The 121896-nt window shown below is 38.4% G+C and overlaps 2 protein-coding genes across 5 annotated transcripts in view; both read left to right on the forward strand.

The window, feature by feature from the left end:
- RSRC1 (arginine and serine rich coiled-coil 1) overlaps window positions 1-40547 on the forward strand; it is a 439307-nt gene extending 398760 nt beyond the window's left edge. The window contains exons 10-13 of the mRNA XM_084989968.1: window positions 28946-29052; window positions 38478-38630; window positions 40191-40284; window positions 40424-40547. Of these exons, the coding sequence (XP_084846094.1) occupies window positions 28946-29052; window positions 38478-38630; window positions 40191-40283 (353 nt within the window). The 3' untranslated portion in view covers window position 40284; window positions 40424-40547. The remainder of the gene's footprint in view (window positions 1-28945; window positions 29053-38477; window positions 38631-40190; window positions 40285-40423) is intronic.
- Window positions 40548-64703: 24156 nt separating this feature from the next.
- MLF1 (myeloid leukemia factor 1) lies at window positions 64704-120943 on the forward strand. Of its 4 annotated transcripts, XM_003358641.6 has the most exons (8): window positions 64704-64878; window positions 91323-91470; window positions 105571-105612; window positions 109253-109336; window positions 110438-110566; window positions 115051-115210; window positions 117001-117139; window positions 118836-120943. In XM_003358641.6, exons 1-8 carry the CDS (start codon window positions 64832-64834, stop codon window positions 118939-118941), a joined length of 855 nt encoding a protein of 284 aa, XP_003358689.4. In that variant the 5' UTR covers window positions 64704-64831; the 3' UTR covers window positions 118942-120943. The 4 variants fall into 4 exon arrangements, with proteins under 4 accessions (XP_003358689.4, XP_084846219.1, XP_084846220.1 ...); XM_084990093.1 differs by lacking the exon at window positions 105571-105612; XM_084990094.1 differs by lacking the exons at window positions 105571-105612; window positions 109253-109336.
- Window positions 120944-121896: the final 953 nt, after the last annotated feature.

The raw sequence follows: 121896 nt of genomic DNA on the forward strand, positions 1-121896 counted from the left end.
ATAGCAACACCCCAGAGTTTTCCTGATTCAGTAGATCTGGGATGGACACTGATAATTGCATTTCTAAAAAAGTTCCAGGTGATGCTGTTGGTTCAATCTCAGGACCACACTTTGAAAACCACTGGACTAAACCTTGAAGATACGGTAAGAGTAGCAGGAACCCATGAAAGCATTCAATGAGATAGCCGAGTCTTTGGAAAATTTACCACACTTTCCCAGAAAGAGTCCTTTAATAGGATTTGTTAAGTAGAATGAAGAAGCAGAATACAAAATAGAATATATACTGTAAAATTAGTATTGGCATAATCAACAAATGTAATATGCAGTGAAAAAGTTGTGGTAAGAATGAAAGGACCAAAAGGCTTCCACCGTTTTTTTTCAGGCCGCACCTGCAGCATATGGAAGTTCCCAGGCTAGGGGTCTAACCGGAGCTACAGCTGCCAACCTACACCACAGCACATGGCAACACCAGATCCTTAACCCACTGAGCGAGGCCAAGGATTGAACCTGCAACCTCATGGTTCCTAGTCAGATTCATTTCTGCTGTGCCACAACAAGAACTCCTCCATTGTTTTATTTTTTTATTGAAAGACCTACATTCACATACTGGCCTGTCTACGTGACTTTGGCCACATTATTTAATCACACAGAAATTCAGTTTTTCATGTAAAAATGAAGAAAACAGTCCCTATCTCACAGGAATTTTGTAAGGACTAACTATATGAAAGCACTCAGTGAAATTTATCCAAGTGTTAGCTGGAGACTGTAACTCAAAATCTTGATTGTGTAGTGAAATAAAGACTCTATTAGGCAATGATCCCATCACTAGGATAAACAAAACCTTTAAAGTTTGTTAGAGGAAAAAATTACCAACACTGACTTCACCGTTATTAAGCATATGAGATTCATTTCATTTGTTACGTATTTCATTTAAATTTCAAGGCATGGCTTTCAAATTTCCATTAATTTGGACTATTTAGACTTTTGAGGTTTTCATTTGTCAAAATTATTAGCTCTTGGGTATTACTAACACAGATATTGATATGTAGCTTTGGCCTGTCAGCTATCAATGGAAATCAGGAAATCAATGAACTTAATAGCTGTTCATTACATAGTTGATGCATTTGCAGGACTATGTTGAGTACTGTCAGTGAGTAATCAATTCAGTCAAAATCTATTACCAGATCACTACCAGAAGTTTTTTGTAATATACTATTTTATTTATGACTTTATATAGCTACTACAGCACTTTTTTTTTATGACACAGTCTTTTGTCTTGTGGGATTCACATTGCTTAATTTGTGCTCTTCCCACACAATTGGAAGCATCTTCCACGTAGGAAGTACAGATCAGCCCTCTTAGTATAAACAGGTCAAGCTCTCAAGTCAGGTTCCACCCTAGGATTAATTTCATCTGGTATATTCACTCAGCCTCTTTATGCTCACTGAATCCCTCCTATGTACTAAGTACTGTGTGGGGATGTACCTGGACCCTTTTGTAATATATCAGCTAGTGGGGGAGAAAGTGCATGAATCAATAATTCTCATTAAGGAGAATAATATAAATACTGTGTTAGGGGTTCAAAGAAACAATTAGCTTTAATCAGTAGGGATTTAAGAAGGCTTCATAGTGAGTGGCAGTTTGAGCTGAATTTTGCAAAAGTAAAATTCACTTTGGGACGACTAGATTATAGACACCCGGCCTGAGGGAAGAACTTGAAAAAGAAGTAGTGCATGCTCTAGGAGCCTGTAGGAATCAGACCTAAGGGTCAAGGGAAGATTTCCGGAGAAGATAAATTCCAGGGTGAGAGTTAAAGAACAAATAAGATGAAAGGGGAAAGGATAGGAGTGTTCCAGCTAGAGGGCTCAGCATCTATGAAATCTAGATAAAAGAAAACATGGTTTCTCAAACAACAGAGAACTGATGCAGCTTAGCATGGCTGAAACCAAGTGATTCCCATAGGGAAACGGTGCACTCCAAGTATGGAGGCCTTTTCATGCAGAAATTGACACACCCCTCCTTAACAAAGAAAAAGCTCCAGAATTTTTCTAGGGCTGGAGGTTTACCCACAGAGCAGATTTTTTTAGGTGATACTACAATTGTCTGTTTTTCTAAAACAGACATTTTATGCTCTTGAAAGTCTATGAAAGAGTTACGTTGCTTGATGAAAGTAGATGTCCTTTTTGTGTGTAAAATAAAGTGTGGAGTTCCTGTCGTGGTGCAGTGGTTAACGAATCTGACTAGGAACCATGAGGTTTCAGGTTCGATCCCTGGCCTCGCTCAGTGGGTTAAGGATTCGGCGTTGCCTTGAGCTGTGGTGTAGGTTGCAGACGCGGCACGGATCCCGCGTTGCTGTGGCTGTGGTGTAGGCTGGCGGCTACAGCTCTGATTCAACCCCTAGCCTGGGAACCTCCATATGCTGTGAGAAGCAGCCCTAGAAAAGGCAAAAAGACTAAAAATAAAAATAAATAAAGTGTGACCATTCTTGCTTTGTACCAGGATTAGGATTGTTCTGTATTCCGGAAGAAAGGCGGAGAGGGGGATTTCAAGAATGCTAGACTTGGAGTGCCTGTCATGACTCAGCGGTAATGAACCCAACTAGGATCCATAAGGATGCAGGTTCCATCCCTGGCCTCACTCTGTGGGTTAAGGATCCAGCCTGGGCTGTGGTGTAGGTCGCAGATGTGGCTCCAATCTTGTGATGATGTGTCTGTGGTGTAGGCTGGCAGCTGTAGCTCCAATTTGACCCCTTAGTCTGGGAACTTCTATGTGCCAAGAGTGTGACCCTAAAAAAGCAAAAAAAAAAAAAAGAATGCTAGACTTTCCAAATTTTAACCAAAAACTTTTTATAAGAATTCTTACAATGTCCAAGTTTTTAATATAGGACATTAAAGATTTTTGTGGGGTTTTTTTGGTTGTTTTTAAATACTAGCCTTTCAGTGAGGAGTATTAAATTGGTTTGGACTTTGTATCTCAGATATTTGGCCAACATCATGGTTATGATAACCAGGCTATACATGGCCCAGTCATCTGATGCCTTGTCATAAGGTCTTTCCCCATCCTGTTTGTTTTCCTTCTCCTCTCTTTCTCATTTGTTTCTTTTTATTTCTCCTTCCTGTTTTTTTTCATGCCTTTTTCATTTGTCTGTCTCATTTGCCTCCTCACCCTCTTCCTTTCTGTAACTTTTTCTTCCTTAACTCTACACAATATATAACTGAAGTCTGTGTTATATCTGTTACACTTAATAAATGTCACTTTGTTCCCTTCTTTTAAAATACAAATGGGATATTTCACATTTCTCTCCAGATATGTTCTATTTTCCTATGTGAAAATATATATTATTATAAGCTTACTTATATATTATTTTTTCCACTATGGATCAATGACATTGAAATGAAAAAGATTAATCTTTCCTCATTGGCTACACACACACACACACACACACACACACACAGCTTGTCAGAAGGAAGCTTTTGAGAGTCATCTTAAATTACTACCAGTGTCTGCAGGTACTTGTACCACAGGTTTGTTTATAGTATTTCCCTGGGGTCCCTGTGACAGAGAAGATACTGAAATAATCTGGGAAGGCTTCATGGAGGAAGTAATGAAAGTGACAACCTCTACTAGATTTTTAATTCTGTAACATTCTTTAGACAGAGGCATCATCTGTGAGCTTATGTCCCCCTCAGTGATGTTTACTCAGCCTCCTTGTTCTCACCATAGGCATTACTGCTCCGTTGCTGCACACCACACTCACTCACTTCGCATATGTTAAGAAGATTTTGTGTTGCAAATTAAAGTCAGAAAATAACCAATAATCTGATGCCAATGTACTACATTAAAAACAAAAGAACTATTTATATAAAATGTTCGTTTGAATGATGTCTTTGATAGCACCAAGTAACTCAGATTCTTTAATAAGTACTGATGGGAAAATGATTCTGATTATTCCATGAGTTAAGATTCAGTATTGAATTTTTAATACGACATTGACACTTTCCCAGCAGTGTGCTATAGTAGATAAAACATGGCCTTAGAGTCAGAGAGATCTAACTAAAACCCTAGCTCTGCCATTTAGTAACTGCTGGTTTCTCTTTTATTTTCTTCATCACAAACCTCAAGTAGACATCTCAAACTGCACATTCATCCCATTGTGTTTCACCAGCAGCCTTCTGTCACAAGTCAACTATCTTCTTTCTCTTCAAACCTGCAATACCCTCTTCACTTTGCTCTGCTCAGCTGCTGATCTACCCCATCCTTTGTTGACAAAATAGAATCCATCAGACAGGAACTTCCCCATCTTGCCACCTGATGATCTATAAACCAACTAGGACTGGTCCCCATCCTTTTCTACCTCACTCTTATATTAGGGGTATTATCATTTCTTTTGATGCTGTTAACGGGTTCCCCTTGCTTTTTGTATCAAGTGTTTTACTCCCTTGATGGTCACTTCTCCTGCCAGGACCATTGGTCTCTCCCTGTCTTCTCTATCATTTAGTAATAGGAAAGCATGCTCTAGCATCTCCCATTCTTTTTTTTTTTTTTCCCTTTTTTGGCCACACCCAAGGCATATGGAAGTTCCTGGGCCAGGGATCAAATCCAAGCCACATCTGCAACTTACCAACTTATTTCACAGCTGTGGCAACACCAGATCCTTAACCCACTGCATGGGACTGGGGGGTCAAACCGGTAACTCCACAGAGACAAGCTGGTTCCTTAACCCACTTCATCACAATGGGAACTCTGGATCTTCCATTTTAAAGTAACCTTTCTTGAACCCACAGTCATCATCCTATTTCTCTATTTCCCTTCACAGCCAGCTTCTTTGTACATACATGGTTTCCAATACTTTACGCTAATTCACTGTTTAAAAAGTATACCAACTTTATTGAAATATAATTCATTTACCATGCAATTCATATGTAAAGAGTTGTGCAGCCATCTCCTAATCAATTTTAGAACATTTATTGCCTCAAAAAGAAACCCTATACCAGTTAGCAGTTACTTCTCATTCTATTCCATTCCCTCCCCCAAGTTGTAGGCAACCACTAGTCCACTTTTTACCTACCTGATTTGCCTATTCTGGACATTTCATGTAAATGAAATCAATATATGATGTTTTGTGACTGGCTTCTTGCACTTAGCAAAGTTCATCCATATTATAGCATGTAGTTTTCAAGTCTTTCATTCCTTTTTAGGACTGAAGCTATTCCATTGTAAGAATCTATCACATTTCATTTATCCACTCCTCTTTTGATGGTAATTTGAGTTGTTCCTCTTTTTACTTATTATGAATAAGGCTGGTATGAACATCCATCTAGTATTTGTACAGGTATAAGTATTTGTAGGGAGGTTTTCATTTCTCCTGGGTATATACCTACCAGTAGAACTACTGGATCATGTGGTAACTCTGTTTATCCCAGGTAGGAACTGCCTGACTGTTTTCCAATGTGGCTGCACCATTTTATATTCCCACCAGCAGTGTATGAGTGTTCCAAGTTCTCCACAGCCTTATTAAAACTTGTTATTGTCTGTGTCTTTTATAATAGCCATCCTAGAGGATATGAAGTAATATTTCATCGTTTTCATTTTCATTACCTTAATGGCTAATTGTGTTGAGCATCTTTTCTTGGACTTATTGGCCATCAGTATATCTTTTTTTTTTTTTTGGAAAAATGTCTTTTACTTTTCAGTTGTGTTATTTGTCCTCTTATTCTTTAGTGTAAGAGATCTTCTTTTATAGTCTGGATATTTGACCCATGCCAGAAATACGATTTACAGTTATTTTCTCCTATTTTCTTGGTTGTCTTTTCACTTTCTTGATGAAATACTTTGAAGCACAAAAACTTTTCCTTTTGATGGAGGACAATTTATCTACTTTACCTTATGTCATTTATACTTTGGTGTCACATCTAAAAAGACTTTGACTACCCCAAGGTGTCAAAGACTTGCTACTGTATTTTCCATAAGATTTTTATAGTTTCAGGTTTAACATTTAGCTCTGTGATTCATTTGAAGTTTGTTTTTACATAGGGTGTGAGGAAAGGGTTTAACTTCATTCTTTTGTATGTGGATGTCTAATTGTCCCATCCACATTTGTTAATCTCATTGACTTTTAAACCACTTTTTTAAATGATGAAATACATTCAAAAGCCTGTTTATTAGTGCATATAAAAGGTATAAAACTAACAATAATGCAGACACCTGCATACATCTCACAACTTGAGATACAAAACAATGAAAACCTCTTCTGCAGTGTTCTCCAATCTTATCTATCCTGAGTTTTGTGCTCATTATTCTCCTGCTTCTCTGTATGGTTTCACCACATTTATGTGTATTCCCAATAATGTAATATTTAGTTTCAGATGCTTTTTAACTTTTTAAAATAAAAAATAGTGTGATTTTCTAAGACTTGCTTTCTGTTCCTGTTCAGCATTATGATATACATCCATAGCAATAATTATATTATTGTTTATTCATTTTCACTGTTATAAACTATTCTATTTTCTGACTATACCAAAATTTATTAATTCTCCTATTAATGGGTATTTGGGTTGTTTCACATTTTTTACTATTACAATATTACTGATGTAAATGCTCTGGTAACTCTCTCCTGGGGCACGTGTGCAGAAATCTCTAGGATATATATGCCTAGGAGTAGAACTGCTAAGATAAAAGGTAGACATGTCTTCAGCTCTACTGGATGGTGCCAAATTGTTTGCAAAGTTATTGGTGACGGTCTTTAATCACACAAGAATTGTAAAACGTTTCTGGTTGCTTTACACCCTGGCCATACTTGATATTTCTAGACTTTTTCATGGTTGCCAGGAGTGGTTTTATTTTCACAATGTTATGACTATAATATGGCATCGGGGAAGTTCCTGCTGTGGTACAGTGGGTTAAGGATCCAACATTGTCTCTGCAGTGGCACAGGTTTGATCCGAGGCCTGTGCAGTGGGTTAAGAATCCAGTGTTGCCTCAGTTGTGCTGTATGTCACAGCTGCAGCTCAGATTCAATCCCTGGCCCGGAAACTTACTTTTGCTGCAGGTACGGCCTAAATAAATAAACAATAAAATGACGTCTGATCTTGGTTTCAGTGAGCATTTCCAGGATCACTAATGGAGTTGAATATCTTCTCATGCATTTATTAGTCATTGGTATTTCTTCATCTTTGACATGCTTGTTTAAGCTTTTAATAAATTTTTCTATTGGTTTTATCATTTACTAATTCTTGGTTGGTTAATCTGTATTGTACATATCTTTTCTCAATAGATTTTAATTTTTATGTATTCAAACTTATCAGTCCCTTCTTCTATGTATCGTACTTTTTTACATCCTGTTTCAGAAATTCTTCCTTAATTCAAAGTAGTAAGCATATTCTCCACATTATCTTCTAAATTTTTTACCTTTTTTTTTTTTTTTTTTTTTTTAGGGCCTCACCTGTGGCATATGGAAGTTCCCAGGCTAGGGGTCAAATCAGGCTACAGCTGCTGGCCTGTGCCACAGCCACAGCAACGCAGGATCTGAGCCTCACATCAGACCTATGCTACAGCTCATGGCAACACCAGATCCTTAACCCACTGAGCAAGGCCAGGGATCAAACCTGCACCCTCATGGATACTAGTTGGATTCTTTTCTACTGAGCCACGACGGGAACTCCCTGGAATTGATTTTTGTACATGGGATATACTATAGGGATTTTTTTTTCTGTATGAGTAACTGTTTATCCCAACATCATTTATTCCATACTCCTTTTTCCTTACTGAACTGCAGTGCCAGCTTCTTCACCAACCAGGTTTCCCAACATATGTAGAGTACTTCTGAAGTTCCCATTGTGGCTCAGAGGTAATGAAGCTGACTGGTATCCATGAGGATGCAGGTTTGATCCCTGGCCTCCCTCAGTGGGTTAAGTATCCAGTGTTGCCGCAAGCTGTGGTGTAGGTCACAGACGAGGCTCAGATCCCACGTTGCTGTGACTGAAGGGTAGGCTGGCAGCTCTTTTTCCAATTTGACCCCCTAGCCTGGGAATTTCCATATGCCACAGGTGTGGAACTAAAAAGCAAAATTTATATATTTAAATTATATTTTCTGCTCATGAATTATGTACATAAATGCAGTTGACTCTTAAATGTTGATTTTGTACCTAATAAAGTATCTGCAGATACTTTTCAGCTTTCTGTGTAGACAGCGATATTATCTATTAAGTGATGTTTTTGTTTCTTCCTTTCCATTTGTTATCTCCTGCAAAAAAAAGAAGTTACTGCACTGACTGGGACAATACCTAGTAGAATTAGTGAGAGCTAGCATCATTATCCTATCTGTGGGCATCAAGATACTGTTTTTTAACATTATGCCATTAAGTACATCTGCCTTACTGCCTTTTTGAATTAGTTTGGGGCAGAGGTACATCTCTTTTTGCATTAAAGATGTTTCCTTCCTTTCCTAGTTTATTTTTAATCATAAGTAAATGTTTCATTTTGTCAAAGACTTGAGCGTTTTAGTTTAGTTTTTTTTCCCTTTAATCAATGTCCAGAATTGCATTCACATATCTTCTAATGCTGAAGCAAATCTTTGGTTCTAGAATTAATCCAACATGATTTTGATGCATTATCTTCTTTTTACATTCCTTGAATTATATATTAAATTATACATTTACTTGTGTATATATATATTTGTGTACAAATATGTGTGTGTATTTTCCCCTCTGTTACCCTTTTTGCCTCTGTGTTCATGACTTCTACAACTTCTCCTTTTTTGTACTGTTCTTGACTATTTTTTAAATTAAGTGTGCAGTAGCTTAATAAAACAAGTTAGAAAGTCAGTTTGTGTAATATCAAAATTATCTTTTCCTTGAAGCCATTGTAGAGTTTTTCTGTAAAACTTTCTGAGCTTAGGGTTTATAAATTTTTTTTCACAAATGATTCAATTTCTCTGTGAGTTATGGACGACTAAGACTAAATTTTTTTGGTCTCTATAGATTCCCTACTTCATGTGATCTTAGCAATACATTTAATTTAATTTCTAAAAATGTTTTATCTATCATTAATTGTTGTGTTCAGCAGAAGTAACATTTAGAGAATCCTATCTTCCATTATCTCAGTAACAGAAATTTTCATTTAAGTAGCATTCTTCTCAAATGTGACTTACCACATCATTCTGTTAAAACTGTTTTATCATTGATACTATCTAATTTGTCAAATCTAGTAGAATTTTTCTCATCGTATTCAGCCTTGCAGCAGCATTCAACAAAACTCACCACAGTTCTTTTTGAAACATCCCTTTTTTCACTTAATACAGCATAGTACTTATCTGATTTTCCTGCCAGCCATAATTAGCCCTATCCTGTCCTTCTACAGAATCTGCAAGTGTTGGTATTCATTGGAACTCTGTTCTTTTATTTTCTATTTCTACAATTTTTCTCTTGAGTGAATTTATTATTTTCCATTGCAGTAAGTGCCTTGTGTATGCTTATTACTTCCAAATATATATCTTCATCCTAGACTTTCTCTTTTGAACTCCACACTTGGAGACCTTTTTTTTTTTTTTTTAACGTACAAGCATCTCAAAGTAATCATCGTTAAAATTGAACTTTTTTTTTTTTTTTTGGCCAAAATGGGACTTTTGTTTTTTTGTTTGTTTATTTGTTTGTTTTTTGCTTTTTAGGGCCATACCCACAGCATACGGAGATTCCCAGGATAGGGGTCGAATTGGAGCTACAGCTGCTAGCCTACACCACAGCCACAGCAACATCAGATCCGAACCGTGCCTTCAACCTTCACCACAGCTCACGGCAACGCTGAATCCTTAACCCACTGAGCGAGGCCAGGATCGAACCTGCAACCTCATCACTGTAGTCAGATTCATTTCTGCTGCACCACAACAGGAACTCCCAAAATGAACTCTTAATCCCAGCCCCCAAGTCTTCTTTGTCTTAGTAAATAGTACTGCTGATTATCAAAGTTACTTGATCCAGAAACTTGATAATCAATTTGATTTCTCTTTTTCCCTGACTCTTCCATAAAATTTGTGTTTATTCTTTATTTAAAATATGTCCCCATCTTCTCTGCTACCCTTGATATGAGTAGTCATCATCTCTTACCTAAATACCTATAACAGCCTCACAATTAACTGGTTTCTCCCTTGATGTGCTAGAGAATGACCATTGGCTACTTTAGACTGAGTGCTCTAGGTAGGCCTCCTTGAGGAGCTGGTGTTTAAACTAAATCTGAACCAAAAGGTACTGGCCATGAAAAGATCATTCTAGTAGAGGGAACACCTTCCATTAAGATCCTAAGGGAGTTCCCTGGAGACTCAGAGGGTTAAGGATCTGGCATTGTCACTGCTATGGTTTGAGACACTGCTGTAGCATGGGTTTAATCCCTGGCCCAGGAACTTCCCAATACCATGGGTGCAGCAAAAAAAAGAAAAAAGAAAGAAAGAAAAAAGAAAACTCCTAAGGGAGAAACAGGTTTAGAATGCTTAGGAACCATGCAAGACAAGGCCAGCTTGGCTAGGTCAGGGATTAGAGATTTGGTTGAAGTTTAACAGGATACAGGTTATGTAGGATTTTGTAAGTAAGAATGTGGAGTTTGAATTTTATTCTACATGAGATAGGAAGCCATTGAAAAGTGATAGTTTAAATTTAGGAAATAAGAGAGAAAGAAAAATCAAGGTCCAGAGTTTGGTAAATATGTCAAGACCTAAAGATTTGAGGGTCATGAGCATATAGATGGTACTTAAAGCTAAGGGTCACTTAGAGAAAGAAAAAAGATGGAGAAAAGGAAGGGACCAATCTAAGTAATGAGGTACCCTAACATTTAGACAGGACTATATAGGAAAATGGAGAATTGTGACCAGTGAGGAGAAAGGAAACCAGGAATATAAGGTGTCATAGAAGCCAAATGAAAAAAATTTCAATAAGGAAGTCATCACCTCTGTTGAATGAAGAGTCAGAAAAGAAATAGAAATAGAATTCTGCTCCTACAAAGGTCATTATTTAGTAGTTTCAAGGACAATGAAAAGGTAGCTTTTCTGGGTGTTGGGTAGGGAGTGGGATGAACTAGAAGTTTGGGGTTAATAGATGCAAACTCTTGTATTTGGAGTGGATAAGCAATGAGATCCTGCTGTGTAGCACAGGGAACTATTTCTAGCCACTTGTGATGGAACATGGTGGAGGATAATATGAGAAAAAGAGTATATGTATATGTGTATATATATATGTATATAAAACTGGGTCACTTTGCTGTGCAGTAGAAATTGATACAACACTGTAAATAAACTATAATAGAAAAAATAAAAATCATAAAAAATTTGAAAAAATTTTAAAAAGGTACCTTTTAAGTACTTTCTAGTGATTCTTGAGAACAATAAATTAGTGTCTGCCATTTTCAAAAAAAAAAAAAATTGAAAGAGAGAGTCTCTAAGGAGCTTCCCTCTCTAATAAAGGAATGACACATTCTTTAGCAACAGTAGCCTGTTTGTGTTCAGCTCATCACTCAGCAAATACCTACTCAAGTCTTTGTGAATGCTCCATATGACCCAAACACTATTCCTGTTCGACTTTGGAATATAATGTTTGGTTCTCCAATTCACGCTGTTTGGCCCATTGCTACTTTACAGCAAAGTTTCAGGATGGTCGATAACCTTTGGGACCGGATCTGGCTTTATTAGAGCTTATGGCTTTATATTATCTCTCACTGGACAGACACAGAGAAATAAATATCTTCTCCCTCTCAATCAGCACATGAAGGAACAAGTAAATGTGTTCTGTTTAGAAGGAACCTTCCTTCAGTCATCACTTCTGAACAAAGACTTTTTACAGTGGGTAATTATTGTTTGAGGTAGTAATTGGCTTTATGAATATGTTTACTAAACAAGGTTTTTAGAAAGACAGCAGGGAGACATTGAAATTTATCTTTTAAATCCATTTTCTGATTATTTCGGTCAAATGGTTTTCTGACAAGTTGGAGAGTAATTGCTTCCGGGGACTTGTTTTATTGTCTGACTAATCACAGTCTCATTGCTTCTGGATTATTTACCTCCTATATCCATTTGACTGCCCAGATCAAGCCCTAAGTCAGCCTGTAAAAACTCTTCTTGAAGTGTTTTAAATTAATTGTGGATTTGCAGCGGTTTCATTTCCAAAGGTTTATTTTTAGTGCTGATATTATTATGTTATATTGGTTTTGTGACTATTAGATGAGTTCAGGTAGGCCTGGAAGTGTTTACACATGTATGTAGTTGTGTGTATATGTAAGTAACAATTATGTTTTTAATCAATCTTAGTCTTCATAGGTTGGAGTTTTATTCCTACTTTTTTTTTAACTTAGAATTTACTGGAGTTTCCATTGTGGCACAGCAGAATTGAATCCAACTAGTATCCATGAGGATGCAGATTCGATCCCTGGATTGATCAGTGGGTTAAGAGTCCGGTGTTGCCATGAGCTGTGGTATAGGTTGCAGACATGGCTCGGATCCCGCGTTGCTGTGTGCTGTGGCTGTGGTGTAGGCCAGCAGCTGTAGCTCTGATTTGACCCCTAGCCTGGGAATTTCCATATGCAGTGGGTGCGGCCCTAAAAAGCTAAATAAATAAATAAATAAATAATAAAATTTACTTATATCTAACATCACCAATATTCCATAGTTGTTTCAGTTACAAACTGGCAAATACATCTTAAGTGGTCTATAAATTTCCACTTATATGGACCACTTATATGGACCTATTATAGATTTTTCTGCTCAGATCTCAGATCTTGAGATACTGCTGAATCCTTGCTGCTAGCACTGCCATCTCCCTATTCCCAAAGATCACAGATCTTAGAATACCAATCATATATTGGTAGTTGATGTGGATCCTTGAGAATTAAAAAAGACGCATGCACCTGCATGTTCATTACAGCACTAGTCACAATAATCAAGACATGGAAACAACCCAGATGTCCATCAACAGATGATTGGATTAAGAAGATGTGGTGTGTATATATACAATGGAATACTACTCAGCCATAAAAAGAACAAAATAATGCCATTTGCAGCAACATGGGCGGAACTAGAGACTCTCATACTAAGTGAAGTAATTAGAAAGAGAACAACAAATACCATATCATATCACTTATATCTGGAATCTAATATATGGTACAAATGAACCTTTGCACAGAAAAGAAAATCATGGACTTGGAGAATAGACTTGTGGTTGCCAAGGGGGAGGGGAAGGGAGTGGGATGGATTGGGAGCTTGGGGTTAATAGATGCAGGCTATTGCCTTTGGAATGGATAAGCAATGAGATCCTGCTGTGTAGCACTGGGAACTATGTCTAGTCACTTATGATGGAACATGATAATGTAGGAAAAAAGAATGTATACATGTATGTGTAACTGGGTCACCATGTTGTACAGTAGAAAAAAAATAATAACGTATTGGGGAAATAAAAATAAATAAATAATTTAAAAAAGAAAAAAAAATGTGTGGGAGTTCCTGCTGTGATACAACAGAATCCATGGCGCCTGGGAGCACTGGGACACAGATTCAATCCCCAGCTCAGCACAGTGGGTTAAGGATCCAGCATTGCCACAGCTATGGCTTAGGTCACAACTGCTGCTGAAATCTGATCCGTGGCCCATGAACTCCATATGCCACGGGGCAGCCAAAAAAAAGAATTAAAATATGTAAAGAACAGATTGTTCAGAAATTATGTTCCATGGTAAGAGACTATGCCTAGAGCTATTGTCCTCCCACACTGGGCTGTGATTGGCAGATCTGCATGTGATACTCCAAACTAGTGTAAACATTCTGTCACCATCTCACTTTTCCTTTCTTGGCCTGTTCCTTTGCTCACATCTTCAGAACCCCTTGTCTTATCATATTCTCAGGGTTTAGCCTCCACATAACCCTGATCTTTCCCTAAATTCCTCATCTCTTGGATTTCTCCTTCCTCCGAATTTATCAGTCTTATAAGGTCCTGTGCTCTTCTATGGAATAATAAATTCATCTCTGCTAAGGTGCTGCTTCTGACCAGAGGTCTTATTTGCACTTTAGTAGATACCGTATCTTAACTCAGAAGAGAAGATGGAAATTTAAGGGGACTACTTAACTGAGATAATATAGTTAGTTGTGAAGCTAGAACTTAGAGCACTAATTTTCACAGTCACTTACTTCACCTGTAAGTAGAGGTGGAGATGCCTGTTATTTTGCAACTTTATAACTTAAAGCATTGTGTTTATCATGAAAATACACTGTTAGAAGCAAATGGATGGTTCATATTAATATTGCTTGTTCCTATAGCTGATTTTCCTCAAAGTCATGGAGGGAATGTGCTAAAATATGTATTTCATTTTCCAGTTGTCATTGCCTTTATTTCTTTTCTTTAAAATATTTTTATTAAAGTATAGTTGATTTACAGTGTGTCAATTTCTGCTGTACAGCAAAGTGATCCAGTCATACACATGCACACACACACATACACACGTATGTGTGTGTATATGTATATATATGTATATACACACACATTAAAGGGTATGATCATTATTGTAATGAGATTTCCAACTTAAATATTTGCTACACTCTTTTTCTTAAAGTAGAATTTCAAAAATCAAATCATTAGGTTATCTCACCAGAATACTTTAATTGAAAGCATTGTACAGCTATGCATATAGTTCATAGCTCTTCTATCATATAATTTGCATAACATTGTTGAGGAGGTTTTTATCTTGTCCAAAGTTAGCAGCAATAAATTAAACCAAGTAAGAATCATACATATTTCTTGACACATCTTAACCAACAGTTTTTTAACGTATAGAAATAAACAGAGCTCACCCTACTTTAATAATATAGATAATGTGGCACTTAAGGCTTTTCTTGATTAGAAGCCAAGAATATTACCTGTATTTCTTTGAAAGGAAAAAAAAAGCTATAATGAAGACAAAGTCTTGGCAAAGTGATGGGCCAAACAAAGAGGAAATTATAATTACAGACCTCAGAGGTTAGTTTAAGATGTGTGTATGTATGTTGCTTCTTAAATGATGCTTTGGGATCTACATGTCCCTGTTCTGTTCCTTGAACAGTTGGAGTTTCTCCAAGGAGTTCAGACTCTTAAACATATGCACTCACCCTTGGTTCTTTACACACCCTGAAAAATTGCCTCTTCTCTTCCTCTGACCTTCTTTTTCTCTCCCTTGTGATTTTCCTTTTATTGTTAACTCCCGAATACATTTTCCAGACTACATTTATTGACACCCCCCCAAAAAAAATCTTGCCCTCGGTATTGTTTTAGCCATTTAAGCCACCATTGTGTTATGTGGCAACTTCTTTACAAAATAGTATGACTGTGGCTCAAGTTTTGACTCTAAAATCATTAAGAAATAAAAATTGACAATAGCAGTATTTATTTGTGATAAAGTTTTTATAACTTGATTATTTCCCAAAAACTATGATTTTTTTTTTCTTTTTGTCTTTTCTAGGGCCACACCCATGGCATATGGAGGTTCCCAGCCTAGAGGTCTAATAGGAGCTGTAGCTGCCAGCCTATGCCACAGGCACAGCAATGTGGGATCAGAGCTGAGTCTGCTACCTACACCACAGCTCACAGCAATGCGGGATCCTTAACCCACTGAGTGAGGAACCCGCAACCTCATGGTTCCTAGTTGGATTTATTGACCACTGAGTCATGACAGGAACTCCCCAAAAACTATTTTTAAAGTTGATTTAAGTAATTGGCAGTAGTTTTCTTGTTTTAAGTATTGTACCTAACAAACTCATATTTGGAAAGTGTTTAATTTTTTTAATCGTTTGAATTTCAACTTATCCCTGAAAGCGAATTTCATTATAAATTATACTTTGTATCCTAATGCTAAAATTCAACATAAAGTGTTAGGAGAAAAGTTTCTACCAAGAATCAATTTTCTATAAAATTCATTTAGCATAGAATAATCAGAGCAATTTTTAAAAAGAACTAAGGTTAGATGACTTACACTCCCTGATTTTAAGACTTAACTATGACATTACAGTAATCAAGACTGTGGATTACTGTAAGACATATACGTAAATGGAACAAAAACACAAGTCAAAGAATGGTAGAGAATATTGGCATGTTGACAAAAGATGTATATTCAATATAAAGAATTCTTAAGGCAAGAAGACAAACGACTTAAATAAAGAGCAAAAAATGTAAACACACAAGTGCATTAATATTGCTCAATATCATTAGCCATCAGAGCAATCCAAACCTACCATATATTCTAACCATTTCCAATATTACATATTTACCTAAGAGAAGTGTACATAAATGTTATAGCAACTTTTTCTTTTTGGTCTTTTCACTGCATATGGAGGTTCCCAGGCTAGGGGTCTAATTGGAGCTCTAGCCAGCGGCCTATGCCAGAGCCACAGCAACGTGGTATCCAAGCCGCATCTGCGGCCTACACCACAGCTCATGGCAACACCAGATCCTCAACCCACTGAGCAAGGCCATGGATCAAACTCACAACCTCATGGTTCTTAGTCAGATTCGTTAACCACTGAGCCATGACAGCAACTCCTGCAACTTTATTCTTAGAAGCCAAAAACTGGAGTTCCCATTCTGGCTCAACGGGTTAATAACAAAACTGACATAGTATCCACAAGGATGTGGGTTCGATCCCTGGCCTGCTCAGCAGGTTAAGAATCTGGGGTTGTCACAAGCAGCGGTTTAGGCTGTAGATGCGGCATGGATCCGTTGTTGTATGGCTGTGGCATAGGCCAGCAGCTGCAGCTCTGATTCAACCCCTAGCCTGGGAACTTCCATATGCCACAAGTGTGGCCCTAAAAAGAAAAAAGGAAAAAAAAAAATGGGTGAATAGACAAATTATGGATGTATTCATATATAGAATTCTATATTCTTTTGTAGAATTGTATATGAATTAATAAGAGAATAGAATTCTACCAGTAATAAAAAAAGATATACCCAACAATGTGCAGCTATCACAGGAATATGCAGAATGAGAGACATCAGACCTAAAAGAATATACCATTTATATGAAAAATTCTAGAAAGTGGAGACTACCATACCAGCAGAAAGCAGATCTGTAATTGTCTGGGGTCAGGGTACAGATAGAAATTGACCACAGAGAGGCACAAAGAAATTTTTGGTGGTGATTCAAATATTCTATATCTTGATTTTGGTATTGGTTACACAGGTGTATACATTTGTCAAAACTCACTGAATTGTATGCTTTGAGTAATTATTATATGTAAATTATACCTCAATAATTTTTAAATAATCAATTTGTAGTATTCTCTAGTTTCTTTAAACCTTATGATTTTATATACTGCACTTTATTAATAGTATAGCAAAATATTCTGATTTTAAGAGAAATTTATATTTTTTACCATCCAATACCATTTTCCCTATCCCCTCTCTAAAAGATCAAAATTGTATGTGTATTTGATAAATATATGAAATAAGCATAAACAATCATAACTATTCATCATGTAAAGTTATCAGAGATTCCAAAAGCTAAGGAGCCACCTGGTACAATGGGAAACATACAGAATTTGAACTACAAAGACTTGGCTTCATATCCCAACTCTGCCTCTTAAGTATCTCTTGAACTTTGAGTGTATCAAATATCTGATTTGAAAAATGGGGGTATTATTTATGACCAAAAATTATGTGTGAAATGAAATAATAATGCAAAAGCACTTTGTAAACACAACAAATCCCTATACCTACTCACTGTACAGTCAGCTCATAATTACTTGTCAATAAAACTTCTGAACGAAAGTTCGACTTTGCCCATGGACTCTGAAAAGGTAAAAAATTATGTCATCTTCAACCAGAAATCTCCTGCACCAGTCTACACCTGAAGGTATAGGCCCTAAATACATGCTGGCTGAATTAATTTCAACTCCTGTTTCTGAACCCTAGCATTTCTGTTACTGTGTTCAGGGAAATTAAAGTATGGGGAGCCATGGACTATTTTCTCTAAGCTTAGGAGCCTAAACAGAAAATGCTTATAAGAAGAGGTATTACAGTATACAACTTTGGGAGTTCCCATCATGGCTCAGCAGTCACAAACCCAACTAGGATCCATGAAAACACAGATTCAATCCCTGGCCTTGCTCAGTGGGTTAAGGATCCTATGTTGCCATGAGCTGTGGCGTAGGTCACAGATGTGGCTGGGATCTGGCATTGCTGTGGCTGTGGTGTAGTCGGCAGCTGCAGCTCCGATTCTACCCCTAGCCTGAGAACTTCCATATGCTGAGGATGTGGCCCTAAAAAAGACTTAAAAAGAAGAAGAATCCACAGCTGTATATTGACAGCCTTAATGTTCAGATAAGTTAGATACCCATTTGCTTCTGACATCATAAAAGAAGGGACCACAAAAGACAACTTTAGGCTGTCCTCTTGTCCTGGCATAACAAGTCCCCTGGTTCAGAGAATTGAGTCCTTGAAGAATTAAGCCTTGTTGCTTCTAATCCATGTATAACTTTCTGGTAAATATGAAATATAATAAAAGACAAGCCATGAGAGGAACCACAGGATAAAATCAAGCTGATCACCTTTCCTCTATCTCCAGAAGTTAATAATTTGAAGATAGGTATATACTCTCTACTCCTCACTCCAACGCTGTGATGTTAGGGTAGGCGGCAGCTGTGCAACTCCAAAAGTTGACTAGTCTGACACCAACTACGGTGTTGCTGACATTTTCCCAATAAGTTTTATTAGTCTTAATGCCACATATGTACCTTCCTCTAGCTAATGAGCAGTCTGAATGTAACAACTTGCAAACAAAGGCAGATACAAAGAAGAGAGGTGCAGATTTGTTTTTAATCTCCTCTGCACCTGGGAGTGAGAATAACTGCAAGCTTTTTGGGGATTATAAAGAGACTACATCTTTCCACTCTCTCTGGGATTCAGGACTGAGTGGATACACTGTTTCTGGGTCCAGTATTTGTGTATGGAAAATTTGTCTTTTCATTTTACTCTCATCCTCTAATAAACAGATGTATTCACTTCACAAAATACAAGACTATGGAGTTATTATATGGGGTCATAAACAAGCTTTGGGATAAGTAATTAGTTCTTCTGATCTTCCATTACTCTTCATTTTCATCTTATTAATGTTCAGATTTCAGTACAAGTTTTTTTAAATACAGCTTTAAACATAAAACAATAACCCTAGATAAAGAACTCAGGGATTTAGATATTTCCTAGTTATTCTTTCTGTTTTTAGTAGTTTTTTGACCCTTATACATGTATATAATAGTCACTATTAATATTCCTATTCTCTAATTTGTTATAAAAATTATAACCTTAATACAGTGATGCATTACATTTTAATTATGAGAAACTGCAACAAAATCTTTATATTGAACCCAAAATAATACAGTATGATTGTGGGATCTTATTTCTACATTAACATGTATATTTGTAATGTAGTATATGTGTGTGTGTGTGTGTGTTTACACTTTAGGTACATTTTACTACATTTATATGTTCACAGAAATTTTTATATAGAGGCATTGAAAAAATAAATAGACATAGTCATGGGTGTCATATGTGTATATATATATATATATATATATATATATATGTATGTTATTTGGGATGCAAAGATATAAAAGATAGAAGAATCTAGTAATTGCCTTTAAGATCAGAGCGCAAAGCATTAGTTTGGATTTTACAAGGCCAGCCAGCAACAAAAGAGCAGTAATTTATGAGCTCAGCGTAAAAGAATAGCATAATTGCATTAAAAATTAATGCTAATGAACACTAAAATGGAGAAGGTGGTTATGATGAAAGTTTGTATTCATCTTCTCTGGTTTGAATGATGGCTAGTGGCTTGATTAATGGCTTAATTTCTATCAATTAGCGGGGAAAAATCTCCTGCGAGACAAGGGTAAATTGAGCATTGAATTACATATCTTGCTTTTGTGTGCTAAGAAAAAAGAGCTGCGTATCTCTGATATTAGCCACAGTGACAAATGTGGTGTGCCCTGCGATGTCTGCATTAGCTCTCCTGACAGGCGAGTTGTGTGTGGTTATGGGGTGTTTGGAGATGGCTGGCAGACAGCATTCACTGCAAGTTCCTTAGAAACATACAACTCTTCCATCTACAGAATTTTAATTAGAGTCAGTAAGAATTTTAGAATTAAAATGAACAACAAATAGCAACTTTAGAGCCTGTATTCTGCTCTGTTAATCTGGTATACCTCAAATTATATTCTTTTCTTCTATCCTGTTGAAATAAGAAAACTTCCAGTAGCTTTAGCCTTGTTGGAGTTATTATTCCTTAACCACTACTAAATCACAAACCTGATTTGATCACCCATGTTTATTACATTTGAAACACGCATAAGGCATTAGTCTATATAGTTGATCTGCATAGTGTTTTTTGGTTTAGCCAAATTCTCAGAAACCTTTCTAGTTTTTTGAAACAATAATTGCTGCACAATAAATACAGAACAGCTCTAAAGGGGTAATTTACTACCCAGGTGTCTTTAGGCTTAAATGAAAAAATGGTGTGTTTTCTTAAAACTTCATTTTCTTTATCCATTAATAAAGATTCTCAGAAGGTGATATATATAATTCTTTAAAAACATATTTGAGTATGAAAGATTCTGAAAAATGGAAAAATGTATGAAAAATGTCTGTAATCTAGCTTAAGATAATGCCAGAAGACGAAGACAATATATATGGCCTCTCTTCTACAAATAAAGCTACATTGTATTGTACTGAATGGATAAGCATTAAAATGCAGAATAAGAACAATACCAAGAACATTTATTATTCTAGTGAGAGGATGAGAAGGAGAAAAAAATAATGTATTGCTTAGCAAGTGTGGTAAAGAATTTGTATGGCTAGAAATAATGTCTGGATCACGGTTCAGGATTTGGATCCCACTTCTAGCCTTATGACCTTGGCCAAGTTACTTAAGCCTCCGTTTCTCATGTGAACAGTGAGAATAAAAATAGTACTATCTCTCATGGATCATAAGAGAGATGGTTAAGTTAAACGAGGTAATCCATGTGAAGCACTTAGCACTCAGAGCCATAAATGTAAGCTTCTTTTACTGCTGCGATTACTACTTCTGCAACCATAACAGCTCATCTGGCCTTTTTAACAACCATTTAAATGAAAAATTAGCCTCTATGACCCTCCTCACTGGAAAGGCCTTCCAGATACTGATGATCAAAACAAGTGTCTGCAGACTTACAAACACTGCACTAATATACGTTTGCTTAAAAACATGATTTCTACCACACAACTGCCATTTTAGGGAGTGTGGATTACTAGACATCCATTAGGAAGTGACAGGACCTCCCATCTCTTGAGTCACTGGAGCCTGGGAGGCCTTGTGTCAGCAAGCACTACTCAGCTCACCCTGCGGCACTCTTTGAGTCAGGGGCTCTCCAGTGTCTTGCTGGGTGATAAGCTTCAGCTGGGCCTTTTGTGCCTTCTCAGAGATGTGCCCAAGCCTGGGCCCTCTTCCCATTCTTCCCACAGTCTTGCCACAAGAGGTGTGAGTTAAAGATAGTTAATTGCCTCGCTGCACTCAAAAAAAAATAAAAATAAAAAATAAAAGAGATTGCCAGCTTAAAACATATGGCAGAAATGAGAGCTTTATAGCCAATTTCCATGTCTTTAGTATGACTGCTAAGTCAGCGCTGTAGTACTATTACTAATAATGGCTCTCAGAATTAAGGGCTTTTTATGCTCCCTTAGCCTTGTGCTGAACACAATGATCAGCATAACAGAACTCCCAGATTTCCATGACTTGCTCCTTCATATGATTCTTCTCTCTGCCATAATCACCAAGAAGTGCTTTCCTGGTTACCCCATGTGAGATAGCCCCCATTTCTCCTTTGTAGCCCTCTACCCTGCTGTATTTTCCTTGATTTTATATTGTTTATTTACATGTTTATTATTCATCTATTCCATTGAAACGGTAAGCTCCATGAAGGAAGAAATTCATATATGTCTCTAAACCCTCGTATGCAGACAATTCCTGAATGCACTCAAATATTTGGAAGTAGGCATGGAGTGAGAAAGGGAGGAAAAAAGAGGGAGTCAACCTCTCAACCATCCTATGATGTTTCAGCTGTTTCCCTGAGCCACAAAGGAGAAAACTGAAACCTTCACAATCCACTGGCCCAAGGTCACAAAGCTAATAAGTGGCAGAGACAGAGTTTAATCCAGATAGTCTGAATCTGGACCTATTAAAACTAACCACTTAAGGGCATTTGATTTCTTAAGTTACAAAAAACTTCCTATAATTTGACATCCCCCCCCCGTGATTTTTTATAATGGTTACTTTAGTGACCTTTAATTTTTAAGTTTTCAGCAAATGTTTATTGACTGCTTACTAAATAATAGAGCACACTATACTAACTCCTGGAGTTGACACAAAGGGGTAAGTCCCCTCTAGCAGGGGAAATGAATCTTTCACTCATCAAGAGATTACTATCAGTGCAAGGTAACATATGCTGAGAGCCAAATGAATTATGGAGAAGGCTCCTTTTCTCACAGGTGGCAAGGATTCAGAAAAGGTAAAAGTATTTGAGGTGAGAGGAACTAAATGAGGTAGAATTTGCGTGGGTTTTCAGTGTTGATTTTGTTTTCCATAAAATATAGCTGATGCTCAGTTCACTTGCATTTATTAAAATGTTTATCAGAAATTCTTCACTGGTCATTCACATTAAAGTTATTCCTATTACTTAATTTGATATGGAAAGCATTTTTTTGGTAAGAGGAGTCTGTCTTGGACTCCATCCATGGGGGGGGTTGTTGTCAGAGACACTCCATGAGCCTCATTGGTATATATAACTTGGTTCTGTATCATAAGCTTCCAGAAGACTGGTAGACAAGCCACATTCTACTTAAGTTTTCTCTGTTCACGTTATTTGTGAATATCGACTCTAGAAATTGGTGCCCAGGTATATGGGATTTATGAACAACCTTAAAATGTTGGGATTGGATGAATTTTAATATATGGTTTATGAAAGAAACTTATTTATAATATTTGTTTTGAGGAGAAAGCAGTGGCTGCATTTCATTAAAACTTGTGTTGATGGAAGTTGTTTTAGCTTTAGAATTCCAACTAGCTTTATAGAATGTTTTATTTGTTTAAAAATTTTGTAAAATAGCCATCTTTATTTACTTATTTATTGAATAGCCAGTTGTTATTGTTTTCTTGGGTTTTTTTTTTTTTTTCATTCTTGTAAAGCAGTTGAAAATGCTTTACATTTCAAAAGTTTTGTTTTGTTTTCAGTGTCTGTATTATATATACCATAAAGGAAATTTCACATATATTTTCACTTTTGACTAGAATTTGAGTCAATTTAAACTGAGAATAAGATCTTTTCTTGTATTATTTATGTATCTATAGCAATACTATTAGTATATATGTCTCCACCCACCCCGCCCCAGGAGAGAAAAGTAGCATAAGTAACTCAATAACTATGAATCCAACCGACCCAAACTCTTTGTAACGTAAGAATGCCTTTCAACTTTGGGGAAATTCATAAATTATTAATTTTCAAAGGGAGTCATTTGGAGATGAGATTTTCATGCGTAAGATACCTTTCACGAAACTCATGTTGTTTCTTAGCCCATGATTACATCCTGGGTAACAGTGCCATCTGCTGTTCTCAGCCTAGCATTGCTTCCAGTTTAGAGAGATTTGCGTGTCATCTACAAATTGTGTATGGATTAAAATTTTGTCTTTTCAAATCAAAGGTTTATCTTTGACCTTGTCGTCTTTATTTACTAATCTTAACTTTGTGTACCATTGTATCATATTTTAAAGAAATTTCTGTCAGTGTGTCATGTGAAATTGTCAGATATAACTTGAAGTATTAGGTGAGCCTAATTTTTATAACATTAGCAGTAACCAATAAAATATTTGATTTTAACTTTTCATCACAAAAGGAATAAAATAATTTTAAATTCAGTGAGTTAGTATTGATTTTTTTAGCCTGTAGTGACTTAGCTTTCTGACTCTGTTATTTTCTTTTACTGTGAAATACGTATCCCTTATGTGGACATCTTGCAAACAACCTATGGAAGTCATTTTGTTTACCAATGATGTGTTTTATCAAAAATCATCAAGTGCTAATATATATGTTTACTCCATGTTTACCATGTTAATGTTTAGAAACATCCTGTAATTTTTATTCTCCTAGGGTGTCACTTTATTTTTACCTCATGGCTGATGAATACAAGATACTTTGTATGCTAGGCATTCACAGGAAGCATGTGAATAATAACTAGTTTTTTTTAATAGTTATTTCCTCAATACAATTTTTTCCTACTGTACAGCATGGTGACCCAGTTACACATACATGTACACATTCTATTTTTGCACATTATCATGCTCCCTCATAAGTGACTAGACATAGTTCCCAGTGCTACACAGCAGGATCTCATTGCTAATCCATTCCAAAGGCAATAGTTTGTATCTATTAGCCCCAAGCTCCCCAACCACCCCACTCCCTTCCCCTCCCCTTTGGCAACCACTAACTAGTTTTAATTCACTTTCTTTCCAGTCTTAAAATTGGTACAGAATTTTAAATGACAAATTGGCATGTAAAACTTAAAGAGCCTGAATTTAAAACAATTTACTATATATTATTGATGTGTTTTATTCTGCTTCTCCAAATGACAGGGTTATACATAAGGCGTACATTTGTAGACATTGATCTTAAAATTTTTGAGTATGAAGCAATTTAAAACCTTTTTTTATGCCTGTTTTCAGACAGCATGGAGCTGAGCTATTTATAAGGCTGAAAATGTAAATATCTCATGAATCTTTCAAATTTCAATTTAAATATCACTCTTTTACTCTTTAATTTAACTATCACCTGTAAAATATTTCCCACATTGTAAGGCTTTATTTTCATATTATAAGTCAGACAGATAGGCTTTCCCCTATCTGCCCTGTCACTTTGTTAGTCCTGAAGTGATCTTTAAAGAAACACAAAGATAATGTTCTGTTCTTCCTCTAATCTTTCTCTTTCCTTCCTATATAATTTCTCCCATACTATTTTGTTAAACATACTGGCACTTTGGCCAGCTTCTGTGCTAACACTTTTATTTATGCCCATATTTAAAGCTACAAACATTGCAAGCTTTAGACATCAAGTAATGTTTGTGAGCTCACCTCTGACATTTAATACTAATGATGTGCTTTGTAAATCCAAGTGAGAGAATATGTTAGAGAAAAAATATATAAAGGGCCAAACATTTGATACATATGAAACATCACCCTGAAGTAAGAAATACTGTCTTTTGGTTGAGAACTGGTGACTGTGAAGTAATTGTGAAACTAGTTAAGACCCGCAGAACCAAATGTGTTTTCATATTGACAAATTAAGGTCAGATCACTTGGAATGGTATCCATTATGATTTTTCTCTGCTATGTAATGCCATTATACATGTAACTAGTAAAAATATCCTCTGGCATGGGATGTGTTAATATTAATAAGTTAGCTGGGCAAAGAGTCTTCTCTCATTGTGCATGCTCAATTAGTACATTGCATAATTAAAATCCACAGGAGCTTTTATTCTAAAGCATGTGGAACTATTTGCTCTTCCATGACACTCTGACAGTCCTTGCTTTTATGTAGAAAAATGTATTCTTCCAAAGATGGGAGTGTTGGCTCTGATGGCTGTTACTTCCAAACATTCCATGCATGATTTCTCACATGAGAAAAGCCTGGTTACAGCTGTCAGGGACACATCTTCAGAAGCACTGTCTTTCTCTTAAATTAACTGAGGCTTGCATAAGACTATATAATTATAATTTGTAATTTGCTAAAAGTTAAAGCAAAGATTTTTCATAAAATGCTAATTTTTATTGAACATATTAAACCAAATTTCTTCTCATACTATCTGTATCATTCAACCTTTTCAGCTTATGTAAATATTACTTTGATGCAAGTAACTTTACTTCATTAAATCAGTTATTACAGTTGTTTCTTAAAATATAAATTCAGTTATTATTCATAAAGTCTAAAATCCCAGCACTTTTAGATGCCTTAGCTGAGTATACGGTAGCCACTAATTCAGCTATTATTCATACCAGCTTAGACCAAGAGTTTAAACAGCAAGGGTGCAAACTATAATGTTTCATTTTTCCTGGCCAGCTAACGTGTGAAAAAAAATATGTATATTCAAAGAATATGAAATGACACGTGTATATGGCTATTTATTAAAGCACTAAGTGTAAAAGCAAAGGCCTGCAAGCAACTCAAATGACCATTAATAGGATATGGGTAGGAAAAAAAAAAAGACTATCATAAAACCATAGAGTAGGTTACTATACATCTGTAACATAGAATGAGGAAGTCTCTGTACTACTATGGAAGACATACTCTTAAGTAAGAGAAATAATATACACAGGAATGTATACATTATGCTAATTTTGTGCAAGAAAGAAGGGAATATGTATACTTCTCTTTTCAGAAGTAAGCAATGGAAGGATAAAAATCAAATAATAAAAATGATTACTTATGGATTAGAGAAAGAACTAGGGGAATGGAATAGAAAGGGAAACCTAAACTTCTCTGAAAGATGTTTTAAATTTTGACTTTAGAACCATGTAAGTGTTCTATGCAATTAAAAAGCATCAGTCATGAAAACAATAGAATAAAAAAAGATCTAAAAATCAAAAATGAACAAATGAACCTGTGTATCAAGTTGCTGCGTAATCACATGGAGAATTACTTCAAGTGACTTCAGAGTTTTAACAGTTCATCAGTGGAGTGAATCCTAAGATCAAAAAGAACCATAAAGAAATTTTAAACTGCATTAATACATCTCATTGTTACTAGTCATGTTTGTATTATTATTTTGAAACTAGTACATCCTCAGCTCGCATATTATGAAAAACATAATATAAAAGTACTTTTGATAATACCATTAAGGCCTGATATTCTTTGAAGAAAAGATATACTAGTATAACAGATTTACAAGTCCTATGATCCTTAATTTGGTTAGTAATATCATCATGAACTCGTATTAATTTTTCTTTTTTAAAAATATATATTTCCTATCCCATCCACTGAAAAGGCTAAGAAGCAATGACAATGTAGTAACAATAAACACCCTTACCGCCCAGGTTATTGTCTTTAAATATCATTTCCCATTACAAGGAATCCCAGGCCCTTTGGAGAAATGTCTAATTTAAAGTCTAAGGTAGGAACTGTACAAGATGAACCTGGGACATCTTATCACACCTTGGCAAAAGAGATCCTATCAAAAGAATGCATGAGCCAACTTGAAGAGGCTCTCACTACCCAAAGGTAGAATCAAATTATTAAAATGATCACTATGGTTTGAAATTCATTAATATATATATAAATACTCATGAGCTCATAGTGGTTATCTTTGGATCAAAATTGATAAAGGGAAAGTATTAAATATTTATCCTGCCTTTTCCTGTACAGACCATATTTGACAGTCACAAAAGGGTCAGTGAGGGAAGTTCTTTATTGTAGAAGAATCAAAGCCAATAAATGCAGGATAAATATAAAATTAGAAAAAAAATCACCATTTTGCAATGTCTAATAAAGGATCTAAGCAACAAACATTAATGTCTGCCAAAACCATTAAGTTAAAGTTTGATGGAGAACTTTATAACAGAGTTCAGGCTGACATCAACTTGGACCTACCTATCAATCTTATCATTGAAAGTGGAAGCAGCACATCCTAATATGATGTAGTAAGAATTACACATCATCTCCTATGAGGTATTCTTAGCCAAAATAAATTGAATCTGAATCGTATCCCTTTCTTGATCTAACTACTGGTTTACACAAAATACGAGGGATAGAAGAACATGTTAGGGAGTTCCCGTCGTGGCACAGTGGTTAACAAATCCTACTAGGAACCATGAGGTTGCGGGTTCAGTCCCTGGCCTTGCTCAGTGGGTTAAGGATCCGGCGTTGCGTGAGCTGTAAGGTTGCAGACGCGGCTCAGATCCCTCGTTCTATGGCTCTGGTGTAGGCCAGTGGCTACAGCTCCCATTCGACCCCTAGCCTGGGAACCTCCATATGCCGCAAGAGCGGCCCAAGAAATGGCAAAAAAGAAAAAAAAAAAAAAAGAAGAAGAAGAAGAACATGTTAAGTAACACCATGAGACTAAAATCAGTGAAATCCAGAATGTAGGAAATTTTAAAGGCTAATCAGTTTTCTTCAGTAAATAAATGGCTGAAAAGAAGAAATGGTAGACTGTATGTGATTAAAAGGGATTTAAGATACATAGCAACTAATGTAATGTGCAGACCTTGTTTGGATCCTGTTTCAAACAGACCAACTTTATTTACTTTCCTGGATAATCAGCAAAAATTAAATATGGGCAATATGCGATAATACTAAAGAATTACTGCTAGTGATGTTGGATGTGGAGATAGTATTGTAGTTATGTTGCTGTTTTGTTTTGTTTTTTTCTCAAGCCCATATCTGAGTTGCCTAATAAAATATTTAGGGGTAACATGGCATGACGTCTGGGATTTATCTGTAAATATTCCAGGTCCACCCCAAAAATTGAAGTAGGCATGGATAGATTAAATAGGAATAACAGAAAATTAGTTATTGTAAAAACTAGGTGATGGGTACGGATGGAATCATTGTGTTTTTATTTCTTTTATATGCATTTCCATAGTAAAATTGAAAAAAAAAAGTAAAGTCCTCCTACCAGATTAGCCCAGATTATCTTGGATCATTATAGCAGTACCTTCTCAGCAATGTTTTAGGTTTTAGGTGAGAGTCTTAGTGTATAGGAATGTTATATTTGTGGGTCTCCAGAAGGGGAAAAAGTTTCTATTGTAATTTAAATATAATGTCTTTTTCTTTCCATCCAGTCAAATTTGATAAGTCATAAAATTACTCTATAGAACGCTGCTTGGATATAGTGTTGTTAACAAGCATACACACCAAAATACACTGACATTATACCCTCTTTTATAGACCAAGCCACCCTGGTTGAACAAGTAAAAAGAGTCAAAGAAATTGAAGCCATTGAAAGCGATTCTTTTGTTCAGCAAACATTCAGATCAAGTAAAGAAGTCAAAAAGGTAAGTTTTCATCCAGGCATTATGAATAAGCCTTTAGATTCTAACTGAAGAGATGCTTTATTAATGGATTTTACTTAAATGTAAGTGCTTCTTCTAATAGACGCAGCAGGGCAGGAGAGTGTCAGCATATTACTGAGAGAATAAATCAGTGAGAATCAGTTCAAGTTTAACTCGTTAAAAAAAAACCTGTAAAAATGTATCTGATGCCATTTTTCTTTTAAAATTCACTAAGACAAAGTAAAATGTAAACATGACAGTTCTGTAATAGCAATATGCATTTCATGAACATGCAGTTTTCTTTTCAAATGTATACGTCTATTTTTTGAGTTGACATTGCTAGAAAAAAGTTAGAAAAGAACTTTAGCAATAAAATTATTACCCAAATAGTAACATGTATCTGTACTCTTTGCCCATATGGGCATCATTTATTCAGCTCTACTAAGAGCAGGCTTGATTGTCATATTGTTTCTGTTGAATATTTCATGTATTCTTTCAATCATTATCAGGGCTGCTTTTTAGAATTTGTATTCCTTTAGTAAGAAAAGGCTATCTACTGTGAAATACATGTATTCTTTAATATCATACCTGTAATAGAGACATGGTATAGTTACCACTTAATCAAAAATATTCTTTATCGATACATATGTTAATGACTGTAGAGTACTCTGTTGATGAATTTATAGTAATTCACTTATCTTTTTTTTCTGATAGTAGATATTTAAGTAGTTGTAAGTTTGGAGATATTATATACATGTTTGTAAAATATCCATTATTATCACCTTAAGATAAATTTTTCAGGATGGAGTTATTTATTAAAGGTTAATATTATTTATTTTCATGCATGTTCTCAAAGTCATTCTCCCAAAATGTTGTGCTGATTCAAATTCCACCCAGAAGTGCATGGAGCTGTTTGCCTCTCACACCCTGGTTAATACCAAGTCTAGACTTTTTCATATTTATTGACCTGATAGGTAAAAACTTCCCTTTTGTTGTTCCATCAGCATTTCTTTTGCTACTAGTGAGACAGATGCCTTTTCAGTTACCATATACATTTTTAAATAATCCATTCTGGAAACATGAATTGAGCACAGGCAGGATGACAGGCACACTGCACTAGACAGCCTTGGTTGATCCTTGCTCCCTGCCTTGTTATTTTGCTGATTTCAGTTGAACATTTTGTAGTGTGTCACCACAACTCCTAAAAAAAGGAGCTGTGAAATGAGCATTAAGAAATACAGTTGCTCATTTTATTTAATATCTTACTCTTATACATTGAAGCCATTCGTATGTCCTAATAGAATTATAATTTATTTTGAAGTTACTTTTGTTGTATTTGTTTTCTGGAGTTCATCCTGACTTCCCAGTTCTCACTGGATGCACTTAAGATAAACTAGCATTTTTCTTTCCATGGAAATATTTCTCTATGGTTAATACATTTAATTTTCATGTAAACAACTTTTTCCTATTTGGTTTTAGTTATTAAGATAGTAAACTTATTTTTAATTCCATTCCTCTCTCTCAAGATACTAGCATTTCTTTCAGTAACTGGTAAAATAGCAGTGAACAAGGAAATTCATCTAAATACAGCTTAAAAATGTAGTGGAAGGAGCTTAGGCTTTGGACTCAAGGAGATATGAGTTTGAACCTTAACTTCTACACTTCCTACCATGATTTATGATTTTGAGCAAACATCTCAACCTCTTTCCAAACCTCAGTTTCCAAATTCATAAAATAGAGCTAATAACCTACTTTTTAGAGTAACTGAGGAATAAGTATAATGATTATCAAATATCTAACGTGGTTCTTGATCTACTAAATGTTTATTTCTAAATAATATACTCTAGCATCTAAATTATTCAATATCTAAGTACATTCTATAAACTAAGTATAGTGCTTGAAAACTTCTACTACTGCAGGTTCTTAATCTGTTTAGGTATAAACACCTTACCCCATTTACATTTCTCTAATATGCCCCTTATTTGTCCTGAATCTTTTGCTGGTATAAGATGGACCCCTTGCTGAGAAACATAGAAATTCTTTAACTATCTAATTTCACCGTATAAGTCTGTTGAAATATGTAAGTGTAATAATATCTATGTATTTGATTTCCAGAATTAATAATGTTTTTACTTTGCTGTAGGCCCTAGAAAAGTTTTAAAATATTACTTCCTATGGTTATTAATCTTACAATAACTGGTTAGATCCAAGAGAAAAATTCTTCTTCCCAAATCTATAACAAAACACTATATATGATTAAATGGGCTTCCCATGGGACTACTATAAAGGAATTTCACTTACATCTTTTTTCAGAGGCACCACCATTATCAGTTATTTTAATTATTAGTTTTCATTTGCTCTAGTTTTTAGTGCTGAGTTAGAATTTACTCAGTATAGCTTTTCTTGCACTTTCAGTTCAGAAGCCACTGTTAGAGATTGAAAGGGATTGATGGAACAGGAGCCTCTTCATTTTGCAAGCAACCTTCATAAATCTGTATGAGAGAAACTCACTCTCTGTTTCAGTTATCTTTTAAAAAGAGGTTCCCATTCCTGAATCTAATCAAAGCCATTTATGATAAACCCACAGCAAATATAATCCTCAATGGGGAAAAACTGAAAGCCTTCTCACTCAAATCTGGAACAAGACAGGGATGCCCACTCTCACCACTGCTCTTCAACATAGTTTTGGAAGTCCTGGCCACAGCAGTTAGACAAACAAAAGAAATAAAAGGCATCCATATAGGAAGAGAAGAGATCAAACTGTCACTGTATGCAGATGACATGATACTATACATAGAAAACCCTAAGGACTCAACCCCAAAACTCCTTGAACTGATTAATAAATTCAGCAAAGTAGCAGGATATAAGATTAACATTCAGAAGTCAGTTGCATTTCTGTATACCAGCAATGAAACATTAGAAAAGGAATACAAAGACACAATACCTTTTAAAATTGTACCTCACAAAATCAAATACCTCGGAATACACCTGACCAAGGAGGTAAAGGATTTATATGCTGAGAACTATAAAACTTTAATCAAAGAACTCAAAGAAGATGTAAAGAAATGGAAAGATATTCCATGTTCCTGGATTGGGAAAATCAATATTGTAAAAATGGCCATACTACCCAAAGCAATCTACAGATTCAGTGCAATCCCTATCAAATTACCCATGACATTTTTCACAGAACTAGAACAAACAATCCAAACATTTATATGGAACCACAAAAGACAATCCTGAGAAACAAAAACCAAGCAGGAGGCATAACTCTCCCAGACTTCAAGAAATACTACAAAGCCACAGTCATCAAAACAGTGTGGTACTGGTACCAAAACAGACAGACAGACCAATGGAACAGAATAGAGAATCCGGAAATAAACCCTGACACCTATGGTCAATTAATCTTTGACAAGGGAGGCAAGAACATCAAATGGGAAAAAGAAAGTCTATTCAGCAAGCATTGCTGGGAAACCTGGACAGCTGCATGCAAAGCAATGAAACTAGAACACACCCTCACACCATGCACAAAAATAAACTCCAAATGGCTGAAAGACTTCAATATACGACAGGACACCATCAAACTCCTAGAAGAAGACATAGGCAAAACACTCTCTGACATCAACATTATGAATATTTTCTCAGGTCAGTCTCCCAAAGCAATAGAAACTAGAGCAAAAATAAACCCATGGGACCTCATCAAACTGAAAAGCTTTTGCACAGCAAAGGAAACCCAAAAGAAAACAAAAAGACAACTTACAGAATGGGAGAAAATAGTTTCAAATGATGCAACTGACAAGGGCTTAATCTCTAGAATATATAAACAACTTATACAACCCAACAGCAAAAAAACCAATCAATCAATGGAAAAGTGGGCTAAAGACCTGAATAGACATTTCTCCAAAGAAGATATACAGATGGCCAACAAACACATGAAAAAATGCTCAACATCGCTGATTATAAGAGAAATGCAAATCAAAACCACCATGAGATACCACCTCACACCAGTCAGAATGGCCATCATTAATAAATCCACAAATAACAAGTGCTGGAGGGGCTGTGGAGAAAAGGGAACCCTCCTGCACTGCTGGTGGGAATGTAAACTGGTACAGCCACTATGGAGAACAGTTTGGAGATACCTTAGAAATCTATACATAGAACTTCCATATGACCCCGCAATCCCACTCTTGGGCATCTATCCGGACAAAACTCTACTTAAAAGAGACACGTGCACCCGCATGTTCATTGCAGCACTATTCACAATAGCCAGGACATGGAAACAACCCAAATGTCCATCGACAGATGATTGGATTCAGAAGAAGTGGTATATATACACAATGGATTACTACTCAGCCATAAAAAAGAATGACATAATGCCATTTGCAGCAACATGGATGGAACTAGAGACTCTCATCCTGAGTGAAATGAGCCAGAAAGACAAAGACAAATACCATATGATATCACTTATAACTGGAATCTAATATCCAGCACAAATGAACATCTCCTCAGAAAAGAAAATCATGGACTTGGAGAAGAGACTTGTGGCTGCCTGATGGGAGGGAGAGGGAGTGGGAGGGATCGGGAGCTTGGACTTATCAGACACAACTTAGAATAGATTTACAAGGAGATCCTGCTGAATAGCATTGAGAACTATGTCTAGATACTCATGTTGCAACAGAAGAAAGGGTGGGGGAAAAAATGTAATTGTAATGTATACATGTAAGGATAACCTGACCCCCTTGCTGTACAGTGGGAAAATAAAAAAAAAATAAAAAGAGGTTCCCCTTGACAATAATTCAGAGAAAGAAATAAAATCAATCTGGAAAGCCTAGAACTGGCTTGTTCCAGCTTGGGTAAGTATGATAGAGAAGCAGAAGCTGCCTGGAAATAATAATCCAGCACTATGGATTGAACCACTTAGAAATGTATTTAGTTAAAATATTTTCCCAATAATTTTATTTATTTCCTCTAAAATTCAAATCAAATTACAATAAATCTTGCATTTAGCAATTAGGAAGCAGTGGTCAAAACATGAGATGTAGAATCAGACCTGGAACCACATTCCGATTCTGCCATTTACAGGCTATATATCCTTAAACTATGTAATAACCTCATTAAACCTTGGCTCTCTTCTCTTTTAAATGAGAATAATACCTATAGCAGAGGATTCAATAAGGAAGAGCAAAATACTTTACATAAAACAGTCAAGTGCCTGGCATCTAGTAAGTACTCAGAAAGTGAAAGCTGTTAATCCTCTTCCTGCAGCTGTTCCACCGTCTTCCCTTACTGAACAATGAGGGCTGCATTTATCTGTGGCTTCCTTAAGCGGAATTGTAGATGCAATGATTCCCATTTTGGTTGGGCCAAAGAGTGTTTTGTGTAATTTTTTATGGTCTATAGACCCTAAAATTCTCCTTATCTGAGGCTTGGTGACTTACTATATTACCAAGCAAATAGTTAAAAATTACTTTACACAGTAACTTCCTGGTTTCATGTATAGACATCAGCTGTGAACTAATTTGTTCCAATAGAACTATTTGGAAACATTAAAACTCTAAGCAAATGGCATAAAATAATGTTGTTTCCTGGAGGCACTTTTTAAAATATTTTAAAATAAAATTACCAAAATTATGATAACTACCATTGATACTAGACATTTAACATTTATGATTTATATAGTATCCTAATAACCCTTATTAATAGCTGAGGAAGCTGAAGTTTAACACATTTTATAACCCATGGTCAAACTGCTAATAAATGATAAGAAAGCAGCATCCAAACCAAATTTATCTAACTCCAGAGCCCATGTTTTTCCTGCTAATCAAATACCTCTCATAATTGTGAACTCAGTCAGTGCATATTTCTTGTTGATGTGTGAAGAAAGTACGCACTAAAGTGACCCAATGGGGAATGTGCTAAAAAGCCTCAGAAGATGAAATTTACCTTGATGAATATACGTAAAACAATATGAAGTTTTAGCCAGTCAACGCTGGACTTGTATTAGTCATCACATTTCAGAATGATCAAAAGGGCAGTGATGGGCCAACAATGAATAAATTCGCACTCAACTGTAATATAAAACAGAGGGTCAATTTATTAGTTTAGAAAAGTGATGATATCCCTTTCCAGTTTCTAAAATGTCTGTGTCTGCAGTATAAGGTAAGGTTTCAGGATGCCCAAGAAGCTGAATTATTTATCAGGAGATTACTTAGCAAAGGGAGGTAAATTATCTAGAGGACCATTTCATCCAGGTCACAGGGAAATGTGATGGACTAACCCTGATGCATAGCAAAGACTAACTCTCTTGAGGACTAAAGTATGACCCAACCTTCCACATCCTTCTCTCCCGGACACTTCTACACACAGTGGTGTATAGTTTTTATCTCTAAAAGAGGCTTTTCTATAACTAGCCAACCTCTCAGTTGGTGGTGTCTTTAACAGTGTTAATTCCACTAATTTAGCTAGGGAGCTATTACCAGAAAAGTGGCTATTACCAATGACATGCTAGACATGTGTCTCCTGCAACACATATTGATTGAGCTAGTTTAACTCTCTGCAATCGTATTTCTCAAGTGTGAGAAATATGTGATAATCAGATAGTTCCTGCTATATCATCAGTGTGAGGAACCACGATGCAGCTTGTTTTCAAACTGCAGTCCAAAATATGCTTATTACCAATTATTCAATCCTAAAATTGTTGTATTTGGCAGCTATCCACCTGTGTTCAAAAGAGGGTAACTAAATTTAAGCAGCGAGGTCATTTGTTCTAAGTACATGTTAAAAGTTTTCCAAAATGAACCACGAGGTGGCAGTGCTACTCAAAGCCAACTGTTTGATAGTGGCCATGTTGAGCATTTTTTTATATTCAAATTTTCTCTAACAGCTTTCCTCACTTGAATAAAGAAGCAATTAATGGTCCTCTTCACACATTTTTGACTACCCATTATTAAATAAAAACTTCTACACTCTGACCCTAACCCTTGAGAACTTTTCCTTATGTGTGTATAAGCACTTCTCAAAGAAAATTTTACTGTGTAGGTAAAAACAAAATCACATTACTTGGTTTTTATAATAGAATGCTATCTCTGCCCCCTTGAATATGTGCAAAACACATCTTTGCCAACCAGAATAACAACACCTTGCATTTTTTCAAGGTAGTTCAACATGGACAGCCAATCTCTTAGCTGAGCCCTATCAAAGCCCTAAATATGCAGAATGCCATGCTTTTATATTCCCTGCATGACAATATAGAGTACAAAAAAATGATGTCCTGAACCTCATTGGATTAGTATACTTCTCACTTTCCCCTGTGCAGAATATTGGGCTTATTCAGTTTTATAGAGAGTCCGTATATCGAGTCTTCTACAACCAGTATGTTGGAGACAAGGAAATGCTTGCAATCCCGGGGGGAAAAGAATTGGTTCCAAAGTATAAGAAGAAAACTGCCAAATCAAATTTGCAAATATTTATTTAAGCATCTCTATGTAACTTGTTACAATTTGTAATTATGTATATATTTTTGTATTTATTTGTTAGAGACCTGTCATTCCATTAGCAAAATGTAATCTCCAATTTCACAGAGAAGATATGTTCTTATTCTCTCTTGTGTACCCAGTGCTGAGCAATCAGTAGTGCTCAATAAATACTAGTTAAATAGATGGATCTCCAACTCTGAGATGAATTATTCTAATAAAGAATTAACTAATTCATGCATATTTCCTTTTCTAGATGTTTTCCCCAGGGAAATCTATTTAGCACTTCATTCAGAGGAGTGGATGTTCAGAAGTAGATAAGTCAAAAGAAAATGGAAATTGAAAAACTATAGGTATAGAACCAATAGGTATAGGGGGGAAAAAAAGGCTAAATAGTGGAATTAATCTCCCAATTATCCAGATTTTTTTTAATTTTAACTTTTCATTTCAATTTCTCATCTAATCCATTTCATATTATCCCTGCAATCTTGCTGTTAATCAGCCATTTCCCTGGCTTCTCCTCTCTTAGGGAGGGAGATACTGGAATTAACCTGAGTTAACACTGCACTCCTGGTTCCTTCCAGGCAGAAACAATGAGGCATTCGTCTTTTTGTCCCCAGCACTTAGCATAGTACATGGCACATAATATTCCATACAATAGAATATGATTGGGCAACAAAAAGGAATGAAATATTGGTAGATGCTCCAACATGGATGAACCTTGAAAACATTATGCTGAATGAAAGAAGCCAGTAAAAAAAAACCCACATAACATATGATTCCTTTTATATGAAATGTCCAGAATAGCCAAATCCATAAAGACAGAAAATAGATTAGTGGTTGCCTAGGAACGGGAGGGTTGGGAGAAATGGGGAGCAGCAGTTGCTGATGGGTATGAGGTTTTTTTAGGAGGATGAAAATGTACTAAAGTTGCATGTGGTGATAATTAAAAAGTCTTATTGAGGGAGTTCCTGTCGTGGCACAGCGGAAACAAATCCAACTGGGAACCATTAGGTTATGGGTTTGATCCCTGGCATCGTTCAGTGGGTTAAGGATCCAGCGTTGCTGTGAGCTGCGGCATAGTTCGCAGATGTAGCTCGGATCCCAGGTTGCTGTGGCTGTGGTGTAGGCTGGCAACTGTAGCTCCGATTGGACCCCTAGCCTGGGAACCTCCATATGCCTCGAATGTGACCCTAAAAAAATTTTTTTTAATTAAAAAAATAAAAAACTCTATTGATATAATAAAAGCTGTATGAATTGTGAAATGGAATTATATCTCAGTAAGGCTGTTATTAAGAAATAATAATAATATCCTTTGAATTTGCTTTTTATTCCTAAAGGGACCAACTAAATGGAGATCCTTTGAGCTTGTTTTAATTAATAGAATTTAGATATATGAAATGTGTATATTTTTTCAGTGGTATAGACTCATGAGTACCAATTTCTTAAAAATAGATTAATCATAAGAAATAACGTTTTCGGAGTTCCCATTGTGGTGCAGTGGTTAACGAATCTGACTGGGAACCATGAGGTTGCAGGTTCGATTCCTGGCCCTGCTCAGTACTTAAGGATCCGGCGTTGCCATGAGCTGTGGTGTAGGTCGCAGATGCAGCTCAGATCCCGCGTTGCTGTGGCTCTGGTATAGGCTGGCAGCTACAGCTCCGACTAGACCCCTAGCCTGGAAACCTGGGAGCGGCCCCAGAAGAGGCAAAAAGACAAAAAGAAAGAAATAACGTTTTCACCATGTTTTTATATTTGCTTGTTTTAGGAATAATTGTTTCTTATTTAATAACCTAGGTCCTCTTTATGGTTCATATCATCTCAGAGGAGGCCAATTGAGCAATTATTAGAAATATTATTAACTATTGTCAGAAATAACTTTAAAATCAGAAATGTTATTAAAGCAAAATATTAATTGAATGTTGTAGTCCAATTAATAACATGTGTTTTATGTTTTAGTCAGTGGAGCCTAGTGAAGTGAAGCATGCAGCTGCAACATCAGGACCAGCATCAGTAGTAGCTGATCCACCAAATAATGAGAAAGAAATAGACCCTGGCAGCATCCCTACTGCTATCAAGTACCAAGATGACAATTCTCTGGCCCATCCAAATGTAAGATCCTTAAGAATGTCAGTTTACACAGAGAACAGACCTGTAGTTGCCAAGAAGGAGGGCAAAGGGTTTGGGATGGACTGGGGGTTCAGGGTTAGTAGTTGCAAACTATTGCATTTAGAATGGATAAGCAATGAGGTCTTACTGTACAGCACAGGGAACTATATCCAGTCTCTTGGAATAGACTATGATAGAAAATAATGTAAGAAAGAGAATGTGTGTGTATGTGTACGTGTGTGTGTGTGTGTGTGTGTGTGTGTGTGTGTATACATATGTATATATAATATACACATGACTGAGTCACTTTGCTGTACAGCAGAAATTGGCACAACATTGTAAATCAACTATATTAAAAATAAGAAAAATAAAAATTTTAAAAAGAATGTCAGTTTATTTTTTATTTTTTGTCTTTTTGCTATTTCTTGGGCTGCTTCCGAAGCACATGGAGGTTCCCAGGCTAGGGGTCCAATTGGAGCTGTAGCCACCGGCCTACGCCAGAGCCACAGCAACGTGGGATCCGAGCCGCGTCTGCAACCTACACCACAGCTCACGTCAACACTGCATCATCAACCCACTGAGCAAGTGCAGGGACCGAACCCGCACCCTCATGGTTCCTAGTAGGATTCGTTAACCACTGCGTCATGATGGAAACTCCAAAAATGTCAATTTAAATCTAATTGACTAAAGATAATTCAGACAGTGGTCCTTCTGTGTTGGTGACAAGACTATTGGAGGAAATGAATTCTTAGGTTCTGTTTACTAAAAACAGGCAGCTCACCCCCAGCCCTTAGAGGTGTTACATGAATTTGAATCTGATTTGGTCCAACTCGTGTTACCTGACTTCTAAAAGAGTCTTTCTGTGGGCAAGAAAAATAGGCAAAATGAGGAGTTTTGTTTTGTTTTTAATCTGGCACTAAAAGATCTAATTCTGGCTCTCCTGCACCTGGTTCATTGACTGCAAACATGTCATTCATGTCATTTCTGCTGTCTTCCGTGAAATGGCGTCATACCACTGTGCCTCTCAGAAAGATGGTAGGAAACAAACTTCATGAAATGAGATATAAAATTGCTAACCAGGAGTTCCCGTCGTGGCGCAGTGGTTAATGAATCCGACTAGGAACCATGAGGTTGCGGGTTCGATCCCTGCCCTTGCTCAGTGGGTTAATGATCCAGCGTTGCCGTGAGCTGTGGTATAAGTTGCAGACGCGGCTCGGATCCCACGTTGCTGTGGCTCTGGCGTAGGCTAGTGGCTACAGCTCCAATTAAACCCCTAGCCTGGGAACCTCCATATGCCGCAGGAACGGCCCAAGAAATGCCAAAAAGACAAAATAAAAATAAAAATAAAATAAAATTGCTAACCAATGATGTTGATGTTAGTCCTTTCTGAGTATTATTCCAAATAGATGATCTTCAGTTAGGAGGCCATCAAGAATTAAACAGTATCCATATCTCGCGCTAAAGGATCTATTCTCTAAAGGTGACTTGTCTGTCTTATGTAAGGTCAAATCCAAGTTTTTTGTCAAAAAATAACATTTTTTCTTTTTTTTTCTTTTATTTCAGTTATTTATTGAGAAAGCTGATGCTGAAGAAAAGTGGTTCAAGAGATTAATTGCTCTCCGACAAGAAAGGCTGATGGGCAGTCCCGTAGCCTAAAGTAATATACATATGGTTGAATAATGAACAATAACATTCAAAATTTAGGTTTTTAAATCCCAGTATTAACTTTTTACTCTTAAAAATAATTTAGCTGATTATATAAAAAGATAATCTCATTTTATCCTTTTCTCTTGCAGGCTTGAATATTTGTTGATTGAACTTAATCAAACATTGTGAATATTAAAACTAGTGTAAAGTTTAAGAATGCATGAAAATGTCATACTGTTAATAAAGCTAATCCTAAAAATGTATTAAAATAAATGATATATAGTAGTGTTCCTGTGTAGAATTTGAAAAATATCAAGTTGCCATTTAAAGACAGAATTTTGAGGGAGTTCCCATCCTGGCTCAGTGGTTAACGAACCCAATTCATATCCATGAGGATGCGGGTTTGATCCCTGACCTCACTCAGGGGGTTAAGGATCCAGTGTTGCCGTGAGCTGTGGTGTAGGTCTCAGACATAGCTCTGATCCTGTGTTGCTGTGGCTGTGGCCTAGGCCTGCAGCTCCAGCTCCAATTCAACCCCTAGCCCAGGTAACTTCCATATGCTGTGGGTGTGGCCCTAAAAAAACAAAAATTAAAGAATTTTTTTAAAATACACAATTTTGATTAATCATGCATATAAAAGAATCAAACTAGGGAGTTCCTGTCGTGGCACAGTGGAAACAAATCCAACTACGAACCACGAGGTTGTGGGTTCGATCCCTTGCCTTGCTCGGTGGGTTAAGGAGCCAGCGTTGCTGTGAGCTGTTGTATAGGTCGCAGACGCAGCTCAGATCTGGCGTTGCTCTGTCTCTGGTGTAGGCCAGTGGCTAGAGCTCCGATTAGACCCCTAGCCTGGGAACCTCCATCTGCCATGGGCGCGGCCCTAAGAAGACAAAGGGTTTAAAAAAAAAAAAAGAATCAGGAGTTCCCGTGGTGGCGCAGTGGTTAATGAATCCGACTAGGAACCATGAGGTTGCGGGTTCGATCCCTGCCCTTGCTCAGTGGGTTAAAGATCCGGCGTTGCCGTGAGCTGTGGTGTAAGTCACAGACGTGGCTCGGATCCCGCGTTGCTGTGGCTCTGGCGTAGGCCAGTGGCTACAGCTCCGATTAGACCCCTAGCCTGGGAACCTCCATATGCCGCGAGAGCGGCCCAAGAAATGGCAAAAAGACAAAAAAAAAAAAAAAGAATCAAACTATATGCTACAAATATGAGCTTTCATCTTCTGTGTATTATAAAATTATTTTAGATACAATAAAAAGCACTGTAAACAATCTAAGCAGAGTGACCCATGTTAATCTTAGGAATAACACATTTAGTGAAGAAACTTCTTGAAAATTAAATAAATTGATGGTTTACTTCTTAGAGATTAGCTTTTACTAGTGCTCCTTTGAAACATGTTAGCAGTTCTAGGCTCATTCGTTTAAAAATTACGTGTTCACGCTAGACTTCACCAGTTGGCCAAATACTCATGATAGGAAATCACTCCTGAGAAAACTGGTAAGAGCTCTCACTTCAGTCTTCCTTAACCAACTGCTGTTCCCCGCAGAGGACACCAGCTAATCATAATTTTGATAAGGCTGTCTGTCACTGTAAAATGCCTTTCTCTGGTAGCTGAATGAAAATCAACTATGCATTCCATACTGAACATGCCAGAGATAAGCGCATTTAGGGCTTGCCTTAGCAAACTCGTTTCCATCAGCTAACATGAATATTTCCCTTTCCTGTTTTGTTTTGCGCTGATTTGTTTCTGAAGACTATTACCTCAGAATCCAAAATAAGCATGAAAAGTTCTTGGGCTAAGATTACCAATACGTAGGACATTTTGATGCCATCTTTTTATATTTCTGAAACTAAAATTGTAATCCCTCTTAGAAATTAAAAATATAAAGTACTTAAAATCAGTTGCAAAAGGTATAGAAAATAGACTGATGACAAAAGACTTGTTTTCTACAAACATGTTTTCAGAATCTAAATATATGCTAGCGGGTGTTTTTTTTCCTTAGCTCTAAGTAAAGTATGAACTCGAATTTGTGTGGTTTTTAAACATATACAAATTTTAGTGACTTTAAAAAATGATTGCAGTTACTAAATTTTGTATTTCATTTATTATATAACTTGTAAATAGTAAAAGGATTGTCACCCTTTGAGGAAGTATATTTTAGTGGTCTGGGCAAGAATATGGGTTGTTATAGTTCCTACTATGGTGCAATGTGTTAGGACCCAGCTTTGCTGCAGCCGTGGCTCAGATTCAGTCTCTGACCCAGGAACTTCATATGCCGCAGGTGCAGCCAAAAAAGAAAAAGAATACGGGTTTTCATCTGAGCCACTAATGATTCTCCATAGAAGCTGGTCTACACTTTTGTTATGATCCACTTTAATTATATTTAATGCCAGTGTTCCTCTATGGCAGATAGCCCAAATACAAAAGCATGACCTGCAATAGATTTATATTTTAAAGCTAAATTTTTCAAGAAGATAGAGAATCAAGGTGTTTTTTTTTTTTAATTACCTAAACTTAAGTCCCTGTAGGAACTCAAGTACTCCTCCCCTCCTTCCTGATTTCCAATATGATTCATTTTAACGTACTGCTAATTTTGTTTACCTTGATTTTTGTTGAAGACTGCAATATTACCACACAAACCAGATCAGATTTAATAAGAATGACTTCATAGACCACTATCAAACATATCACCAAACTCAAGCTAAGTGGTGCATCCAGGCCTTCTTTAATATCCTAATATAATGAACCTATAAAACAGAACAGATTTTTCATGTCACTTGACTAATGGCAACAATCTGGACTTACATGAGACCTCAAAGTGTTTTTTTTTTTTTTGAAACATTAACTTCATACAAAATAAGTATTAATAATACAAGTTTTTATTTCTCAACTGAGTGCATTCTCAGGGAAAATAGAGTAAGAACATTTTTTCTGTCATTCCCTTATTATGAGGAGCCAGGCAGCTAGGGATATGAGAACAGAACAGTTTGAGTCATTCATCTGCTTTGCTTCAGCTTCCCAGCATGTGAAATGAGAATACTAATAGTGGACCTGCCTACCTTGATTTTTTCAGGAAAATAACACAAAAGAAAGTCCTTGATAGAAAAAGTGTACTGCTTATCCAAAGGCAGCATTTTCATTATTTCCTTAATGAAATGTGGAACAAATAGTTGCATGGGTAATGATTTGAAAACTATACCCCAACTTCAGTGTACTCCTGTGTATGTGCTTGAATTGCCATGGCCAGAAGACTCCACCCCAGCTTTGTCCCCAGCTTTCCCTGATCTCTCCCACTGCCAAGACCACAAGAAACCCTTGTGACCCACCATCTACTTTACTTAAGGAATCTCAGGTCTTCTTCACACTTACCCACTTACTCGTTAATATTTTTTTTTTGACTACCTAGTTTGTGCCAGACACAGTAAGGGTGGTTGGGTGTACCTGGGTGAATCCAATGGAGAGCCCACCCTCGGGTGGCTTAGTTATGAAGCCCAGACCTGTTTGTGACATGAGAGATATAGTACTTGATGGCAGAGGAGAGGACATGGTTGCAAAGAAGAGAGAGAGAAATTACTGCAAGTTAGAAAATTAAAGAAGCCTTCATGGATGAGATCACAGCTAATGTAAACTTGAAGGATAAGAAAGCTCCTGGAGCCACAGGAACTTGCAGCCATCCCCTTCCATCACTGCTCTAGAAGGCTGGGAACTGTTGCACCTACAAGGAAGAGGCCCTATGGTGAAAGACCCAAGTGGTTCCGCCCCTTTGATCCTATTAAAAATCCAGGCAAAATGTTAGGTTCCTGTTTGCCCTCTGACTTTCTATGACCATTTCGTCCTTTTGGTGGAGAAATGGCTGAATAAGCCAAACCTTCATTTGACCACTTCAGCAGCAATCTTGTATCACCACCACTTGTCAGCCTAGGTGACATGAGCAAGACATGCAATGGTAGCTGAAAGGAGACTTTCTATACTTCTGAAAAAAGATTTGCAGCTCCCTATAAGATGTTGCACAGCCCTGAGGACCACTGTGTATTCCCTGACTCTCTGTTTTTCCACTGTGTGCTGTTATAGAAAGCATTATTTTGGAATGAGAAGATAAAGTTCACTTGTGGTTTGGTCCTTCCCCAAATTTTCCTTTGGTTTGGGTATCAAGTGAAAATCTTTAAGTGAGCAACTAAGGTGGTAACAAAAGCTAGAAATGTCCCAATGATATGGGACATTTTTGGTCACTAAACTATGGATGAATTGATCTGAATTCTTACACCCACGTTACTCCTTCCTTCCTCCCTTTCCCTACCCCAGGATTCCTTGTGAGTATTACAGAAGAGGTTTTGAACCAGCTCCAGTCTATTACTCAGTTGATAGAGTGTTTGAATTATTTAGAAAATGTTTAAATGTCATCCTTTATGTGTAAGCTATACTTAATCTTTGGAACTCCTTTATGGAATTATGGAAAAGTAAGTCATTGTGAAAAGAAAATAGCTGAGTCTTTACAGTAGAACAGGAGTAAAAATGAAGGTAAGAAAGAACTCTTTGTGAATTCTCTAATCATCTTTACCTGTTATCATAGAGATGGATGTTGATCAATATATTCTACTTGTGTTTTTTCCAAGTCAAAGAAAATTCTGCTATCATATATTTCAAAATTATTTTTGCTTTCACTGTATCCCCAGAATCTAGTCTGTGCCTGACAGAAAGAAGGTTTTCAATAAATATTTTTCAATGAAGGAAGAATGAATTTGCCCCTCTTAAATAGGCAGTCTATTTAGCAGTGTGGCTGTTTAAATTTCTCAAGCTGTTTGGAGCCAGTGGAAAAATAATAGGTGTCTAGGTATATACCCAAAAGAATTGAAAGCAGGGTCTCAAAGAGATATTTGTATACCCATGTTCATAGCAACATTATTCATAATAGCCAAAACAGGGAAGCAACTCAAGTGTCCATGAATGGATGAAGTAAAATGTAGTGTACGTATGCAATGGAGTATTTCTCAGCCTTCAAGAGGAAGGAAATTCTATAATATGCTACAACATGGATGGACCTTGAGGACATTGTGCTAACTGAAATAGTCCAGTCACAAAAAGACAAACACTATATGATTCCACTTATGTGAGGTATTTAAAGTATTTAAAATCATAAATATGGCAGAAAGTATAATGGTGGTTGCCAGGGGCCTGGAGGGGAGGGGAAATGGGGTTGCTGTTTAATGAGTATAGACTTTCAGTTTTATAAAATAAAAAGAATTATGAGGATGGATGGTGGTGATGGCTTCACAACAATGTGAATGTGTTCTGTACACTGAACTGAACACTTAAAAATAGTTAAGATGACAGTTATGTATTTTACCACAATTTTTAAAAATCTTATTTAAAAAGTTAAATAAACAAATAGATGAGTTCTGTAACCAAATTAGTTTGGTTTCCATGATTTTTATCTCCAAATGTCTCTGAACTGGCAAAGCCTTTCGATATCATGGGGAAGGGTATCAAGTACCTGGTGCCTTCTCTGTTGCATTAGCAACCAGCAACAGTGGGGCTAGAGTTTAAGCAAGGACCTTACTAGTCTTCACTTAGCCAGACTTTCTTTCTGGTCCAGTTTTTTAATTATAAAAATAATATTTCAAATGATTTAGATGTGGTCATTCAGAGTCCGCCTGCTGGCTCCTGTGGTTGCTCCCCGTGCAAGGGATAGGCCAGTTTTTGAGACGTAAAGTCTACCAGTGTAGTAAGACAACACTTTAAACTCAACAATGTACCATTTTATTTTTAGGTCTTGAGAAGGCAAAATGATCCTGCTGCAGTTCTAGTAGAGAAGGATGAACTGAACTGACCCTCTCTGCACTTCTTGTAACACGGTACTCAGGTTTAAATCCCAGTGTAACAAACCTAGTGTAGTACAAGCTCCCTTCATAGTCTTTTAAAAAATGAACTACTAAAATCCTGTGTCCTCGAAAATCCTTCATCTCTATGGAGTTGATCTTGGTGTGTTGTTGAAGGACAAATTTCATCTTTTGCCAAATAAAAAAACAATTTTTTTCCTGTTCAAAGAAATAAATAAAATCCTACATCTTAAATAAAATCCAGCACTACAGTTTATCTACCTGTGCATGTTCCATGAAAATATCATAAAAAACTTAAAATGGAATTGAAAACATAAATAAATGTATAACACATACCAGCACAATGGATTGAATGACTATATTAAAGATTGGATAGATTTTTTTAAAATGAATTCTGTAACTGGATTATTTATTTAGCCCCACTGTAGCCTTTCTCTTTCCTCTTTCTGCTATAATAAATCTAAAGACCTGGGGAAGATAATGCATAATTCCTTTATTAATAGTTTGAAAAAATACTTTTTTAACTTTCTTTAGAATTAACTTAATAGGAGAAGGTGACAAGTGATTGGTAAACAGGTTAGTATTCGACACAGTCTAGAAAATACCGTAGACTCAGTTACAGTATTGAGGTTCTTAACTTGAAGTTCCAATTTCAAAGTATGTTTATATTGCCATAATAATATAATAACTGTGTAGCATAATTCCCCAAATTATGCAATACAATTCCAAAATTAATTGTTCAATTAGTTTCTAAATCCATTTGAAAGTCATTTACACAAAACTTAGAGAGTTTTTGAAAGAGTTATAAAAACTTTCAGAGTTTTATTTTCTTATTTTTTGAAAAACCTTGTTTAGAATTTACCATAATCTGTGACAAAAATCTCTGTCCTTTTACTAAAAAGGACAGCATAGATTTTAAATGTATTTTTACTTTGGGAGTTTAAAAAATAATACGATGTTTAAATGTCAGTGGGGAATTTGATTATTGGAATCTAGTTCAAATGCACAATTTGTGAGGTGGTACCTCATTGTAGTTTTGATTTGCATTTCTCTAATAATTAGTGATGTTGAGCAATTTTTCATGTGCCTGTTGGTGCTTCGTGTGTCTTTGGAGAAATGTCTATTTAGGTCTTCTGCCCATTTTTCAATTTTTTTTTTTTTTTTTTTTTTTTTGGCTGTTGAATTGTTTGAGTTGTTTGTATATTTTGGAGATTAAGTCCTTGTCAGTTGCATCATTTGCAACTATTTTCTCCCATTCTGTAGGTTGTCCTTTTGAGGTTTTTTCAGTGGTTTCCTTTACTATTGCAAAAGTTTGTAATTTTGATTAGGCCCCATTGGTTTATTTTTGTTTTTATTTCTATTGCCTTGGGAGACTGACTTAAAACATTTGTACAGTTGATGTCAGAGAATGTTTGCCTATGCTCTCTTCTAGGAGTTTTATGGTGTCTTGTCTTATGTTTGTCTTTAAGGAATTTTGAGGGTTTTTTTGTTTTTTTGTTTTTTTTGCATAGTGTGAGGGTGTGTTCTAGTTTCATTGATTTACATGTAGCTGTCCAGTTTTGCCAGCACTACTTGCTGAAGAGACTGTCTTTTTCCCATTTTATATTCTTGCCTCCTTTGTCAAAGATTAATGACCGTAGGTGTCTGGGTTATTTCTGGGTTCCTTATTCACACTGGTAAGAATGGCTATCATTAATAAGTCTACAAATAACAAATTCTGGAGAGAGTGTGGAGAAAGGGAAGCCTCATACACTATTGGTGGAAATGTAAACTGGTACATTTCTACTATGGAAAACAGTATGGAGGTACCTCAGAAAACTAAATATAGAACTACCATATGACCCAGCAATCCCAATCCTGGGCGTATATCTGGACGAAACTTTCATTCAAAAAGATACACGTGCCCCTATGTTCATTGCAGCACTATTCACAATAGCCAAGACATGGAAACAACCTAAATGTTCACTGACAGATGAATGGATTAAGAAGATGCTGTACAATGGAATACTTCTTGGCCATGAAAAAGTACAAAATAATGCCATTTTCAGCAATGTGGATACAACTAGAGATTCTCATATTAAGTGAAGTAAGTCAGAAAGAGAAAGACAAATACCATATGATATCACTTACATGTGGAATCTAAAATGTGGCACAAATTTTAGATATCTGCAGAAAAGAAACAAACTCATGGACATAGAGAAGAGACTTGTGGTTGTCAAGGGAGGGGGGAGGGAGCTGGATGGACTGGGAGTTTGGGGTTAGTAGATGTGAACTATTGCATTTGGAGTGGATAAGCAATGATGTCCTACTGTATAGCACAGGGAACTATATCCAATCACTTCTCATGGAACATGATGGAAGATATTCTGTGAAAAAGAATGTATATATCTGTATAACTGGGTCACTTTGCTGTAGAGCATAAATTGATAGAACATTGTAAATCAACTATAATAAAAAGGTTTTTAAAAAGAAAAGAGGAGTTCCCATGATGGCACAGTGGAAACAATCCGACTAGAAACCATGAGGTTGCCGATTCGATCCCTGGGCTCCCTCAGTGGGTTAAGGACTGCCATGAGCTGTGGTGTAGGTCACAGGTATGGCTTGGATCTGGCATTGCTGTGGCTGTGGTATAGGCCAGCAGCTGTAGCTCCGATTAGACCCCTAGCTTGAGAACCTCCATGTACCGCAAGTGAGGCCCTAAAAAGACAAAAAATAAATAAATAATGTAAAAAAAATTATTCAAACAAAAATTACTAATGTTTTAGAAAAGTGGAATTCGTAAATTAATATGAATGGCCACCATTTTACTACACAAAACCTCTGCTGAACACTTTAAAAATCTCTCACCATTTATGTATTTTTATATAAATTATATAATTTATGCCAGCTAACAAATGGTCACATAGAATTTATTAAATCTATTCATTTTCTAGAAAAAGAACATACAAAGTGAAAAAAATTAAAGAATATACAAAGTGAGAGTTACGTCAAGAATTGAGTTTTCTTAAGTGGTATCTTTCACATTTTTGTGATTTGAGGTTGGTTTATTTTTTTGTTTTCTTTTCCATTGAAAAATAGTAACAAAACTCAAAAGGAAAGTCATCCACATGGAACCAGTTTTTTTTTTTTAATTATTTGTTTATTTTTGTCTTTTTGCCTTTCCTAGGGCCACACTCTTGGCATATGGAGGTTCCCAGGCTAGGGGTCTAATCAGAGCTGTAGCCGCTGGCCTACGCCACAGCCACAGCAACACCAGATCCGAGCTGCGTCTGTGACATACACCACAGCTTGCGGCAATGCTGGAGCCTTAACCCACTAAGCAAGGCCAGGGATCAAACCCACGACCTCATGGTTCCTAGTCGGATTCGTTAACCACTGAGCCAAGATGGGAACTCCTGGAACCAATTTTTGAAGGTAAGCATTGTCCACCCCTCCTGGTCAGCTGCTGCAACCTCTCCCCACCAGGTGGCCATTATCCACTCTGCTCCCAGCCTTGCACTGTGCTTCAACATCTACATCTCTACTGAGATGTTGACACACGGGCCATGTGTTTTCAGACCATGAAAACAGATTTGTCTGCAGTAACTGTTTTTCCCTGATTATATGCCTTAGTTAACTTTCCTGAGCAATATATCTGTGTGCCTCATTCTTTTTAATGGCTGTGTAGATTACTAAAAGTGGAATTGCTGGGCCATAGGTATGTACCTTTCATGTTTAATAAATAACAGTAGTGATAAGTAAACTTTCAAATTAGATGATTTCATGTAAATTAAGGTGATGTCAACCTCTTCTTCAAATCACTTAAGGACTAAAAATTCAGTTTTAATGAGGAGACATTATATATAGCTGATTCTCTCCATCATCTATCCGCAGTCATTCATCACCCTCTAATTCTCTGCAGAGTTCTGGAGGCTGACCTTTACAGACAGTCTCACCCAAGTTTCCCTTGCCCTCTGGCTTCTGGTTGGGTTCAGTCAATAGGAGGCAGTATCAGGAAATCACAGGAGGGAGGAGATCGAATTGGGTCTTTGTACTTCTGCTGGGCCATGTTTCAGTAGTGGTTGCTTTCCTAAGGCCATCGCTCTTGTAGGCTAGACCCCCTCTCGAGGATACAGCTCTCACCACATTACAGTGACAGCTCTTTCCTCCTGCCCCTTCTTATCTGGAGGCTGGGACAATTGTTAGTCCCTGATCAGCTCCCTTAACCCTGCTCACATCCCTGTATATGATGCTTTCATTAAACTCTTCTGAAAAAAACGAAACAAAACCTCTTTTGAGTTATGTCACTTGTTTCCTGCTGGGACCAAAGCTGATAAAATTTATCTGCAAGGGCAATGTATCAGGGTTCATTAAGTATTCCAGTTAATTTGGACTTCATAAACAATAACAGTAACAACGAACTGTGGCTTAAATAAGAAAAACATTTTCTTTCTCTTTCAAGTGAAAGATGTTTAAAGGCAGGTGTGGTGGCTTCATATGTCAGGAACCCTGGCTTTTGTTCCACCAGCCTTGGTAGGTGGCTTCCACCATGTTCAGTACAGCTCCAGCTATCATACTCGCATCCCACTGCCCACATTCTAGGCAGCATGAAGGATGTACTTACTCCTTAAGCAAGAAGTAAGTACCTCCTTAAGAAGTGTTCTTACATCCTTGTAAGACTCTGAAGTTGAAACTAAAGGAAGCTTGTAAGTTTATACTTCATCGACTAGAACTTAGTCAACTGACTACTCCCCTATTGCAAGAGAGATTAGGAAATGTATGTAATATTTCAGCTTGGCATAGCGGAAAATAGCCTGGTGATTATGAATTGTGATGTTTCCTTTAAAAATATAGAAATCCTAAAGAAACCTGGCTACATCACACATCTATCCACACAATTTTTTGTTAATTTGGAAAAGAGTTCCATCAAATCCTGCTGGTGGCATATTTCCTTCTCCAGCTCTCTGAAGGCTAAGCAACAAGCAAGCTTTTCATGAAGTTATATTAAGCAGTGACGGCAATAGCTTTATGTGTAAACATTTCAAACATGAAGTGAGTGAGTGGCATTTCAATCCTGAGAATTCCTAATCACCATTGCTCCCCAGTTCTCCATTCTAGGACAATACTGATCAGTTAAGAGTGGTTCTCTGAGGCTGAATCTATTCTATTTAAAGAGGTCTGGCATGAGCGTTTCAGCTTGACTCTATGTGGAAATGGTATGATGTCTTGGGGTGAGGCCCATGGGAAAGGAGACACCAAATCATCAATTCAACTCTTGTGCCTAATCACCTTCTTTTCCATTTAAGTAGTTTCCATGTCTATTCCACTTTTTCTCCTCTTTTTTTTTTTCTTTTTCCTTTTAGGGCCACACCACGGCATGTGGAAGTTGCCAGGCTAGGGGCTGAATCAGAGCTGCAGCTGCCAACCTATGCCACAGCCACAGCAATACCAAATTCAAGCCACATCTGCGACCTACACCACAGCTTACAGCAATGCCAGATCCTTAACCCACTGAGGCCAGGGCTCAAACCTGCATCCTCATGGATGCTAGTCTGGTTTACTACCACTGAGCCACAATGGGAACTCCCAGCTTTTTCTCCCTTAAAGGAAAAAAATAACCTTTCATTCACCTATATTTTAAGCACATGGAAATTACTCACTCCAATTCTATGTTTACCAAACAACCTTTGATCAATGATTTCTGCTCTAGCAGCAGTATCTTCCTGTCAAGAAATATTTTAATTACTAAAAACTGAATTAACCAGGTGCATGATCTCATGTGGGTAAAGCAATAATTTTGAATTTGTTCAGTCTGCTCTTGCTCCTGAATAGCCCAGCAAAACCATCTAAGGTAAATGAGAGGCATAGTCTGGCTCTCTCTTCTTAGGAAAAGATGTTGAAGAGGAGACTTCCAGTGTTTCAGCTCTTTCCAGGTCAATGTATCAAGGTCGTAGATCACCTGGAAATTAGAGGCAGAAGTCCCAACTAGTAATAGAGGTACCCTGGCCTGGAGCATTCCCTTGCTTATATTTCTGCAAACCAAGTGAGCCCTCAGGAAGATAGATGAGAGCCTTAACTCCAACAGGTAAGCCACAGGTAACAATATGTAGCAGAGTATTTGTTACCCCCTGTGATCACTTTAAAACATGTCTTCAAATTCTTGGACATTTCTCTGATTCTATGTCCAATTCCTTGAAACTGGGTCAATCTTAGTGACTTGCTTATAACCAAAGTACAGCAGAAGTGACACAGCATAACTTCCAAAACCAGTCCAGGAAAGTTGTATGCCTCATTCTCTTGGAATACTCACCCTGGCACCCTGAGCTGCCATACAAGATGACCAGTCACTCAGGCTGCCATGTCATAAGAAAACCAAAGCTATTGATATGGAGGGTCTGCACATTGCTGTTCTGGGTGAGGATTCCAACTGAGGTTCCAGCCAACAACCAGCATGTGAGATCCCCTAGCTAAGACCCTATCGATGAGCCATCTTCATTGCCTAGTCTAAATTCCCTACCCACAGAATGTATGAGCATAATAAAATGGCTCTTCCAACCACAAAGTTTAAGGGTGATTTGTTACACAGCAAGGGTAACCAGAATACCAACCCTATTGAGTCACTGAAAATCTGGTTAAACTACATATTGATAAACACTGATGTTTATATGGAGGTCTGCTGAAAGCTGGGTGATGGCCACTGTGAGCAGAGAAGCTGCACAGCTTGGTGCTGTGAACATAAGCTCTAGAGTTAAACCTCTTCTGTACCTCCTGAGCCTCTGTGCCGTGATCTTGTAAACAGGAATAGTCATTCCAGTCTCGCGGTTTGTGTGTGGATTACAGTTGATGTGTGTACAATCCTCAGCATAGGGCCTAGCTAAGAACCAGAATCAAGTAAACAAATAGTTAAAAATAGCAGTGCTCTAGTTTGATTTTATATTCTCTGTTGTTTCACTTAGATTGAAGCTTTATTCTCTTGTGAGTGGTCTTATTTTATAAAGCCAACTCACTGTACAGCTAAGTTGAACAAACAAATATATGAGTATTTTGGTTAAATGATAAATATAATTAGAAAATGAGAGTGCCATGTAAAAACAAATACTGGTTATTTAGTGCCTTTAGCTAGAAATTGGCCTGTCCTACAAAGATGACTGCCATGAGTAAGACCGAGTAAGCCATTATCATCAAAATGACTGAGAATTAAGAAAGAAAATTAATTCCCAAAGGTAATCACCATAGATCTCATTAGTTCAGGAATACCCTACCTTAGGACTTTAATTAAAAATAATATTTATTCCAAATAAATGAGTGCTGGCAGGTTTCTGCAGAATCCATAATCTTGGTTATGCTAAATCTTATATTAAGGCAGACATCATTAATCTCATTTGAGATGCCCTCCAGTCTGACAGCCCTTATAGCACTGGGGCTGTTTCTTGCAGCAGCCTTTTTATCTTCACAAAAGAGTTATAACTCATGCAGATACCTAATGTAGAAAGGTCTAGGCAATTAGAGACATCACTTTGAGATCTACACTGGCATTTTATCATGTTAGAAAGCTTCTCATAATGAGTTTGTTCTCAAATGGAGGCCAATATCTCAACACTACCATCAAATTAATGGTTATTTTATTATTTTATTTATTTATTCCTACCAGTCTTTGTCCCAGAGAAGCATCAGGTATTTTATAATTACTCACAGGATATGACCAGATAAGAGAGAAATTGTAACAAGTCAGTGAAAAAAGTAGGGCCAAGCAGAGAATGAGAGTAGAGAAGGCAGGAAGAAGTTAGAAGGAATGAGGTTAATAGCCCAAAGGCACGCTGTAAAGTGCTATAAAATTATACACTTGCAAGTTTGCGAGCTGATTGTTGACTTATATTCCAAGTCTCGTATAATGATTAATTCTGAGTTTTGTTCACTACCTATTCTGATTATTTTTGTACAAGTTCCTGATAGATGCATGCACTGGGGGTCGAATAGCATCCCCCAGAATTCATGTCTACCTGGAGCTTGTGAAAGTGGCCTTATTTGGAAATAGGGTCCTCGCAGATGTAATCAAGTTAAGATGAGGCCATATGGGATAAGGGTGGGCCTGAAATCCAGTGTCCGGCGGTGTCCTTACAAGGAGAGGGCAATTTGGATTCAGAAACTCACCGGAGATCGGAGATGACAGAGGCAGGGATTGGAGCGATGTGGGAACAAGCCAAAGAACTCGGAGGATTGCCAGCTAGGAAGAGGCAGAAAGAATCCTTCCCCAGAGCCTTCTGAGCAGCATGGCCCTGCCAACAGCTTCACTTCTAACCTCCAGATCTGTGAAGGAATAAATTTCTATTGTTTAACCCACCCAGTTTGTGGTACTCTGTTATGACAGCTCTAAGAAATTAATACAACCCTGAAACATTTTTCTTCCTAAGAACCTAGAGTACATTCCCAGTATGAGTATAAAGATTTGAAGGGGAAAAAAATGAAGTTAAAAGAAAGAAAATTCCAAAAGTGTTGTCTAGTAAGCTTTTTGTTTAAAACCTAAGCTCTCCTATACACATTGGCTGGTGACAAAACAAGTATCAAGTAAACAAGTGATGAATCCAAAGAGGGAAAAAAAATCTTGGAAGTTTCCAATCACATTTACTTTAACAGATTGTTTTTATATGGTATGGTTAAATAGGGGTTTTGTTTGTTTGTTTGTTTGTTTGTTTCGGGCTGCACCCACAGCATATAATATATATGAAAGTTCCCAGGCCAGGGGTCAATTTGGAGCTGCAGCTGCCTGCCTACACAACAGCCACAGCAACACAGGCGGGATCTGAGTTGTGTCTGCAAACTAAACCACAGCTCACAGCATCTCAGGATCGTTAACCCTGAGCAAGGCCAGAGATCAAACCCATATCCCCATGGATCCTGGTCAGGTTTGTTACTGCTTAGCCACAATGGGCACTCCCTAAGGAGGCTTTTGATATTTCTTTGCATATATCATGAGAGTATAATTTTTCCAAAGCTATGCAGCGAGGACAGTCTTCAGTGAGACTGCTGTCCCCTCTCTATCTCTTTCCTTTACCTCCAATTGAGGGAGGGGCTTACCTAGAGCTAGAGTCAAAAAAACAAACACTTCAGTTTTAAAAGTCGGAATGCAAACATTTGAGAGCGCAGGCAAGATGATTTCAGATCTACTTTAAGACAACCATAATAACATACCCCAAACTGATAAACTTGTGCCAAACGTTTGCGAACCAGATGAAAACATAGGTTTGTATTCTATCCTGCGGAAATGAAACTACTGCTTCATGGTTCCACTATTTAAGATGTAGACAGCCATGAGTTCCCCTGTGGCCCGGCAGGTCAAGGATCCTGTATTGCCCCAGCTGTGGGGCAGGTCACAACTGCAGCACAAGTTCAATCCCTGGCTCGGGAATTTCCACATGCTGGGTGCGGCCAAAAAAAGATACAGACAGCCAGTGAGTTGGTGGTGTCCAGCATGTACTCCTCATAGAGGCCTTCAGCTGGGAGTCAGGCACCTCTCACAACATAGGCCTTGCTATCAACATAGTTGTGAGCTACAATCAAAAGCCAGTATGTGGGTGCTACTGGGCTGAGTATATTTTCATGCTATGAAAACTTACACTCGCAGTTAACTTGATCACAGACTCAAAGGCTGCAGGCCAGATTCAGCCCATAGGCTTGTTTTGTTTAGCCTGCTTGGCTATTTTGTTTTTAATTAATTGCTAACTTTTAAAAATTGGGAGGTTTCGTGTGAAATTCCGTATTACCAGTGGGCATGAATTTCTGCAGGGCAATCATCTAGAGCTGAATGGCGGCTCCCCCCTTAGCTGGAGGCAAGCCCCCTCGAGAGCCTGCTGTGAACACCCACCCCTTCAGGGGCCATGGCCACAAAGCACAGGGATAAATGCAGCTTCACAGCCAAGGCTCCCTCAGTTCCACTCCTGGATGTGTGACCTCAAGCAAGTGGTTTCACTTCTCTGGACTTGAACTTCCTCTTATGTAAAATGGGTGTAATTATAGTGTCTATCTCATTAGATCGTTTGAGGGATTAGGAGTTAAAACATATAAAGCACTTATAAGTTTTAATGCCTGGCACGCGGTGGAAACTCAGTAAGTGTTTGTTGTTATTTTATTATTAACTAGTATTCCATTTCTATTTTACCTGTTCCACTGTTTTCACTTTTATTACTTACCTGGCTGTTGGTAGTGTTTGAGTTTTGGCCTCTAGCTCCAGGGAAAGCCCTCACCCTCAGTTGGAGGTAGAGCCAGCTGGTTTCCTGTGGGCTTACACAGAGGGGCAGCAGGGTTTATGCCTGGTGATTTGATCAAGAGCCCAAATTCCACAGCCAGACAAACTGGCTTCCAAGCCCTACTTCCTAGCAACATGCTCTTATATAAATTACCGAACTCTCTAAAGCCTGTGTTTAGTTACTTCTATGAAGTAGTAAGGGAAATGTTGTGAATTAATGTGCCTAGCACAGAGTAGGTTTTAGCTTTTGTCATTAAGAATATGCAGTAGACTTAAGCGTTCTGCTCACCAGCAGCCCTAGGCCTAGCCCACCTCAATTCCTCCAGGCTGCCAGGGCCATTCTATAGTATGAGCCTTGCTGGAGGCTGTGCTTCCAGGACTGAGGGAGATGTGAACCAGGAAGAAACAAGGTATAGCTTGGAGCCACTTTATTTTTAACTCTGTCATCCCTTTCTCTTGTCATCCCAAGATATATATCCCAGATAGCATCAAAATTTGCATGGCCTTGAAATTAAAAACAACTCTTCTAAGATGGGAGCAATTTTTTCCCCCACCATTTCAAATAGTAAAAGCATTCAAGCACATGACAAAGATGAAGGCATTCAAGTTGTTGAAGTTTTCCAAAGTAATTCCTCAAGCTCTGAACAGCCTTCTCATATGACTGCCTTCCCAGTGGGACATCCACCCACAGCATGGATTCTCTCCAAATCTTATCAAAGGTTTAAAAATAACTGTTAAAATAATGCATTACACAGTCACATTAAACAGGTCCTCAGAACAGATGACCTCAACGGTATTCCTTAAAGAATGCTATCTACTATTCAACTTGTTTTAGACTTCATGATTCTTAAAGTTTTCCTTTTTTTTAAAGAAGCAATAAAGTATTTCTTCTATTCTATATACAAAAGAAATACAGACAGTTGAAAGTACCAAAGAGTTGACTCAATAGAAAAGTCCTTTTTGTGAAATTATTGTCTGTTGAAAGTTTTTCGAATTTCAATGAAAATAAAGATTAAAAAACAGCTGAATTTTAACTTGATTTTAAAAATTAATCAAATCATGTATGAGAATGGTCATGGCAGCTTCAGTCTTAAGTGCCAAAAAAAAGAAACAATCCAAAAATCTATCAACAGCAGATGGGTAAATGACTTGTGGTAAATTCATACAATAAAAAATAAAATACTACACAGAAATGAAAAAGAATAAACTACTGCTACATGCAACAATAAGAGTGAATTTTGCAAACATAATATTAAGCAAAAGAAGAAAATCTCAGAATACTAGTTACTTTTGAGAGAGACCATCTGGGAGGGAAAACAAGGGAATTTTCTAGAGTATTCGAAATGCCCAAGAGTGGGATTGCTGGGTCATATGGAAGTTCTATATTTAGTTTTCTAAGGTACCTCCATACTGTTCTCCATAGTGGTTGTACCAGCTTCCATTCCCACCAACAGTGCAGGAGGGTTCTCTTTTCTCCACACCCCCTCCAGCATTTGTTATTTGTGGACTTATTAATGATGACCATTCTGACTGGTGTGAGGTAGTACCTCATAGTAGTTGATTTGCATTTATCTAATAATCAGGGATATTGAACATTTTTTCATGTGCTTGTTGGCCATCTGTATATCTTCTTTGGAGAACAGTCTATTGAGGTCTTTTGCCTATTTTTCCATCAGGTGTTGGCTTTTTTTGCTGTTGAGTTATATAAGTTATTTGTATATTTTAGAGATTGAGCCCTTGTCAGTTGCATCTTTTGAAGCTATTTTCTTCCATTCTGTAAGTTGTCTTTTTGGGTTTTTTATGGTTTCCTTTGCTGTGCAAAATCTTGTCAGTTTGATTAGGTCCCATTTCTTTATTTTTGCTTTTATTTCTGTTGCTTTGGGAGACTGACCTGAGAAAACATTTGTAAGGTTAATGTCAGAAAATGTTTTGCCTATGTTCTCTTCCAGGAGTTGGATGGTGTATTGTCAGTGGACAATTTTTAGATGGAAACTGTTACTAAGTGGAAATGAGCCCTTAACTAAGTCTAAATTTTATTTTATTTTATTTTATTTATTTTTTGGCTACCCTGTGGCATATGTAGCAGGGATCAGATCTGAGCCAAGCTGTGAACTAAGGTGCAGCTGTGTCAATGCCGGATCCTTAACCCACTGTGCTGGGCTGAGGATCAAACCTGCATTCCTAGTGCTCCCAAGATGCTTCCGATCCCATTGTGACAGCAGGAACTTCTAAGTCTAGATTTTAAAAAAGAACATGACATGTGCTTCAAAATAGCTAAGCCTCAAAGATTTACATCTAAAAAATGTGGGGAAGGCCAAAACTTTTGCCCCTATTTATTAACAATTGTATGATCTTTGGTTCAGCTCTGACCCTACAGTGAGTCCTCACCCCCTTCCCAGTGTTTTCTAGCACCTCCATCCTCCCTGGCCTTCCATCACTAGAACAGAACATTCCTCTGCTTCTCTGCTTCCAATTTCCTCTCTGCCACCTGAATGTTGAGATTCTATCCCAGGGATTGACTCCTCAGCTTCTGATCCCAAGAGATCTCTTGTTACCAATACCCTAAAGGTGACATTTTCTCAATATTTTTCCAAATAAAATAGGACTCATTACAATTTGTGCAAAATAAACACCCCACCATGAATATACAGTTCCACAGAGAAAATGAGTATAAAATAAACATGATGGGAAAAGTGTGCTGCTTATTCCTGGTGTGGTGTGAACAAAACTCCTGGCCTTCCCCTCAGTAGCAGGATTTAACATAGAAACTTTTCCTCTGGGAATTCAAATTTGCATTGAAGTTTTACTTCACTGGGGGGAAAAACAGTCTTTAGAGAGTGTGTTTCTCAAGGGGAAAAGAATACCATTGGCATTGAGGACTAGATAGGCCTTCATCGTGCCAGACTGTGCCACTCACCATGAGATGCTCCTCTGTCCTGGCTCCACCCAGTGGAATCAAGATACCTTCAGGGATGTAGCAAGGTTGCCAACCAACTACACCTTGACATTGTCTCCCTGGGAGAGAAGAAGAGATCACCCCCAATGGAATGGGAGAACAGAATAGAAATTAAGTTCAGCTACAGGAAAATAAAATTACATTTCTTGCTCCTGAGTTTGTGGATGAGCTGCATACATTAACTTCTGACAAGTGGAAGGAATTCAGGCTTGGGCGTGGGACTACCGTGACAAGTGTGCAACACCTAATGGGGCACCAGTCATATCATACGCATTTGTAGATTTGTTCTTTGGTTGTTTTCTTTCTTTTTTTTTTTTTAGGGCAGCACCCATGGCATGTGGAGGTTCCTACGCTAGGGGTCCAATCAGAGCTGTAGCTGCTGGCCTACACCAGAGTCACAGCAACTCAGGATCCAAGCCACATCTGTGACCTACACCACAGCTCACTGCAACATTGGATCCTTAAGCCACTGAACGAGGCCAGGGATTGAACCTGCATTGTCATGGATGCTAGGCGGGTTTGTTAACCACTGAGCCATGACGGGAACTCCCACACATTGTAGATTTGTAAATTTACTGATCAGTTATCCCATTAATGGGAGTATATGGACAGAAAGACATCTGTTCCCAATCTGAACAATGATGCCATATGAATCGGAAGCGACCCTGACAAGGAGTTTGAAGAGTTGGACCTGTGCTTTTATTATATAAGTCACCCATCACTATTCATGATTTCCCCAATTTTCATAAAGGTAAAATGCAAACCAGTAAGAGGGGTGGTAATACAGCTACTTGAAAAGAGGAGAGACACTAAAATAAAAAGGAGTCATATATTTTAGAAAAGTTGGATTTGTGATACAACTTTAATTTTTTTTTTAATTTGGAAAAAAAAGAAAGATTGTGGGATTAGGACAGATGTCCCCAAATGATCACGGTTCATGAGCCCTTGTTGCCTCAGTAATATTTTTATTGTGCCCCCTAGGTCTGAAGAAATACTGAATAGTTAGTTCTGATTATTCTATAGTGAGTTCAAACATTTTATATATGTCCTAAAAGGTAAATAGCCTTTTAAAAAATTACATTGGAATTAAATTGGAAGACAAAATAATTTTTATATCATTCTAAATAATCACACTGACAAATGTTCTGGTCTAGCATGGCTCAACTTCTGAAACTTTGGGAACAGATTGAATTCTGCCATCAACATTTCCTGTTATGCACTGATTTTCACAAAGTCCTTCCTTGTCATCATGGTAATGTCTAAAAACCTAGCTTTCCAAAGCTATGATATCGCCTAAAAGAACATAGCACAATATTGAAACGTGAACTATCTCACAATAGTAGTTTCACAATGTCTGACAGATGTTAACTTTCTGTTTCCCTCAAAATTTTTGAATGTCCCATGGTGTCCCCTGGGAATTTGCTGTGCCTCTACCTCTTGCAGCATCTCTGTGCAGAGTTTAAGACAAAGGGGTTAAGACAAACGTGAAATCCTAGACACGTTGAAATGAAGTGTGGAGGAGATGTTTTTCATGGCCTGACACCCGTGACTGAGAGAGCCATAATTAAGCCTGAAGTCCAGCTCTCAAGAGCCTGTTTGTTTCTTCTTGGGCACTTCAGATCGTGTCTTCAGAAGTATTTTGAAAATTCTGAAGTGCTGTAACAATAAGAACTACGTAATTAACTGGTAAAAGAGCTGTCTGCTAGAATGTAAGCTCCAAGATGCCATGAAGTTTTACATCCTCAATACCTAGCGCCTGGGATATAGCTGGTTTTTAATAAACAGTTGATGAATCAATGGATGAAAGTAAAGATGATACACTGAAATTTCAAACTCTTGGTGTTTTTGATAGAGTTGTAGGGTTGACTTGAGTTTCATGCTTTTCTCTGTATTCTGTCTAACGCAGTTGGTGACCTTCCAAATGAAATCTAACTTGTAGTGTGGTTGGAGATTATATACATGAAAGTGCCTAGTACATAGAGGGGCTCAGTAAATGATTAATTTTTTAATAGGGAGATAAAGTAGGATGGTGGCAAGAATATAAGTTTTGGAGTAGGACCAATTTGGATTTGAGCTGACTTGACAATCACCATATTTCTCTGCATCTCAGATTTTCCCATATGTAATTTGGGGCTAAACACCTTAGAGGGCAGAGTCGTTGCAAGGATTAAATGAGAAAATGTATGTAAAGCACTTAGTGTAATGCCTGCAACATAAGAAGTAAAAACAGGAGTTATTTATCCTAATAGGTAATTTTTACTTTATTTGGCTTATTCCTCTGAAGTTAAGTTTCAGGACCTATAAATATACATGCTACCTTGGGGCCTTTGCATTGGCCTGGAATATTCTAATAGATGGTCACTTTCTTCCAGTAAGTCTACTCAAGTTCATGTTCTCTGCAAGACCTGTACAAAACTCCCTACTTAGAATCGCACACCTCCATTCCCCTTACTTGGTCAGTTTTTTCTCCTAACACCTGTCACCCTTTAACATTCTATTTTCTGTGTCATTTATTTTCACTCTATCCTCACAAGAATATAAACTCTAGGAAGATAGGGGGTTTTGTCTGTTTCGCTCACCTGACCTCAGGTCTGCCTAGATCAGTGCCTGACAGAGGGTTAGCACTCAATAGATATTTGTGAAATTGAATTCAACTGATTGTAATATGGTCTCACTGAATTTTATACTTTTTTTTTTGGCTGTTTTTTTAGGGCTGCACACATGGCATATGGAGGTTCCCAGGCTAGGGGTCTAATCACAGCTAGAGCTGCTGGCCTATCCACAGCCACAGCAATGTGGGATCCTTAACCCAATGAGCAAAGCCAGGGATCGAACCTGCAACCTCATGGTTCCTAGTCAGATTCATTTCTGCGGCACCACAATGGGAACTTCTGAATTTTATACTTTTTAGGTTGGGTCCATTATTTAATTTGTCAGTATGATTTTGAGAAATAATAACCAGCTTTCATCCCACTTCTTTAAGTGTGGCCCATCACCCACACTCCACGCAACTAGCCCCCACCAAGGAAAACTCCGGGCACCTTTCCTGGATCAATTACTGGCTGTGTGAACCTTGACAGTTTTCTTAGCCTCTCTGTGTCTTGGTTGCATTACCTATAAATGGGGATAAAACCATCACTGATCCACAAAAATCTTGGGATTTAATGCACTACAACAGTGCCTGACACACATTCAATAAATATGAGCTATTGTGATTGTATTTCAGCCAAGTCCAGGACCCTCTCCCCTTAGTCCTGCTCTGCATCTCTATTCTGCCCTGCTCGGATATTCATTTCTTCCTGACCCACCTCCTCTTTCATCTCCTACCTCTTACCCATCTGATCTGAAACCGGTGAGATCTCTTTAGCTTCAAATCTCCTTTTTCCTCTATTTTTTAAAACATTTGCCATTAGGCCCAGACTGTTTTTGGAAGCTCCAGGTAACTGCCTAACTAACCTGTGTCTGGACTAAAGCTTTCATGGTGTTTTTTGTTTTTTGTTTTTTTGTTTCCTTTTCTAGGGCTGCACCCATGGCATATGGAGGTTCCCAGGCTAGGGGGTCTAATCGGAGCTGTAGCTGCCAGCCTACACCAGAGCCATAGCAACGAGGGATCCGTGCCGCAATGCAACCTACACCACAGGTCACAGCAATGCTGGATCCTTAACCCACTGAGCAAGGCCAAGGCTAGCAACCTCATGGTTCCTAGTCAGATTCATTAACCACTGTGCCACAGCAGGAACTCCTAAAGCTTTCATGTTTTAACAATGCGATTCAAAGAAAAATCCTCATGGGAACAAGAGGGAAAAACTGTTCACAAGTTGTTTTATTTGACCTTAATCCAGAAATGTTTTAATACTGTCAATTATCAGCAATAACTTACCCCATTTCATTTATGATTTTTTAAAGCCTACTTAACATCTTGGGTTGTATCATTTTAAAGAGGAAATAATTCCCAGTTTTCTAATATGTATATGCTCAGAAATTATTCTGAGGCTATAAGAGAAAATATCCTCCTCCCTAGAAGGGCTATGCTATCTTAACTTGGGCTGTGAAGACTGCCCTACCTTGTGTCCCCAGTCTCAGGAAAGGGGGGCTGCTGGAGAACTTGGCTAAAGGTAGGGAGGTAAAAGGTCCAAAGGATTAAATTTCTGGCTCCCAAAATAACCCTGAGTACTCCTGCCACCTCCAAATCAGGCCCTGCACTCTTTTTCCTGCTGGCAGGGTGCCACCTCTCTGGCCCAAGCCCAGGAGGCCCTGGGGAGCCATGGATAACCCTCTATCTCCACAGGATAGTCCTCTAGAGAGACAGGCAGCCCACCGAATTAAGGATGGACATGCAGGGTGCTTTCTCTCTCTTCTCAGACTATCATTCTTCTCTTTCTTTAATCTACTTACTTCACCTATCTTTAGGCTCCTGGAAAGCTTGAGGACAGTGTTTTCCCAAGCTCAATAATGTGAGAACCACTGTCATCACCGCCTCCCACCGGCCCCCAACATGTCCAAATCCCACCTATACTTGTTGCTTAAATTGGTTCACTTTTCCACTTAGCTGTTTAAAGACTAGCTGTTGATATATAGCACTGATTTAAATTTAAAACCAGTTTCTCCTGCAATAAACAGAAGGCTCACATATAAATATAGTTAAGACATAGTATATAGGAACGGAATTTTAATTGGCTATGGCTGCTTGCTTTAGGCCTTGTGCCCGCATCCTGCTTCGTTAAGGAATACTGGAGAAGCGTTAAAGACATACTAGTATCAAAGTGAGACTTGCTCCCTGCAATAGGGACTGGAAAGAGGACAGAAGAGAGACGTTCTAATTTAATTTTTAAATACCACGCCTACATAAAACTTAAACAGTTCCCACCTTGGGAAAGGCTGCTCTCAGCTTAGGCTCACAAAAGACAATACGTGTGTTGAAATCTGATAGGCCTCATCCCATTTCCCTCAAGTACTGAGTACAGTATTTAATAACTGTGCTCAAAAACTTTTGCACTTTTTTTCTTATTATTTGCTCACACCTTCAGACCAACCACCAAAAAGTGTTTTAGGATTCTGCTGTGGATCGTAAAATGTGGCCAGTGATTAGGTCTTTGGATGCCATTTAGCCCAAATCTTGACCCATCTTAATTTTCCCGAAAAGAGACTTGGGGTTCGAGGCCGAGGGTGATTTTCCCAAGGTCACGCAGAGGGTAGACTAGTTTTTGTCTCTGCAGCTTGGATAACAAGCTTTCTCGTCCCACAGGAGGCTTCCCATGGGTAGCCTAGCTGGCACGTGGCCAAACCTCCAGCCTCCGCTTTGTTGATCGTGGTTACCATGGCGGCGGCACACTGTTCCCCGCCTCCTCTTGGTGACGTTATGGGACTAGCCTCCAATGGGAAAGCAGCTCAGCGTCAAGCACCGCCTTTCCCGGCGAGTTTGGGCCTTGAGGCCGGGAGAGAAGTGTTGACAGTGCTGGGCTGGCTGGCTCCGGTCGCGGACGCGGCGAGTTACACCGTTTTTCAATCTGTCCGCGGACGCCGCCGCCCGAGACAAAGCCAGGATGTTCGGGATGCTGAGCAGCAGCTTTGAGGATGACCCCTTCTTCTCGTGAGTACCTGGGGCCAGGAGCCAGCGGTCGCGCGGGAATTCAGGGATCTTGAGTGGCGCTATTTTAAGAGAGGAGAGCCAGTTAAAACTCTAAAGAGGGCGAGAAGGAATTCGGGTGACCCCAGGAGGCAGCTTAAGGAAGACTTAGGGCGCAAGTGGGAAGGGAAAGAGGATTTAGAGGCGTTTGATGGAGAGGAGGGTTTGGGGATACTGGGAGGAGGGAAGAGAAGGATTTGGGGGCATGAGGTAGTCTAAGTAGGCTCCCCTCACCCCCAACAATCCCGGGTCCAGGCTGCTCTCCACTTGGCCTGAATTCGGGTACCCAGCAACCCTCAAATCCGATACTTCCGGTTTTCTAGTCCTGCCTTCGCAGCAGCAGAAGCTTTGCAGGTGATGGTAACTGCCTTCTCGGTTGAACTTCTGGTGAAAATTCTGTTTACAGGACCCTCTCTACACCTGTTTCAACCTCAAATGAGGGGCAGAAAATATTTAATAAGATAACAAGTCTTCGAAAAGGGAAAGTTTTTTAAAAAACAGTATTTTCCATAACATGTGTTTATAAGAGCACAACAAAGTTGGAGAGCTGTGCTGTCTCTCCCCTGGAAGTGGTTGGAAGTTGCCAGGTGCAGTGTTTGTTTCCTTTGCTCGCTTTGTTACAGTGCTAGCCTTGTTTGGAAAGGGACTCCAAATAGGACAGGGAAGCAGAAAGAGGGTGCATTTAACACCTCGGGTAAACAAGTGCCAACCTGTGAATGGTTCCAAGTGAAATAATGTGATGCCTTAAGAGAAGGCATCCAGAAATTAATTAGTTTCATTATGATGAAGTTTGCTGGGGTTTGCCTTGTCTTTTAAGTTCTTCTTTGGCGGTTATATAAAAGTAATAACACAATCTAGTTGGATCTCTAAAACACGAAAATGTGTTACTTTTTTAACCCAAGTGTTTTGCCACTGGGACAGGTTTTGACTTCCTGTCCTAGTTTATTTTGATCACTTAAAATATCTATGCAACTTGGGGACTTTTAAAAAGGTTAAAATGTTAACAGTTTACTATGAAGATTTTTGTTCTTTAAAGGAGAATATTATATTGGCTTAAAATATGTTAGTACTGTATTAAAACCAAATAAGATAGAAGTAATAATTGAGAGAAAATTAATAGTAGAAAAGATGAGATGATTAATGTAGAAAAAATAAAATTATTAATACTTAATTCTAAAAGTTATTCATTATAATTAAGGAGTATATAGACTCAGGAAAATTTATCATACTCTTTTAATTAACTTGTTTAGGAGCACTTGGGTCCTTTATGACCAGCATCATTTTAACAAATTTCAAGTTTTGTATTACGGTTTGCTCTTTTAAAAGTCTCTGAGAGTAGGGACTAAATATATACAAAGATTAGTTGAGCTGTTAAAGTGGTTCTTATGTAATTGTGACATCAGTACAATAGATGATAGCTAAGTGTTTCATTAAAAAGAGCAATGGGAATTCCTGCCATGGCTCAGCAGTTAACAAACCCAACTAGGATCCATGGGGATGCGGGTTTGATCCCTGATCTCGCTTAGTGGGTTAAGGATCTGGTGTTGCTGTGAGCTGTGGTGTAGGTCACAGATGCAGCTCAAGTACTGTGTTGCTGTGGCTGTGGTGTAGGCCGGCAGCTGTAGCTCCAATTGGACCCCTAGCCTGGGAACCTCCATATGCTGCGGGTGCAGCCCTAAAAAGCAAAACAACAGCAACAAAAAAAAGAGCAATGGCCTTAACTAAACCATACGTGTAGAATCAGTGCATTCTTTAAAACATGTAGCAGGAGTTACTTTTGTAGCTCAGTGGGTAAGAAACACAACTAGGATCCGTGAGGATGCGGGTTCAACCCCTGGGCCTCACTCAGTGGGTTAAGGATCCAGTGTTGCCGTGAGCTGTGGTGTAGGTCACAGACATGGCTCGGATCTGGTGTTGCTATGGCTGTGGTGTAGGCCAGCAGCTGTAGCTCCAATTGGACCCCTAGCCTGGGAACTTCCATATGCCACGGGTACAGCCCTAAAAAGGAAAAAAAAAAAAGGTGTAGCAAAGGTATAATTTAAACTCTTGGGTAACTCTTTCTGAGCAAAGGCAATGAACCCAAGAGTCAGGCCAGAAATAGTAACAGACCACAAATAGTAGGCATACATCAAAGAACACCCTTCTCCTGTGCCCAGGATGGTTAGGACCATCAGCTACACGTCAGTAGGTCTTTTAGTCCTACTGACTCTCTGTAGCTTTCTTCAAATGCAGGCAGCCATATCATAGAAATTTGGGATGAAATTATTTAACTTTATAAAACTATAATTTCTTTGCTACACAATTGACAACATAGAGAGTAAACATAATTGAGGTGAGATGGGGAGGTAAAGGAGAAAGATAATCTGAGTTTATATTTAAGTAATCTGTCATTTGACCCCTTTTACCCAAACCCCAAACTAAATGAGTATCCATTACTTAAGTCAAGCATAAGGAATTCATAAAGGGGGGAGACTCCTTATTAAATCATTCAGTGACCTTAAGGAACACACAATGGTTCCATGCCCACCATCTTTTATGTAAATATTATCACTACTGCTAACATTATGTTTCTGCTTATTGGGCTCCCTAGTGGCAGTTTTAGTGTCTGACATGTAGAAAGTTTTCAGTAAATATCATTTAATGACAATAGGTGTCCTTTACTCTTATAGTTAATGTGGTGTTCGGCTTATTTTTTGATTGCTGAAAGTAATTACAGATGGTCCTCGATTTACCACAGTTCCACTTAAGATTTTTCAACTCTACAATGATGTGAAAGGATTACACATGCATTAGAAACCATACTTTGAATTTCGAATTAAAGTCTTTTCCTGAGCTAGCGACATGCGGTACAAGACTCTTTCTTGAGGCAGGCAGCAGTAGCAAGCCTCAGCTCCCAGTCAGCGCTGTGATAACGAGGATGATCAACTCATCCACTTAAAACCATCTGTGCAGCCACCAGAGGAGAGGACAAGATGGCGGAGGAGTAGGGGGACACGCTCGCCCTCTCCCACAAACACAACAAAAAAAGCACATCTACAGAATAAATGACTCGCACAGAACAGCAACCAATTGCTGGCAGAGGAACCTAAACTCCAATAATGGCAAGAAGTTCGTGACATTACTGGGCAGAACGGGAGAAAAGAGGAGAGTGAGAGAAGGTGAATCCGAGCGGGACAGGCGCTCCCGAAAGGGAACTGTGGAGGAGAAAGGGATCCCGCACCCTGGAAAGTCACCTACCTGGCGAAAGATCAAACGAACTGGAGGAATCTCCAGATGCAGAGAAGAGTGTAGCAGTAAGTTGGAGTACGGAAAAGCCGATCAAGAACTGAACGGACCATCTGAACTACGGGCACAGTCACCAAAAATTGAGATTCCTGGGTGGGGGCTGGGCACCGAGACCTCGGCTCCAGAGGTTAGTCCCCAGGCTGGGGGGGCGGGGTGGAGCGGAAACTGCTTGGGAGGTCTAGAAACCATTTGACGGGGCAGAGACTGCCTGGGAGACTAGAAAACAAAGCTGTCGCAGAGAAAGGGAGCAATACTCTAGGGGCGGGGAAGTGGAAAGCCGCATCAGAGGGAACCTGGGAGAAGAGCCTGGTCTGCGCCCGTGCTGGGGAGGGGAGAGAAGAAGGGGTGTGTCCCCGTAGAATACCCCCCACGCCACAGCAAGCTTACAGGCCCACTAGCTAGCTGAAAGCTGTGCTTCCCAGTGCATCCCCTCCCCCTACCCCCGCCACCCCCTATGCTCTCACCGGACCTGGGGCTGCCTGCCATCCAGGAGGGCTGGCCTCAACAATTGCCTGAAGCCTACTACCGCAGGGGCTGTCCCTGCACAGGCCTGCTTGCCCTTTGGTGGGCTACACTTCCGCAGAGCAGCACCAAACACCACCAGCCCCCGAGAAAAGGCCTGCAGCCCAGAAAAGCTAGAACAAGCCTAGTCAGGCTGTGAATAGATCTGCCTAATTCTCGGACGGTTTTTCTGAGTCGGGCTGCCCCGGGGAGGAGCCTCTTGGATTTCCAGTGGCCCTGCTACCCGCCCAAGCCCCCAGCTCCAGGCAGGACCCCTGCAGCCCAGAAAAGCTGCAACAAACCTGGCTGAGTTGGGAAAAGATCTCAGACGGTTTTTCTGAGTCAGGCTGCCCTGGGGAGGAGCCTCTTGGGTCTCCAACAGCCCTGCTACCCGCCAAAGCCCCCAGGGGGTGCCAAGACCTACTGGATCAGCTACATAGGACTGCCAGCTCCAGGCAGGACCCTCTGCAGCCCAGAAAACCTGCAACAAGCTTGGCCCAGGGGGGAAAAGATCTCAGACGGTCTTTCTGAGTCGGGCTGCCCCGGGGAGGAGCCTCTTGGGTTTCCAGAGGCCCTGATACCCGCCCAATCCCCCAGGGGGTGCCCCACTCCCGTGGAATAGCTGCTAAGCACCACTGGCCCCCTGGAAGAGCCCCTGCAGCCCAGAAAATCTGCAGCAAGCTCGGCCAGACTGTGAAAAGATCCGCCTACATTCTCAGGCCATCCTTCTGAGTCGGGCTGCCCTAGGGAAGAGCCTCTTAGGTTCTCAGTGACCCAGATAGCTGCTCCAGCCCCCAGGGGGTGCTGCACTCCTGAGGAACAGCTGCCCAACACTGCCAACCCCCTGCAAGAACCCCACAGCCTAAAAACACCAGAGCAAGCTCTGCATGACCAAGTGAAATCTGCTACCATCGTGGTGTGGACCTCTCAGTCCTGTCGGCCCTCAGGAAGTCCTCCTTTGCTTCAAAGAAACACTGTTAGCCCCATCAACACTCCAAAAAAGCCACACTGCCTCAAAAAAGATTGACCAACAACGCCAGCCCTCAGGAAATATTCCACGGCAGTGACAAGGCAAACACTGCCCGATAACGGAGAATACAACTCCCTCAGGAGAAAGAAAACAACAAGCAAGATGAAGAAGCTGAGAAACCACCCCCAGTCAAACCAACAGGAGAACTCACCTAAAACAGTCAACAATGAAACAGTTCTCTGCAGTCAGACAGACCTGGAGTTCAAAAGAGAAATAGTGTAAATACTGAAGGAATTAAGAGAAGATATGAACAGTAATGCAGATACCCTCAGAAAGGAACTAGAAAATATAAGGAGGAGCCAAGAAAAACTAGAACATTCATTTGCAGAGATGCAAACGGAACTAAGGGCAGTAAAAACTAGAATGAATAATGCAGAAGAACGAATCAGTGATATGGAAGATAGAATAATGGAAATCACTCAATCTGGTCAACAGACAGAAAACTGAATCAAAAAACTGGAAAGCAATATAAGGGACCTATGGGATAATATAAAGCGGGCCAATCTACGCATAATAGGAATTCCAGAAGGAGTAGAAAAAGATAAGGGGATGGAAAATATATTTGAAGAAATTATTGCTGGAAACTTCCCAAATCTAAAGGATACTGGGTTCAAGATACAAGAAGCACAGAGGGCCCCAAACAAACTGAACCCAAACAGACCCACACCAAGACACATCATAATAAAAATGGCAAAAGTTAGTGATAAAGAGAGGATCCTAAAGGCAGCAAGAGAAAAACAGAATGTTACCTACAAGGGAACCCCCATAAGAATATCAGCTGATTTCTCTACAGAAACACTACAGGCCAGGAGGGAATGGCAAGAGATATTTAAAGTGCTAAAAGGAAAAATACGCAACCTAGAATACTCTATCCAGCAAGAATATCATTTAAAATAGAAGGGGAAATAAAAATTTTTTCCAACAAACAAAAACTTAAAGAATACAGCAACACAAAACCCAGGTTAAAGGAAATATTGAAAGGGCTTCTCTAAACCAAAAAGAAAGGAAGGAAAGGGAAGAAAAAAGAAAAGAAAAAAAAAAGAAGAAGAAGAGGAAGAACTAGGACTGAGGAAACCGCAATCAGAGAGCAGTCACTCAAATAAGCCAGCATACAGATTTAATCATGAACATACTTCAAACAAAATAAAATTAAAAAGAAAAAAATAAAAGAGTCATCAAAACCATAAAATGTGGGCAAGGGATGTTAGGAAGTAAATAACCCTTTTTGTTTGTTTGTTTGTATGTTTCTCTTCTTAATTTTAATATAGTAATGAAGCGTTTGAACTTACAGGACCATCAGGCTAAAACACACAATTATGGGAAGGGGTTAGCATACTTAAAAAACAGGGCAACCACAAGCTAAAACCAAATATTGCATTTGCAAAAAATGAAAAAAAAAATACACTCAAGCAGGTAATAACAGGAGACCATCCAACCAAAAAAAAAAAAAAAAAAAAAAAAGAAAGGAAGAATGGAGAACCATAGAATCAACTGATCAACTGGAACACGAGGTTCAAAATGGCAATAAATAATCATCTATCAATTATCACCTTAAATGTCAATGGACTGAATGCCCCAATCAAAAGACACAGACTGGCTGAGTGGATAAAAAGGCAAAAACCTTCAATATGCTGCCTATACGAAACTCACCTTAGGACAAAAGATACATATAGATTGGAAGTGAAAGGGTGGGGAAAAATATTTCATGCCAATAGACATGACAGAAAAGCAGGAGTCGCAATGCTCATATCAGACAAAATAGACTTTAAAACAAAAGACATAAAGAAAGACAAAGAAGGACACTACTTAATGATTAAGGGATCCATCCAAGGAGAGGATGTTACTATCATCAACATATATGCCCCAAATATAGGAGCACCCAGATACATACAACAAATATTAACAGATAAAGGGAGATATTGATGAGAATACAATCATAGTAGGAGACCTTAATACCCCCCTCACATCAATGGACAGATCCTCTAGACAGAAAACCAATAAAGCAACAGAGATCCTAAAGGAAACAATAGAAAAGTTAGACTTAATTGACATCTTCAGGACTCTACATCCAAAAAAAGCAGAATACACATTCTTCTCAAATGCTCATGGAACATTCTCAAGAATCGACCACATATTGGGACACAAAGCAAATCTCAATAAATTTAGGAGCATAGAAATTATCTCAAGTATCTTCTCTGACCACAATGCCATGAAATTAGAAACCGACCATGGGAAAAGCAAAGAGAAAAAACCTACTACATGGAGACTAAACAACATGCTACTAAAAAACCAATGGGTCAATGAGGAAATCAAGAAGGAAATTAAAAACTACCTTGAAACAAATGATAATGAAGACACAACCTCTCAAAATCTATGGGATGCTGCGAAAGCAGTGCTCAGAGGGAAATTTATAGCAATACAGGCCTTTCTCCAAAAAGAAGAAAGATCCCAAATTGACAAGTTAACCCTCCACCTAAACGAATTAGAAAAAGAAGAACAAAAAAGTCCTAAAGTCAGCAGAAGGAAGGAAATTATAAAGATCAAAGAAGAAGTCAATAAAATAGAGACTCAAAAAACAAAAGAGAAAATTAATAAAACCAAGAGCTGGTTCTTTGAAAAGGTAAACAAAATTGACAAACCCCTGGCCAGACTCGCTAAAAAGAGGAGAGAAAGAACCCAAATCACCAAAATTATAAATGAAAAAGGAGAAATCACAACGGATACAGCAGAAATACAAAAAACCATAAGAGAATACTATGAACAACTATATGGCAACAAGTTTGACAATCTGGAAGAAATGGACAATTTTCTAGAATCTTACAGCCTGCCAAAACTGAATCAAGCAGAAACAGACCAACTGAACAGACCGATCACTAGAAATGAAATTGAAGAGGTCATAAAATCACTCCCTACAAATAAAACTCCAGGACCAGATGGCTTCACAGGTGAATTTTATCAAACATATAAAGAGGAATTGGTGCCCATCCTCCTTAAACTCTTTCAAAAGGTTGAAGAAGAAGGAATACTCCCAAAGACATTCTATGAGGCCACCATCACCCTCATTCCAAAACCAGACAGAGATACCACCAAAAAAGAAAACTATCGCCCAATATCATTGATGAATATAGATGCAAAAATTCTCAACAAAATCTTAGCCAACCGAATCCAACAACATACCCAAAAAATTATACACCATGACCAGGTTGGGTTCATCCCAGGTTCACAAGGATGGTTCAACATACACAAATCAATCAGCATCATACACTACATTAACAAAAGAAAAGTCAAAAATTATATGATCATCTCAATAGACGCAGAAAAAGCATTTGACAAAGTCCAACATCCATTCATGATCAAGACCCTCACCAAACTGGGTATAGAGGGAACATTCCTGAATCTAATCAAAGCCATTTATGATAAACCCACAGCAAATATAATACTCAATGGGGAAAAACTGAAAGCCTTCTCACTCAAATCTGGAACAAGACAGGGATGCCCACTCTCACCACTGCTCTTCAACATAGTTTTGGAAGTCCTGGCCACAGCAATTAGACAAACAAAAGAAATAAAAGGCATCCATATAGGAAGAGAAGAGATCAAACTGTCACTGTATGCAGATGACATGATACTATACATAGAAAACCCTAAGGACTCAACCCCAAAACTCCTTGAACTGATTAATAAATTCAGCAAAGTAGCAGGATATAAGATTAACATTCAGAAGTCAGTTACATTTCTGTATACCAGCAATGAAACATTAGAAAAGGAATACAAAGACACAATACCTTTTAAAATTGTACCTCACAAAATCAAATACCTCGGAATACACCTGACCAAGGAGGTAAAGGATTTATATGCTGAGAACTATAAAACTTTAATCAAAGAACTCAAAGAAGATGTAAAGAAATGGAAAGATATTCCATGTTCCTGGATTGGGAAAATCAATATTGTAAAAATGGCCATACTACCCAAAGCAATCTACAGATTCAATGCAATCCCTATCAAATTACCCATGACATTTTTCACAGAACTAGAACAAACAATCCAAACATTTATATGGAACCACAAAAGACAATCCTGAGAAACAAAAACCAAGCAGGAGGCATAACTCTCCCAGACTTCAAGAAATACTACAAAGCCACAGTCATCAAAACAGTGTGGTACTGGTACCAAAACAGACAGACAGACCAGTGGAACAAAATAGAGAATCCGGAAATAAACCCTGACACCTATGGTCAATTAATCTTTGACAAGGGAGGCAAGAACATCAAATGGGAAAAAGAAAGTCTATTCAGCAAGCATTGCTGGGAAACCTGGACAGCTGCATGCAAAGCAATGAAACTAGAACACACCCTCACACCATGCACAAAAATAAACTCCAAATGGCTGAAAGACTTCAATATACGACAGGACACCATCAAACTCCTAGAAGAAAACATAGGCAAAACACTCTCTGACATCAACCTCATGAATATTTTCTCAGGTCAGTCTCCCAAAGCAATAGAAACTAGAGCAAAAATAAACCCATGGGACCTCATCAAACTGAAAAGCTTTTGCACAGCAAAGGAAACCCAAAAGAAAACAAAAAGACAACTTACAGAATGGGAGAAAATAGTTTCAAATGATGCAACTGACAAGGGCTTAATCTCTAGAATATATAAACAACTTATACAACCCAACAGCAAAAAAACCAATCAATCAATGGAAAAGTGGGCTAAAGACCTGAATAGACATTTCTCCAAAGAAGATATACAGATGGCCAACAAACACATGAAAAAATGCTCAACATCGCTGATTATAAGAGAAATGCAAATCAAAACCACCATGAGATACCACCTCACACCAGTCAGAATGGCCATCATTAATAAATCCACAAATAACAAGTGCTGGAGGGGCTGTGGAGAAAAGGGAACCCTCCTGCACTGCTGGTGGGAATGTAAACTGGTACAGCCACTATGGAGAACAGTTTGGAGATACCTTAGAAATCTATACATAGAACTTCCATATGACCCCGCAATCCCACTCTTGGGCATCTATCCGGACAAAACTCTACTTAAAAGAGACACGTGCACCCGCATGTTCATTGCAGCACTATTCACAATAGCCAGGACATGGAAACAATCCAAATGTCCATCGACAGATGATTGGATTCGGAAGAGGTGGTATATATACACAATGGAATACTACTCAGCCATAAAAAAGAATGACATAATGCCATTTGCAGCAACATGGATGGAACTAGAGACTCTCATCCTGAGTGAAAGGAGCCAGAAAGACAGACAAATACCATATGATATCACTTATAACTGGAATCTAATATCCAGCACAAATGAACATCTCCTCAGAAAAGAAAATCATGGACTTGGAGAAGAGACTTGTGGCTGCCTGATGGGAGGGAGAGGGAGTGGGAGGGATCGGGAGCTTGGGCTTATCAGACACAACTTAGAATAGATTTACAAGGAGATCCTGCTGAATAGCATTGAGAACTTTGTCTAGATACTCATGTTGCAACAGAAGAAAGGGTGGGGGAAAAAATGTAATTGTAATGTATACATGTAAGGATAACCTGACCCCCTTGCTGTACAGTGGGAAAATAAAAATAAAAAAATAAAAAAATAAAAATTAAAAAAAATAAAATAAAAAATAAAACCATCCTGTTTTTCAATTTTAGTACAGTATTCAATATTTCATGAGTTATTAAATACTTTATTATAAAATAGGCTTTGTGTAAGACAGTTTGCCCAGCTGTAGGCTAATGTAAGTATTCTGAGCCTCTTTAAGTTACACTAGGCTAAGCTATGATGTTTGGTACCTTAGGTGTATCAAATGCATTTTCAACTTATGGTTGTTTTCAACTTATGATAGGTTTACCAGGACATAACCCCACCTTAAATTGAGGGAGATCTGTATTTGCGTTCAACAGGTGCCACTGTTGATGTTGGCACTTCTAATTTAAACACTACCACTTTCTAAATTCATTCGTTCAGAATGTGGCATATCGATAAGAAGCACACTCTTGATGTATTAGTTAATCAAAAATAAGAAGACAAAAAAATATATATCTTAGACATAAAATTAGAACTCTTAAATTAGAATTGTTATTTGAGACTGGTCAAATTATCAAACATTTTAGAGATTTGGGTGAAAGGCAAATATCTGTAGTTTTTAATTCAAATATATTCACTTCTAATGTTTACCTTCCTATAATAGCAAATGTTAAATGTTTCATCAGAAAATTAAAGGGAAATTTTAAAAGTGATACAAAGTTTGGTATTTTATTATACATTTGGGACTTTTTTTGGTATCATAATGTTTCAGAGATGAAACTATTTCAGTGAAAACTGCCTTACAGTATACCTTCATATATACTTTTTAAGTAAATAATAGTTGTAATTTGCCTAAAAACACAACGACTAAAAATTTGAAGTTCCTGGCCTGTAGTTTTCCTCTTAAGAATATTACTTTGTCCTCCCATTTGCATTTGCTTAAGAATAGAAATATGTATGTATGGACAGGAACATTTATTTGTGGTTAAAATTGTTTTAGCCCTAAAAAATGTTAGTTATTAAATTTAAACGTTTATGTATATTTAGTACAATCTAGAAATTTCTGCTTTGTACAGAAACATGAACTTTAAATCTTCTGAGCCACAGAAATGAAATTCTGATCATGCAAGTCTACAAAGAATAGCTATTTTACCACCTAATAGCCATTAGACATTAAAAGCTCAGAAACAGGTTGGCAAATTAGTTTTATTTTTCATCATAAATTGTTAGCATTTCTTTAAGCCACCTGAACTCTTCATATGGATATCATATTGTGATGACTAGTCTTTGGTTAAAGAAACCTTGCAGATACTCACAGGATGTTAGTTTTTCTAACTCTTTACTCTCTTCAGGGACTAAAATTTACATATACATTGGCTCTTTTTAATTTTTTTTTTGTTTTTTTGCCATTTCTTGGGCCGCTCCCACCGCATATGGAGGTTCCCAGGCTAGGGGTCTAATCGGAGCTGTAGCTGCCAGTCTACGCCAGAGCCACACAATGTGGAATCCGAGCCGCGTCTGCAGCCTACACCACAGCTCACGGCAATGCTGGATCGTTAACCCACTGAGCAAGGGCAGGGATCGAACCCACAACCTCGTGGTTCCTAGTCGGATGTTAACCACTGCACCATGATGGGTACTCCTGGCTCTTTTTAATTTAAAAAAAATTACTTATTATGCACTTTGGGGACACTGCTTTAACCTCTTCACTGAGTTAAAAGAGAATGTAGGGAGTTCCCATCATGGCTCAGGAGAAACAAACCTGACTATTATCCATGAGGATGCAGGTTTGATCCCTGACCTTGCTTAGTGGGTTGGGGATCCGGCATTGCTGTGAGCTGTGGTGTAGGTTGCAGATGCAGCTTGGAGCCTGTGTTGCTGTGGCTGTGGTGTAGGCCAGTAGCTGTAGCTCTAATTTGACCCCTAGCCTGCGAACTTGCATATGCTGAGGCTGTGGACCTAAAAATAAAAAAATTTAAAAAAATGAATGTATTACATATACAAGACAGGCATTTACTGATACCTTCTTGATTGAAAATAAAGAAAAGCACCTTATTAGAGAAGCAAGACTTTTCACTTGAGGCATTCTTCCATTTGATAGGTACAAACCATTGACTTAGGAACCAAGGAGTGCAACATGATTATGACATAGTTGCTGAATCAGGAAATGCCACTTGGTACCATTGGATCACATCATAATACTCCGTTTTATCAATGAATTTTGTAAACATCCAAGCAAAAGTAGGAGAGTACTTACAGGATAGGAAGGAGTCATAGTCATTCTTACAACTCTTAATATCAAAGGCTTCTGCCATACCCCTGTTCTGTTCTGTTCTATTCTATTCTATCCTATTCTATTCTATTCTATTCTTATTTGGCTGTGGCCATGGCATATAGATGTTCCCAGGCCAGGGAACGAACCTTTACCTCAGCAGCAACCTGAGCCACTGCAATGACAACATCAGATTCTTAACCTGCTGTGCCACAAGTAAACTCTGACCACACCCCCATTTTAAACTGTGCTTCTAAACAGTAGGAATATAAAATTCACTATGGAAATGTAATTCAGTCTTCACGTATTTCTTAGGTTTCTACTATATGCCCAACCCTGTGGACTTTGTTATAAATTTGTAGAAGTCGTACCTCATGCTCTGAAAGAGTCTGTCATGAATGTCGTATGCATTATTTCTAGTGTTGAAACTTAAAGTTACCTGGTGTATTTCCTTTATGGATCCTGACACCTCACTGAAACATTTCTTTATGATCAAGAGAGCCATAAGAATCTTCTTACTCCACACCTTGTGTAGTGGATGGAAAGAATTTCCCTTGATGAATAGGACTGCCATGTCAATTATCTGAAATGCTTTCCTATCTGTTAGTAAACATGCTGCCTAAAGACCCCTCAGGCACACAGCCACCTCTAATCTCACCCAGAGACAAAGCCCCACTCACCAGAGGGATAGGAACTAGCTCCACCTACCAGTGGGCAAGCACCAGTCTCTCCCATCAGGACGCCTACAGCAAGCCCCCATACCAACTTCAGCCACAAGGGGGACAGATGCCAGAAGTAAAAGAGGCTACAACTCTATTGTCTGCAAAAAGGTCACTACACCAAAAACCTATAAAAATGAAAAGACAGAGAACTGTAACTCAGATGAGGGAGAAAGAAAAACCCCCAGAAAAACAGCTAAGTAATCAGGAGATTCTCAGCCTCCAGGAAAAAAACTTTGGGCTGTTGATGCTGAAAATGATGTGAGAAACTGGAAATAAACTGGAGGCAAAGAGGGATAATTTATAGGAAATACTGAGCAAAGAGATACAAGATATAAAACTTAAGAAGAGATACAAAACACAATAACTGAAATAAAAAATTCATTAGAAGTGGCCAACAGTGGAATTCAGGAGGCAGAGAACAAACAAGCGAGGTGGAGGACAGATTAGTGGAAATCATGGATACAGAACAGAAAAGAGAAATAAGATTGAAAAGAAATTAAGAGAGTCTCAGAGAATGCTGGGACAACATTAAATGCACCAACCTCCATATTATAGGGGTGCTATAAGGTAAAGAGAGAGATAAAGGGACAGACAAAGTATTCGAAGAGATAATAGCCAAAAACTTCCCTGACATGGGAAGGGAACCACTCACTCAAATCCAGGAAGCACAACGAGTACCATATAAAATAAATCCAAGGAGAAATACCCCAAGAAACATATTAATCAAACTGACCAAAATTAAAGACAATGAGAAGATATTGAAAGCAGCTAGGGAAAAGAAACAAATAACATACAAGGGAACCCCGATAAAGTTATTGGCAGATTTTTCAGCAGAAACTCTGCAGGCCAGAAGGGAATGGCGTGATATACTTATCGTGATGAAATGAAAAAACCTCCAACCAAGATTACTTTATCCAGCAAGGCTCTCATTCAGATTTGAAGGAGAAATCAAAACCTTCACAGATAAGCAAAAGCTAAGAGAATTAGCAACACTAAACCAGCTTTACAACAAATACCAAAGGAACTTCTCTAGGCAGAAAAGAAAAGGCCACAACCAGAAACAAAATACCGCACATGACAAGGCTCACCAGTAAAGGTATATTTACAGTAAAGATACAAAATAATCCACATGCAATTATGCCACCAAAATCAGAAATTGTGGAAGAGGAGGGTACAAATGCAAGACACTGGAGATGCACTTGCAATTAAGAGACCAACAACTTAAAACAATCTCATATATATATCTTTTCTATCAAAACTTCAGAATAATTGCAAACCAAAAATCTACAATTGATGCAGAAGCAAATAAGAAATATCAACTCAAATACAACACTAAAGATAGTCATCAAACCAGAAGAGGAGAGAACAAGAGAAAAAGGGAGAAAAAAGATCAACAAAAACAAATCGAAAGGAATTAATAAAATGGCAGTAAGAACATACATATCAATAATTATCTTAAATGTTAATGGACTAAATGCCCCAACCAAAAGACCCAGACTAGCTGAATGGATACAAAACCAAGACCCATATACATGCTGTCTTCAAAAGACCCACTTCACTTCTAGGGACACATACAAATTGAAAGTGAGAGGATGGAAGAAAATATTTCATGCAAATGGGAATCAAAAGAAAGCTGGAGTAGCAATACTCATATCAGACAAAATAGACTTTAAAATGAAGAATATTTTAAGAGACAAGGAAGGACACTACCTAATGATCAAAGGGTCAATCCAAGAAGAAGATATAATAATTTTAAATATCTACTCACACAACATAGGTTCACCACAATATATAAGGCAACTGCCAGCAACCTTAAAAGGACAAATCAACAACAACACAATAATAGTGGGGGACTTTAACACCCCACTTACAGCAACGGACAGATCATCCAGACAGAAAATCAATAAGGAAACACAGGCCTTGAATGAAGCATTAGACCAGATGGACTTAATAGATATTTATAGGTCATTCCATCCAAAAGCAACAGAATACACATTCTTCTCAAGTGCACATGGAACATTCTCTAAGATAGATCACATCCTGGGCTACAAATCCAACCTCGGTAACTTTAAGAAAATTGAAATCATATCAAGCATCTTTTCTGGCCACAGTGCTACAGAACTGGAAACCAGCAACAAGAAAAAAACTGCAAAATACAATCACGTGGAGACTAAACAACATGCTACTAAACAACCAATGGATCACTGAAGAAATCAAAGAGGAAATTAAAAACTACCCAGAAGCAAATGACAACAAAGATACGACACTCCAAAACCTATGGGATGCAGCAAAAGCTGTTATAAGAGGAAAGTTTATAGCAATACAAGCCTACCTCAGAAAACAAGAAAAAGTTCAAATAAACAAAGTAACTTTACTTTACAGCTAAAGCAGTTCGAGAGAGAAGAACAGACAAGACCTAAAGTTAGTAGAAGGATAGAAATCATAAAGATCAGAGCAGAAATCAGTGAAATAGAAACAAAGAAAACCGTAGAAAAGATCAGTGAAACAAAGACCTGGTTGTTTGAAAAGATCAACAAAATTGATAAACCCTTAGCCAGACTTATCGAGAAAAAAAGAAAGAGGACTCAAATCATTAAAATTAGAAATGAAAAAGGAGAGATTACAATGGACATCACAGAAAACACAAAGGATCATAAGAGACTACTATATGTAACTATACACCAATAAAATGGAAAACCTAGAAAAAAATGGACACATTCTTAGAGAAGTACAATCTTCCAAGACTAAACCAAGATGAAATAGAAAAGATGAACAGACCAGTCACAAATATTGAAATTGAAACTGTGATTAAAAATCTTCCAACAAAGTCCAGAACCAGATGGCTTCACAGGTGAATTCTGTCAAACATTTAGAGAAGAGCTAACACCTCTCCTTCTGAAACTATTTCAAAAAATCACAGAGGAAGGAATACTCCCAAATTCATTCAATGAGGCCACCATCACCCTGATACCAAAACCAGACAAAGATACCACCAAAAAAAAAAAAAAAAGAAAAGAAAACTACAGGCCAATTTCACTGATGAACATAGATGCAAAAATCCTCAAGAAAATACTAGCAAACCGCATCCAACAATACATTTAAAGGATTGTACATCATGCTCAAGAGGGTTTTATCCCAGGGATGCAAGCGTTCTTCAATATCCATAAATCTATCTGTGCCATACACCACATTAACAAACTGAAGAATAAAAACCATATGATCCTCTCAATAGACACAGAAAAAGCCTTTGACAAAATCCAACACCCATTTCTGATAAAAACCCTTCAGAAAATGAGCATAGACAGATCCCACCTCAACATAATAAAAGCCATATATGACAAACCCAGAGCTAACATCATTCTCAATGGTGAAAAGCTGAAAGAATTCCCACTGTGATCAGGAACAAGACAGGGATGTCTGCTCTTGCCACTACTATTCAACGTACTTTTGCAAGTCCTAGCCACAGCAATCAGAGAAGTAAAAGAAATAAACTGAATCCAAATTGGAAAGGAAGAAGTAAAACAATCACTATTTGCAGATGACATGATACTATACCTAGAGAATCCTAAAGACTCTACCAGAAAACTGTTAGAGCTCATCCATGAATTTGGTAAAGTCACAGAATACAAAATTAATACTTAGAAATCGACTGCTTTACTATATACTAACAATGAAAGACCAGACATGGAAATTAGGGAGGCAATCCCCTTTACCATCACATCCAAAAGAATTAAATACTTAGGAGTAAACCTACCTAAAGAGACAAAAGTCCTGTACTCTGAAAAGTATAAGACACTGATGAAAGAAATCAAAGATGACACAAACAGATGGAAAGACATACCATGCTCTTGGATTGGAAGAGTCAATATTATCAAAATGACTGTACTACCCAAGGCAATCTACAGATTCAATGCAATCCCTATCAAAGTACCAAGGACATTTTTCACAGAACTAGAACAAAATATTTTAAAGTTTGTTTGGAAGCACAAAAGACCCAGAACAGCTAAAGAAATCCTGAAAAAGAAAAATGGTGCTGGAGGAATCCAGCTCCCTGACTTCAGACTATACTACAAAGCTATAGTCATCAAACTTGTATGGTACTGGCACAAAGACAGACATATAGATTAGTGGAATAGGATAGAAAGCCAGAATTAAACCCACACACCTACAGTCAACTAATTTATGACAAAGGAGGCAAAAGAATATACAATGAAGAAAAGACAGCCTGTTCAATAAGTGGTGTTGGGAAAACTGGACTGCATTAGGGCTACTTGAAATGGTTGTTGAAATGCAGTTTACCAGCCATGCTCAGACACAATAAATCAAAAATCCTTGGTTGTATGTCTCCAGAATCTGCATTTTAATGAGTACCTCTGGTAACATTTAAGTGTGGTCAGGTTTAAAAAATATAGTTCACAGGGAGTCCCCATCATGGCTCTGTGGTAACGAGAACCTGACTAGTATCCATGAGGGTGCAGGTTTGATCCCTGGTCTCACTCAGTGTTAAGGATCCAGAGTTGCCATGAGCTGTGGTGTAGGTCACAGATGTGGCTTGTAACCTGTGTTGCTGTGGCTGTGATGTTTGCCAGTAGCTTCAGCTCTGATTTGAACCATAGCCTGGGAACTTTCATGTGTCACAGGTGTGGCCCTAAGAAAACAATAAGGGTGGGGAAAAGAAGACCAAGTAAAGCCCAGCGGGAGTATGTCTTTGGGGGCAGTGCTTTTCAACATTTTCATGTCATTCACAATTAGAAAATATTTGCATAGCACCTTGGGGTACAAGAGGAGAGGCTGATAGAAGCTGGAAGTAACTAGCCCCCAGGGCTTTGGCAGGTTCAGGCACCTGGCTGCCCCAAGGATGAGGTATCCACATTTTGATAATCCATTGGTGACGCCATGGAAGCTCTGTGAAGGGCAGGAAGGAAAGGAGAAATTTACCAAACAAGGCTGAGAACAGTGCATTGCTCCCAAAGTTACAAATGCTGCTGAGAATTCAAGGAATAGAGATAATTTCCTTAACTGGAAGGTTAAGAGAGTCCTAGGAGTTGCAATGCAGAGGCCAAGGGAAGGAAAAAGACATTTGTAAAGAAAGGGAATGAAATGCAAAGAAGTAAAGGATACAAGTGTAGACAATATTGGAAGACTTTAAGTGCTAAAGGAAAGGAGATGGTAGCTGGAAGAGCATCAGGAAAGGGTTTGGGGGAGGGGGGTGGGAGGTATAGAAGCCTTTGTTGGGTATATTAAGAACAAAAAGTAATTTCCATTGGGTTTCGTAAAGTATTTACTTAAAAAAAAACTTTGTAGTAATTTAGTAGTCTAATAAAGGACCTCAAAAGTCCCCTTGAATTTTACAGGAAACAGTAGTTACAAATGATTAGTTCGGGACTTCCCTTGGCCCAGTGGAAACGAATCCAACTTGGAACCATGAGGTTGAAGGTTCGATCCCTGGCCTCACTCAGTGGGTTAAGGAGCCGTGAGCTGTGGTGTAGGTTGCAGATGAGGCTCAGATTCTGCGTTGCTGTGGCTTTGGCATACGCCAGCAGCTGTAGCTCCAATTGAACCCCTAGCCTGAGAATCTCCATATGCCACAGGTACAGCCTTAAAAAAAAAGTATATATATTAGTTCCAAGAGAATGCTGCCATTGCGGTGGGTACTTCTTCAGGATCGGATGCTCTCAGGATCTCCTTTGGCCTGTCCGAATTCAGGTTTATGGTCTTTAATATCCTGTCTTAATCATCAGCCATAGAAATCCCATGCCTCCTACTAGCACTAAATCACAAGCTGTATTTTATAGCTTCTCAGTCTTCTAATGCTATTTTATGCAAACAGGCAGGAACAGTTGGAAATTGCTGTAAGTAATGTGATTTTACCAATATATTTGTGGTAGACAGAATAATGCCCCCCAAAGATGTCCATGTCCTAATCCTCCAAAGCTGTGAATATGTCATTTTACATGGTAGGGGTGAATGAAGGTTATAGATAGAATTAAGGCTATAAATCAGCTAACCTTAGAATAACGAGGATTACTCAGGAGGGCTCAACTTAATCACAAGGGCCTTTTAAACATGGAAGAATCAGAGAGAGATCGGAAGATGCTATGCTGAAGTCTTGAAAATGGGGGTAGAGGCCACAAGCCAAGGAACACAAGCAGCCTCTGGAAGCTAGAAAAGGGCAAGGAAACAGATTTCCCGTTGCAACCTCCAGAAGGAACACAGCCCTGCCACCACATTGATTCTAGCCAAATGATACCCATTCTGGGCCTCTGACCTCCAGAACTGTAAGAAAATTAATTTGTGTTAAGTCACTAAATCTGTGATGATGTGTTACAGAAGCAATAGTAAACTAATAAAAATCCCAGTTTTAAAATCTTAATTTTAAAACATAAAATCTCACTTCTCTGTCAGAAGATAGGGTCCTACATGGCGATAATCAACCTCTGTGGCTTGGTGCACAGTATACAGAATAAATGTGAGTTGAATCTGAACCATCCTGTATATGACTTTGTCTCGCCACCATTTCTTAGGAGACTTGAGTACTTTTTTTTTTTTTTTTTTTGTCTTTTTAGGGCTGCGTCTGTGGCATATGGAGGTTCCCATGCTAGGAGTCCAAGCGGAGCTGTAGCCACAGCCGTGGCAACATCAGATCCGAGCCACATCTGCAGCCTACACCACAGCTCATGGCAATGCTAGATCCTTAACCCACTGAGTGAGACCAGGGATCGAACCTGCGTCTTCATGGATGCTAGTCAGATTTGTCTGCTGAGCCATGACAGGAACTTCCACTTGCTTACTATTCTTAAATAAAGTCTCTACCCACCTGGGTGCATTCTGCATGCAGAAGCACTTCCATTGCAATCAATATGTGCAGTTCTGAACTTCTGTAGTGACTTTTGTTGGACTTAGGGGCGGGGAGAGAGGGGAGGAAAGGGAATTGTTCATTTAAACCAGAGTTAGTTTTCTCTGGCTCAAGTGTTTTAATATAGGAGACTTGATCTTCTGATCAAAGTTCCATGGGCTCATTGTACCTCAGTATTAACTGCTTTAGGGTGAGACCACTATCTGTCTGAGAAACCCCACCCTCAGTTGAGGTTTGTTTTATGTCATCCCAAACATAGGCTCAAAACTTGGTGAAAATTGGAACCACAGCAATATCTTCTCAGATCCATCTCTTAGAGTAATGACAATAAAAACAAAATAAACAAATGGGACCTAATTAAGCTTAAAAGTTTTTACACAGCAAAGGAAGCCCTAAACAAAGCCAAAAGCCCACAGAATGGGAGAGGATATTTGCAAATGAGGCAACTGAGAAAGGATTAATCTCCAAAATATATAAACACCTCCTGTAGCTCAATACCAAAACAAAACAAACAAAAAACCCATCAAAAAATGGAAAGAAGATCTAAATGGACAGTTCTCCTAGGAAGACATACAGATGACCGAAAAACACATGAAAAGATGTTCAACATCACTAATTATTAGAGAAATGCAAATTAAAACTACTGTAAGATACCACATTACACCAGCCAGAATGGCCTATTGTTTATAGGCTTTTTGATGAATGCTGGAGAGGGTATGGAGAAAAGAGAACCATCTTTCTCTGTTGGTGGAAACGTAAATTGGTAAAACCACTATAGAAAACAGTATGGAGACTCTTCAAAAAACTAAAAATAGAATTACCATTTGATTCAGCAATCCTAGTCCTGGACATCTCTCCAGAGAAAACCATGACTTGAAAAGATACATGTACTCCAATATTTATTGCAGCACTATTTACAGTAGCCAAGAGATGGAAGCATCCTAAACTACTCCATTGACAGAGGAGTGGATAAAGATGTGGTATGTATACACAGTGGAATATTACTCAGCTGTAAGAGGGAATGAAATAATGGCATTTGCAGCAACATGGATGGACCTAGAAATAATCATTGCTAAGTGAAGTTAGACAGTGAGACACAAATGTCATATGCTGTCACTTGTACATGGAATCTAAAAGAAGGATACAGTGGGAGTTTCCTTCGTGGCTCAGCAGTTAACAAGCCCTACTAGGATCCATGAGGACATGGATTCGATCCCTGGCCTCAATCGGTAGGTTAAGGATCCAGTATTGCCATGAGCTGTGTAAGTCACAGTCTCGGCTTGGATCCTGCATTGCTGTGCTGTGGTGTAGGCAGTGGCTATAGCTCCAATTCGACCCCTAGCCTGGACACCTCCATATGCCTCGGGCGTGGCCCTAAAATAGCAAAATAAATAAATTTTAAAAGGATACAGTGAACTTATTTGCAGAACAGAAACTGACTCACACACTTTGAAAAATTTGTGGTTACCAAAGGAGACAGCACCCCCGGGGGCGGGGCGTTGGGGATTTGGGTTGTAAATGTAATTAAATTGGGTTGTGATGATGGTTGTACAACTATAAGTATACTAAAATTCATTGAGTTAAAAAAAAAAAACTTGGTGAAAATTCAGAGTTGCCATTGCAGCTCAGTGGGTTAAGAACCCCAATAGTATCCATGAGAATGTTGGTTTGATCCGTGGCCTTGCTCAGTGTGTTAAAGATTGCAGATGCAGCTTGGTATGGCCCTAAAAAGGGGGAAAAATGGTGAAAATCTATAAAACATTTTTCTTATAATGCAGAAACAGACCTACTTATATTTCAAAGTTTGTATTCATTTCTTTCCCAGTCATTAGATGAAGCCAACAAAATTGACAGAATGAGGGCAGATTTAAATGTGTTATTCACTGCTCTTTGGGATATAACATGTATTACTTATCTATTGTTGCTGTAACTTAGCAGCTTAAAATAAACGTGTTATAATTTCTGTTGTTTTGGAATCCAGGATCAGCTTAGAAGTTCTGACTCAGGGCCTCTTAGGCTACAGTCAAGTTGTAAGTCAAGGCCATGGTCTTCATAAGGCTTGACTGGTGGAGGATATACTTCATGTTCTTTCACATAGCTATTGGCTGGATTCAAAAATCTCCTCCCAAGCTTGCTCACATGGGCCTCTCCACAGGCTGCCTCATAGCATGGCCACTGCTTCTGCAGAGCTAGCCATCATGCTAAAGAACACCCAAGCAGAAACCAAAGTCTTCCTAAAAACAATTTTGGAATTGATATCCCATCACTTCTATCATATTCTATTAGAAGCAAATCAGTAAATCCAGCCATACTCTAAAGAATTGAGGAGATGATAAAGGCATGAATACCAGGAGTGGGGATTTCAGGGCCATATTAGAAGCTAGGAACCAGATGTATAAATTAGTAAGTCCATTAGCTTACCAGAGACTAGATAATCAAGTTTATAATATTGCTAATTGAAATTAAGCTCAGTAATTATGGAAAAACAAACAAAAAACTCCAAGGAGTTCCCACTGAGGCTCAGTGGGTTAAGAACCATACATAGCGTCCATGAGGATGTGTGTTTGATCCCTGGCCTCACTCAGTGAGTTAAGGATCCAGTGTTGCTGCAAGCTACAGTGTAGTAGGTTGCACATGTGGCTCAGACCTGGCGTGGCTGTGGCTGTGGCTGTGGCTGTGGTATAGGCCTGCAGCTGCAGCTCCCATTCAACTCCTAGCCAGGGAACTTCCATATGCTGAGGGTGCAGCCCTTAAAAAACAAAAAAACAAAAAAACCTACAAATAAATTTTCCATACGAGAAGATATAAAATTTTTTAAAATGGAAGTTCTTTTAACTTTGAGACAGGAAATTTAAAAGACACGGTAGAATAATCAACACAATTTACCCTTTTTTGCCATATTCTCCTCAAATTGTCCACATCTGACTTTATTCCAATTCTTCTCTTCATGTTTTTAATTCTGCTTATTCCTCATCTTCTACAAACAAAAGAAGCTTATAGAGACATGTAAAATGTTGTAAGAATTGGGTTTAGCTAAAGATGAAAAACCTAAGGCAGAAATAAAACTTCTCTGCAAAGGTCATAGTCTGGTGAAAACTGAAGACCTAACAAAGATCACGGCTGAGTAAGCTGATGTTAAGAAAATGAAAAAACATGTCCAAGGCTGGGGAAAAAAATACTTTCAAGGCATATATAATAAAAGTCTTATGTCTAGGATATATAAAGACTCTTACAACTCCATAACAATAAGATAAGCAACCTGGTTTCCTTAAATGGAAAGTTTGAATAGATGTTTTATCAAGGAAAAAATATGCATGAGACATAATACAAAATAAAACCCAGTGAGATATTATTAAATCACCACTGAAATGGCTAAAATTAAAAAGACTGATAATACCGAGTATCAGCAAGAATGTAGTTCAACTGGAACTGTCAGTTCACATTTTTTTAAAAAGTTAAACACACTCTTTCCATACATGCAGCAATCCCACTCCTAGGTATTTTACTCAAGAGAAATGTAGCTATATATACATAAGGGCCAGTGCATGAATATTCATAGAAGATTAATTCATTATAGCCAAAAAAACTAGAAGTAGTTTTATGATGATTTTGTAATATATATCATACCCATACAATGGACTTAGCAATAAAACTGAATGAGCTACTGATAAATGATATAAACTACCGATAACATGGATGAATCACAGAGGCATTATGCTAAGTGAAAGCAACTAGACACAGCAGACACCATAATGTCTGATTCCATTATATGAATTCTGAAAAAGGGAAAGCTATAGTGACAGAAAACCTGTCAGTGGTAACCAGAATCAGAGGGAGGTAATTATCTGCAAAGGAACAAGAGGGCACTTTTAGGGGTGATGGAAACGTTCTACATCTTGATTGTGGTGTTGGCAATGACTATACATTTTTCAAAATTCATCAAACTGTGCAATTAAAATATACAAATTTCATTGTATATAATTTATACTTTAAAAAACACTGAACTAAAATTTAAAAACCACGTGGAGTTCCGTTGTGGCGCAATGGTTAGCTAATCTGACTAGGAACCATGAGGTTGCGGGTTCGATCCCTGCCCTTGCTCAGTGGCGTTGCTGTGAGCTGTGGTGTTGGTCGCATACGCGGCTTGGATCCTGCATTGCTGTGGCTCTGGCGTAGGCCGGCGGCTATAGCTCGAATTATACCCCGAGCCTGAGAACCTCCATATGCCGCTAGAGCGGCCCAAGAAATGGCAAAAAGACCAAAAAAAAAAAAAAAAACCAAAAAACAAAAAACCGCTTTACAAATATAAACAGATCCAGTTTAGTGGCTTGCTCATCAATTGCATTTGAAGCTTTTTCTTTTTTAACCTCCAAGATGATTTATGAATAAATCTGATCTCCCTTGGGATAGGTTTATGTATGTAAATACTACAGAACTCAAAGGAAAAGCTCTTTCTGCCTGGGACTACTGAGGGAAGGTGGAATTTTTGAGCTTTCTCAGGCTAACACCAGAAGATCGGGATTTGGAATTAGAATTGAGTGGCCTATGGCAGGTGAAAATGAGGTGAAGTCTGAAAGGAGGGCAGACTCTGTGGGGGCACCAGTCCTAAAAGGGAACTCAGGGAAACACAAGATGGCCATGGTAAAGTGAGCTCCAGTGGTGATGTGCTTTCAGTTCTAGAATGAGCAATAAGGAATTGACCAGTGGGTCGGTGACTTTCCAACTAAAATGAGGTTGAGAAACCATGTGACAAGGCAGAAAAAAAGATTCTTGAATGGGATTTGGGGTGAATGGGGTAGCATCAGGTTAAGAACACTGGTATTTATACAGCATGTAGAAAAGGGCCTGGAATGTGATTATTGTTTTTAAATAAAATATGTCTTTTTCATTAGAGGCATTTAATAATGGAATAATCGGGAATAGCATTCAGATATGTTGAGAAGAGAAGGTAAGGAAAATTAACACTGAGTTTACTTTATGGGTCGGATTCTGTGGTTTGTACTTTCAGATTGCATGATTTCATCTCAACAACAAGGACTGTGATATTATCCTCCTTTTACAGCAGTGGAAATGGAGACTCAGAGAGAGGCTTGGGTTCTAATTAACTCAGGTACAACAGATGCAATAGGCAGTATTCCTCAAAGGCTGGCGAAGGTGTACTTGAGCTATGATCACCAGAGATGTCCACAAACCATGCTAAGAGCTTGTGAATTTGATTGGGAGGTTGAGGTGTGGCAGGAATCTGCATCTCTAAACTGTCCACTAGTTAGTTGGTACTTTCAACAAAAGTTTGAGAACCACTGTCTTAAGACTTAGAAGATACTTTACTATGTGGTGATTTCTAGTATTTAGAGTTCTTAGAAACAGAAGTTAGCCTTACAGAAGTGATCTGCAGCTTTGTCTTTGCTAAAATGTTTTATCTTTATCGTGTTCATAACATAGCTATAGTTCTCAATGCTCATATTTCATGAATAAGAATTTTTTAAAAAAAACAAGCCAGTATCCTTTATTCGTTCTCACCAGATTTATATTGTTGACTGCCCAAAGTGGTCTCTAATGGTAGCAGTATTTTTTCAGAGTCTTTTTTTTTTTTTTTTTTTTTTTTTTGGCCATTTTCTTTGGTATTGGCTTAAACTACCTGGGATGTGTTTATCAATTTTATTCAGTAAGGGATAAATAAAGGTATGTTTGTGCTATGATACATAAATGAATTATGGTAGATACCAAATAGAACAGGTTATCTATTCATGAATAGTGGGTCTTTTTTTTTTTTTTTTTTTTTGTCTTTGTTGTTGTTGTTGCTATTTTTTGGGCCGCTCCCTCGACATATGGAGGTTCCCAGGCTAGGGGTTGAATCGGAGCTGTAGCCACCAGCCTACGACAGGGCCACAGCAACGCGGGATCCGAGCCGCATCTGCAACCTACACCACAGCTCACGGCAACGCCGGATCGTTAACCCACTGAGCAAGGGCAGGGACCGAACCTGCAACCTCATGGTTCCTAGTCGGATTCGTTAACCACTGCGCCACGACGGGAACTCCGAATAGTGGGTCTTGATGAGATAAATCTAGTCTCCTAAACTCTTGTCTCTTTAACAAGCATATTCATCCAAAATTATTCGTTGTAGTATCAAGGTGCCTACTTATGATTTAAATTCCAACACTTACTCTTACATGATTATATGTATTTTCAACAGTGATTCTTTTATCGCACACCGAGAGAGTATGAGACAGATGATGAGAAATTTTTCTGAACCTTTCGGAAGAGATATGTTCAGCATCTCTGATGGGAGACGAAGAGCTCGTAATCATACAGGACACGAGGATGAGGAAAATTCCCTGACTGTAAGTTCTTTATTTTGAAATTAGTGAAGAAATGTATTACAGAGGAATATCTCTCTGATAATAGGACATGACTAATATTTACGTTATAGAAACAACTGTTATATAAAAGGAGGGACCTTTTGGAAAGGTGCATTCTTATTTATTTATTTTAGGGCCACACCTGCAGCATATGGAATTTCCCAGGCTAGGGGTCGAATTGGAGCTGTAGCTGCCAGGCTACACCACGGCCACAGCAACGCAGGATCCAAGCTGTGTCTGCAACCTATACCACAGCTCATGGCAATGCCAGATCCTTAACCCACTGAGTGAGGCCAGGGATTGAATCTGCGTCCTCATGGATACTAGTCTGGTCAAGTAACCTGCTGAGGCGCTACGGGAACTCTGAAAAGCCACGTTCTTTAACAATGAAATCTAAACTGTACACAATTCCTCTGTGCTACCAAAACTTTTAGCACCATGGGGTTATGTATTACAAGTGAAACTTGAAGCCTTGTTTTCCATATGTATATACGTTTTTTGCTCACCTTAAAATTTACTCCCACATCTTAAATTAGAACAGACAATGAAATATCCTCCCTGTCCCATACAGCATTTCTCCCCATTTTAAAATAGCATCCAGGAGTTCCCGTTGTAGCTCAGTGGTTAATGAATCCGACTAGGAACCATGAGTTTTTGGGTTCGACCCCTGGCCTTGCTCAGTGGGTTAAGGATCTGGTGTTGCCATGAGCTGTGGTGTAGGTCACAGACGCAGCTCAGATCCCATGTTGCAGTGGCTGTAGCATAGGGCAGCGGCTACAGGTTTGATTGGACCCCTAGCCTGGGAACCTCCACATGCCACGGGTCCGGCCCTAGAAAAGACAAAAACACAACAAACAATAAAATAAAATAAAATAAAATAAAATAAAATAGCTTCCAAAACTATAGTGTAAGCTTTATCTCTGTTAGACCAGGAAAAGCCAATCTTCTGCATGGTTACCTTAGATCTTCAAAACTTAGATTAACTTTTAACTGTATTCAAAGGCCTTGTATAAACACAGTGTATTTTCATAAGTCTTATGTGAGAGCAAAACTAGAAGTTTACAAATATAAACTCAAAAAAAAAAAACCCAACCTGGGATATTGATATTTCTTAACTATTTTATTTTCTGCTTATTTTACCCCTATTGCTTTTTCAGCCTCAGGAATGGCAGTTCTAGAACAACCAATCCACAGGAGTTTCTAAAAGATAAATCTCTGCAATTGAAATGTAGATATTTGGAACTAAGTAAACATTTTGAATAGGTCAATTGGGAAACTTCCAGAATCTTCCAGAAAAATGTTTTCATATTTTCCATTCGCAGTAATCTTCGTTAGAGTGAAATGTTTCAAATACCCCTAAGAGCTTTGATGAATAAAGTCGCATTTGCTGTTTAAGTGAAAGTAATCTTCACATTCTTTTTCATGGACATATTACCCCAATATATATATTATTCACATTCCAATTGGTTTTTAAAAGTTAGTTAATGGTGGCATCGTTATATATATGTTTTTACTTTTAGGACTCTAAATTTCCATAGAAGTCTAAAATTAAGATCAAAGGAAAAAAATGATCAAATGGACAGAAAAATCAAATATAACATTCTGAAATTTTACTTTTCACATGAGCATTGAAATATTTTATATATCTGCTATAAGCGTAGCAAGGAAAGAGTAGGGCTGTACATAGCACAGTATTCACATGCGTAAATGAGCTGCTCATAGCCTTTTCAGAAGAAGCAAGAAGTGAGAGTTTTATTCTCTTATAAGCATAGAAGGGAGACCTGTTTGTAATTCAGCTGTGAAGTTTTCATGGTGGATGCCTGTCACAACTGCTGCAACTCTGCTGGTTGCAGAGAAGAAGGAAATATTTCTTTCCTGGTACTGTGCTTAAAACATCTCCATGTTTAATGAGCTGGAAAAAGAAATATATAACCAGATAAAGAGATAAAATTCTGCAAAACTGTAGTTTGTAAGATTCATAATTTAGAACCACTTGTGTTTTCGCTTGCCTCATATTTGCCTTGTATGGTTTGAAATTTGGGGAACCAGAAAAATCCATACAGTTGAAGTAATATGGTTGCATAAACATGATGACTGACTAAGGAAAGTCATATAGGAAAACAATTCTGAATATAAAGAAAAGCCAAGGCCAACATTTAAATGAAAAACTGAAACAGTTGCTACCTTGTCCAATTTGTAGGCATAAATTAACTTTTGTTTAAGATTATGAATCATAGGTATGGGTTAAAGAATGCAGTATTATCCAATAGAACTTTCTGGATGATGGAAATGTTGTAAATCTGCCTTGTCCAGAATGGTAGCCACTAGCCACATCTGGCTGTTGAGTACTTGAAATGTGCCTAGTACTTCTGAGGAACTGAATTTTTTTTTAATTCTTTTTTGGCCGCACCCAGTGCATATGGAAGATCTTGAGCCAGGGGTTGAATCTGAGCTGACGCTATGATCTATTCCACAGCTGTGGCAACATCGGATCCTTAACCCACTGCACTGGGCCAGGGATCAAACCTGCACTGTGGCATAGACAATGCCAGATCCTGAACCTGTTGCACCACAGCAGTTCCCATGGAAATGAATTTTTAATTTAATTCTAATTATTTTAAAATTAATTAAAAATAGCCACATGTGTCTACTGGCTGCTGTAATGGAAGGCATGGTGGTATTCAAATAGACTCCAAAGCTCTTAGCTTTTCTTTAACCATTGCTGAGTAATAGCACAATGTGTGAGCCTATCTTTTTTTTTTGCCACCCTGAGGCATATGGAGTTGCCTGGCCAGGGATCAGCTCTGAGCCTCAGTTGCAACTTAAGCTGCAACTGTGGCAACATTGGATCCTTAACCCACTGTGCAGGGCAGGGCATCAAACCTGCATCCCAGCACTTTCAAGATGCTGCCCATCCCATTGCACCACAGCGGGAACTCCTTATTTTTTAATGCAATAATCTCTTTAAATATTTTCCCAAGAAAAACTGTGGTACTCATCTACCTGTTAAATAAAAAGTAAATGGTAATGTTTACTATATCAGATTTAGACCAAACCGTTTCATAAAACCTTGAGTTTTATAACTTTTTGCATAATAAATGCTGCCAGTTATTTACTTGCCTCTCATATCTAAAATCAAGTAGTATACAGTTTTCTTCAAATACATTTTATTGCATCAACTGTCTTATAAAGCTAACACCAGTGGATTTTTTTTTTCTTGTTCAAATATGAAAACTCTTTACTAACCAAGAGTATTGAGCACTATCCTAGGGCAGTTGAAGAGTCCGAGTAATTTTTAAGTATAGGAATTTCATCCAGTTATAGCAGGTTTTCCCAGGATCATTCAGGTTCTCTTTTAGCCAAAACACTCTTTTTATTCCTGTGCATTTATAATTTATACTGGGGAGGTATTGGCTCTCCTTTTTTTCCCCTAGAGTATAATACATTTCACATGTTTATGTCTCAGTATGAAAGACTTATGTAATAGCAAAACTAAAGTAATTAATTAAAACAAAAACAAATAAACACAGTAACAGCAAAAGATCTCTATCCCAACTTAAATTTTCTGTTTTGTAACTAGATGTGAAGGTAGGAACAGAAGTTAGAAACTGACTGCAGAAGATTAAAGGACAGCTGCCCAGTTTGAAAAGAGCACAGCCAAGAAAACAATAGACTTTTCAAGCATGCTAGCTGTTCTGTTTGCACTTTTAATAACAACTTATACAAAGCTTTTTTTTCTCTTTTCTCGAAGTTAGAAATTTTAAAATGAGTATTTTGATGAAGCAGCGAACCACTGTACTGGTGCTTTTAAGCATAACCGATGAAAATTTATATTTCACATAGTCACTTTGATCATTTTCCTCTGTGTTTTTGGTCCATTTCTTAACATTTGCCACCTATGATTTGGGAAGATTAATTTTGTTTAAAACTAGATAATTTATAATCTGTAAGTTGATTTAATTAGGCAATTTATAATTCAAAAAAAAATGTGGCTATCCAACAATGAGACTGAGAGATGGTGCCAGAGTCTCTCTAAAATCTGTTTTTCCTTTCAGTAAAAAGAAATAAAAAGAGGACTTTTACTGGTGTATCCAATACATTTTGGAGATTACTGTTCTAGATACACAGTATAAGTACCTATCATCTGATATAATTTATTAAAAGGTTTAATATAAACAAAGTTTCCTCTATTTTTTCTGACATAACTTACACAGGGAGAAAATTATCTATCACTGCATGATGGTAAAACTTTAAATATACCCTTTTACCCAGAAAGTCAAAATTTATTTTCTGCATTTGAAACTTCCAAGTAATGAAAGTCTTTAATTTCTATACATGTATCTAAAAATTTATTTGTATTCATCTGTACCTATTGAGGAATACAATTTATGAACTATTCTGTTTATTCCATCCATTATACTTAACATTCTTTTTCCTGTCAAAGACTCTAAATATTTTAAAATCTATGTGTATGATCCTTTCTGAAATCTGTATTTCTTAGTCTATAAATTAGTTCTTAGGAGGTATTTATTAAATTTTTTGCCCAGTACCTCTACAAATCTTTTGAAATGTCATTAATGTAGATACTTTTGATTTTTAATGGGTTATAAGCAATAGTAACTGATTTTTTTTTTTTTTTTTTTTTTTTTTTTTTTTTTTTTTTTGGTCTAGTAAAGGCTTTTTAATAATCTTTTTTTTTTTTTTTTTTTTTTTTTTTTATTAAATTTTATTTTCCCACTGTACAGCAAGGGGGTCAGGTTATCCTTACATGTATACATTACAATTACAGTTTTTCCCCCACCATTTCTTCTGTTGCAACATGAGTATCTAGACATAGTTCTCAATGCTATTCAGCGGGATCTCCTTGTAAATCTATTCTACGTTGTGACTGATAAGCCCAAGCTCCCGATCCCTCCCACTCCCTCCCCCTCCCATCAGGCAACCACAAGTCTCTTCTCCAAGTCCATGATTGATTTTCTTTTCTGAGGAGATGTTCATTTGTGCTGGATATTAGATTCCAGTTATAAGTGATGTCATATGGTATTTGTCTTTGTCTTTCTGGCTCATTTCACTCAGTATGAGATTCTCTAGTTCCATCCATGTTGCTGCAAATGGCATGATGTCATCCTTTTTAATGGCTGAGTAGTATTCCATCGTGTATATATACCACATCTTCCGAATCCAATCCTCTGTCGATGGACATTTGGATTGTTTCCATGTCCTGGCTATTGTGAATAGTGCTGCAATGAACATGCGGGTGCATGTGTCTCTTTTAAGTAGAGCTTTGTCCGGATAGATGCCCAAGAGTGGGATTGCAGGGTCATATGGAAGTTCTATGTATAGATTTCTAAGGTATCTCCAAACTGTTCTCCATAGTGGCTGTACCAGTTTACATTCCCACCAACAGTGCAGGAGGGTTCCCTTTTCTCCACAGCCCCTCCAGCACTTGTTATTTGTGGATTTATTAATGATGGCCATTCTGACTGGTGTGAGGTGGTATCTCATGGTAGTTTTGATTTGCATTTCTCTTATAATCAGCGATGTTGAGCATTTTTTCATGTGTTTGTTGGCCATCTGTATATCTTCTTTGGAGAAATGTCTATTCAGGTCTTTTGCCCATTTTTCCATTGATTGATTGGTTTTTTTGCTGTTGAGTTGTATAAGTTGCTTGTATATTCTAGAGATTAAGCCCTTGTCAGTTGCATCATTTGAAACTATTTTCTCCCATTCTGTAAGTTGTCTTTTTGTTTTCTTTTGGGTTTCCTTTGCTGTGCAAAAGCTTTTCAGTTTGATGAGGTCCCATGGGTTTATTTTTGCTCTAGTTTCTATTGCTTTGGGAGACTGACCTGAGAAAATATTCATGATGTTGATGTCAGAGAGTGTTTTGCCTATGTTTTCTTCTAGGAGTTTGATGGTGTCCTGTCGTATATTTAAGTCTTTCAGCCATTTGGAGTTTATTTTTGTGCATGGTGTGAGGGTGTGTTCTAGTTTCATTGCTTTGCATACAGCTGTCCAGGTTTCCCAGCAATGCTTGCTGAATAGACTTTCTTTTTCCCATTTTATGTTCTTGCCTCCCTTGTCAAAGATTAATTGACCATAGGTGTCAGGCTTTATTTCTGCATTCTCTATTCTGTTCCATTGGTCTGTCTGTCTGTTTTGATACCAGTACCACACTGTTTTGATGACTGTGGCTTTGTAGTATTTCTTGAAGTCTGGGAGAGTTATGCCTCCTGCTTGGTTTTTGTTTCTCAGGATTGCTTTGGCGATTCTGGGTCTTTTGTTGTTCCATATAAATGTTTGGATTGTTTGTTCTAGTTCTGTGAAAAATGTCATGGGTAATTTGATAGGGATTGCATTGAATCTGTAGATTGCTTTGGGTAGGATGGCCATTTTCACAATATTGATTTTTCCAATCCAGGAACATGGAATATCTTTCCATTTTTTTACATCTTCTTTGATTTCTTTGATTAAGGTTTTATAGTTCTCGGCATATAGGTCCTTTACCTCTTTGGTTAGGTGTATTCCGAGGTATTTGATTTTGTGAGGTACAATTTTAAAAGGTATCGTATTTTTGTATTCCTTTTCTAATGCTTCATTGCTGGTATACAGAAATGCAACTGACTTCTGAATGTTAATCTTATATCCTGCCACTTTGCTGAATTTATTAATCAGTTCAAGGAGTTTTGGGGTTGAGTCCTTAGGGTTTTCTAGGTATAGAATCATGTCATCTGCATACAGTGACAGTTTGATCTCTTCTCTTCCTATATGGATGCCTTTGATTTCTTTTGTTTGTCTAATTGCTGTGGCTAAGACTTCCAAAACTATGTTGAAGAGCAGTGGTGAGAGTGGGCATCCCTGTCTTGTTCCAGATTTGAGTGAGAAGGCTTTCAGTTTTTCCCCATTGAGGATTATATTTGCTGTGGGTTTATCATAAATGGCTTTGATTATATTCAGGAATGTTCCCTCTATACCCACTTTGGCGAGGGTCTTGATCATGAATGGATGTTGAACTTTGTCAAATGCTTTTTCTGCATCTATTGAGATGATCATATGATTTTTGACCTTTTTTTTGTTAATGTGGTGTATGATGTTGATTGATTTGCGTATGTTGAACCATCCTTGTGAACCTGGGATGAACCCAACCTGGTCATGGTGTATAATTTTTTTGATATGTTGTTGGATTCGGTTGGCTAAGATTTTGTTGAGAAGTTTTGCATCTATATTCATCAATGATATTGGGCGATAGTTTTCTTTTTTGGTGGTATCTCTGCCTGGTTTTGGAATGAGGGTGATGGTGGCCTCATAGAATGTCTTTGGGAGTATTCCTTCTTCTTCAACCTTTTGAAAGAGTTTAAGGAGGATGGGCACCAATTCCTCTTTATATGTTTGATAGAATTCACCTGTGAAGCCATCTGGTCCTGGGCTTTTATTTGTAGGGAGTGATTTTATGACCTCTTCAATTTCATTTCTAGTGATTGGTCTGTTCAGTTGGTCTGTTTCTGCTTGATTCAGTTTTGGCAGGCTGTAAGATTCTAGAAAATTGTCCATTTCTTCCAGATTGTCAAACTTGTTGCCGTATAGTTGTTCATAGTATTCTCTTATGGTTTTTTGTATTTCTGCTGTATCCGTTGTGATTTCTCCTTTTTCATTTATAATTTTGGTGATTTGGGTTCTTTCTCTCCTCTTTTTAGTGAGTCTGGCCAGGGGTTTATCAATTTTGTTCACCTTTTCAAAGAACCAGCTCTTGGTTTTATTAATTTTCTCTATTGTTTTTTGAGTCTCTATTTTATTGATTTCTTCTTTGATCTTTACAATTTCCTTCCTTCTGCTGACTTTAGGACTTCTTTGTTCTTCTTTTTCTAATTCATTTAGGTGGAGGGTTAAGTTGTCAATTTGGGATCTTTCTTCTTTTTTGAGAAAGGCCTGGATTGCTATAAATTTCCCTCTGAGCACTGCTTTCGCAGCATCCCATAGATTTTGAGAGGTTGTGTCTTCATTATCATTTGTTTCAAGATAGTTTTTAATTTCCTTCTTGATTTCCTCATTGACCCATTGGTTTTTTAGTAGCATGTTGTTTAGTCTCCATGGAGTAGGTTTTTTCTCTTTCCTTTTCCCATGGTTGATTTCTAATTTCATGGCATTGTGGTCAGAGAAGATACTTGAGATAATTTCTATGCTCCTAAATTTATTGAGATTCGCTTTATGTCCCAATATGTGGTCGATTCTTGAGAATGTTCCATGAGCATTTGAGAAGAATGTGTATTCTGATTTTTTTGGATGTAGTGTCCTGAAGATATCAATTAAGTCTAACTTTTCTATTGTTTCCTTTAGGATCTCTGTTGCTTTATTGGTTTTCTGTCTAGAGGATCTGTCCATTGATGTGAGGGGGGTATTTAGGTCTCCTACTATGATTGTATTCTCATCAATATCTCCCTTTATGTCTGTTAATATTTGTTGTATGTATCTGGGTGCTCCTATGTTTGGGGCATATATGTTGATGATAGTAACATCCTCTCCTTGGATGGATCCCTTAATCATTAAATAGTGTCCTTCTTTGTCTTTCTTTATGTCTTTTGTTTTAAAGTCTATTTTGTCTGATATGAGCGTTGCAACTCCTGCTTTTCTGTCATGTCTATTGGCATGAAATACTTTTCCCCAGCCTTTCACTTTCAATCTATATGTATCTTTTGTCCTAAGGTGAGTTTCTTGTAGGCAGCATATTGAAGGTTTTTGCCGTTTTATCCACTCAGCCATTCTGTGTCTTTTGATTGGGGCATTCAGTCCATTGACATTTAAGGTGATAATTGATAGGTGATTATTTATTGCCATTTGATCCTCGTGTTCCAGTTGATTCTATGGTTCTCCATTCTTCTTTTTTTTTTTTTTTTTTTTTTTTTTTTTTGGTTGGATGGTCTCCTGTTATTATCTGCTTGAGTGTATTTTTTTTTTTCATTTTTTGCAAATGCATTATTTGGTTTTGGCTTGTGGTTGCCCTGTTTTTTAAGTATGCTAACCCCTTCCCATAATTGTGTGTTTTAGCCTGATGGTCCTGTAAGTTCAAACACTTCATTATTATATTAAAATTAAGAAGAGAGACATACATACAAACAAAAAGGATTATTTACCTCCTAACATCCCTTGCCCACATTTTATGGTTTTGATGACTCTTTTATTTTTTTCTTTTTAATTTTATTTTGTTTGAAGCATGTTCATGATTAAATCTGTATGCTGGCTTATTTGAGTGACTGCTCTCTGATTGTATCATCCTCAGTCCTAGTTCTTCCTCTTCTTCTTCTTCTTCTTTTTTTTTTTTTTTCTTTTCTTTTTTCTTCCCTTTCCTTCCTTTCTTTTTGGTTTAGAGAAGCCCTTTCAATATTTCCTTTAACCTGGGTTTTGTGTTGCTGTATTCTTTAAGTTTTTGTTTGTTGGGAAAAATTCTTATTTCCCCTTCTATTTTAAATGATATTCTTGCTGGATAAAGTATTCTAGGTTGCATATTTTTTCCTTTGAGCACTTTAAATATCTCTTGCCATTCCCTCCTGGCCTGTAGTGTTTCTGTAGAGAAATCAGCTGATATTCTTATGGGGGTTCCCTTGTAGGTAACATTCTGTTTTTCTCTTGCTGCCTTTAGGATCCTCTCTTTATCACTAACTTTTGCCATTTTTATTATGATGTGTCTTGGTGTGGGTCTGTTTGGGTTCAGTTTGTTTGGGGCCCTCTGTGCTTCTTGTATCTTGAATCCAGTATCCTTTAGATTTGGGAAGTTTCCAGCGATAATTTCTTCAAATATATTTTCCATTCCTTTATCTTTTTCTACTCCTTCTGGAATTCCTATTATGCGTAGATTGGCCCGTTTTATATTATCCCATAGGTCTCTTATATTGCTTTCCAGTTTTTTGATTCGGTTTTCTGTCTGTTGACCAGATTGAGTGATTTCCATTATTCTATCTTCCATATCACTGATTCGTTCTTCTGCATTATTCATTCTGGTTTTTACTGCCCCTAGTTCAGTTTGCATCTCTGCAAATGAATGTTCTAGTTTTTCTTGGCTCCTCCTTATATTTTCTAGCTCCTTTCTGAGGGTATCTGCATTGCTGTTCATATCTTCTCTTAATTCCTTCAGTATTTTCACTATTTCTCTTTTGAACTCCAGGTCTGTCAGACTGCAGAGATCAGTTTCATTGTTGACTGTTTTAGGTGAGTTCTCCTGTTGGTTTGACTGGGGGTGGTTTCTCAGCTTCTTCATCTTGCTTGTTGTCTTCTTTCTCCTGAGGGAGTTGTACTCTCCGTTATCGGGTAGTGTTTGCCTTGTCACTGCCCTGGAATATTTCCTGAGGGCTGTCGTTGTTGGTCAATCTTTTTTTGAGGCAGTGTGGCTTTTCTGGAGTGTTGATGGGACTAACAGTGTTTCTTTGAAGCAAAGGAGGACTTCCTGAGGGCAGACAGGACTGGGAGGTCCACCCCACGATGGTAGCAGATTTCACTTGGTTCTCAGCACCCCCTGGGGTCTTGGGCGGGTAGCAGGGCCCTTGGAGACTCAAGAGGTTCCTCCCCAGGGCAGCCCGACTCAGAAAGACCGTCTGAGATCTTTTCCCGATTCCGCCAGGCTTGTTGCAGCTTTTCTGGGCTGCAGGGGGTCCTGCCTGGAGCTGGCAGTCCTATGCAGCTGGTCCACTAGGTCTCAGCACCCCCTGGGGTCTTGGGCGGGTAGCAGGGCCCTTGGAGACTCAAGAGGCTCCTCCCCAGGACAGCCCGACTCAGAAAGACCGTCTGGGATCTTTTCCCGATTCGGCCAGGCTTGTTGCAGCTTTTCTGGGCTGCAGGGGGTCCTGCCTGGAGCTGGCAGTCCTATGCAGCTGGTCCACTAGGTCTCAGCACCCCCTGGGGTCTTGGGCGGGTAGCAGGGCCCTTGGAGGCTCAAGAGGCTCCTCCCCAGGACAGCCCGACTCAGAAAGACCGTCTGAGATCTTTTCCCGATTCGGCCAGGCTTGTTGCAGCTTTTCTGGGCTGCAGGGGGTCCTGCCTGGAGCTGGCAGTCCTATGCAGCTGGTCCACTAGGTCTCAGCACCCCCTGGGGTCTTGGGCGGGTAGCAGGGCCCTTGGAGGCTCAAGAGGCTCCTCCCCAGGACAGCCCGACTCAGAAAGACCGTCTGAGATCTTTTCCCGATTCGGCCAGGCTTGTTGCAGCTTTTCTGGGCTGCAGGGGGTCCTGCCTGGAGCTGGCAGTCCTATGCAGCTGGTCCACTAGGTCTCAGCACCCCCTGGGGTCTTGGGCGGGTAGCAGGGCCCTTGGAGACTCAAGAGGCTCCTCCCCAGGACAGCCCGACTCAGAAAGACCGTCTGGGATCTTTTCCCAAGTCGGCCAGGCTTGTTGCAGCTTTTCTGGGCTGCAGGGGGTCCTGCCTGGAGCTGGCAGTCCTATGCAGCTGGTCCACTAGGTCTCAGCACCCCCTGGGGTCTTGGGCGGGTAGCAGGGCCCTTGGAGGCTCAAGAGGCTCCTCCCCAGGACAGCCCGACTCAGAAAGACCGTCTGAGATCTTTTCCCGATTCGGCCAGGCTTGTTGCAGCTTTTCTGGGCTGCAGGGGGTCCTGCCTGGAGCTGGCAGTCCTATGCAGCTGGTCCACTAGGTCTCAGCGCCCCCTGGGGTCTTGGGCGGGTAGCAGGGCCCTTGGAGGCTCAAGAGGCTCCTCCCCAGGACAGCCCGACTCAGAAAGACCGTCTGAGATCTTTTCCCGATTCGGCCAGGCTTGTTGCAGCTTTTCTGGGCTGCAGGGGGTCCTGCCTGGAGCTGGCAGTCCTATGCAGCTGGTCCACTAGGTCTTAGCACCCCCTAGGGTCTTGGGCGTGTAGCAAGGCCCTTGGAGACTCAAGAGGCTCCTCCCCGGGGGAGCCCGTCTCAGAAAAACCGTCGGAGAATTAGGTCGATCTATTCACGGCCTGGCTAGGCTTGTTCTAGCTTTTCTGGGCTGCAGGCCTTTTTTAGGGGGCTGGTGGTGTTTGGTGCTGCTCTGTGGAAGTGTAGCCCCTCCAAAGGGCAAGCAGGCCTGTGCAGGGAGAGCCCCTGCGGTGGTAGGCTTCAGGCAATTGTTGAGGCCAGCCCTCCTGGATGGCAGGCAGCCCCAGGTTCGGCGAGAGCGTAGGGGGTGGTGGGGGTGGGGGGAGGGAATGCACTGGGAAGCACAGCTTTCTGCTAGCTAGCGGGCCTGTAAGCTTGTTGTGGCGTGGGGGGTATTCTATGGGGACCCACCCCTTCTTCTCTCCCCTCCCCAGCACGGGCGCAGACCAGGCTCTTCTCCCAGGTTCCCTCTGAGGCGGCTTTCCACTTCCCCGCCCCTAGAGTATTGCTCCCTTCCTCTGCGACAGCTTTGTTTTCTAGTCTCCCAGGCAGTCTCTGCCCCGTCAAATGGTTTAGAGACCTCCCAAGCAGTTTCCGCTCTTCCCCGCCCCCCTGGCCCGGGGACTAATCTCTGGAGCCGAGGTCTCGGTGCCCAGCCCCCCCCCCAGGCGTCCCCCGGCCCTTTCTTGGGGACTAACCTTCGGAGGCGAGGTCTCGGTGCCCAGCCCCAACCCAGGCGTCCCCCGGCCCCCTCTCGGGGACCAACCTTCAGAGCTGAGGTCTCGGTGCCCAGCCCCCACCCAGGCGTCCCCCGGCCCTTTCCCGGGGACTAACCTCTGGAGCCGAGGATTCGGTGCCCAGCCCCCACCCAGGCGTCTCAATTTTTGGTGACTGTGCCCGTAGTTCAGATGGTCCGTTGGGTTCTTGATCGTTTTTCCGTACTCCAACTTACTGCTGCACTCTTCTCTGCATCTGGAGATTCCTCCGGTTCGTTTGATCTTTCGCCCGGTAGGTGACTTTCCAGGGTGCGGGATCCCTTTCCCCTCCGCAGTTCCCTTTCGGGAGCGCCCGTCCCGCTCGGATTCACCTTCTCTCACTCTCCTCTTTTCTCCCGTTCTGCCCAATAATGTCACGAATTTCTTGCCGTTATTGGAGTTTAGGTTCCTCTGCCAGCGATTGGTTGTTGTTCTGTGCGAGTCATTTCTTCTGTAGATGTGCTTTTTTTGTTGTGTTTGTGGGAGAGGGCGAGCGTGTCCCCCTACTCCTCCGCCATCTTGTCCTCGGCTCAGTAACTGATTTTTTTAAAAAAATATGCGGAGTTCCCGTCGTGGCGCAGTGGTTAACGAATCCAACTAGGAACCATGAAGTTGCAGGTTCGGTCCCTGCCCTTGCTCAGTGGGTTGACGATTCGGCGTTGCTGTGAGCTGTGGTGTAGGTTGCAGAGGTGGCTCGGATCCCTCGTTGCTGTGGCTCTGACGTAGGCCGGTGGCTACAGCTCCGATTCGACCCCTAGCCTGGGAACCTCCATATGCCCCAAGAGTGGCCCAAGAAATGGCAAAAAAAAAAAAAAAAAAAAAAAAAATTTTGGAATAGTTGAGCAAAGGAAAGATGATGTAATCTTAATCATTGTGCTTTCTGTGTTAATTTTGGTGTGTATTTGCATTTCCTTTGAGAAATGTTTGTCTCAATCCATAGCAAATACTTTTTCCCTTTCAACTGCCTTTAATAAATACTAGAGTAGGAGTTCCTGTCGTGGCTCAGTGATTAACGAATATGACTAGGAACCAAGAGGTTGCAGGTTTGATCCCTGGCCTTGCTCAGTGGGTTAAGGATCTGGTGTTGCCGTGAGCTGTGGTGTAGGCTGCAGACACGGCTTGGATCTGGCGTTACTATGGCTCTGGCGTAGGCCGGCGGCAACAGCTCCAATTAGACCCCTAGCCTGGGGACCTCCATATGCCCTGAGAGCAGCCCTAGAAAAGGCAAAAAGGACAAAAATAAATAAATAAATACTAGAGTAGTTTTATTTAAAAGTAATAAAATGGTCTTCCTGTTTTCCTGCCAGGCTCCTGTCAGGTTCTGCAATGAAGCAGATAATGTTAAAAATATATGTTGAGTTCTTTTTTGATTAAAAGATTCTGTAATTGGTTAGCTCTGAACTATGTGATTAAGCAGTGCATTTCTTTCTTTTTCAGATATTGTCATATAAATATCATAACCAAAATTAATTGGATTGTTTTTTTCCTAGGCAATGAGTTCTCTTTTGCCTTTCGGCAGTTTTGGTAATATGGTTGGTATCATAAGACACAAACCTTCTTAGCAATATTTTCTGACATTTTTATTTTTCATTAACTCAAGCAAACTGGATTGGCATGCGTTCTCCTTTTATAATGGCTTTTTAGCATTTTTGAAACTTATTTCTTATATTAAATTTATCTTGAGTATTTAAGCATGTGTTTTGTGAAATAAGTCCTATCAACATAAAAAAATCAGTCTTCCGAAAAAAAAAAAAAGTACATTTTAATTGACTGTTCACTTGATTTGCAAAAGGAATCCCCAGAGTTGGGTTTAAAAGTTGGAGACTTCCACAAACTTATGATGACTTTTCAAACAGTGAAAAAACACCAGACTATAGTTAGACAATCACCTCTGGAAAAGCTTGGATTGGCTGTTTTCTCTAGGACCCTACTTCCAGTTTTTTCATGCTTTCCCTTTATCATGTCTAAGTAGAGCACAGATAGAAAAAAGCCTGTAGCTGAAGGCTTTGGGGATGGTGGAGTCAAGGTCAATTAGAGAAGACCTCCTGAACCTTAAGTATTAATAGGAATTAGCCAGGAAAAGCGGGGAGGGGAGAAGAAGAGTGCTCAACACAGGAAACAGCATGTGCAAAGACCTGGAGGCAAGGGAGCCCAAAGGTGTTTAGGGTCATTTGGCCCTAGGGTATGAGTTGGAGCTTAGATATAGATAAGGAGAGAGAGGTCACCAGCTGGACTTGTTGGCTCTGCCAAGGACTGTGGCCATTATCCTAAGAGCAGGGAAAGCAATTGATGAGTTTTCATCAAAACAGTAGAAGATTCAGGTTTTCTTTTTTGAAAGATCATTGTTCCTACAGGGAGGAGAGAGGTTAGAAGCGACCACAGTGGAGGCAGGGAGGCTGGGAGGCTGTTAAAATGTTCTGGGAAGTATCAGTGATAGCTTCTACTCAGGTAATGGCTGTGGTGATACAGAGAAATAATCTCATTTGAGAGAGGTGAAGGGATAGGACTTTGTGATTAATTGAGTTGATGGATCAATAGAGAGGGTGAAGGAAAATGTTTCTGGCATGAGGAGTTAGGTAGGTGGGACTCTGCCACTGAGCCAAGGAACAGAGCGTTGATGCAGTACAGATATGAGGGGTGTTCAGAAATATCATTTCAGTTTTGGGTGTTTTGCATTTGATGCATCTGTGGACTGTCCAGATGGGTTTATTTGGTATACAGTCGGATATATGTGTTTGAGTTAAACCAGATAATCAGTTCAGGAGTTCCCTGTGGCTCAGCAGTTAAACGAATCTGACTAGCATCTATGAGGATACAGGTTTGATCCCTGGCCTTGCTCAGTGGTTTAAGAATCCAGCGTTGCCCTGAGCTACGGTGGCTCAGGTCTGGCCTTGCTGTGGCTGTGATGTAGGCCAGCAGCTACAGCTCTGATTTGACCCCAAAGCCTGGGGACCTCCATATGCCATGAATATGACCCTAAAAAGACCAAAAAAGTAAGGGGAAAAACCCTAGATAATCATCAAGGGTTCATACATCAAGCAAATATTGAGCCCTCCTATGTGCCAGGAGTTGCTTTTAAAGTATTGGGAATATAGTAGTGAATAAGAGAGAGAAGACAGCCTTCCCTTCACAGGGATTATTTTGACAGAGTAGGAAGACAGACAATAAACAACAAAATATCTTCAGATATCAAAGTACTTCACAGTACTCTGAAGGAAATGAAGCAGGATAGTGATATTGTAACAGGAGGAGGTGAAGCAGAGATTAGAATCTCAAGATGATACTTGAATGATTAGAATAAACTATACTAAGAGTCAGGAGAAAACATTCTAGGCAGAGAAAAGAGCATGTGTATAAAGCTCTTGAAGGCCTCAAAAGCCACTGGAATCTCAGCTCTAGTATGCACCCCTACCTCTTGTCAAGGTGCTAGGCTACCCCACAGCAAGTACAGTCTTTGGATGGCTGATTTGGCAATGAATTGAGAGGAGGCAGATGATAGCCAAATGTCTGATCATCTCCTTCACCTTCAACTTCTCCTCTTCCTGTCCTTGGGCTAGCCCTTCCATCGTCTTCCGTTGTTATGTCTTATACAGCCCTGATTCTCAACCTTTTGTTGAAACAAAAAAAAAAATCAGAAAATTTCCTGAATTGTGTTCAGTTTCTGAAATGCAGATTAATTCTTTGCAGTCCTTTGCATCCCATAGATCTCCTTAATGTGTTATTTCCTACTGTACTGAGTGCAAGTTCTGAAGAAGAATTAGGGTTTTCCATCTATTTTCCATTGTATCTAGCAAAAAAACCCACTAGAAGGCAGTGGCATAAACAGGCCTTTGATAATTCTTTATTTAGTCCCTTCTTGGCACACAGCAAAAGAAACTCCAGAAAGGCTGAGTTCCAGCATTGAACCACAGTGCCTTATAGGATTCAAGACTCCTGCTTGAGGGGAGGAGTTCCTTGAACCAAACACTCCTGATAAAAGTAGACAGTGCTTTGGGTGACACACTAGAATCTGTGCTTCGCTTTTTGATTCCTGGTGATCATTGCAGTGATAAAACCTGAAATCAATAGAAGATTTTTCTAGAGCAGAGTTTCTCAGCCTCTACCCACTAGAGGCCAGTCACGTACCCTCCTCAGTTGTGATGAACAAAAATGAGTTATAATTATTACAAGTGTCCTCCTGAGATCAAAATCACTCTTGGCTTAGAAGCCACTGTCCTAGAGGAATTCTTAACTGTTCTTATAAAGGAGCAGGCCTCAAGCCTCAAGGGTATGCCCTCCTGAGCCCTCAGAAGTAGGCAGCAAATCCAAGCCTATAACTGGAGTAAATCAACCTCTTATCATGTGGATCCAACTCTGATGGAAAGGAGCACTGGCTCCTCCTGAGGCAGCTTCTGTCGGCCATGTGATAGTGCTGGAGATAACACTGTTATCTTATACCCAGGTTTCATTTATTTGCCTGGTGGGGTATCCAGAGGGAAGAAGAAGGAAACATTTGAAGATTAGTCTATGCTAGAGCTGTCCTAGCCCAGGATATGCCACTCAGTATTTAAATATTAACCAACTTATGTTTTGAGCAAGTTGAATGATATGTGTGTGTTAATTTATATGTTTTTGCATGTATACACATGTATGTGTGCATATATTTATAATGTTATAACTCCCTAGCAGTTATAGTTGGCTGTTTAGGATTTTGTGTATGCATCAAATTTCTATTTAACAAATCACTTTCATTGTATAGTCATTTATAGTATAAATTATCTTTGGGAGTTCCTGTCATGGCAAAGTGGTTAACGAATCTGACTAGGAACCATGAGGTTGCGGGTTCGATCCCTGGCCTTGCTCAGTGGGTTAAGGATCCAGCGTTGCCGTGAGCTGTGGTATAGGTTGCAGACATGGCTCGGATCCCACGTTGCTGTGGCTCTGGCGTAGGCTGGCAGCTACAGCTCCGATTAGACCCCTAGCCTGGGAACCTCCATATGCTGTGAGGGCAGCCCAAGAAAGGGCAAAAAGACAAAAAAACTAAATAAATAAATAAATTATCTTTGCCTGGTTGATCACTGCATGAGATCCCACAGCAAAATCAAGAAAAAAAATTTTCAGCTATTTTGGGAAGGTTGATTTGCTTCTTTTGTGTTGTACTTAGTTAATAACATACTTCCTAATATCCTATAGCGTACAGATGTCAGCCCTTTTCAGGCAATGGACCGAATGATGTTAAATATGCGAAACAGTATGCAGGAATTACAAAGAAACTTTGTAAGTACTAAAAAATTGATGAGACTCTTGTTTTCAATTATCGGTACCCTATATTATAGTGGCTTTCAACCTTTTCCTAACCATGGTACATAGCAATTAAAAAATATATCTTATCATCATGTCAGTATTTGTGTGCTGTATATGTTGTATACCTGAAATAAAAGTTCATGAGGAAATGATCATACTATATAGTGTGTGCTGATATTTTTGATTTTATTTCATATTTTAGAAATATTGGTTACAACTTACCAAAATGATTCTACAGCCTACAAGTTTAAAAAATAGCATTAATTAAACTGTCAAAATAAAAAAAAATTCAACCTCAAAAATTTATTTTGCTGAAGGTCACTATTGTAAATGAACATTTTATATGAATTTAGATTTTTTTATTATGTATAATTTGTCTACTTAAAAAGATTTGTAGCATCCAAGAAATTAAGTTTTAGTGTTTTAATAAAACTCTGAAGACAGAAATTTCAGGAATGATGTTTAGGCACTGGATTAGATTCATACAGCCCAAATACTTAAAAACTAGTGCTAGTACTCATAATTATTTTCTACTCATAATATTAATCAAAATAATAACTTGATTCAGTATGAAGAGCACACATATTATTTTAATCATCTGGTTTGAAATCTAAGGATCATTTCAGACTGTCCAAATCTAGGGCATTATTAATGATTTTAGAAATGTAGCAGTCGGTACCCACAGAGGGTATAAAACTTCTTGGCATATGGCTAATTGGCTCAGTGTTGGCAAAACTGGACACGAAGGTCAACACTGATAAAAGTTATCACATGCTTCAGGGCACAGCATCCATAAATTAAAGCCACAAGTCTTTGATCCTGAAGATTTGAGGTTTTTTGAGTGAATCACTTGTTACTTTGTTATTTCTCACAAGGAGTGTGGGAATTGGTACCTAAAATGGAAGAAGGTTAGGACCTTCCTGGGGGTACCATTTGGAATCATCATACTGATCATCTATAGTATCCTTAGTAGAACTTCCAGCCAGTGTTGTTACTTATCTGAATCTTCACTCTGACACCAGTTCTGTGTGTTAAACGGAACTGTCTGGATTTACAACTTATATTTACCTCCAGGGTCACCTTTCAATGGATCCCAATGGCCATTCGTTCAGTTCTTCCTCAGTTATGACTTATTCCAAAGTCGGAGATGAACCACCAAAGGTTTTCCAGGCCTCAACTCAAACTCGCAGGGCTCCAGGAGGAGTAAGTATTTTTCTTGGGACTTTATAACTTAGTGGAATGATAGATCACCTATGTCATATTTTAACTATTAAAATGGCACCTGATACTGGCTGAGGGAAGTATCCAGGAGGGAAGAAAGCACAGGTCACTGTGAGAAGCAATAAGGCTAATGGTAATTCTTTATTTCAAGGCATCCTTTTCTCCCTCACCTACCTCCATCCCTGTCTCAGGTACCTTTTTTCTTGTAAATATCTGTTGATGTTTATTCCTTTTACATGTTGACAAGGTACATAGACACTAAACGAAGTCTTTGTTTCATGAAATAAATGTCTACGTTTAGTTTCCATTTGAAGTAAAATGAATTTTTAACTCAAAATATATCAAGTGTACAGAAAGTATACAATAAGTACTCCATATTCCTTTCATACAGTTTAGTCAAATCCTAACACTTTTCTCTATTTACTTTAAGTTGTCCCATGGTTTTTTTGTTGTCGTTTTCTTTTCTTTTCTTTTTGAGAGAAAACATTACAGATTCAGTTAAAGATTCCAATACACTTCTCCTCCCTCCTTGGGCCCTTTCCCTTTCTCCCTCCCCCAGGGAAAACCTTTTTCTTATACAGGCATACCTAGTTTTTTTTTTTTTTTTTTTTGGTCTTTTCTTCTTTTGGCTGCCCCATGGCATATGGAGTTCCCAGACCAGGGATTGAATCCAAGCCCGAGTTGAAACCTACCACAGCTATGCAACGTTGGATCCTTAACCCACTGCGCCAGGCCAGGAATTGAACCCACCTCCCTGCTGCTGCAGAGATACAGTCAATCCCATTGCACCACAGCGGGAACTCCAGGCACACCTCATTTTATTGGGCATCATTATTGCATTTTGCAGATAAATTGCATTTTTTACAAACCAAAGGTTTGTGGCAACCCTGTGTTGTCAGATGATAGTTAGCAGTTTTTAGCAATAAAGTAGTTTTAAATGAATGTAGGTTCATTTTTTTAGACATAATGCTATTACACACTTAATAACCACAGTATAGTGTAAGTATAATTTTGATGTGAACTGAGAAACCAGAAAAGTTTGTGTGACTCACTTTATTGCAATACTTGCTTCACTGTGGGGGGGACAGATCCCACAATATCTCTGAGGTATGCCTGTGTCCGGAATTTATAATTCTCACACATGCTTTTATAATTTTACTACTTATGTATGCTTCATATACAATATAATGAAATATTTCATAGGTTTCTAAACTTTGTATAAATGTTTTCATAGCATGTGTTGTCTTCAATTTGACTTTGCTCAGTAATTGCTCCTGAGATTTATTTAAGTTGATATGTGTAGCTCTGGTTTCTTTAGTCCAAATATGAATGTCCAAAATATATATACCACAGTTTTCAAATATATTTTCTATTGATAGGCATTTAGGTGTTTCTAATTTTTTACATATTCATCTTCACACCCATCTCCTTGTGCCGAAGGGCTAGGATGGTGGTGTTGTGTTGGAGGAGGTGTGTGTCTTCATCCTTACATAGAAATTACCAAGTTACTGTCACACAGTGATTGAAATAGCTGGCTTCCACAAACCTTGGTATCAGTGTTCCCATTTCCCCACTTCCTTGTCAGTACGTAAAGAAAATTTGGGTTTGCCTATCTAGTGGTGTGAGTTCATTTTTCAGTTCCTACATATAAAGACATACCTTTTAATGATGTTCTTACCACAGTGCAGCTAATTCATCTCAGACTTTAACTTGCTATAAATGACATACATGTTAAATGAAAACAGAATATAACTGTAGGTGTCCCACAGAAATCCGCCTTTGGCTAACATAAACAGTCTAATAGTCTTTGGCTAATAGAAATATTCTAATAACTCATAGAGTTGAAAGGTAGGATCCATGAAACTCAAGCCCATCAACATGTCACTAAATAGTTAGTGGCCCTTTCTTTTGGGCCATGCTAGTATGCACTTTTTGTCAAGGACAGTGTTGTTTTTTTTAGTTACTCAATGAATTTATTACATTTATAGTTGTACAATGATCATCACAATCCAATTTTATAGGATTTCCATCCCACAACCCCAGCGCATCCCCCCACCCCCCCAAACTGTCTCCTCTGGAGACCATAAGTTTTTCAAAGTCTGTGAGTCAGTATCTGTTCTGCAAAGAAGTCCATTCTGTCCTTTTTTCAGATTCCACATGTCAGTGAAAGCATTTGATGTTGGTGTCTCATTGTATGGCTGACTTCACTTAGCATGATAATTTCTAGGTTGCTAAAAATGCTGGTATTTTGTTCCTTTTCATGGCTGAGTAATATTCCATTGTGTATATGTACCACATCTCCTTTTTTTTTTTTTTTTTCTTTTTTTTGTCTTTTGTCTTTTTTGTTGTTGTTGTTGTTGTTGCTGTTTCTTGGGCCGCTCCCGCGGCATATGGAGGTTCCCAGGCTAGGGGTTGAATCGGGGCTGTAGCCACCGGCCTACGCCAGAGCCACAGCAACGCAGGATCCGAGCCACGTCTGCAACCTACACCACAGCTCACGGCAACGCCAGATCGTTAACCCACTGAGCAAGGGCAGGGACCGAACCCGCAACCTCATGGTTCCTAGTCGGATTCATTAACCACTGCGCCACGATGGGAACTCCTGTACCACATCTTCTTGATCCACTCCTCTATCGATGGGCTTTTAGGTTGTTTCCATGTCTTGGCTATTGAAAATAGTGCTGCAATGAACATTGGAGTACATGTGTCTTTGCGAGTCGTGGTTTTCTCTGGATAGATGCCCAGGAGTGGAATTGCTGGATCAAGTGGTAATTCTATTTTTAGTTTTCTGAGGCATCTCCATACTGTTTTCCACAGTGGTTGCACCAATTTACAATCCCACCAACAGTGTAATAGGGTTCCTTTTTCTCCACACCCTCTCCAGCACTTATTGTTTGCAGATGATGGCCATTCTGGCTGGTGTAAGGTGGTACCTCATAGTGGTTTTGATTTGCATTTCTCTAATAATGAGTGATGTTGAACATCTTTTCATGTGTTTTTTGGCCATCTGTATGTCTTCTTTGGAAAATTGTTTAGATCTTTGGCCTATTTTTTTATGGGGTTGTTTGTTGTTTTGGTATTGAGCAGTAGGAGGTGTTTATAAATTTTGGAGATTAATCCCTTGTCAGTTGATACAGTTGCAAAGATTTTATCCCATTCTGTGGGTTGTCTTTTCATTTTGTTTAGGGTTTCCTTTGCTGTGCAGAAACTTTTAAGTTTGATTAGGTCCCGTTTGTTTATTTTTGTTTTTATTGTCAATACTCTTAAGAGGTGCATCGAGAAGATGTTGCTGTCATTTATGTCAGAGAGTGTTTGGCCTATGTTTTCCTCTAGGAGTTTTATAGTGTCTGGTCTTATATTCAGGTCTTTAATCCATTTTGGGTTTATTTTTGTGTGTGATATTAGGGAGTGTTCTAATTTCATTCTTTTCCATGTGGCTGTCCAGTTTTCCCAGCACCACATTGTCTTTTCTCCATTGTATATTCTTGCCTCCTTTGTCATAGATTAGTTGACTGTAGGTGCGTGGGTTTAATTCTGGGCTTTCTGTCCTGTTCCACTGATCTATATTTCTGTCTTTGTGCCAGTACTATATGGTTTTGATGATTGTTGCTTTGTAGTATAGTCTGAAGAAGGACAGTGTTGAAGGTGTTATGGCAGCTGCCCAGCAGCCCTGCAGCCACAGTGTATCAGCTCCAGCAGCTCTTTTACCTGGCGAGAAACCAAGTGAGCACCTTTACCCAGCGAGAAACCAAATAAGAGTTGGAGAACTTAGATTTATTACCCTGGCAGGCTCAGAGGAGATCACTCTCCCAAAACTGAGTCCCGAAGAAGGGTTTCACAAGGCTTTTATGGGCTAGCTCTTCTGGGTCGATGCTTGGCTGGTTGGACTGAAGTGAGAACAGGCAGGGTTGTAATTGCAGAAGCAACTTTACAGAAGCAGATGTGTGAGGGAGGGGCAGTTAGGTGCAGTTGGCTGGACTTTTGCTTAGTCATCATGGCCAGGGTCTCTCCTTTCTACCTTTTTATCAGGACATTTTCTCCTACAAAGGCACTAAGTTTTATATAGGAAGTTATTGTTTTGATAATTATAGTGTTTCTATTTGTCCTAGACATTTCAATGTTAAGCAGTTCAGGAAATATTAGAACTATAAGCATCATTTTACTACAAGATGGTAGTGGAACCGAGTACCTGTTATTTTTAGAGCAGTAGATTTATGGTCTTACCTCTATAAACAGGTTCTGAGGAATTTAGAAGTATATGCATTCAATATTTATTTAAATAATAACAACTAATTTGGGGGCGGTTCCCTGGTGGTCTAGTGGTTAGGACTCAGCACTTTTACTGCTGCAGCCTGGGCCCAATCCCTGGTCTGGGAACTGAGATCCCATATCAAGCTACTGCACACCACAGCCAAAAAATAATAATAAATAAATAAATGAAAATTTTATTTTCTTCATTTTCACAGATAAAGGAAACTAGAAGAGCATTGAGAGATTCTGAGAGTGGACTAGAAAAAATGGCTGTTGGTCATCATCTCCAGGACAGAGCCCATGTCATTAAAAAGTCAAAGAACAACAAGACTGGAGATGAAGAGCTCAATCAGGAGTTCATCAATATGAATGAAAGTAAGTTATCATTGTAAATAGCATCCTTCCTTTTAGAGGTAAAATAGCAGCTGTGCTAGTAGAACTTGGTGAATATTTTTTATGGAAACAGCCATATAATATCATTGCAAGCAGTTTATGAATTGTATATATGGGAAATATGTTATCAAAGTAGTAGCTAGGGGTTGAATTGGAGCTGTAGCTGCTGACCTACACCACAGCCATAGCAAAGTGGGATCCAAGCCGCATCTGCAACCTACACCATAACTCATGGCAATGCTGGATCCTTAATCCACTGAGCAAGGCCAGGGGTCAAATCTGTGTCCTTAACGGATGCTAGTCAGATTTGTTTCTGCTGAGCCATGATGGGAACTCTGAGATCAGCTTTTAATACTGATTTTTGTTCATGTTGAGTATCTTTATTTTTTGTTTTATACTGGGTAAATGGAATCTTTTGAATTGTTTTTTAGTAAGACTGTCAGTAGGAAAATGAATTTTTACATGTATTTCTAATTATCAAAGAAGTACACTTGAAAAGTATAAACAAGTATAAAGAAAATTTAAATTATACACAATTCCAACCTCAAATCACTACTATTAATGTATTTCTTTCCAATAGTTTTATGTATATGTAGACATATAAACACACATACTTTTTTTCAAAATTAGTATTTTATGATTTATGTAGTTTATACTGTGCTTATTTTAATTCCCCACTGTAATTATAAATAGTCACTTATGGTGTTATTTATCAAAAACATTCTGTTTTTTAAAAAGCACTTAATGGTTACCTAAAAGTTTTGTCATGAATTGGTCAAAATTTGTTTAAACTATTCTGTATTGCTGGGTACTTAGGCTTTTGTATAGAGAAGATTTAAATTTCTGATGCTGTTAGATAGTATATATGTGTCATGCAAATCTTTCCATTTCCTACATTTTATATTCATTCTTCAACTCATTTAAGTCTTTCTAGTGTCCTAACACTTCTTACAGCATTTAAGTTATATTGGTTTCCTGTTTTTGTAAAATGTTTTGAATAGAAATGTTTTTATCATATTAAAGTGTTTAAATTATTATATCATTTTAGAAAAAGAAATTCTCTTAAGACTGGGGCTGGAGAAAATTATTCATATGCAATGAGATGAAAGCCACAACATCTTAACCTTTCTTTAATTTTAACTTTTGTAATTTGGTCATATTTAATATATATGGAGTATTTCACAATAATTAACACATTGAAGAAAATTTTAGCGAAGTAATACATTATTATAAAGGCAATCTGAAAGAATAAGTGTTATCATTTACATATTGTTATAATGGAACTTAGATTACCTAGTTTATAACAATATAAATTGGCAGATGAATAACTGGTCTCAGGAAATTGAAACAGCAGCTTTGTGAAGCCAAACTATGTAGGGAAATTGTGGGGTTAATAGGAAGTGCTAGCCACAGGTGGAGTGTCCTCCACGTAAGAGGAAAGGCATGATCACAGTGAGGTGACCCAAGAGGAAAGACTGTAAGTCAGTGTAACTGGGTCATGGGGTCCATTGGATAGAATAATATGATATCCTGGCACATACATGAAAAAACAGATCATCAATAACCAAATTATCAACAAGAATAGGAGAGGAACAAATAGAAAAGGAAATATTACTCTGAGTAATAGAACTTATATTTAAAGCAGTTTCCTACCTCTACTTTAAGGTTAGGCTGATGGAAACACCAGACCAGAATGAAATGTGTGGGGAGCAAGGCAATTACTGACAGTTTATACCTTAATACTTATCCCTTTATTTTGAAACTTAACGTAGGTGATGCTCATGCTTTTGATGATGAGTGGCAAAATGAGATTCTGAAGTACAAACCAAGGGGACAATGGCGCAACCTAGAAAACTCCAGGATGCGAAGTGTTGGTCATGAGAATTCAAGATCCCGAGAACTTAAAAGAAGGTAAAATTTATTTCTAAACTCAGTTGTGTTTTTTAGAGATGAATAAGAAGAAAAATTTTCCTGTCATCAAAAAATTCTGATGAACATCCAAGTTGTTTATATCAATAATATCTTTTGTGAACCATGTAATAATTTTATATATGAGAATATTCCAACACAAATTTAAATTTGTATCTGAAAACCAGTAATATTTCAGGATTATATGACTAGTAGCTTACTAGCTAATGATGCATTAGATAATAGGGGCTAAAATCCTCCTAAGGAAAAACAATACAATGTAGTTATTCTTGTGAAAGAGATTTTTATTTGGATAGAACAGGAGTCATACATTTCCTACCAGGTAAAGATATTGGTGTTTAGGGATATGGTAAGGGAAAAGGGAGTGTATTTAAAAGACTTAGCAAAACTTCCCTAACAAGTCAAAACTGAGCATTTATGGTAAGCATATGTTTAGACACTCATATAATATGTAATAATAAGTGTATTAAATATTAGATATTTTGGAAAAATTCTGCAAAAACTTTAGCCTCCTTTGGATTTATCTTTCGGAATAGCTGTGAAATGTGAATTTGCTAAAACCACACTTTGAAGATTATAGAGTAGTTTCTGCTGTGGTTTAGTGGATTAAGAAGTCACTGCAGTGGTGCAGATTTGACCCCTGACTTCGTGCAGTGGGTTAAAGGATCCATCATTGCCATAGCTGTGGCTCAGACCCAGTCACTGACCCAGGAACTTCCATATGCCTTGGGTGCAGCCATGAAACAATCAAAAAGATTATAGAAATTCTGACACATTCAGTATATATTCCAGAGTCACAATTTAATTTGGTTCTCTGTGGGGAAAATTGCAAACACTACCTGATTCCTATTGCAATTAGACTCAAGAGAGCCAGGCCTCCCTAGGCCTTAAAACAGAAATCTGTTCTAGGCTATAAGAGTGGAGAATTGCTGCAGAAGGTGGAAGGCTCCCCAGAACCAGCGGTGGACAAGTGGGTACCAAGTATATCAGAAGCCTTGTGCGGAGTTTCACATGCTAGCATCTTTTCTTGAAAATACTTGTTTAGAATTTAGAGCCCTAATATTTTATATTTTCTATAGAAAACTTGCTCCCATATTACTTTTAGACAGCATTTGTCTCATTTGAAAAGCTTATTTATAAAAACCTAACAGTGTTTAACTTTGACTATAAAATCCAGGTCCCATTCAGAGAAAGCATGCTCTTTTTAGATGATCTGTAAATGGCCCTATCAGTGGCATTTTGTGTAAACTAGCATTGTCAAATAGAACCTTCTGAAATGATTTTTTGCAATGATGCAAATATTATGTTTCCATGCTATCCAATATGTTAGCCACTAGCCCTACGTGGCTATTGAATCGCACATGAAATGTGACCAGTGCACCTAAGGAGTTGGATTTTTAGATTTTATTATATTCTGATTTTTTAAATATAAATGAAGTGGCTAGTGGCTACCATGCTGGACAACATGGTTAAACACTAAACAGTTAAATCTATCTCAGGAAAGCAGCTATTACTCTCTTAGATTAATGTTAAGTTAAATGGTCTGTCATGTTTTTCAAAGCTATTAAAGAACTTGTAAGATAAAACTCACCTTAAATTACAGTGGTGTTTATCATGTTTGTATTGCTTTTTTAGTGACCATTTAAAAATGATTAATGTTCACATGTCTATTTCTCAGGGAGAAACTTCTTCAAAGTCCAGCCATTGAACATGGAAGAAGATCCAGTGTTTTTGAGGACAAACTCAACATCAAAGGATCACCTGTGAAAATGAACAAAAAATAAATAGCATCACATTTGATTTGTTTAGTTTTTGGTTGTTTTAGCAGAGAAAGTTATGGTGCTGGGTCATACACATAAGACCAATCTCCTTTTGTTCAATCAACACTGTTCTTAGCAACTTTCTTCTGATAATCTGAATGTTCTTGGAAGTGCTAACCTTTATATTGTCCCCACTTTGGGAATAAAACTTTGATTTTCAACAATGTAAGCTGTTAAACATTCTGTAACACTCTTAAAAATGTACTCATTTTTAAAGCTCACATGCTGATTTTGCTTTCACAGCTATCTTCCTATTCACTGTGTATTCTTATATATTCAAGATTGAATGAACTGCTAGTGCTCGTATAAAATTTGTTATAATAAGTAAAGTATTACAGAAAAGTTTCAGAGTTCCTGTCATGGCTCAGCAGTAACTAACCAGACTAGCATCCATGAGGACGCAGATTCCGTCCCTGGCCCTTCCTTGCTCAGTGGGTTAAGGATCTGGTATTCATTGCCGTGAACTGTGGTGCAGGTCTCAGATGCAGCTCGGATCTGGAGTTGCTATGGCTGTGGTGTAGGTCAGCAGCTAGAGTTCCAATATCTGACCCCTAGCCTGGGAACCTCCATATGCTGGGGTTGCAGCCCTAAAAATACAAATATATATATATATATATATACATATATATATATATATATAGTTTCAATTTTTGCTAACACTAATTATTTAGCTCAAATTTTATAATGTGTTATGCAGCTAGCTAGCTTAAAGAGTTTTTAAAAAGAGAGCAAACCCCTACTAGTACTCTTTTTGCAAAAAAAATAATTATTTTGATAAAGAACATAAATAATAATCAAATAGTTTGCTTTCAAAGAGATTTTAAATGGCTAACATACATAATTTTTCTTCTTATAATTTCTTTATTTGGTGTAATCTTTTTTGTTCTGTGTTACACTGTTAACATTCATCAGACTTTACATTGACCTTTCTCTCTTTAACATCTTAAGGTAGCATATTTCTGTTCTCTTTTCCCACAGACAGCATAATCTATTTTCACAGTTAACATTCTAAAGTTGGAGTGTCCTTGGAGAAACTCTGCTCAGCCTTTTTGTGACATTTAGAAAAATGCGTTTGGTATTCTGCAAACCTAAATGATTGATTGTCTCAAAATTTCTTGGACAGGTGATGTGTGTGTTTGAGCAAGGTACTTAATAATTCAGTTGTTCCCTTTTTAATTATACTACTTAAAAATTCAGCTCTTAGCTTTTTTCATTCTAGAATTCAAGCATTAATCTGTTCTTGTAAAGTTAGTTTGAAGATTATGAGAATATGAAATCTTAACTGTTAAGTTTTTGTTGTCTCAATGGGAAAAAAAAGAACAAAATCCACTCTCACTCTGTCGTCCTCGAATCTTTCTTTTTAAACTTTGGAAGTAGTACTGTGTGATATATTCTTCTAATTTTCTATATCATATTCTGTTAATTTTACTAGTCAGTCTTTCATACCTTTAATTAGACACTAAAATAAGATGCATATGTGTCAGTTCACATTTATAATGGAAAGTAATTGAGCACGCATTAGTTGAAGATGTTAAAATTTTACCCTTATGCATAATTTAGTAGACCAGTAACATGCTGTTACATGTTGTGAAGTTATCATAAGGCATACATTTTAAATAACACTTTTGCATAAATTCACTGGATAGAGCAAAGTCCAGTAGACGCTGTAATTAGTCTTCTGTTGCCCAAATTATTACACCAATGTTGACTTGAATCATTATACTCAAATATGAAACATACTTTAATAAATTAGAACTTCAGTGCATCATATAATAGATTTTTGTAGATGCTTTTCTCATCTCAGTTTGTATACCATAGAAATCAGATTAAAATGGAATTAAATATGTATTTCCTCCTATACCATAGTGCTTCCTAAGGAGCCGCTTATCAAATATGTGACATATAGAGATTAAATGTCAATTCTTTATGTTCACATGAAGATGAAATAAACTTTTTTCAGAATTTATTTTTATTGTAATTCTGAAGTCAATGAGTATAAAAAAGAAGACTCTCCATAGCTTTATTATTTTTTCTTTGTGGACAACCACTGATCTTTTGGGAACCATGGGTCTTTGGGACTGTAAGGATATCACAAAATTGGTGAATGTGACTTTGACAACAAGGCCAAGCTGTCTACTTAGGCTCCTTGCTATTTTAGTGATTTTCCTGGTAACTTTCAGGCTCAGTAATGGGTTTTCATTATCTTAAGACTCCACATTTACTGTCAAGTGGCAGGAGTACTTTGGAATCGGATGGTGTCCTGCATGTGGCAAGGTGATGGCATTTAGAGGTGCGGCCTTTGAGGGTGATTAGGTTATGAGGGCAGAGCCCTCATGAATAGGATGAATGCCTTTGTAAAAGAGACACCAGAGAGCTGGCTTGTCCTTTCTGCCCTGTGCTCACACAGAAATTAGCTGCCTATGAACCAGAAAGTGGGACACAACAGACACTGAATCTCCCCATGCCTTGATCTTAGATTGCCCAGCCTCCAGAACTACATGAAATAAATTTCTAGATGATATTTTTGTTAGAGCAGCCCGAATGGACAAAAACAAGAGTCTGAGGTTAGTCAGGCTAGCACAATTTGGCAATTCTACTGAGGTTTGACTCATACTACAAGTGAATTAGGACCTTCAATACCTTTTGGTAAAAGTATATATCTGAGATCTCTGGAGACCCTTCTGTCCCTTATTCCATGGGTTTTGCGATCAGTCTGCTTTGTGGTGATCTCTTTGGTCCCAGTGTCATTCTTATTATTGTCTCCCAAAGTTGGCTTGGGGAGAGAGATTTTATCCACCCATGTTGCCTTCTAACCATGTTTCTCAAGTCAGTAGTCAAGTAATTTAATCTTAGGGTTAAAGCCTGAGACAGACATAGCAATGCTCTAGTAGAACATCAGGGAATTTTTCTTGGGTTTGG

This window comes from Sus scrofa, chromosome 13, assembly GCF_054392235.1.
Source record: "Sus scrofa isolate SSC_HxYL_T2T_F1_AM1 chromosome 13, Sscrofa_HxYL_maternal_Yorkshire_Landrace_v2.0, whole genome shotgun sequence".
Lineage (NCBI taxonomy): Eukaryota > Metazoa > Chordata > Mammalia > Artiodactyla > Suidae > Sus > Sus scrofa.

Excerpts from the sequence above, each read along its gene's own strand:
- MLF1 (XM_003358641.6), top strand. The coding sequence starts at position 64,832 with ATGTTCGGGATGCTGAGCAGCAGCTTTGAGGATGACCCCTTCTTCTC. Across the intron at positions 64,879-91,322 it reads GAGGATGACCCCTTCTTCTC|TGATTCTTTTATCGCACACC; the intron begins GTGAGTACCTGG and ends TATTTTCAACAG. Across the intron at positions 117,140-118,835 it reads TCCCGAGAACTTAAAAGAAG|GGAGAAACTTCTTCAAAGTC; the intron begins GTAAAATTTATT and ends TCTATTTCTCAG.